Source organism: Colletotrichum orchidophilum (genome assembly GCF_001831195.1).
Source record: "Colletotrichum orchidophilum strain IMI 309357 chromosome Unknown Scaffold_153.1, whole genome shotgun sequence".
NCBI classification, from domain to species: Eukaryota; Fungi; Ascomycota; class Sordariomycetes; order Glomerellales; family Glomerellaceae; genus Colletotrichum; species Colletotrichum orchidophilum.
The window spans coordinates 1-101798 of NW_019173109.1; the positions used below are offsets into that span (position 1 = coordinate 1).

General features: G+C 50.8%; 30 protein-coding genes across 30 annotated transcripts, besides 2 other annotated features; 15 read left to right on the forward strand and 15 right to left on the reverse strand.

Moving 5' to 3' along the window:
* Nucleotides 1-234: 234 nt before the first annotated feature.
* CORC01_12420 (glycosyltransferase family 31) lies at nucleotides 235-756 on the reverse strand (the record flags this gene model as incomplete). Its single annotated transcript, XM_022624041.1, has 1 exon — nucleotides 235-756. One exon carries the CDS (start codon nucleotides 754-756, stop codon nucleotides 235-237), a length of 522 nt encoding a protein of 173 aa, XP_022469421.1.
* A 1463-nt stretch (nucleotides 757-2219) lies between these two features.
* CORC01_12421 (major facilitator superfamily transporter) lies at nucleotides 2220-3918 on the reverse strand (the record flags this gene model as incomplete). The annotated part of the gene is made up of 4 exons (XM_022624042.1): nucleotides 2220-2359; nucleotides 2416-3167; nucleotides 3223-3606; nucleotides 3665-3918. 4 exons carry the CDS (start codon nucleotides 3916-3918, stop codon nucleotides 2220-2222), a joined length of 1530 nt encoding a protein of 509 aa, XP_022469422.1.
* Nucleotides 3919-4254: 336 nt separating this feature from the next.
* On the reverse strand, nucleotides 4255-4506 carry CORC01_12422 (uncharacterized protein; the record flags this gene model as incomplete). Its single annotated transcript, XM_022624043.1, has 1 exon — nucleotides 4255-4506. The coding sequence occupies one exon, from the start codon at nucleotides 4504-4506 to the stop codon at nucleotides 4255-4257; it is 252 nt and encodes an 83-aa protein (XP_022469423.1).
* A 359-nt stretch (nucleotides 4507-4865) lies between these two features.
* On the forward strand, nucleotides 4866-6299 carry CORC01_12423 (uncharacterized protein; the record flags this gene model as incomplete). The annotated part of the gene is made up of 1 exon (XM_022624044.1): nucleotides 4866-6299. The coding sequence occupies one exon, from the start codon at nucleotides 4866-4868 to the stop codon at nucleotides 6297-6299; it is 1434 nt and encodes a 477-aa protein (XP_022469424.1).
* A 704-nt stretch (nucleotides 6300-7003) lies between these two features.
* Nucleotides 7004-8020, forward strand: CORC01_12424 (uncharacterized protein; the record flags this gene model as incomplete). Its single annotated transcript, XM_022624045.1, has 1 exon — nucleotides 7004-8020. One exon carries the CDS (start codon nucleotides 7004-7006, stop codon nucleotides 8018-8020), a length of 1017 nt encoding a protein of 338 aa, XP_022469425.1.
* Nucleotides 8021-9356: 1336 nt separating this feature from the next.
* On the reverse strand, nucleotides 9357-11036 carry CORC01_12425 (uncharacterized protein; the record flags this gene model as incomplete). Its single annotated transcript, XM_022624046.1, has 1 exon — nucleotides 9357-11036. One exon carries the CDS (start codon nucleotides 11034-11036, stop codon nucleotides 9357-9359), a length of 1680 nt encoding a protein of 559 aa, XP_022469426.1.
* A 306-nt stretch (nucleotides 11037-11342) lies between these two features.
* Nucleotides 11343-13020, reverse strand: CORC01_12426 (uncharacterized protein; the record flags this gene model as incomplete). Its single annotated transcript, XM_022624047.1, has 2 exons — nucleotides 11343-11962; nucleotides 12021-13020. 2 exons carry the CDS (start codon nucleotides 13018-13020, stop codon nucleotides 11343-11345), a joined length of 1620 nt encoding a protein of 539 aa, XP_022469427.1.
* A 9578-nt stretch (nucleotides 13021-22598) lies between these two features.
* Nucleotides 22599-24335, forward strand: CORC01_12427 (glucan 1,6-alpha-glucosidase; the record flags this gene model as incomplete). The annotated part of the gene is made up of 1 exon (XM_022624048.1): nucleotides 22599-24335. One exon carries the CDS (start codon nucleotides 22599-22601, stop codon nucleotides 24333-24335), a length of 1737 nt encoding a protein of 578 aa, XP_022469428.1.
* Nucleotides 24336-24532: 197 nt separating this feature from the next.
* CORC01_12428 (uncharacterized protein) lies at nucleotides 24533-25331 on the reverse strand (the record flags this gene model as incomplete). Its single annotated transcript, XM_022624049.1, has 2 exons — nucleotides 24533-24811; nucleotides 24885-25331. The coding sequence occupies 2 exons, from the start codon at nucleotides 25329-25331 to the stop codon at nucleotides 24533-24535; spliced, it is 726 nt and encodes a 241-aa protein (XP_022469429.1).
* A 1167-nt stretch (nucleotides 25332-26498) lies between these two features.
* CORC01_12429 (uncharacterized protein) lies at nucleotides 26499-27478 on the reverse strand (the record flags this gene model as incomplete). Its single annotated transcript, XM_022624050.1, has 2 exons — nucleotides 26499-26937; nucleotides 27003-27478. The coding sequence occupies 2 exons, from the start codon at nucleotides 27476-27478 to the stop codon at nucleotides 26499-26501; spliced, it is 915 nt and encodes a 304-aa protein (XP_022469430.1).
* A 2425-nt stretch (nucleotides 27479-29903) lies between these two features.
* On the forward strand, nucleotides 29904-32117 carry CORC01_12430 (FAD binding domain-containing protein; the record flags this gene model as incomplete). The annotated part of the gene is made up of 4 exons (XM_022624051.1): nucleotides 29904-29997; nucleotides 30100-30487; nucleotides 30541-30952; nucleotides 31017-32117. The coding sequence occupies 4 exons, from the start codon at nucleotides 29904-29906 to the stop codon at nucleotides 32115-32117; spliced, it is 1995 nt and encodes a 664-aa protein (XP_022469431.1).
* Nucleotides 32118-32534: 417 nt separating this feature from the next.
* Nucleotides 32535-34309, forward strand: CORC01_12431 (uncharacterized protein; the record flags this gene model as incomplete). Its single annotated transcript, XM_022624052.1, has 2 exons — nucleotides 32535-33549; nucleotides 33606-34309. The coding sequence occupies 2 exons, from the start codon at nucleotides 32535-32537 to the stop codon at nucleotides 34307-34309; spliced, it is 1719 nt and encodes a 572-aa protein (XP_022469432.1).
* A 942-nt stretch (nucleotides 34310-35251) lies between these two features.
* CORC01_12432 (uncharacterized protein) lies at nucleotides 35252-37337 on the reverse strand (the record flags this gene model as incomplete). The annotated part of the gene is made up of 4 exons (XM_022624053.1): nucleotides 35252-35404; nucleotides 35508-35873; nucleotides 36009-37185; nucleotides 37240-37337. The coding sequence occupies 4 exons, from the start codon at nucleotides 37335-37337 to the stop codon at nucleotides 35252-35254; spliced, it is 1794 nt and encodes a 597-aa protein (XP_022469433.1).
* Nucleotides 37338-38742: 1405 nt separating this feature from the next.
* On the forward strand, nucleotides 38743-39421 carry CORC01_12433 (complex I intermediate-associated protein 30; the record flags this gene model as incomplete). The annotated part of the gene is made up of 2 exons (XM_022624054.1): nucleotides 38743-39287; nucleotides 39346-39421. The coding sequence occupies 2 exons, from the start codon at nucleotides 38743-38745 to the stop codon at nucleotides 39419-39421; spliced, it is 621 nt and encodes a 206-aa protein (XP_022469434.1).
* Nucleotides 39422-40325: 904 nt separating this feature from the next.
* On the forward strand, nucleotides 40326-41780 carry CORC01_12434 (uncharacterized protein; the record flags this gene model as incomplete). The annotated part of the gene is made up of 1 exon (XM_022624055.1): nucleotides 40326-41780. The coding sequence occupies one exon, from the start codon at nucleotides 40326-40328 to the stop codon at nucleotides 41778-41780; it is 1455 nt and encodes a 484-aa protein (XP_022469435.1).
* A 584-nt stretch (nucleotides 41781-42364) lies between these two features.
* On the forward strand, nucleotides 42365-43418 carry CORC01_12435 (uncharacterized protein; the record flags this gene model as incomplete). The annotated part of the gene is made up of 4 exons (XM_022624056.1): nucleotides 42365-42394; nucleotides 42462-42897; nucleotides 42985-43058; nucleotides 43173-43418. 4 exons carry the CDS (start codon nucleotides 42365-42367, stop codon nucleotides 43416-43418), a joined length of 786 nt encoding a protein of 261 aa, XP_022469436.1.
* Nucleotides 43419-46769: 3351 nt separating this feature from the next.
* CORC01_12436 (uncharacterized protein) lies at nucleotides 46770-47397 on the forward strand (the record flags this gene model as incomplete). The annotated part of the gene is made up of 2 exons (XM_022624057.1): nucleotides 46770-46857; nucleotides 47072-47397. The coding sequence occupies 2 exons, from the start codon at nucleotides 46770-46772 to the stop codon at nucleotides 47395-47397; spliced, it is 414 nt and encodes a 137-aa protein (XP_022469437.1).
* Nucleotides 47398-49443: 2046 nt separating this feature from the next.
* Nucleotides 49444-53329, forward strand: CORC01_12437 (ABC transporter; the record flags this gene model as incomplete). Its single annotated transcript, XM_022624058.1, has 6 exons — nucleotides 49444-50199; nucleotides 50262-51673; nucleotides 51723-51893; nucleotides 51986-52316; nucleotides 52370-53204; nucleotides 53298-53329. The coding sequence occupies 6 exons, from the start codon at nucleotides 49444-49446 to the stop codon at nucleotides 53327-53329; spliced, it is 3537 nt and encodes a 1178-aa protein (XP_022469438.1).
* A 625-nt stretch (nucleotides 53330-53954) lies between these two features.
* Nucleotides 53955-55191, reverse strand: CORC01_12438 (tetratricopeptide; the record flags this gene model as incomplete). Its single annotated transcript, XM_022624059.1, has 3 exons — nucleotides 53955-54039; nucleotides 54100-55103; nucleotides 55189-55191. 3 exons carry the CDS (start codon nucleotides 55189-55191, stop codon nucleotides 53955-53957), a joined length of 1092 nt encoding a protein of 363 aa, XP_022469439.1.
* A 678-nt stretch (nucleotides 55192-55869) lies between these two features.
* On the reverse strand, nucleotides 55870-57350 carry CORC01_12439 (uncharacterized protein; the record flags this gene model as incomplete). The annotated part of the gene is made up of 2 exons (XM_022624060.1): nucleotides 55870-56748; nucleotides 56808-57350. 2 exons carry the CDS (start codon nucleotides 57348-57350, stop codon nucleotides 55870-55872), a joined length of 1422 nt encoding a protein of 473 aa, XP_022469440.1.
* Nucleotides 57351-61499: 4149 nt separating this feature from the next.
* On the forward strand, nucleotides 61500-62751 carry CORC01_12440 (glycosyl hydrolase family 16; the record flags this gene model as incomplete). The annotated part of the gene is made up of 2 exons (XM_022624061.1): nucleotides 61500-61593; nucleotides 61706-62751. 2 exons carry the CDS (start codon nucleotides 61500-61502, stop codon nucleotides 62749-62751), a joined length of 1140 nt encoding a protein of 379 aa, XP_022469441.1.
* A 2996-nt stretch (nucleotides 62752-65747) lies between these two features.
* Nucleotides 65748-66805, forward strand: CORC01_12441 (uncharacterized protein; the record flags this gene model as incomplete). The annotated part of the gene is made up of 2 exons (XM_022624062.1): nucleotides 65748-65783; nucleotides 65834-66805. 2 exons carry the CDS (start codon nucleotides 65748-65750, stop codon nucleotides 66803-66805), a joined length of 1008 nt encoding a protein of 335 aa, XP_022469442.1.
* A 1103-nt stretch (nucleotides 66806-67908) lies between these two features.
* Nucleotides 67909-69442, reverse strand: CORC01_12442 (FAD dependent oxidoreductase; the record flags this gene model as incomplete). Its single annotated transcript, XM_022624063.1, has 2 exons — nucleotides 67909-69147; nucleotides 69242-69442. The coding sequence occupies 2 exons, from the start codon at nucleotides 69440-69442 to the stop codon at nucleotides 67909-67911; spliced, it is 1440 nt and encodes a 479-aa protein (XP_022469443.1).
* Nucleotides 69443-71126: 1684 nt separating this feature from the next.
* On the forward strand, nucleotides 71127-72751 carry CORC01_12443 (uncharacterized protein; the record flags this gene model as incomplete). Its single annotated transcript, XM_022624064.1, has 6 exons — nucleotides 71127-71297; nucleotides 71359-71593; nucleotides 71663-71815; nucleotides 71870-71987; nucleotides 72064-72159; nucleotides 72229-72751. 6 exons carry the CDS (start codon nucleotides 71127-71129, stop codon nucleotides 72749-72751), a joined length of 1296 nt encoding a protein of 431 aa, XP_022469444.1.
* Nucleotides 72752-74713: 1962 nt separating this feature from the next.
* Nucleotides 74714-74785: a sequence feature (Short protein (CORC01_12444, OHE92275.1) was converted to a misc_feature.).
* Nucleotides 74786-74854: 69 nt separating this feature from the next.
* Nucleotides 74855-74863: a sequence feature (Short protein (CORC01_12444, OHE92275.1) was converted to a misc_feature.).
* A 316-nt stretch (nucleotides 74864-75179) lies between these two features.
* On the reverse strand, nucleotides 75180-75919 carry CORC01_12445 (uncharacterized protein; the record flags this gene model as incomplete). The annotated part of the gene is made up of 2 exons (XM_022624065.1): nucleotides 75180-75651; nucleotides 75729-75919. 2 exons carry the CDS (start codon nucleotides 75917-75919, stop codon nucleotides 75180-75182), a joined length of 663 nt encoding a protein of 220 aa, XP_022469445.1.
* Nucleotides 75920-77323: 1404 nt separating this feature from the next.
* On the reverse strand, nucleotides 77324-82310 carry CORC01_12446 (uncharacterized protein; the record flags this gene model as incomplete). Its single annotated transcript, XM_022624066.1, has 11 exons — nucleotides 77324-78051; nucleotides 78395-79207; nucleotides 79284-79564; nucleotides 79629-79822; nucleotides 79881-80155; nucleotides 80226-80965; nucleotides 81039-81198; nucleotides 81257-81323; nucleotides 81380-81487; nucleotides 81544-81638; nucleotides 82250-82310. 11 exons carry the CDS (start codon nucleotides 82308-82310, stop codon nucleotides 77324-77326), a joined length of 3522 nt encoding a protein of 1173 aa, XP_022469446.1.
* A 450-nt stretch (nucleotides 82311-82760) lies between these two features.
* Nucleotides 82761-84408, reverse strand: CORC01_12447 (galactokinase; the record flags this gene model as incomplete). Its single annotated transcript, XM_022624067.1, has 2 exons — nucleotides 82761-83706; nucleotides 83774-84408. The coding sequence occupies 2 exons, from the start codon at nucleotides 84406-84408 to the stop codon at nucleotides 82761-82763; spliced, it is 1581 nt and encodes a 526-aa protein (XP_022469447.1).
* Nucleotides 84409-88116: 3708 nt separating this feature from the next.
* Nucleotides 88117-89391, forward strand: CORC01_12448 (uncharacterized protein; the record flags this gene model as incomplete). Its single annotated transcript, XM_022624068.1, has 1 exon — nucleotides 88117-89391. One exon carries the CDS (start codon nucleotides 88117-88119, stop codon nucleotides 89389-89391), a length of 1275 nt encoding a protein of 424 aa, XP_022469448.1.
* Nucleotides 89392-90538: 1147 nt separating this feature from the next.
* Nucleotides 90539-94132, reverse strand: CORC01_12449 (stress response protein NST1; the record flags this gene model as incomplete). Its single annotated transcript, XM_022624069.1, has 1 exon — nucleotides 90539-94132. One exon carries the CDS (start codon nucleotides 94130-94132, stop codon nucleotides 90539-90541), a length of 3594 nt encoding a protein of 1197 aa, XP_022469449.1.
* A 6583-nt stretch (nucleotides 94133-100715) lies between these two features.
* Nucleotides 100716-101712, forward strand: CORC01_12450 (GTP-binding protein rho2; the record flags this gene model as incomplete). Its single annotated transcript, XM_022624070.1, has 5 exons — nucleotides 100716-100750; nucleotides 100929-101007; nucleotides 101084-101089; nucleotides 101150-101341; nucleotides 101407-101712. Coding segments are annotated over 5 exons (618 nt in total), but the record flags the coding sequence as incomplete, so codon positions are not given.
* Nucleotides 101713-101798: the final 86 nt, after the last annotated feature.

The window sequence follows — 101798 nt, forward strand, 5'->3', positions numbered from 1 at the left end:
TCAGGAAACCAAAAAAAAAAAAAAAAAAAAAAAAAAAAAAAAAAAAAAGGAAGGGAAAAAAACCAATTTACCCTAACCCCATCCAAATCCCCCCCAAAACCCTCGCCCCTCCCATTAGCCTTGCCCTCCCCCCCCTTTTCCACGCCCTCTTTTAGAGCCCGACACCACCTAACCTTTTCGCCCCCGTTCTCCCCCCCCCTCCCCGCCCCCCCCCTCACCCCCCCCCTCCCACCGTCACCCCCCCTGGCCAATCTCAGTAGCCTTGGCATCCTCCCCCTTTTGCACGGCATCCTTGAGAGCCAGATACTCCTTAAACTTTGGCGCACCGTGATGCGCCCTCATCTCTGGCATCGCCATGACGCCGCCAATGGCATCGTGAACCCTCACGCCCGCCATCGTCCCGTTCTCGCGCGGGGTCCAGTCGCCGACGACCACGAAAGCATCGGCATCCCGCGCCGTGAGGTCGAAAGCCTCGAGCTGCGCCGCGAGGCGGTGGCGGGTGCCGTAGCCCGTCTTGACGAGCAAGCCGACGTCGGTGCGGTAGTCGATGGGGAACTTGGCCGGCTCGTACAGCCAGGCGTCCTTTTCCGTGCCGGAGCCGCGCCACCAGTTGCTTACGCCGGCGACGTTGAAGTGGAAGGCCAGGACGAGGGGGTTGTCGTAGGGCAGGACGAGGAATAAGAGGGCGTTGCCGACGAGGAAGGCGAGGAAGAGGAGGATGAATAGGCGCCTGATGCGCGGTGAGGGGAGGAACATGTTTGGTTCTGCTGGCTGTGATTGGTGGTTGAGGCGTTCGAGGTGAGTGGGATGTGGTGTGGTGAGGTCGTCATGAAGGTGGTGGCCCTCATACCCCGGCAATTGGGCAATGGTTGGCGATGCAAGTCAGAGTCGCATAAGCAGAGCCGCGCGATGAAAAGGAAAAGTCCAAGACCCTTCAATAGGACTGGCCGTGTTGCCCAAGTTGCGGGATCCTGATCAACTTGGAAAGAGGGAGGGACGGTTGCTAGGGAGCAGATCGTGACGTCAGCTACTCCTGTGTACTTTGCGTGGTTGAGCGAGAAGTAGCAGTCGTCAGGGGGAAGAGTCTGATGAGGTGGTTCGTATCGTCGAGCTGAAGATATCGCTGGATGTTGTCAATGGGCGGATAGTGTGAAGCTATCGCAATGGATGTAGGTGCAACATTGTAAAGGGAGGCGCGATGAAACTTCAACAGACGTCGTTGGAGGAGTGAGAGACTAGGCCGCCACGACAGAAACATTATTAGGCTTGGTGCTGCAGGCCAACCGCCGCTTAAAGAATGAGACGGCTGAGCAACACTAGAGACGGAGAAAAAAAAAAAGCCACCCTCAGAGAAACAGCCCAAAAGACAAAGCGCAGCAACTGATGCGCGCCAAGGTCGCCCCCCTCTCGTCTGGCCTGAAGAAACCGCGCCACCGGCAGAGATGTTGCGTAATAGCCCATTGGCCGGATACCTGGCCAGGCCAAGAGTATACCAAGGGCACACCAAGAGGTATCTCTGATCGCCGGTGATGCTCTCACTAGCAAAAATAAAATAAGTGCCGTTTTGCCGCGGTGCGCGATTTTGTCTTGGGACATCTCGGTGCTCTCGGGGTGCCGGCCGCCCTGGACGCCCAGGAAAAGTGACATCGGCACAGCCCCAGCCGAGGGAGGACACCGAACGGGGGCACCATGAAGCGGATGGGTAGTTCTTCAGAGAATTGCGCGTCTCATGTCCATGTCTGGTCGAAACATGCGACGCCCCCTTCCAAGACTCCGAGTCTCTAAAGCATTGCAGCAATTTGACAGGAACATAAAGACTTTCTCTCTTCTTCCCCTCCCCCTCATTCCGATACCAACAGAGATAACCCCTCCACATGCCCCTGTTTTTGTTTCATGCCATTGCGCTTGGTTCGTCACGACAACCCTGCTCAGTTCATCCTGGTAGCCGTTCTCAATGAGCCAACGCCCAAAGGGTCACAGTTTGGGTTCCACAGCGACCCCCTCCCTCCTCCCAAAACTCCCGTTTCGGGAGGACCCATTTACGTCGGCACGATCGGGCATTTCCCCGGCTAGAAGAGAGCTCCACGCCGCCGATCCCCATCTTCGGGCCAGCCCGAGCCGTCACATTTCCTCAGCAACGTCAGCATATGGTCAGTGGTGAAGAGCCGTATCATTAAGTTATTTGATCTCTCATCATCATATGTATCTTTGTAGTTCCATCAAAACTTGACCGTATCAAACCTGCTCTTTTCCCTAATGGTCTTACCGAACTTGAAGAAAGCCCAGGGGACTGGCAGCAACCCTAGGGCAATGAACCCCAACAAACTGCTCGCCCACCCGATGCCTAGATTCGTATACACTAGATGAAAGCACGTCAGCACTTGTCACAACTTTTGCATAGCGTGGATAGCCTACTCTGGACAATAAATAGCGGAAATGCGCCTGCAAGCAAGTACCTAGCCAGGCTACTCGCACTCGCGGCGCTGGCGATCGTTGTCCCCTGATACACATCGACCAGGTACTGTATCGTGCTAACAAAGAGGCAAATGTTTCCCCAAGCAAACGGCACAATGGCGACGACAGGACTTGCCCAAGAAATGTCCTCTCTCGCAGTCCACCCAAACCAGAAGAGCCCCAGCGGCAGCCCGATACTCCCGACCAGGGCCGGGTATAACCGGTACTCTGGCGGAGTCCGATGGGCGGGGAATTTCTTCGTCTGCGGCATATAGATGACCCTGTTGCAGAAGATGACGGTCAAGGCTCCTAAGACGCAGCCGACCGCGATGGAGATGAAGACCAGGCCCTGCTGCTCGATACCGAAGCCGTACACGGTGCTAAACACGTACGGCAGCGCTGCGAAGAAGGAGAAGAGGGTCGCGAACTCGCACGCCACGTACAGGCAGATGAAGGAGACGATGGGCTCTGTGAACATCATGCGTACAGGTCGAGTCAGCGCCGTCGTTGCGAAGTTCCGGATACGCTGGCTTGTTGGTGGCAGCGGGTCCAGGGGAAGGCCCAGCTGTGCTTCGCGCCGACGCTTGAGTACGGTATGGTAGGTCTCTTTGCTGAAAAAGGTGGATATCGTGGCGGTGACGATGAAGAAGAGCAGGGTCCACTGCGTCCATCGCCAGCCCTTGCGGTTCACCACAAAGGCTCCAATCACTGGGCTATTCATGTATGTCAACAAGCGTGAAAGACGAAATAGAGGACTCGCAGACTTACCCCAGTCCCGGACCGAGGAATGGCATAAGGATGTACGCCGTCGACGGCAGCGCTCGTTCCGAGAGCCTGTACGTCTCGTTGATGGTACCCGTTCCGATCGCTAAGCTGGGAGAGAGACAGAACCCTGCGAGGAACCGCAGAATACAGATTCCGGCAAAACTGCGGCAGAAGCCCACGCCTAGAGTGAAAAGCCCACCCAGAGGGAGGCTGACGAGATAGACGGGATGCCGGCCCACCGTCTCCGACAATGGAGCGCCTACGACAGGACCTAGACCGAGTGCGAAGACATACATCGATAACGGGACGATTGCCTGCGTCATGGTCACGCCGAATTCCTCGACGAGCTGGGCACGAGCGGGACTGATGATGGAGGTCCCCAAGCTTCTGTCAGGTTGTCAAAACTCATTGGTTCTCTCCAAAATGTGTAGGCAGGATTACCTACGCGGTGAAGGCAGCGAGGGAAAGCATGACGACTTGTCTTATCTTGTATGCCAATGGCCAGTTCATGGGGTTATGAGAGTCTGTGTCCCAGTTCCATTCCGGCTTGCTTTTCCCATCGTTGCACGGTGGGCTTGCTGACGGGTCGATGCCGCCCGACGGAGGTCCCTGTTTCTCTGAATCTTGCTGGAGGTGGTCCTGGTCAGTGTCAGGAGTTTGAGTCTCCTGCGAGGAGCGAGGAGCTGTTTGTGATGCCATTGAACTTTGGTAGCTTTTTGCCAGTGGGAGACCTAAACTATCGAGACAGATATAGGTTTTGGAGAAATGCAAGTTCAATTCAGAACTTGTTGCGATTGCCCGAAGATGAAACCTTGAGGTGAGTCGAGTGATTAGTGAACTGGCCGTGACGGCAACTGATTATAAATCGATCAACAAACAGTCCGGCGCAAACACCCCGGGCGATCAAGTCAAGGCCTTTACGAGCCTGTACGGGGCCTGATTAGCGTAGTCTATGGTTTCACGGCGCAGAGAAAATCCTCTCTAGGCTCGTCCCGAGCAAGCCATCTGACGACATTGGTCTGCTTTGTCTCAGAGCTAGGGTGCGGCTGCCAGATTGCCGTAGATGCAGCCAAGCAGCGACAGCGAGAAGCGATAACGTCTTTGGTGGATCCACAGGGGAATGAAGTCCGTTCGAGGCATCGGCATCATCGAATATCGACCGACCGTTGACGGTCCCGGCATTAAACATTTAGTGGCCTTGTCTGTTGTCTCGCGCGATGATGCTGAGAGGTCCACGAAATCGGCCGTCGGCCATGGCGCATTGACAAGCTTGTGGCACTTCTCCATGGATTGGCATGGGTGTTTGCAAAATGTTGATTCACTTGGGAGTGCAAATTGAAGTTGAGATGTTCAGTGACGAAAGATATCAAATTTGATGAAGCTGGGGAACGTCTGTCACATGTACCCCGAGCCGTCAAGGAATGACCGGCAGGGGTTCTCACAGCGGTCGGCGACAGGGGTGGGCCCCCCAAGCCTCCACTGCGACCCGGGAATTTTCCACAGCACCTTGGGCTCCGGCATCCCTGCAGAAGCTCCCGTCGGGTCCGTCTCGTCTCAAAAATTCGTCCCGTACATTTCTCAGTTCTCAACAGTCGCTTCAAACATCGCGCGATGCGACACCGGAGCCACCACAACCGCCGTCCGTAATGTCCTCGACCGAAACGACAGCATCGACAGCGACAGCAGCAGCAGCGTCATCCGTCCCGACCTCGTTGCTCAATCTCGATGCCCTCTTCAACAACCCCCTCTTCGCCGGCGGCATCGGCCTCGCCAGCCTAGGCGCCGCCGCCGCTTTCGGCCGCAAGGGCGTCGTCGTCGCAGCCGGAGCCGCCCGCCGCCGCCTCCTCGTCAACGTCGAGATCAGCAAGCAGGACCCGGCCTACCCCTGGATCCTCGCCTGGCTGTCGCAGCCACGCGAACAGGCGGGCTTCATCGCCTCACGCATCACCCGGATCCACAACCTCTCCGTTTCGACGACGACATCGACCCAGCGCGGCGCCAACAGCCCGACGAATGCGCACTTTTTCCTGCAGCCTGGCTACGGCCGGCATATCGTCAAGCATAAGAATGCGTATATTGCCATCAACCGCGAGAAGCACAACACGGCCAACATGAACACGGGCGAGCCGCACGAGATCGTGCAGCTGACGACGCTCTGGGCGCACCGTCACGTTTTCGAGGACGTGTTTGGCGAGGCGCACGCGCTGGCAGCCAAGGCGAATGAGGGCAAGACGGTCGTGTACTCTGCCAGGGGCATGGAGTGGGCGCCCCTCGGTGATCCTCGGAAGAAGCGCCCCCTCGGCTCGGTCATCCTAGACGAGGGCGTAAAGGAGGGCATCGTGGACGACGTCAAGGACTTTCTCGGGCGCCAGCAGTGGTACGTCGACCGCGGCATCCCCTACCGTCGCGGATATCTGCTGTTCGGACCCCCCGGCAGCGGCAAGAGCTCCTTCATCCAGTCTCTCGCCGGCGAGCTGGACTTTAGCGTGGCCATGATCAACCTCAGCGAGATGGGCATGACGGACGACAAGCTAGCGTATCTCTTGACGAAGCTGCCGCGCCGGAGCATATTACTGCTGGAAGACGCGGACTCGGCGTTTGTCAACCGGCGGCAGCGTGACGCTGACGGGTACAGCGGCGCCAGCGTGACCTTCTCTGGTCTGCTCAACGCGCTCGATGGCTTGGCTGCGGGAGAGGAGCGCATCGCGTTCCTGACAACGAATCATATCGAGCGACTTGATCCCGCGCTGATCCGACCGGGACGCGTGGACATGATGATGCGCATTGGCGAGGCCACAAAATACCAAGCGGGACTGATGTGGGGTCGCTTCTACGGCGATGTGGACACAGACGGGGCCGGTCGGGAACGTTTCCTGCAGAGGCTGGAGGACCTCGGGTTATTCGGGAACGGAACTGGGGAGACGGCGCACCGATTCACGAGTACGGCTGCGATTCAGGGGTTATTCTTGTTCAACAAGAACGATATGCAGAGCGCGATCGACATGGCTGAGGGCCTTATTCCGCGCAAGTTTGAGGCTGAAGAAGCGATTCCCGAGGGTGCCATCAAGACGCGAGCTTGAAGTTGTCCGTTGAGATATCAGAGGCACGTGGGAGGATGTAAAGCTATGTAACAACATGTATAAATCTGTCTAGACAAAATCTGAAATGATACCCATGCCTGAAACTCGGAATTGATACATATCGAGCGGACATTGTGCTGAGGTGGTCTAGAAGAAAACAAGAAAGAGCATTACTAAGATCGTAATATCCCAATCAGTACAGGTGCGCACCAACGAGGTGCGAATCATCGCTCAGCGCCGTGATACGGGTCTCTTATTACCGCCTTCTTTACTCTTGCCATTTGTTCATTTTGTCATCGGCTCGTTGCACGTGTGTCCAAACGGTTGGAGAGCACCTAGCGCGTTAAGTGAACCACCGCGGTCAAACAGCGGACTTCAATATCACCGACCTTCTTTTCTCTCAATCCACCACCTCGAGCTCTTCTCCACCCGTCAACTAATTAATTCCTACCTTGCCTCACATGCTATTCTGTCAATTGGCAAACGACATCCTTGTAAATCTCGGGGCTGAAGAAGATTTCCATTAAAATACCACGCCAACCGACCGAACAAGGAACCCCGCAGCAGGGGTCGCGCTTATAGGCGCATCCCGTCTCATTCGGACGCTAGGCATCCACCTCAATATCTCACGTTGGTCTCCTCTCAAGACTTTGGTCAACTTCCACGATTGAACAGTGCCTCCATGACACAAAAAACATCACACGATGTCGCGGCAGAGCAACCTCTTCGAATTCGCCTTCTCTAAGAACGGCGGCGGACAACAGCAGAAACCTCGCCAGCACAATCAGCAAGCATCAACGCAGTCCTCATCACCAGCCTCGGGACCCTCATCCTCATCACAAGCCACCACGAACTCCTCACAAAAAAGCGACCGCTCAAGCCCATCCCTCGCCGCCGTCGCAGCAGAAACCCGCGCAGCCCTCCCCCAGATCCTCTCCCACCTCCCCAACATCAGCGCCTCCAAATCAGAAGACCTGCACCTGGACTACCTCCCGCCTCTCAAATCCTCCGCCTGCCCGGGCCACACCCCGCGCGCAAAGATCAAGATCATCAACGCGGACTCGCTCAACGCGGCAATCGACCTCGCCGCGCGGCGGCCCGACGGCGGGCGTGTGGCGGTGCTCAATATGGCGTCGGATATCCACGCCGGCGGCGGGTGGTTGAAGGGCGCTATCGCGCAGGAGGAGGCCCTGTGTTATCGCTCGTCGCTGTATCTGAGCCTGCATAAGCGGTACTATCCCTTCAAGCGCCGCGGGGGAGTTTACACGCCTGATGTCGTCGTCATCCGGGGCGATATGGCGAGCGGTCATAAGCTTCTCGTGCCGCGGGTCGCGTACGATGATTTGCCTGTCGTGAGTGTCCTCAGCATTGCGGCGATTCGGAGGCCAGAGGTCAAATCGCGCAAGAGGACGACGTCGGCGGGGATCGAGGATGTGTTTGAATTCGCAAAGGCGAGCGACCGGACGCTCACGATGAGCAAGATGCGGCTTTGCTTGAGGATGGCGGCGAGTCGAGGGCACAGTCTGCTTGTGCTGGGCGCGTTGGGGTGTGGTGCGTTTAGGAACCCTCCCGAGGAGATTGTCAACTGTTGGCTTGAGGTGCTAGGGGAGGCCGAGTTTGGAGGTGGGTGGTGGAGGGAAGTTTGGTTTGCGGTTTATGACCGGAAGAATGAAGGCAACTTTGAGGTGTTTGAAGATGCATTGGGTGGTGTTCGGGTTTGATGCACATCGGAAGCACAAGGCACCTCAGATATCATGATGCTTCGATCGAAGACAAGATTTCATCCAAACTTTGAACAGATTACGGAGCCAGGAGACAAGTGTAAACCATACGTGTAATTTTTCCGCGTGCATTAGCCTTATGGTGTGTCTCTGAGTGCAGAACGAGGGTTGAGTTGAAATTAATAAAAGATTATTAAGATAGGCACGGACAAGGCCCTGCTTGAGGTAAAAAAGGCGTTTCAATCAGCGTGGTTATGCTGCTCTACTGGACTATCCTAGACTTTAGACTTGAAAGACGGGTATGCAAGTTATAACTCCCGTCATTTTGGTCTTCTCCTGGCCGATCTGGTCAGTTGGGATCCAGAATGGTGTCGTCTGAGTTCTGGCCTCATGTCAAATCTCGTGGACAGACGTACCCTTCCTAACAAAGTAAGAGAGAAGAGGCGCTTTACGAACCTCCAAGTGCCACCCTCTGCGCTATTCCAGTCAGACACCGCCCCCACATGCGAAATATGCCGGTTGCACGTCTTGGCAAATGGGCACATGCTTTGTGCCACCCCAATGGCCATATACAAGCAGTTGAAGGAAACGAAAGAACGGATAGTCGGCTCAAGTCAGGGCTTAGCCTTAGGACAAGGGGCTGAAAATTCGTGAGCTACATAGTCGGGCGCACTCTCCACCGTATTATAGTGTGTTGGTTGACTGGAGTTTAATTATCTTCGCAGTGGAATTTACTTTGGCATGCAGCCATAGCATAATCAACGTAATGTAAAAGAGTTCAGTTTTAAAAAACTGTCTTCATGTAAGGACTAAGTGATGATGCGCACTTCATTATGTCGCCACAGTGATTGAGCCTTTGGTATGGACCATACCAAAGGCTCAAATGGTCTGCAAAGGACCTGGGCTAACGACAATGAGTTCCTCTACCAGGTCGTTGATATTATTATATTCAGTACCCCATTGTGACTAGAACTTTGCCAGGCCATTAGTTTGTTGCATTAACAGCACTGTACAAGCTGTTTGCGGTTGTGGCCCTCGTTCCCGTTACGGCATTCAAGAATCCGGTGCAGCCGGTTCGGTAAGTTCTCGAGGTACCTTATATAAGCGCGGAAGTGAAGCTTCGCTGCATCTACACTCACATGAGCCACTGCTAACAAAAAGATCCCTGGCGCTTGACCTATGCTGAGCGTCTGAGATTGAGCATTATTCAGGTTGCCTTGTGAGGAATGGAGGTGCAGACGAGCTGCCAGGATCATAACGCACGTAGAATCAGCACGTCTGAAGAGAAAGATAACTCCTTAAGTACTGTAAGTGGAACGACCTAGTCACTCCATCATTATTCGAGGATTTCTTCTTCGAGGATTTCCTCAAGCCCATTTTCCTCCAAGCACCCAGCCGGAGCTAGATTTCTGTCCACATTCATCAGGAGGCAATAGTTTGCCTTGTGATACAACATATCCAGGTGCCTGTAGCTTCCACCAAGGGTTGTATCAACTATCCTTACAATCTCCATCAGGATATCGATCTGACCGACGTGCATAGCGGACCACTGGTTCGTCGCAGGGCCGAGAGATATCAGATCTGCGAGTGAACAACCTACATCAAACACCTTTTCTAATATGCCGACACCATTAGCCTCAAAGGCCTTGGTTGGCAGCAGCCGCGAAATGAGTACGACGTCGCGGGCAACGGCGGTAGGATAGCTCAGTGACATGCTGTCCTCGCTGTCTAAGATGGACAACAGCGTCTTGGATACGCATAGCTTCCACACGATGACTTTGAGCCACTGCCGGGAGATCAAGAGGTCGGCTTGCTGCATTTCAGAGTAGTTTGACACGCTCGGGATGGCGTACTTTAGGACGGTTTGTAGTTTCGAGAGATGTTCCGGGTCTGTTGCTTCTGAAGGCGATGTCGTGGATGGTGTGGACGAGTTCCAAGTCGCTATGAAATCTGTATCAAAGTGCCGGAAGAGAGAGATGAGATCGAGGAAGCCGGGAAGAATCGCGGCGTCTGCACTAAGCGGGTCAACGGTGGGAAGACCCAGGGTGCTCTGCAGCGTCAACGGCCGATGTCTCTGCAGCGCGTACGCCCTCTCGGTGATGAACAGAACCCAAAACATGCGCCGAGCGTACGTGGCTAAGACCGGGTCGGTGATGTCGTTATACGTGGCTTCCTCGTGTAGGCGGAGCGTCTGAAGGATGGTGATGGACTCTCGTAGATAGAACCAAGCCGCGTTGTCGTTGTCCATACAGAAGAAGGCAGAGAAGAGAAAGAAGGAGGTTTGCGCGTGGAGTAGGGACTGATGCTCGGCGAGATCGCAATAACGCCTTGCGCGAAGGGTTTCTGAGATGAGGAACTCGGTTGTCGGGAGGACAGGAGCTAGGGTGTCGGGAGATGAGAGTGGCGTCGGGTTTGGAGGTGGTAATATCTCGGGCGAGAGAGAGATGACGGCAGAGCAAGCTGTCATGAGTCCGTATTTCTCGGCCGAGGTTGAGAGGTCTTTTGTGCATTCCTCCACCTGTTGACGATGTAGGATGGGTGTAAGCGGGTATTTGTGTCTGAAGAAAGCATCGAGACACCACTTTATTACGTCCGCAGATACTAGAGGGGAGTGTTGAAACCTATCGTCTCTTTGATCCGCCGTATGAACCGGTGATGGTGGCGTGACTGGTGGTGCCCTCGTCCGAGTCTCATCTCCAGTCTGTCTATTTGCATCGTGGTGTACGGCTACTGGCACAGTCTGCCGCCGATGAAGAGATCTCCGCGCATGACGTGGTCCTTTCGGTCCCGTCTTCTTCGGCACCGCTACGTACGTGCACTCCAGGATCGTCTCCTGGCAGTTGGCGCAGGGCCAACATCCATCGCAGCGGATTTTGCGCGAGCGACAAGGGTCACAGGCCTGTCGAACTTTAGATGGCCTCTTCGAAGCCCGGAAGTTGGATTCCTGTGACATGATGCATATCACTGATACCACAAGGGACCGTGAGGAGGTGAAGGAGATCAGAGAAAAGGTCATGCAGGATGGTTGAAATGGCGGCAAGGGTATGGGGTTTCCTCGCCTCCTGGGCAGAACTTCTCCGGATCTATGGCTAGACTCCGCACTCTCCGCACCCTACAGGGACGTTTTTTGGAACTAGCCCAAGCAAGGGTCTTGCATCACTAGCGTACTATTTCTCCTCAATCCTTTTGAAGAAATTAGGCTATATTTTGGGACCTTGGGAATCTATCCGTACTGCACTCAGCTATTGTTCCGTGGAATATTGAAAAACATGAAAATAGACTTAAATCCTCCCCTTCGCCGCGTGGCAGCGTTTCTCTATTATTACGAAGTGGACTTCTTGACAGCCACTCCATCAACCACAACGTAGTCGCTAAACTTCCTCGCCGGAATTCCCTGAGCGTACATGTGATCGATATCCTGGTAGGTTCTGTTCTTCGTCTCGGGTTGGAAGAAGAAGAGAAGCCCGAGAACAAACACCTCAGCGCCGACAAAGAGGAACATGATCTTGCCGCCCCAGTTCAGCTGATCAGGGTTGATGAAGAAGGGGAATACCGATGACAGCAAAAGGGCTGTGAGCTGCTGGCACACGAGACTGAACGCAATGGTCTTTGGTCTTGTGGCTTGCGAAGCCGTCTCTTGAGCGACGGCCCAACCAAAGCACCCCACTGTCGCGGTGTATAGCATTGACCATGTGATCATGAATGCGAGAAGAGCCATGTTTGCCGAGTAGTTGGCGGTTCCAGCGAGAGACGTGCCGCCGATGATGATTGACCAGCAGCACAGGAATGCGCCGCCGCCAATCAGGGACTTTCGGCGAGGGAGAACATCGGAAACTGTGACTGCGACGCAGTTCGAAAGGAATTGGAGAGTGGAGGAGATCGCAGTAAGTCCGAATGGATCTGACTGGCCGATGAGTTCGAAGTAGTAGGTTTGGTATGTGTCTGGAAGGGATACATTAGCATGATGATCCTCGGAACAAGTGATGTGACAAAGACTCACTTGCGAAGTAGCCGCCAGAGAAGTTCTGCGACTGCAATCCGAGAACCGCAACTAGAGTCCGAAAGCGGTGCTCTTTGGAGAAAATTGCCCTCCAGCTTGTTTGCTTGGCCATATTGGCTTCTCCCGCCGCAAGCTCGAGCTCGGACTTGATGAAGCTGAGCCTCTCCTCAACGTCGACATTCTTGCCGTAGAGCCTGAAGATTGCCTTGCGTGCGTCGTCATCTCTACTCTTCTTGACATACCATACCGGAGACTCGGGCAGCCACGGCAGAACAATCATGAAGAGCGTCGGGACGAGGAAAGTCATGGCAAACGCTAGGCGATAGCTCCATTGGCCGTCAATCTTGGAAGAACCCCAAGCGGTGATGGAAGAGAGGAAGAATCCAAGAACGATGATGACGTTGGTTAACGAGCTGAGGGAGCTTCGGAGAGCTGGGGGCGCATTTTCAGTAACGTAGAGAGGAGGTGTGACGGTTGATAGGCCGACTGAAAACCCAAGGAGGAGTTTGGAGACAAAGAGGACTGGTAAGCTTGGAGCGAACACGAGCGCAAACGAGGAGGAGAGGGACAGTCCAACGGCTGTCCAGAGAACGGCTCTTCGGCCAACGATGTCGGCGAATTGGCCGGTCAGGAAGGCTCCAAAGACCTGACCGATGGTGCTGGCCGCGTTCCAGAGAGATTGCCAGAGGGCGGGAATAACATATTGGTCTCCCACCTGGTAGTAATCTCCGTAGGCTTTTCGGAACTCGGGGAAGGCGATGGCGGCGCCGGAGAGTCCAGAATCGTAACCCCATCCGAAGACGAGGGACATAACGTACAGGGCCCAAAAGACATATCGCTTGTCTTGCTTGAGGTTTGTCAAGAGACGCTGATATTGTTGCTTGGGTGTCAAATCTTGCTTCTCAGTGGCCTTGGACACGGCGACTTCGTCTGCAGGTGCGAGCTTCTCGATGTGGTCGTGAGCGACGACTGTTGCCGCCTCTGCTGATTTGGTATCCATTGTGGAAATGAGCAAGGCCCGAGGAATACGTCGCGGACTTGAGAAATAAAGGGATGATTTTGGATGTTTCGAAAGAATTTCCGCTCAATAATCAAAAAGACCGATCCTGGCGACTTTATACAAATTTCATGAGGAGGTTCCAGCCAGCCATGGGCTCGTTTCCGAATAACCTGGACCTCTCCATCGGACGATGCCAGTGACAGCAGTCCCCACGGGGAACATGGCATGGGGAAAATTAAGCGCTAGTGAGGAGAACAGTTTCTTGGGTTTGCCATCCATCTGGGCTAGCCTGCCGAGAACCACATGTCTCGCTGGAATTGCTCGTCTGGTAGATCATAGTGCTACGATGCCAGCGGTTGAAATGGTTGAATTACGATTCGCTATTTGCCCCCATAGTGGAGAACTGGCAACTCACTAACACAAGCTATGAGCCACGGGCCACGGCCATAAGCCATGGAAGGTTGGCTGAACCGCCTCCGGGGAATCGATATTTTTACGCAAGATACTGCGATTGTCCCATTTTCACGCCATCACTTTGTCATCGGCTGGGAGCGGAAAAGACTGTTCATCCAGTAAGACTCGGGTCAGATACGGTGGGGCTGGAATATCTGGTCACACGATCCAATACTCCATGTCTGTAGTATAAATCGATATCACTAACTGTGAATGAAATCAAGTCGACACAACTGCGAACGGTGTTTATTGTGCTCTGCACGCGTCATATGGCTTTGAATAAAGCCAATCTCATCAAAAAAGTTTCTCATTTGTCGCGACCCCCTCGTGGTCTAAACGACCTCAGGATCTCCATTTGCGGAAGGTCTTTGACTTACATATGTTTCAAGGCCGACATTGTTAATTGTCAACCTGGACCTCATGATGTCCAAGGTATGAGCCAACATGCCATGGTACATCCCAAGTAAGAGACTCCAGGGTATCACACCAGAACCGCGGTCAAGCGTTTTCCGAGCGAGGCGTGAGATATGATTCCAGCATCGGGCTACAAGGCGCTCCCCCCACTCACCAGTCAGTCCTTTGCTTAAACGTCCCGAAAATTTCAGCGTGCTGCAGCCGTTGATCCCACGTGGAGGGTACGGTTCTCGTTCCGGCAGGCAATGGTTTGCCTTCTCCATGTTTCTCCACTTTGCCGGGTACCACTTGGTTTCCACATGCAGGCCGCTCGGCCAGCGATCAAGTTTGAGTCGCAGAGAACCGACTCCCAGAAGAGCACTGCCAAATCTTCCCAGTCACATGACTCAATCTGACACTTTATTGTGGCAACTCGAACCGATCTATACTAGTGACTTGAAAGCCTGCAGTGGGTGCAACGTCTTTGGCTCAGCTTTGTGTGTTACGACCCAACACGCATTGCTAGACCAGGGCCCTGCCCCACAGGACCTGCGGCGGCTACTACACTATATATATAATAATAAGAATTTAGACGGCCTCCCTCGGGACGGAAGAACTATAAATAAGTTATATAACCACGATCGTATAATAAAATAAAAAACGAACGTTTATAAATAAATAGGACGAGCGATTATAAAAATATAAAATAGATAACCGCTTAATAAACGGTTAAATAATAGTAAATAAAATATTATAAAAAATATATTTATAATTAAAATTTATATATAAAATAGCCCGAGCTAAGCTTAAAAATAGATTTTTATAGCTTTTTTAATAATTAATTTTTATATTAAATCTAACAATTATTTTTAGTTATTTTTATTAAGAACTTATTTAATAAAATTACGATTAATTACTAAAGCTTTATTTATTTTACGATTTATAAATAATAGTTTTATTAAAGTTATTTTTATAACGATTACTATTTATAAATATCGTAGCCCCGATTTTTATTAATATAAATTTTATTACGATTAGTTAGTTATAATATTTTAATTATTCTTATTTAATAAGTCGATTTTATAAAAACTTATTAAATAGTATAAACGATATTTATCAAATCCTTTTTTAATAAAAATAAAAAATTTTAAACTTTAAATACTAAGCTAGCCTAAATTAAAAAAGATATAAAAATACTTAACGTTAAATATAATTTTAATAAAGACGCGGTCTTTAATAAAATAACGTATACTTAAATACGCTACGTCGTTAACTAAAATATTTAACGTAATAAAAAACTAACAAACCTTTTTAATACTATTATTATTTAATTAATAAAAGTTTAAGTTAAGAACGACCGCGATATTATCGAAATATAAAGAATATTTAATACTATATTTAAAAGATTTAAAAACGAACGTTAAAAAGTTTTAAACTTCGCCGATTAAGTAAATACGTTTTAAAATACTATTAATATTATTATTACCTTTTTTAATAAAGGACAATAAAAGCTTAAATTTAACATATTTATTATTTTTAATAAGACCTTTAGAATTTTAAAAGGATTTTTAATTTAAATTAAAAACTTTTAAAACTTTTATTAAAAAAACTTTAATAATAAAATTAAAAAGGTTATATACGCCGCTAGCTTTTTTAAAAAATAAGTTTTTAAATAGTTCGAACTTTTTTAAAAAAAGTATTTTAAAAAAGAAACCTTTAACGAATATTTTACTAAAATATAAAATATTTATTATAATTTCGATAAGTTTAAAAAAGTTTTTAAATCGCTTTTTTAAAATTTAAATAAAAAACGATAAGCTAAGCGCGATATATTATAATTCCGATAGATTAAATTAATAAAAGATTATTTAATTAAGTTTAAACGCTTTAATACTTAATTTAATTTTATTAACGATATTAAAATTTTTATATTTTATTAAGGATTGAAGGATAAGGTTAAGGACGAACTTATTAAAATTAACGAACTAAACGATTTTTTTTAATATATTAAACTTATAATTAAAATCGATAACCGTTTTTATAAAAGAAAAAAAGAAAAAAAAGAATAACGATAGGAATTTAATTTAGGACGTAAGTATTAATAGTAACTTTAATATAACTTTAACTAAAGACACCGTTATAACGGGAATAATAACTTTTAATAAATTATTATTTATAGATAATATAGCGGATTTATAAACCTTAATATAGCGAAACGAAACTAATCCTATTAAAAGAAAGAATTTAAATATTATAATTACGATAAATTAAAATATATAGTTAAAAATTATAAATAGCCTAAACGAATTTAATAACGACTTATTTTTAAGAAATAAATTAATATTATTTTTAAAAAAATATTTTATAAATTACTCTCCTAGACCGTATATTATAATAATAACTACCTTATTTACCAAAATAATAAAAAATAATTAGGATAGTATTTTAAGAAACCCTTTAATAGGACCTTTATTATAATAAATAAATAAAAAGTAGTTTAATACTTAAAGATTATCGAAGATTATAATAAAGAGTATATTTAAATATTATTAATAATATACGAAATAGTTAAAATATAACTTATTAGTTTTTTTAACTAAACATAAACTTTTATAATAATAAGAAATAAATTAAAGAAAAAGATAATAACTAAAAATAAAAACGACCTATTTTAATTAAAAAACGAGATCTTAGCTTATAAAATACGGATTTTAAATAAATTTATTTATATAATACGACGAATATTTAATAAAATAATTTAATATTATGAATATCGTTTTTTAATAATAGAAGATTATAATAAAAATTATATCTATATATTAATTAATTATTATAAAATTAGCTAATTATTAAGGAAAAAGCGACTAAACGTAAAAGTAATATTTGCTTTATTTTAATAACGATTTTAAAAACGATTAGAAGTTAAAATAAAAGAAAACCTTTTTTAATTAGAATACGAAATTAATAAAGAAATAGATATTATATATTTAATATACGGACCTTAGATATTAGAAGAACGTTATTATTAATATATTAAGGAACTAAGCGAGGCCTATTATATAGTAGACGTTTATATTCCTTAATATTTAATTATAAAAATAGTTTTTATTATTTTAAAATAGCGAATATATAAATAACTCGAAATAATAATAAAAGACGATATAATCTATTTAAAATAAAACTTTCTTACGTTTAAAGAAAATACTAAATTAAATAATTTAAATAAAGAAACTATTGACGATATATTTATAGAATTTAGTACCAAAAGACTAGATTACGACCCTTTTTTAAATAATATTAATATATTAGATTATAAATAATTAATAAATTAATAATCGTTTTATAATTTAAACGAACCTTACGACGTCATTTAATAACGTACTTAATTAAAAATTAATTATAGGATATTACTCGATATTAACGATTTTATTATTAAAAAGGAAGCCGATTTAAATAAATAGTTAAAATAATAAGAATTTATAAGCTTTTAAGGAGAACTAGATTAGCTTATTAAGGACTTAAAAAACTACTTATATAACCGATATATTCTAGATATATAATTTAATATTAAAATATTTAGAAATTATAAATTATTTTTTAGGGGGAGAGAACTTATTAATAAAGAAATAAACGATATTTACGATATTATTAATATACTATATTTATTTATTAAAAAATAAAAGCGTCCCGATTTAATAACTAATTACGAATAGTTTATAAAAAAAAGACGGGTATTAGCTTTTAAGATATTAAAAAATTAAATACGCTAATTATAAAAAAATAACAAAAAGCGGTTAAAATAGATAAGTTTTTATATTTTATAATACTCCCCGATAAGGAATATTTATAATTTAAATTTTAAATAAATAGATATAATATAAATACTATTATCGATAGCGGTGTTTAAAGAATTTTTATTTTATTAAAAACGGTAAATAAATATAAATTATTATAGGTACGGAAAACGAATTTATATACTTTACAAATAGTAAAAAGAGAATAAGTTAATTATAACGATGGATATATTAACTAAGAGACTATATACCTTATAATATATATTAATAATTAATTAAAATAATTAAAATACGATATTATAGAGATTAGAAATACCGACGTTATTTTAAGAATTTCGTAGTTATAAAAGTATAATTTATAAATAGATTAGAGAATCGGTTAATTTTATTAAATAAACTTAGTTATTAAACGATTTAATAAAAAGGGTTTAAATAAGTTTTATATAATACTTAATAAACGAAAATAAATTAAATATATCGCTTTTATTAAAATAATAGAACTTATTAGGATGTTCGTACTCAATACGGACGATCGAGGATCGGATTTATTTTAAATTATACTTAAAAAGTATCGGATTTATATAAAACTATTCGCTTTAAAAGAAGAAATAAAATTACTAAAATATAATAGTTAGGATATAAAAATCGAATTAAAAAAAGGAATATAACCTAAGTTTTATTTATTATATTTTATAAATTAATTTAAATACGACGAACTTAATAAGTATATTAATGATAGACTTAAGAAAAGTTATATTAGACTATTATTCTCTTTAGTAAGAGTACTAATTTTTTTTATATTTAAAAAAAATAAAAAGAAGTTTAGATTTATAATCGATTATAAAAGACTTAACGAAATTATTAAAAAAAATTACTATTTATTATCCTTTACTATAGAATTTAAGGAAATATTATATAGAGTTTAATAATTTACCGTAATAGATTTTAAAGGAGTATTTAATTAGATTAAAATTAAAAAAAGAGACGAATAAAAGATAATATTCCGAACCCATAAAAGACTTTATAAGTATTTAGTTATATCTTTCGGATTTATTAACGTACTTATTATATTTTAAATAATAGTTAATTACGTATTTAAAGAGTATATTAATATTTTTATAGTCGTTTATTTCGACGATATCCTTATTTTTTTTTTAATTTCGAAATATATAAAAAATACGTTTATGTAGTATTTTAGAAATTTTAAAACATAAAGCTCTTTACTAAGCTCGATAAATACGAATTTTATATATAAAAAGTGGATTTCTTTAGCTATATAATTATATTAAAATAAATCTATATATAAGTATTTAAGGTAATAGTAATTAAGGATTAGTTTATATTTACTAACGTTAAAGACGTATAATTATTTTTAGGATTTATTAATTTCTATCAGTAATTTTTTAAAAACTATACTAATATTATTAGACCTTTTAATAACTTAATAAGGAAAGACATAACTTTTATTTAAGATAAAAAATGTAAAAAAGCTTTTAATAAAGTTAAAAATTTAGTTATTTTAGAATTAGTAATTATAATTCCGGACTTAAAGAAACCGTTCGAAGTCGAGACCAACGCTTCGGACTTTACTATAAGAGCTATTTTAAAATAACGAGATTAATAAGGAGTACTTTACTTTTATATATTTTATTTTAAAGCGTTCTATAAAATAAAATTAAATTAGTAAATTTATAATAAAAAATTAATAATTATAATCGAAATTTTTAAAAAATAAAGATTATAACTTTTAGGAACTAAATATAAAATTATTATTTATATAGATTATAAAAACCTTATAAACTTTATAATAAATAAGAATTTGAATAAATAATAAATTAAATAGAGCGAATTTTTATTAAAATTTAATTTTTAAATTATTTATTAAAAAAGTTTAGAAAACGGTAAAATAAACGCTTTTAATAAACGACTTAATTACAAAGTTATAATCCCTAAGGAAATATAAATAATTTTTAAATACGACGATAATAGTAATCTTATACTTATTATAAAACTCTTTATAATAGCTAAAAAAGTTAATATTAACCTATTTAAAAAAATAACTTTTAAACTTATTATAAAAGTTTATAATACTTAAGCGTACGGTTATTAAAGTATTATAAAAATATAAAAACGGATTTATTAATATTATAATAAAACCGTTATAAAAGTAAAAGTTACTAAGGCTATTAAAGACTACGATATTTATAAGAAAAATAAGAATAGCCCTTATAAGCTTTATAGAGAGCTATAACTATTATTAATACCCTTAAAGGTATAGTATTTAATTTTTTGGGACTTTATTATTAAACTACTAAAGTTTAAAAAACTATTAATAAATATATAGTACGATAGTATTTTAGTTATTATCGACCGACTTATTAAATTTATTTATTTTATATTATATAAAGAAGTAAGTAATATTAAGGAATTAGTATATACTTTTCTTAAGATAATTATTACTAATTATAGTTTGTTTAAGGAAATAGTTTCCGATAAAAATAAGCTATTTACCGTTAAGTTTTAAAGATTTTTAATTTCGTAGCTCGGTATAAATTATAAATTATTAACTTTTTTTTATCTATAAACCGATAGATAAATAGAAAGAATTAATTAGATTTTCGAGATATATTTTTATTATTATATAAATTACGATTAAGATAATTAGGTAATATTATTATTAATAGCTTAGTTTGTATATAATAGCGTAGTTAGCAAAAATATAAAAGAATCCTTTTTTTATTTTAATTACGGATTTTAATTAATTATATATAGAGAAATATACGAAGGATTATAAGCTATAAAAGCCGTAATAAACGTAAATAAATTTAAAAAGATTTAAAAAAAAGCCTTTTTAGATTTTAAGTTTATATAGTAACGTATAAAAAAATATATCGATAAATTAAAGATTAATAAACTAATTTTAAAAAAAGGAAATAGTGTATATTTTTTTTATTATAATATTAAAATAAAGCGATTAAGCGATAAGTTAGATTATAAAAAACTTAGACCTTTTAAAATTATTAAAAAAGTTTTATTAATTAATTTTAAATTAAAACTCTTAAATACGATGCGATGCTATTTAGTTTTTTATATTTTACTTTTAAAGCCGGTATTTAAAAGCTTATATACTAAAAATTATATTATTATCGAATTTAATAAATTAAAATACGAGGTTAAACGAGTTATCGATTACCAAATTAAAAAAGGATATAAAAAGTATTTTATTAAATAAAAAGATTACGGATACGAAAATAATATATAGGAACTTATTACGAACTTCTAAAACTCTTAATAATTTCTTAAGGAGTATTAAAATTAAATTTAAATTTAAAATTCTTAATTATTATGGCGTTTTAATCGATAACGTTAAAAATATTATTAACTTATACTTTTTAAATTACTAAAGAAATACTTTCGGTATCCTTAGGAAATTCTTTTAATATAATACGACTTTTTTTAAATACTATTCGTTTTTAAAAATAAAGGCGTTTTAATTTAAATAACGATTTATTTTATTTAGCCTAAGCTTTTTAATAAGTTTTAGCTTTTTTTTATAACTTTATAGCTTTTTTTCAAAATCGCGATTTTTTTATTTATTTTTTATAATTAAAGCGATCGGATTTTATTATTAAACGATTTATTATACTTATTAATTAGGACCTATAAGAGATAGTCTTTAAAAAACTTATAAATATAAATAGTATTAATAGAAATATTATATAAAATACCTAAATAATAATATATTCCGTAAATATTAAAATTAAAGAGAACTAAATAACGAATACCTTAAAAACGATAATTCGAATACGGTATTATTTTTATATTTTTATTAAAAAAACGAATAATATATAATAAATAGCGACGAGACGTAGCTATTTACGATTTTAATTTTTTAATTTAATTTAATATAGCGTTAGTATATTTTAATAAAAATATTTAACGATTTTTTAATTTAGGAACGAATAACCTATTTATAAGCTTAGGGATTAGACTTTTAAAAGGAGGAGTTAATATTACGACTTAATATATATTATTAAATTAGGGCCCTACTTTATAAAACCTACGGCGGCTATTATATTATATATATAATAATAAGAATTTAAACGGCTTCCTTTAGGACGGAAGAATTATAAATAAATTATATAATTACGATCGTATAATAAAATAAAAAATAAACGCCTATAAATAAATAAAATAAGCGATTATAGAAATATAAAACGGACGACCGTTTAATAAATAGTCGGATAATAGTAAATAAAATATTATAAAAAATATATTTATAATTAAGATTTATATATAAAATAGCCCGAGCTAGGCTTAAGGATAGACTTTTATAACTTTTTTAATAATTAATTTTTATATTAAATCTAACGATTATTTTTAATTATTTTTATTAAGAACTTATTTAATAAGATTACAATTAATTACCGAAGCTTTATTTATTTTACAATTTATAAATAATAGTTTTATTAAAGCTATTTTTACGACGACTATTGTTTATGAGTATCGCAGCCCCGACTTTTGTTAATACAAACCTCACTACGACTAGCTGGCCGTAACATTGTGGCGCTGGATGACTGTTGCCAGCATTAGTAGCTTCCCCACGCTGGCACGGGCGAATTATAATTTAACTATGCCGATTCGGCCGCATCCATCGCGTCACGCAGGAAAGACAGATGCGGCTGTTATTAGTGCGAAAGGTTCCGAGAGTAACCCCCAATCATCACTGAGACTTTGTTGTTCTGGGGTAGCTGCGGGGTGTTAAACTCTTACGAGCCAATTTCAGAAGCTGGGATCCGAACATAAGAAGTGTAAAAGTCTGACTGCTTTGGGCGACAGTTCTATCTGAGCCCATGAACGTCCAGATCCTTGATTTCACTCCAGCTTCACTCACATACACTTTTTGTCTTTCGCAATCCATTCTTCTTCCAAGTCACTATGCCATCTTCAGGTCCACCGGATAGGCAATGGTGGAGAGAAGCTGTAGTCTACCAGATCTACCCACCTAGTTTTCTCGACTCCAACCATGATGGGCTTGGTGATATTCCCGGCATCATCTCGAAGCTGGACTATATCAAATCCGTAGGCACCACGGCTATTTGGCTGTCCCCAATCTTCAAGAGCCCTCAAAATGACATGGGCTACGATATTTCCGATTATCGCGACATCCACAGACCTTATGGCAGTGTTGAAGACGCAGAGAACTTGATCAAAGGTTGCCATGAAAGAGGGATCAAGATACTTCTGGATCTCGTTGTCAACCATACCAGTGACGAACATGAGTGGTTCCGAGAGTCTCGCTCATCAAAGTCATCCCCCAAAAGGGATTGGTATTTTTGGCGGGACCCCAAGATCGACTCGAGTGGCAATCGTCAACCGCCTAATAATTGGGCATCTCTATTTGGCGGCAGTGCCTGGTCATGGGACGAGCAAACGGGCCAATATTACCTCTCGCTTTTCTTGCCTTCCCAGCCAGACCTCAACTGGACCAATGAGGAAATGCGTCGCGCAACGTATTCTGATATGGAGTTTTGGCTGGAAAAAGGCGCCGATGGCTTCCGGATCGACTCGATGAACCTCATGTCCAAACATCCCGACCTGCCTGACGCACCCGTGACCCGGCCCAACTCGGAGTTTCAGCCCGGAGATTTATACTACGCCAGCGGCCCAAGGATGCACGAGTACATCCGGGAAATGCGCGAGAAAGTGTTCGACAAACACGGCTGCATGACGGTTGGCGAACTGGGGTTCACCAAGGACGAGAAAAGCGTCGCCGAGTATGTCGCCAAGGACAGACACGAACTCAACATGCTCTTCACCGGCGACATTGTTGACATGGACTTCGGCAAGAACCACAAGTATGAGCACGGCGAGTTCCGCCTTTCCAAACTGAAAACCATCACCAACCTGTGGCAAAAGGCGATGCCGAAGTGCGACGGCTGGAACACGGTCTACTTTGACAACCACGACTCTGGCCGCTCGCTCTCGCGATACGCATCGGACTTGCCCCAGTACAGGAAAGAGGCCGCCAAGATGTTAGCCATCTATCTCGGTACTATGAGTGGCACACTCTTCCTGCTCCAGGGGCAAGAGATTGGTATGGCCAACCTCCCAGAGTCATGGACGATTGATGATTATGCCGACGTTGAAGGCAAGAACTACTACCAGAGCGTGCTCCAAAAGAGGGGGAAAGACGCAGATATGTCGGACGTCTTGGCGGAGATGAGACTCAAGGCGAGAGACAACGGAAGATTGCCCATGCAGTGGAGCGCTGAAGCTCATGGTGGCTTCACCAAGGGCTCGAAACCGTGGATGCGAGTCAACGACGACTATGGCGAGTGGAACGTTGAACAACAAGAAAAGGATGAGGATAGTGTGCTGGCATTTTGGAGACAAGTGTTGAGCCTCCGACAGCGGGAGAAGGATGTTTTTGTATATGGCACGTTCTCTGAGTTGAAGGATTTTGAGGAGAGTGAGGAAGTGTTCGCCTTTATCATGGAAAACTACCAGGGAAAGAAGGCACTCGTGCTCTTGAACTTTTCTGATAAGGAGCACAAGATGAAGCTGCAAGAGTCTGATGGATGGAAGCGGTTACTTGGCAGTAACGCCGAGAGCATTGAGGGTGGACATCTTGTGCTTAGACCATATGAGGGTGTCGTGTATTCTAATTGGTAGCTTCCATAATATCTGCTTTTTTCTCGCACCTATCCCCTACTCATAAATGCAATGGGAAGTGACGCAGGATGAATCGAGTATATATTGCTGTTGACACAGTTGGTACTTTATACACACCCAACAACCCCGGTTAGCTGACAGAACACGATCCCGAAACGGCAGCGTCTCGTAACGCCACAATGGAATAACCCTGAAGTTTAGACCCATAAAGCAGAGATGTTAGCAGCGATAAGTCTGTTCATGGTGGAGTTAATGTTGGCTACCGGTGGCTGCCAACCCAAATTTAGGGGTAATCTCTCATGCTCGACCCAATACCGCACCAAAGTCATGTTGGCGTTTCCGTAGTCCCCAAACGCTGACAAAAGTAAGGCATATTGAAGGAGTGCGCCTGTTCGTGCAAAGGTACCGTTGAACTCGGGGTTGTTTGCCTCGCCCCATTCGAAACGGGCTTTGATCTCTCTTGCAGTAGCCGCAAACTACAAATTCTTCTTTAGCTTTCCAAGAAACGGACGATCATCACTTTGAGTGCCAAAAATTCAAAAGACGTACGTCGATGATTTCAATGTCACCCCAAGAAGCCAATGTGCGGCCCCATGCAGCATGACTAAAACTATTGCTATCGCCGAAATACTTGTCGTCTCGGCTCAAGCTCCCGTCGTGCTCAATGACCTGCGGCGTGTGCTGATCAACGTCACTGAGGTGAAAAGTCGAGCTATTCCCCGTCGTCGATGTCGTCAATGCGGGGATGCCGACTGCTAGCATGGTGTTGTGCTCCATGTTGTAGCCGAGTGCTGTCGCTTCTCCCAGAATTTCAAGGTCAATGTTCCGACCGTCCCGCGGCAGCAGTCCGTGGTTTGCGAGAGTGTTGATACCCGGACATGGCGAGCGTAAATCTCCCGGTCCAGGAGGTTGCCAGGGAAATTGTTCCTCGGTGAGAAAAGCCGAGACGCTGACTGCGACTATGAGCCCAAAGATTGAGGCACGATGTCTGGCCATTGTAACGAATGTGTTCTGCGCAGGGGATGAAGTCGAGTAACAATCACTGGTCAAAAGCCATCGACGAGAATATTTATCTGAACCAGTAGCTGCCGACGGGATACCATTGCCTGTAGATTAACGAAGAAAAGCTCCCTCCTAATTGGGCATTCACGCCGAGTCCTTCCTACACCCCTAATAGACAAATTACAACGTCGTGATTCCAAGGTTTTGGCATTTAGACGTCAGAGTTTCTTGACTAGTTGGGATACGGTAGCAAAGGAACATGGGGCCGCCACACGGCATTTCATCTCCTGCCTAAGGGGGTAAAGCAGGCGGGGGGCCTTAACACAGGATGCCAAGGACTAGGCGACTCATTCGGCATTCCCGTGCCGCGCGCACTGCACCTAACGTGGTATTGGCTGCGTCGGATGGCAGAAATTACTTAACTTTAATCCTGTGTCCCCGAAGCAAGAGTCTGGGGCAATTGGGTGCGATAACAGCGGCGCCGGTGCGCCCGGATCGGAGGACACCCACGTTATCCGGCGTGGTGTAGCGGACGGGACGGCACGTTGACGCGAGCCAAATTGGCACGCATCTCAAGGTTAAAGGCGGTTTACTGTGAGAGCATTTTCAGGCAGTCGACTCGTCTACAGCTCGTTTTGACGTGGCCCATCAAGCAGAGTTGTTGGACAGCATCCAGCACATTTCTGACCATTCTATGATAATTTCCAAACCTATTCCTTGTCATCATTTGCTCGGGCTGACCTCCATCAATAAGATGTGAACATTCCGGTCTTTGGAAAGAGTCGTCGTGAAGCCAAATGTGCCAAAATTTTCCGTTTGGAATGAGGTTTGGTTACAAGCTCTCACCCAGTGACTGAGATTTATCGCTGCACGACAGAAAGCGTTTAACTGAACAAGTACGAGATAACGTAATTACGTAGTTTATTAATAATTCTATCTCATTCTTTTGATCAAATCATTCTGAGTGCTCCTAGTTATGGTGGGAAGGTCATACGTGGCGGAAAATTTCGAACACGGTTGACACGCAACTGTGAGCTCTTCGATGATCACAGTAACCACCATACACGAAGGTTTCGAGGCATTTGAATCGGACATCAGCTTGTGCTGCCACGTGCCACACAGAGAAATCTTCAATACGATGATACATCAGCCCGATCCACGCTAATCATAGCCCTCCCGCGACACTGCGAAGTTTGTTGTTCGCATGATCCCGGTACCATTCATCAACTCTTCATCCGAATCTCGAGCAAAAGAGGCGTGGGAGTGGACTCCGGTCTTAGCATGCCGGTTGCTGAGTTCCCTCAGGCCAATGGTGCCGTTGACAGTTGCGGGCACGTCTTGATGGCTATCGCCTGTCCTTACCCATCCTTGCCGACCAGTGTGGTATTTGTGACTGTAGTAGCCTTGATCCTTGGAAGACTTGAGCTGAGGCATCCATCGACGGATAAGAGGCCATAGCGCAGGTGCGGATGCTGTAATTATGGCCAGGTTACACTCAATTGAGGAAACGCAGAAGCCAAGAGAGAAGTTTGCATCGAGACTCTTGTCGGTAAAATTTTTGGCAAGGAAAACCAGACGAACTACACTTACTGCAGTGACTCTGCCATTGAACAAGGTTAGCAAATGTAAAAAAGCGAGAGTTTGAATGGGTGGAAGGTCACGGACACGATGCCGAGCATGAAGACAATCATCAACCCAATCTTCCTCTTCTTTTGCATCTTCAGGCCCAAGAAGATATAGAATGGGAGCCCAACAGCGATAAGGTCTGTTAGAATAGTCAAGCATGCCGTGGAGATCCCAAAAGAGAATTGGTTGATGCATTCTCCTGCTATGGCCGGTTTCCAGTTCTTTTCGATGGGCGTGCATTGAAAGATGACGACGATAAAGGTCGCAACCATCAGCGCGAGGTTGAAGGTAGCTGTTCCCCAGACGATGTATCGCACAACATCCTTAACACCAGAAAATCGGAGCAGGAATATGAGAACAGACTGCTTGACCAGGGAAAGAATAGGGTTGTAGACAGCGCCGACAATGTAGATCCATATCATGCCAGTTGTTGGGTTCATTGGTAGGGGAAGGTCCCAGTAGTGGATGCCGATATATAGCTCCTTCATGCCTGGATAACCATAAGCTGCCGTCATGGTCTCCAGCGACTTTCAAAAGCCTCAGAAATGAAGCTTACATATGATGGACCCTACGGCCAGTGCGATAGATAAGACCATCGCAGCACACACGCAGGCATCATCTTCGATTACGATCATCAGTTATCATGGAGCATTGGGGAATAAAAGGGGCGCAAAGCGCTCAACATACCCCAGCCAAGAGTTTTCGTGTCAACTCTGACATACAGCCGCAAACTTGTCGTAATGAGTGCTAGAGAAGGGCCAACGACCTCAATGGCAATACCAAGGTTCTGTAGCCAACTTTTGGGAGCTTCTGGCATCTTAGCTTGACCCCTATGCCACCGAAAGTAGGTTACTACCAAGAAATGGATAAAGGATGATCTTCCAGAGTGAGAATTCTCTCGAGCAAGTGCGAAATTTGGTACTGAAGTATAAGACGCCGACCATCAACGATTTACGGAGGCGACGGGCGGGAAACATGCTACACAATTACTCGGTCCAACAAACCTGAGCATCCCAGCTCGAGTCAAGGTAGTTGGATTTCCAGAGTCCTTGACCAAATTATTGCGGCACATGTTACCCCTGTAGCGAAAATACCAGACTACCCTTTGCCCATGCCACCTTGGCTGACCGGTGGGATGATTCTTTACATGTTTGTTTGCGAGCAGTCTGGCTCGCAATAGCTTCGGCTTGCGGTAAATGACACGTTCTTGAGAACTATGTTTGATGCAGGCACGGCGGTCTGCCGGGACCATCACTGGGCCCTCAAGGTGAGTAAAGTTTAGAACCTCACTTACCTTGCCTGCTCCCTCTGTAAGATTTGAAGGAATCTACCGGCCTTTCTCACCAATATCCATGGCATGAAACGTCTGAAATGATCAATGAGCCGGAAAACAAGGACACTTCATGTCGCATATGGGTTAACCGGGGAAAGTATTGGCAGATGTATCAACTTCAAAATAACAAGATTGGCTGACTAGCCCCCCGAAACAATTGTGACCTATCGTTCTTAGAGCTCCATTGTGAGCCAACAGGTGGGCCTTGGTCATCACTTTGAAGACAGATCGGCGCTGATAGTTATGAACTTGGGTCTTGTTGTGGTTACATAGATCCACGACGAAGTTTCGTCGGGTCTTCTTAGTAAATGAACCAATGAGCTGGACTTCCAGTCGATGAATGTCGTCTTTCATTTTCCGTCTGTGCCGTCTTTGACTCTTCAAGTACTTTTATCGTTTTATCAACGTAGACCCTAGAGGGTCATAGCTGCTGCTGGTCCGGCTGGTTGTCGATTGTTGGTAGTCTGATGAAAGGATCCCGTTGTTTGTTCTAGCCCCCAGTCCTTCCCATGCAATTATATGGAGAACACCATATATCCTTGTGACTAGCGCCAACAGAACCTGAGAAAGTGGTGCGCGTCCCCGCCTACATCTATGTTATTACCACCCCACGCACCCGTCGCCGTCGGATGTCGAACATGCGTTGCTGGTTGGTGACACTGAGCCTAAATGGAAGGCCGGGATAGAAGGGCGTTGGTTCGAATTCCTTGCTGGCTTTGTTGTTGGTGCAAAAAGTCTTCACAAAACACAGGGGGGAAATGCAGTCCGCATGCATGATGCCAATGAAAATTTCCGGTAGTTGATTCCTTCAGTGGCAATCCTAGCCGGTGTACCTTATGCATTCTGCTTCAATGCTTCCATAACATTTGTCAATGAGCCCAGGACGTGCAACTGGCACCCTGAAGATCAAGTCTTCAACGCGAGCAGATTCCCAAACCTACATGTGAGATTCAAAGGACGATACATTCATCCTCAAATGGGAACCGCTCGGATGGAAATGTCATAACGGGCAAGAAGAAGGCGGTGACCAGAAGTAATTATTTGATGCACCGTCTGCATCGCCTGGTGACCATGATCCCCCATGTCATGCAGCCGAGTGCGCAGCAACACTCCAACACCGGCCGGGATCCTGGGCCATTTAATATGGAGGTCTCCGAAGTTCTAGACGGTGCCATGGCAGTGTTTATGGGTTCTTGGGTGGTATTCCACGTTGAAGCAATCCCCTTCCGGGCAGTCCCTCCGAAGGGCAGCAAGCGCAATTAGATAGCTCATCATCGGCTACCCGAAGGTTGTGCTTGGCTCATTCCGATGAAGTCTTCATGTACGCTTGGCCATGCACGTCTCGAAGACCCCATACAAATATTGAACACGGTGGATTGTGCACTCACGAAGTGGTCGATGAGATAAATTATGAACTCGGGCCAAGTCCACCCTTGAATAGATACCCCCAGACCTGGGGGCGAGCACGTATAAAGTTAAGGCGAGTCCGGCGAGGACGCGCCCCAATAAGCTCGATTCTTGGCCATTGCACTTGTTGATATTTCTCAGCCGCTTTTGTGTTCGTTTGAGCTTAATTTGTCGGATCGGACATCGCGCCATCCGCCATCATGCTGCGATCGTCGGTTCTGCTCACAGCTTTGTCACTCGCTGGCTCGATCTTGAGTCAGACGACCCAAGGTGGCGATACTATTGGAAAGTCCGGTATGACATTCATTCCCACCCCGCCTCAGTGCTTTCACATACGTGTATCTGCATGTATGCACGGGCAAAGTTTTGGAAGTCTCTAACCATGGCTCCAAACAGCTATCACCGCCGAGACGATTGCCCCGGCTGCCGAGGAGGTGGCACCCAATGCGGCCTCATCAGGGGTCGATTACTTTGACTTCGAATCTTCTCAACTCACGGCAGACGTAATCGCGAACGTGACAGCATACAACATTACCAGCGCTGGTGTGTTTGACTTTGGCGACGAAGAAGTTGCTGTTGAGAAACGCGCTGCCCGCTCCTGCAAGGTCTTTCCTGGTGACCGCGCATGGCCATCCGACTTGACGTGGTTCTTGCTTGACCTTCTCTTAGGAGGTGCCCTAATCCATGGCGTTCCTGCTGCCGCGCCATGCTACAAGGAATGGCCCCAATATGACGCCGCCAAGTGTGATGAAATTACTGCGGCATGGGCAACTCCTCAATATCAGTAAGCTTGTTCTTGATTCACCAACTCTTCACGGCGCACTGACAACATCATAGAATGTCTGAGCCGACTGGCTTGGACTACCCCATCTTTGAGGGAGTGAGCTGCGTCCCTCCCAGTGTTGCTCGCACCGGCGCCAACTGTAGTCAAGGAGGAAATCCTTCGTATGTTGTCAAGGTCACCAACGTGGCCCAGATCCAGCTCGCGGTCAACTTTGCTCGCAATCTCAATCTTCGCTTGATTGTCAAAAACAAGGGGCATGACTTCAACGCAAAGTCTTCGGGTGCTGGCGCGCTTTCCATCTGGACACATGCCCTGCAAAGTATTCAGTACCTTGGTGAAGAATATCATCACCGCGTGTCTGGTTACACGGGCCCAGCCTTCAAGATCGGCTCTGGAATACAGGCTTTGAAGCTCTACGAGGCAGCTGATGAGCTTGAGCTGCATGTCGTTGGTGGCATTGCTCGCGTACGTTCCCCATTGCAAATTCCTCCTCGTAGATTCATGAAAACTATCTAACACTGCAGAGTAGACTGTTGGCATTGGTGGCGGATATATTGCTGGGGGTGGCCACTCTCCGTTGATGTCCATGTATGGTGTTGCCGCAGATCAGGTCCTCTCAATGGAGGTTGTCCTACCCAACGGTCGCTTTGTTTCCGTCGATGAGAGGAACTATCCCGATCTCTTCTTTGCTCTCCGCGGAGGCGGTGGTAGCACATGGGGCATCGTGACCTCCCTGGTCATCCGAGCATATCCCAAGACTCCCGTCACCACACTTACTTACAGCTTCGCCACCAGCAACAACGTTTCCACCGAGACCTTCTGGTCTGGTGTCGACGCCGTGTTCGCCCAGTTTCCTGCATATGCCGACGCTGGTATGTACAGCTACTGGTCCATCATGTGCGCTCCAGCATCAACTTGCAGCTTCTCCATGGCTCCTCAATGGGGTAATGATATGGACACCGCCAGGTTGACCGCCGTCTCTGCACCACTTTTCTCTAATCTCTCCACTCTTCACATTCCCGTCACCAACGCCAAGTACACCGAATTCGACGGCGTTCTGAACAGCCTCATAAACACTTGGCCTGCCGAATCCGAAGTCGTCGGGGCGTGGAACTTTCACACTGCTTCCCGTCTTTTCCCGCGCTCCAACTGGGAACACCCAATCAAGCTAGCCGCGCAGACGAAAGCGTTGCGTCAAAGTGTTGAGTCTGCTGGCATGATGCTTGGGTACAACTTCAAGGCCGCCGCGAACCCTTCCATCAACCAAACCAACGCCGTTAACCCAGCGTTCCGCAAGACTCTCATGCACGCCATGCTTGGTGCCACATGGGGTCCGGAGGCCACCCCCGAGGAGATTGCCGCCGCGAACAAGAACTTGGTGGATATGTTGCAGCCGTGGCGGGAAGCTAGCCCCGATGCTGGGGCATATCTTAATGAGGCCGACATCAACGAGCCGAACTGGCAGCAGGCTTTCTACGGTAGCCATTACGAGTATTTGTATCAGCTCAAGCAGAAGTATGATCCTTGGGGGCTTTTTTATGCGGCAACTGCTGTAGGTTCCGAGGATTGGTACGTAGCGGATCAGCTTGAGTACTATATCACGCAAAACGGACGTCTTTGTCCGAAGTAGGGTGTTTGGTTTAATTAGGAGAACATGGACCAAATTGAATGATAGTCGTCAATAAGAATTTAGCGTCCATCTACCCATCTTCGTCTTCCCACGCGGCTTACTTGTCCGATAGTGAGTACCACAAGTGTGAAGAGTGTTAAGGTTCCTAAATTTGGGGACATTCATTTTGGTCACTTCTACTTTAATAGTTGCACCTTGGCTTCCCAACGGCGTCCTAACAGCAAAGGTGGGGCACAGTTACTTTGGACCTTGGATATAATCACCCTCGTCTCGGTAAGGAACTTCTTCCCACCCTAAACCTCACCCCCAACACCGAACTTCTTTCATCGTACACCCTCCCCTCTCTCAGCTGCCTACAAAACAACTTGATAACAAAGGCGCCATCGCTTTGCTTTTTTTTTCTTGACGCGAACCACGATGGCTGATCTACCAGTTCGGACAGCAGAGCAAGCGGATGCAGACGACTTGGAGAAGCGCCTGCGGTCTCGCAGATACAACCACGCGGATGCTATGGCAGCATTCAAGGGCAAACTACTCCCGCATGATCTCGGTCAAGAGCTCACACGTCTCTACGTTGTTCGCGGCATTAGGTTCCACGCGGACTTTTGCTTCGGCCCAGCCGCGGTCCTCCGCGGATCGCTACCACTCTTTACTCGTGCCCTGAACGCGAGAGCCATCATGAGTAATCGAGTCCCAGACATGGATCCCGATCGACCAGAAGATATGCCCTACTGCATCTGGTTTCCTGACCTTCCCGCAGAAGACACCCTCAGAGAGCTCGTCCGGTGCTTTCCCGCCATGGTCTACCAAGCCGCCCGCGCCTGTGCCATCGCTGGACACACAGAGCTCTACAAGGAGCTTGCCGTTCAAATCCTGCCCAAGGTTTCCATCGCCGAAGAAGCCCGGGAGAACGGCAACCAAGCCATTTTCAATCTGATGATGGAGGCGCCCTGTCGCTACAAAGTCTTTGACGAATACAACCGTACCATGAAGATCATGGCACCGAAGCCTGCTTTTTTGAACGGCGATACCGCAATCCGACCGTACCTGCTGGAGACCCAGGTGTTTGAACCTCCAGGTGGTCGTATGGATGATGAAGAAGGAAATTCCGAGCCCGACGACGACGAGTCGGATCCCTTAGGCCTCGGCCTTCGACGCGGCTTCATACAGACTCGCTTCAACATCACCGAGGATATGAACATCGATCTTGACGGGAATGGTGGTATCCCGGATTCAATCACCCCAGTAGTCCCGGATTCTGATGAAGAAGCACTGGAGATATTCTGCCAGCCGCTCCCAGTCGACCTGACCACCTGCCATAAAGACTTGCTCATTCTCATGGCAGCATACAACGGCGATATAGATAGGTACCATCGACTGCGACGACCTCGACTCCTTGACCGCGAGATGGAATGTATTGTCCGCGGAATATGTATGACCAACCCTTGCAAGAAGAGGCCTTTCCGCAGCTTCTAACATTTTTTGCAGATCATAATACGCTTTTTGCGCAATGGTGGAAAAGCCAGCCACTACCCGAGGGCGATGAATTACCCATCCGCAAGGCCATATCGGCGCGAGGAATCATGAACAACGATCTGTCTTACATCCTATCTCCCAACGAAGCCTGCCCTCAACTAATCTGGTATCCTGCCGTCGCTGCGTCCTCGACATCCGAGGCTCTCGCACGGCTAATCCCCCCAATGCGGCCCGAAGTCGCTCGTGCCGCGATTTTCTCAAACAATCAGATGCTATTCGATAGCCTTATCGCCGGGGACGACGATGGCGAGCCCGTTGAGCCGAGTTTCGGTCTGCTGAATGAGGCTAGGCGAAGCCATAATGTGCACTATCGTGAAGCTCTAGAGCGTAAGGCGGAGGAACTGGGGCTTGATATGAACTGGAGCGTACCACGGCCTGACCCAAAGGTGCAAGATTTGCCACAACACATACACTTTTTTGACATGGAGTTGCCTTCGCCACCCCCTGGTATTGGAACGAACAAAGGCGAGCCGGATTCGATATACAACGGCTTGTCGTGTAACGCAAGCTATGTCGAGACGTACATTTCTATTCCTGAGGAATGGAAGAGGGCGCCGGAGGGTTACGAGCCAGAAGACGGAATCATGCTTCTGGAACTGGACTACGAGCGGTGGCCTCTGGGATTCTCGAAAAAATACCCAGCGGGAAGTCGGTGATTGGAGAAGTCTGGGAGACTTAGTGTGGCTTTGTAATGCAAGTACGCTCACATAGTCGACTAGAGCAGACTTTTCATGTCGCATTCACTGGGTTAGTTTCTACTCCGTAAGCTTATGGGGTTGATAATGATTGCCTTCCTGATCGGATGTTACATCTTGATCGAAAGTGGATGGGTTGAGGTCACGCATAATTTCCTGAAAATAAATTTACGAAGAGTGAGACCACTGAAGAGAAATTCGGTGGTTTCTTGTCGAAGCGCAGGATGTCTAGGTTACGTACGTACATTTGGCTCGCCTCAGTCCGGTCACTAGCCACTTCTCAACGACTTGCTTTGGTCCAGATTATTCAGGATCTGATGCTGATGCTAACAGCGTCGTAATAGGAAGCAATATGGGGCTCTTGCGAATACCGCAAGAAAAATTGACAGCCTAATTCTTCGTACCTTTGTGTTCAACAGAGTCTTCTGCAGCGAGAACCGCAATGTGGAGTATGATTCCACTGAAAGGGCGCATATTGCAGCTTTCATATCGAGACATCAGACGACGTGAGAGGCAGCGGGGCCGAATAGTCTAAGGAAGTTTCTAGGCAGTGTATACGATCATTTGGGATTTTGGATAATGAGGTAACTGATAACATGATGTGTTTCTGCTAATTTGCTATTTTCCTATCGTACACAGGCCACCACCTTGAATCCCCCAACCTTCTGGCCACATGGATCGGCCCGGAAAAGGAAAATCGTTCGTCATACCCATTCTTCATTCGTCATCAGAGCTACAGCCTCCAGCCCATAAAAAGAAAACAAAAACTTTTGATAACCCGTACCTTACACAACGAAACCGAAAACACTAATTTTCAAACCTTCGCACTTGGAGTAACATACACGTTCGAGGCCTCTACTTAAGAGAGCGTCGAATGAGAAAGCGAGTTGGCGAGATCCACGCCTAAAGGCTGTTGGTGACAGATTTGCTGAGACTGAGACCATCCTTAGAAATGTGAAAGCTGTCAAGTCGCGCTTCAAAATTTGCCGTGAGCCTGGTGGCCGCCACGTCCTCGGCCTTGTCCTCGGCCACGACCGCGGCCACGGCGATTGTTCCCTAGCGCACCGTTGTTTTGGTGGTTGCCTGCGGTTCCAGACGGACCAGCTTCACCACTTCCGGTATTGGTGGAAATGTTGGTGTGCATACTGAGAGCTCCAACCTTCTGTTTGCCTCGAGCCTTAGCCGACATTTGCGCCGGTGCCGGCTGGTAGGGGATGCCAGATCCAGAGGGCTCGCCTGCGGTATCTGAGCCTGAACGCAGGGCCTGTTGTTTCTTGTTCTTCTTCTGTGTCTTCTTCTTGAAGTTACTCTGCTGACCATTGTCATCGCTCTCAAGTAAGTGGTCGATCTGCTTGCCTTTGCCTTTGGCGGAGCTGTACTGCCTGTGCTGATCTTCGACAGATTGGCTGACCTGCTGATTCTGCAGTGTATCCGCATGGACCGGGTGCATCGCTGGGGAAGACTGTGCAAGATCTTGCTGAGTCGCAAGCTGGGCTCGTCCTCGATCGCCGTACTGCTTGTGTCTCTGCAGATAGTTAACGGCATTGTGACCACTCTTGGTGATCAACTCCTGAATGCCGCTGACAGCATGATGTACCTGGTTTCTCTGACCGGATCTCTAACCCAAGTCATTGTTTCTTGGTCCTCTCTGACTGCGAACGACGGTCGAATGATGGCCGTGTTGATGGTTTTCAGCAGCATCATAGACGTGATGGCCATGCTGAGGCTGGAGGTGGCCACCTCGGTAATGGCGTCCACCGATGAGTCCATTGCCACGATCCCAGCCTCCTCCAATATTTTTAGCTCTCGATTGATGATCCTTGTTCTCATAAGGAGCATGCTTGCTGAGGTCACTCTTGCCAGAGATCTGATGAGCCGCGACGCCGGGAATGAAGGTACGGAAGCAGCTGGGGCTCTGGCGCTGGATAGTCTCGACAATTGCGCGGAGACGGGCGACGCGAATTTGGTTGTCCTGTTGATTCAATACCCAAGGTACAAGGTACAGGCGCTCACCGGTCGAGCACATGTTGCTGACCCGCCTGAATCTGCGATTCTTGTGGCAGACTGTCGTGTTCTCGAAAGCGAACTGATCTGTGATGAACAATTTTCTGGCGTGGTCGAACTTCAGGAATTTGTGCCCGAAGATAACATGGTCGTCTGGATCCCATTCAATATACCGGGGCACATTCCATTGGGCGATGAATTCGGGGCTCATGATCTCCCAAAAATGCTTGATCAGAGACGGCGTGTTTTTGCTGAACCAGTAGAAGCTCTCCGTGAGGGCATTCCTGATAAGATGTTCGTCGTCGTGGCCGGTGCAGAAGAGCTCGAAGGCAGCCATGTAGTCGAGCATGAAGTCATTGTGGAACAGCATGTTCCAGTCGGAATCCACGTGCTTGAGCGTGTTCCAGAGATTGCAGGTGCGAGTGAGCAGCGTTAAGAACATATGTCTCACGATGCAGAGAAGCGAGCGGTGTATAAAACGATCGCAGAGAATGATGACCTGGGCTACCTTCTTGAGCTTGACTTTAGGAATCTCCAGGTGTGCTCTCTTGAAGGCCTCGGGCTGGTTCTCGTTGATGAGACCATCGAATGAAGCGAAAGGTACGACCTTGGTTCCAAGAAATTTTATCTCAAAGTACCAGCCGTGAGTGAGTTGAAAATAAAAGTCGAGGGCCTCGGCGTCAATGTCGTCGAAGGAGATCTCCTGGGTGTGAGCCTCCCGGAAGAAGCCGAAAAGGGCGGCCTCGAAGAACATGGATCCTGCGGTGATGATGTCGCGGAAGACAACGAACAAGGTATCTCCACAGTTGATGTGGACAAACTCGTCCTCGCGGCTTTCGTAGGTGTATCAGAACACGAACAGGCATCGAATCGAGGAAAAAACTCACATTTCAACGACCGCAGACCTGTTTTCAGCTGCGGCTCTCTTGTTGACATCCGCGGCGAGCCAGAGCGCGTCTAGACGGAAATCGCAGACCTTGAGCATTTTGAGTGATGGTGTTTGAGCAGGGCGGCGGCGGTGTATGTAAAAAGATGCCAGTGACGACGAGGATCAGTGGATGGTGCCCGACGTCGTCGTAGATGATGGTAAGCAAAGGTAGAGAGTAGAGGAAGGATTATGTTGAAGCTGATTGTCTCTTGAGATCTTGCCTCCTTTGAGACGGTGTTTGTGGAAGACAAGAAGGGAAGAAAGAGGGCGTAAGCCGAAAAGGAATGGACCTTCCCGTACAATGCCCAGTTGTAAGGCAACAAGCGAGGCAGGCGAGGTCAAAACCCCTATTAAAGGTAGTAGGGTATGTCAAAAGAAAGGATGGCGACGTGGCCGAGCGAGATGTTTTGGTCCGGATTCTTGTCCCAAGCACGAGGCGAGAGTGGTGTGAAGTCAGTTGCCCTTTCAAGGAGGTCGGAGCAGCTGCCGTAGCGCACCGGGTTGGCCCCACTTGTCGCCTAGTGAGCTCCGGTAGGTCCCTGGCACTTTCAGAAACCATCTTCATCCAGCCCAGACCGGAAGTGCAACAAAGCAATCGATTGATTAATAGTGACTCATTAAGTAGCATTAAAGTGAATTGGCTATGGATCACAGGCGCATACCTACAAGCAGCTTGGCACCTGCTACTGACGGATGGCATAGTTTTGGAAGATGACTTGATGAGGATATTGAAAATTGCCCGATATTGGAATCAAGATAGCCATTGGTTGCAGAGGACTAGATTAGTCCGCCTCCGTCGCCTTTTATACTCCTCGCCAAGCCCTCTCAGCTTGAATTGAATCCGTGGGAATTTAGACTTTGGGTATTCAAAAAGAAAAGGAAACTAGAAAAAAAAAAAAAAAGGACTGCTTTGTCTGCCTACGTGCCTTAGCCCGTGGAACATGTACCCGGTGATGGCGTTATGGCGAGTCAAGGCTGAATGAGTTTAGGAGTATCCGTACACATTATAAATGTGCCATTATAGGGGGGCTCAATTGCCATGGCTGAGTTGACAAAGCCAGATTTCTCGGCACTATCGGCGCGCTCGGCTCGCGGCTGTGCTTTTCTCCCGACAAGAATCAAGATCCTAGATCCATTACCTTTCCACTAATCAGGTGAACCGCCAGTTTGATGAGAACCAACGCGATAATAGAGTTTGACACGTAAATGGGCCCACGATGGGATGGACCGGAGCTCGAGTGGCGCGCCAGAAAGGAGCCTGAGTATTGGCAACAAAAGTTTAATAAACATCACAAGCGGATACGAACAGCGACGATCCAGCATTTAATAACTGACATGCCCGCCCATCTGGTTGATTCCAATGCACAATCTTCCCAGTGACGATCCAACTCGGTCACTCGTTTCTCACACTAAGCAGCTCATCGGTCCTTGTTATCAGCCTCCCACCCGTTCACCAACAGCCATGCACATCCCCGCCGCCGTCCGCAGCCTGTCCTCAGCCGCGCTCTTCACGCCGTGGGACAAGAGCCAGTGGGTCGCCTCCGACGACACGGTCCGCAACGGTTCGAGTCATTCGACGCTGGACATCATCGCCGCCGGCGCCGCCGGCAACCCTTTCTCCGAGTCCATTGCAAACTTCCACGGCAACCTGGACTACGCGACGCTGGGCGGCGCCGGCTTCGCGTCCCAGCGGACCGTCGACAATTGGCCGGGCCTCGACATTTCTGCGTACGACACAATCACCCTCGAGATTCCCTTCGCCGACGGAAAAAAGTATACGTTCAACTTGAAGGACACGATTCCGCCACCCATCGACGGCAGGGAGCAGTCTGGCGTCAGCTGGGAGTTTGATTTCCAGATTCCCGCGGTGAATCACACTGACGGTCAGGTTGAGAGGGTTGTTATGCCAATTAGCAAGTTTGTGCCTACTTACCGCGGACGGGTCCAGAATGATACTGCGCCGCTTAATACGGCGAGCATCAAGAGAGTCAATTTCATGATCAGAAGGTCAGTGAAACATGTCTGTGTGAGCACCAAATTTGGATAGGAGCTAATGTTACCCTAGCTTCTTTGCTGCACAAGAGGGAAATTTCCAAGTGCACATCAAGTCCGTGATTGCTTCGAAGGAGGCAAGCAAGTAGACTATAAATATAGCCAACTTTCAATAGCAATAATGCAAGCGAGTCTATCAAATGTTGGATGAACCAACGTCGGGGCCTAAAAATTCGCAGGGCTTAGGCTCAAAGGCCCTAACAGCAGGTACTGGGATAGTCCCCTTGCTTTCGATATTATAATTTAAAAAAAAAAAAGCAGTCGAGGGAACACATCCTGGAGCGTCTGTAAATCTGAGAGATGTTTCCAGAAACAAAATTTCCTGCTACCAGCTGCAACTTGATGCTTTTCCTGAGTCCTGGACTTGTATTTTGAGAGCAGGTTGAGAAGATCGAGCTTGCTTGCGTTACGTACCTGAAGGAGGCTGCCTCGCACTGTGCGTCCAACCCGGCCATTGCCACTCCACACAGTGAGTGGAGTGCGACCCCTCCACTTCCTTCTGCCTTGGCCGCCGAATGGAGGCACGAACAAGCTGGCTGCTTCCGCATCTCATCTCGTTCAAACTGAAGAATTTATAACCGCCCTGTTGCGGAAAACACCTTCTTCGTATAGCTGACCTTGCGTTCCCCTTTTAGATGCCAGATACATCGGTGTCCTAGCCGTTGAGTCAGCTACTTCCGACTGAGTCACCCGAGCCTGAGCACCAAAGTCTCTCCACCATTCAATTCGCTTTTCAAAGCATCGACTTTCTCAATCTTTTTCGAAGACTTCCTCCCAAATTTCATATCCAGTGCTGTGCAGGATATCTTGGTCTTTGGAGAAGCTTGGTGTTCTTCTTCACCGGTCTTACTTCTCGCGGTCATCGATTGATGTGTGTCTTGCAAACAGCGACGTTCATCTAAGTTAGGAGCCACGCACTTTCTGCTATGCAAAGAGACTTAGGTCCAGACTTGACCAAGCTCTCACGGACGACTTGGCCCCAACACTTCCGATATGGGAGGTTCTGCTTTCACCTCTGGGGATGACCCCCTAGACACACCGCGAATGCCTGCCAAAGTATACGAACGAGCCAAGGCCGATTGCTTTGCTGCATTGCGAGAGTTGTTCCTCTGTGTAGCCAGCCCTATTGAAGGCCCCGAAAAACAAGACTATGGCGACATTGACATCCTTGTCATCTGGGAGAGGGCGCCTTTCGTCGGGAAATGCGGTGGGGAGTCAGCACCGGAGCCAGTGTCTAGACGACAAGAAGAACGGGAAACTGACGAAGAGTGGTTCGAGATGGTCAATGACGAGAAAGATGGACAAGAGAGAACACCAGGCCATTCGATAATGTCTAAAGAGGAGGCACGCAAGGCCATCTTTGCCGCCCTCGGCGCCAAACGCGCAATCTACAACAATGTCGGTGACAACTATGCCATCCCGTGGCCGGTGACAGAGACTGAGGCGGAGGCTAGCAACGAGCCAAAAAGATATATTCAGGTCGACTTGATCATCTGCAACTCGCTACAGCAACTACAATGGATCTTGTTCAAGCATGCCCACGGCGATCTTTGGAGTATTTTGCAGACCATCATCCAGCCACGCGGGCTGACCGTCGACGATTACTCCATGTCACTACGGAACAACAACATTGAACGATTCGAGAGATACAGCAAGAAGTGGCCCAAGGTGCATCTCTCGAGGGATCCTGCCGAGGTCCTCGTCTTCTTGGGCCTCGATGTTGCACGATTTTCAGAGCCATTTGCTACTCGAGTTGAGATGTACGAGTACATTGCAAGCTGTCGTCTTTTTTGCATCGAAACAGACCATGGTCGGTACAATAACCCCGACGCGACCAACCCGAAGATGGTCATGGAGCCAAAGAAACTAGAGGACATGGGCAATATGGACGTCGATAGCGTGGAGGGGCCCGCGAGGAAGAAGTTGAAGGGCAAGAACAAACAGCGCTTGCTGAAGCGGCCCGCCTTCCGCGATTGGTTTGAGGAATTCCTCCCTCGCTGCCGAGCCGAAGGCCGTTACGCCGACCGCCCTCAGCTGTTCACGTCAGACGTTCACGAAGAAGCTTTTGCCCGCTGGGGGAAGTTCGGACCGTGGTTCTGGCGTCTTCATATGGATCTCATGAGAAGTCTTGGCGAGGAAAGGGTTCGTGCGAAGATCAAGGAAGTCGTCCAAAGCCTGGTCCCCGGCACCGACGCCAAGGACAGCCAATACCGCGGCTTGTTGAACAAGGCCTTTAAGAAAATTATCCTCGACGGAGACCCGACGTACGGCGTCACTCCAGAGGAAAATTTCAGGGACGGCATGGGTCAGATGATTAAGGACCAGCCCGAGAAGTTCATCCTCAAACACCACGAAGAGGTCGGGCAGACTGCTGTGGCTGAGCATGAGCGGAAGTACGAGGAGCATCGACGGATGAGGGAGGAGAAGAAGAGCAAGAGCAACCTCTGATGATAGGTATGAATATGTCTTCGTTGCTTTTCAAGATACCAGGTTGCATCCTTAGGGACAGAGGCAGGCAGTCTCCGTAATTGAATCCATACCCACCACCACCTCTCTCACGTGCTCCCATTTGGATTCTTCCCACCTTCACCTTCAACACACGTGAAAGGCAGGGCAGCTCTTTCAATGGCTCGTTAGTCACCGTGCCATAGTCCCGATTTTGGCAACAAGACCACCCTCACATCGTCATGGCGATACCCCCAAGGCACCTCGGCCTCCTCCACAGCCGCAGCTTCACCCTACCCCTTTCAAGCCGCAGTAGGGTAAAGGGTGATCTGCCCTTTTGAAGCCCTAACGACATCATCACGAGGCCCCACGTGTAGAATATATTTTCCAGCCCAAGAGGTCTTGTTGATTTTGGATTTCCTTTCTTCAACCTCACATACCTTGCTTTGGTGAGCTTTGTCTACCAACAAACCAACCAACACCCATCTCCCAACAAAGGTATGTAGCCAAGACCTATTCAGGGGCGAATACTCCAGGGGCGAGTACTCGAAAGACAAGAGCTTCAGCTAACTCAATCGAAAGACACCATGTCGCGAGGCCCAGCCTACGACGCCGAGGTACGATATTTCTCCCTCATACACCCATCCTACTTTTCAAGTCCCTTGCTAACTGGCTTCCGTCCAGCCCAACGGCACCGCCGCCTCCTCCGCTGCCTCTTCCTCCTCCTCCTCCCCTTCCTCCTCCTCTTCCTCCTCGGGGGCCAGGCGCATCGGCATCCAGGAGTACGAGGACGAGTTCGAGCGCGGCCGCGCCCGCAACCGCGCCGAGATCGAAGCCCGCGTCGCCCAGCAGCAGCAGGAGCGTCAGCAAATCTACGAGGAAGGACGCCGAGTCGTGGGCGCCTCCGTCGCCATGAGACGCCGCGTCATGGCGCACTCAATCGCCAGTACCAACACCGTCGACCGCTCTCGTTCCCGCTCTGCCGGTCCTTCCCTCCCGATCACCATCCCCGGTGCCGATACAGATCGCCGCGCTGCCTTTCGCCGCGCAGAGATGGCTCGCCGCGGCGGTGGACACGATGGCGACAGCGGCAATGGCAGCTCTGGCTCCGACAATGGCGGTAGCTCTTCGCGTGGATCGTCACTCGGCCGGATGCCCTAGGATAGCCCCCGCCGCTGGACTGTCTCCAACGTCTCTCGCGCCGGAGGATACTCGCCTGCGGAGCTCAGCGCCCAAGCTACCCGTCTTCATCGTGGAATCGGCGTTGGTCCCTCTTGGGTCGTAAGTTTGCAGTCTTTCCTCCCCCCGCCCCCTGCCCGCCACCCTCTCTACCTGGTCCTTGGCTCCTTCCTAGTCTCACGTTGATATTTATGCTGACACACCCCGTCCTCACAGGACCCAGCCGGACGTCTCCGCCAGTTGCCTTTGGGCACACGCCTCCCTTCTCCAGTCCCCCTTACCGAAGAGGAACTCCATCGAGCTCGCACCCTCGGTGCCCAGCCGCTGCCCCCTTACCCGCGCCGCTCCCCTTCGCCTCGCTCGCGTCCCGTGTTTGGACCGATTACCTACGCCGAGTACATGCGCCGAGTCATTGAGCGCGCTGAGGAGTACCGCGTCTTCTTGGGTCCTCGCCAAATCTGATCCTGGAAGCATGAAGTTCGACATTCAGAAGATTCGTCTCGTTTCGCGTCGTTCTGATGCCTTGTCACACGAAGCCGTCGACTGATATGGCTGCGGTTGCTTCGGAACGGTGGTTCTGCGAGCGGCTTTCTCTGGTTCACATTTGGGTTTTCGGATGGTTATACCGGTTATTTTGGACGTTGAATGGATTTTGGAATGGCTCGCTCTTAACGTGAGTCGTGGTGACGGGCTGATGAGGACGTTTATACCAGTTCACCCACGGCATGGCTGGCACGGCTTAACATAACCGCCAATGTCTCACGCCATCCGCCACTCTTTCAGCATATGGTGTTCGAGATGGAAACGCAAAGACGATAAGCTATGGCTCAAGATACTCAACGTTTGCTTCTTTCCAAAAGAACTAGGGCTCTTGAGATGGATGGCTGCTTAGCTTTCATCAACAAGAAGTTCCTGGACACTCAGTCTACTCGTCAGCGTGACACCATTTTGCTTGTCCCGTCGTGACCCTAGACATTTCAACATTTCCGGAATGAATTTGTACAGCTCAGGTAGTATGCACTATTGCTAATCAAAGCCCGTTTCAATAGGGTCCGTCGATTGCAGTGCTCCTCTTACGGGTTTATCTTGCTTCTCGGCATCACCCTTACACTGGTCTTCTCACCATCTTCGCAGAGATAAACACGGCAGGAACAGGCGCAAGCGTACCCATGTGACCGGCCCCTGCTGTGCCTGTAACCACTCAGATGGTTTGGCACAGGGAGATATTATCCGTCGATTTGGTAGTCGGAGCCTCAGCAGACATCAGCGAACAACTAAAAGCAGGGGCAGGAGCTTAGGAGCCGTGAAGAAAGCCGTGGATGGCTGTCCATCATGTTACTGACCATTTCCTCGTACAACCACGAGAATCGTTGACATGTTGAATTGGTGTCCAATCTCACTGGGATCAGGAACAATATAGCCTCAGTCTCCGCTTAGGTGCCCTCACCAGGCCCATAAGACCAAGACACAGGCTTTCCGACAACCTAAATCGGGGCTTTTGAGAGCGAAGCACCCTCAAAGCTCAAGCAAACAGACGAGGGGAAGCTGCGGCCCGCCCAGAAAGAGCAACAGATTCCCAAATATCTTTCTGATTTTGAAGCACAATCACTTGAACCTGCTGGAATGTTCCCACACTTGCCATCAATATCCAGCCACATATCCCTCTGTACGACGCTGGCATGTGGTGTCTCAAACATCCGGCTCACCTAGCCCACCCCTCAGCCCTAGGAAAAGGAAGCCATTTGCCTCCGGATGGATCCCGCGCACAGGTTCCCGCACATCGTGTCCGTCGGAAAAGGGGACCGCCGGTGGCGCCCACTTCTCCATCGACCATCGTGGGAAGATGGGGGGTCGGGGACGAATCCACCACATCGCATCATGGGCAGTTCCGGGTCGTGTCACTTCCATCAACAATAAAGCCGCTCGCCCGGCTAGCTCAATCGGTAGAGCGTGAGACTCTTAATCTCAAGGTTGTGGGTTCGACCCGTAAGTACTTATAGTGCCCCCTGCCGAGGCACGAGCTTGACATCTAACTCATTCCAGCCACGTCGGGCTCAATTCCCGTCAGCGACTGACATCAACTGTTTTTTCCTTTTTTTGTTTTTGGTGGGCTTTTGGGTCTGAAGTTGTGTGCTCCACCGGCGCTTGAGGGAAGCGGCGGGTTCGTCGGCCTGATATGGAACACTCGAGCCGAGGCACGGCGTCTGGTAAAGCTACGTTGTTCGACTGGCGGAGACGGCCAACGGGAGCTTGGCAGTCGGGGGGTTTCGAGGGAAGGAAAACGAAAAGGAATAAGATGAGGAAGTCCCACCCTCCAATGGTCGCGTATGTGTCCATTTGGATCGGTGCCGTTTGTTTACAAACGTCGGCCAACATCAATTTTCTGCCTCGGCAACCAGGTCTTGGGGCCTAGCGAAAGTAACCCAGAAGATTGAATGCCTGGGCGAATCCAAATTGGGCTCATCAAACCCCAACATGTCGCCAGAGATGGGGCGCTAGTAGGCAAAGGTGCAGCAGGATGCCCTTGCAATCCTGCCAGGGGTAATGGGAATATTGCTTTTCATACCACCAAGAGATCACGAGCGGTGAGACAGCTAAGATTCAATGATGGGATGGATGGATGGATGGATGGCCAGGTCCGGATGGCCACGGGAAGCATGGGTTTGGGCAACCGCCCGAAGGGATGGATGCCAGTGCCAGCCACAACGTTTTTTGCGACGCGGACGGTTATTCTGGTGAACTTTGTTTTTTGGGGGCCGGGACGTGCTGTCAGCGGGTTAGCGGAAGCTATCCGGACAAGCCACGTTGAAGCTCCGAGGCACCACTAAGCACAAAGAGCACGGCCGTACAGTGTGTGTGGTAAAAGTGCGAAGTGATGCACCAGCCGTAGATTCATTCCTCGACTTTCACATCAGCTCAGCAAGTGGTGCTTATGGTCTCTACCAGCCAGGCAGAGTTGAAAACGGTGTCATTGGCTGGGCGGCGATCCAAAGTGCATTCCTGATGAGCTGATGACCTTGAGATGATGGTGACAGGCAGTACCTTGCATATCGACAGGGGTAATACGCCGTGTGCTGAGTACCAGGTATCCGAGCCGCGCTGCCCCCTGTGCTGTGGCTTCAGATATTGGGAAGTGGTCAGAGTCTTATTGGTGGTTGCTGACACCGAACTGAGGCGCTATAACTATTTCCGGCTGAGTCCTGAATAGCTTCTAAATCGAAAGCCAGTAAATGTTTGGATAGTATTGCAGCTGATGACTTGGAGCCTGGAGATGATGACATCTGCAGAAACGCAGGCAGGCAGAGACGAGGCTGCGGCGGGGGGAAGTGATGACGAATGCCGATGCATTTGGAAAGTGTGCCCCTGGGAAATGAATTTTGCTATAGCCTGTGCCGCCTGGGCAGGATTCCTTACCGGAGCTGCTCACCCGGAGCTGCTCACGGGAGCATGTCATTGTGCTGGGGACATGTCTGTTCATCGGCCTTGTGCATGGCTGCATATGCAAGCTCCACTGGGACCTGGGGCTCTGGGTAATCCAACATTCGGGATTTCCACACTACTGGTCGATTGGGGTCCTCCGTTGCGACGCACATGCGAGGTCTCTGATGTGGATTGCTGAACGACGCATCCCACCCAACACAGGTGTGCCTCTGGCAACCACCACACCCACTCAATCAGCGTCAGCCGAGCCGCAGCCCTGTGAGTCAAAATAAGAACTACATTGCACAGAAGAAGCAAGCCGTACTCTCATAACTCCCGTGCAAAGGCCAATGGGCACGTCGATGTATTCCACATCGATTCCTTAGACTGGACATGCCGCCGGTCAAGCGCGCAGCCTTGGATTCGAGGACCAGCACCACCGACCGCGAGATGCGAACCGTCCCCGTTGGGACTCTTCAGTGTTCGTCGCCTCATCCTGCTTAAAAACTTAGGCAGGCAGCAGCCCGGCCGGTGAGGTTAGACGATGCATTGGGAACATGGTTTGTGCAGCAAGTGCTCGTACCGGATGACTCTCCAGACATCATGGGCCGAGGCAGGCAGAGGATGCAGCTAGCGCCGGCGGAGCTGTCGACATGGTTTATAGGTCCGCAACTCCCGTCCGCTACCCGCACGAGATGATACCAAGTTTGGGCTCGTCTCCTTCGAAATCCCCAGGGCACGCATTCGCGGACAGGCTCGCGCCATCCTGCGACGTTGGCTTGCACGAGTGAAGCCGTTCCCAGCGCACCACACCGGTCTCACTGTCGCTTGGGCATCACCATTCACCGGTGCTGAGAAACAGACAGGGTGCGTTGGTTGGACAAGCAAACCGGCCAGGCTGTGGCCTGGGCAGTCGGAGCTTGGTGTATCCACCTCTTTTATTTGGCGTCTCATTCCAACTGTTTGCAACATCTGGAACCTTGATGGGCATCTGAGTCAGGACAGAGACCTCAACAGTTGATCCAAATATCTACCGTCGAGCTGGCCGTATGCGAAGCAAAGTCTGGTTTTGTCCATTTCCTGTTCCCTTTTTGTTTCATCAGACATTGGACAGCAACAGGCCAACTCACACCGGTGACAAACCCCTCATCACCCAGTGAAACAAACATCACCGGGAAGACGCAGCGATATCGACAGCCTGTGACTGATTGCTGGGTATCTTGCCTGCCACGGACACACGGTGACTGCAGGTGGGGTGTGAGAAGCATAGCACCGCGACAGGGTAACACGAAGGTTCGGCCTCGAGACCTTCTCTCGTTTTCTCCGCGTCGCTTCTGTGCTTCTTCTTTGGCCGGCGAAAGTTCCACCCTCTCGGCCATCTGACAAGGTTTCGAAAGGTCACGATCCCAAATCGCGGCGTGCTCGAGCACGGCTGTACAGCTGTCCAAGGTCCCGTCCAGTATCCCAGCATAATTGCCTTGGGTTTGTCACAACACGAAGCAGACAGGAGTGAGTTCTCGCAGAATCGGAGACGCGTCGTCCCTGTGCCCTGTCATCCCGGCTTTTGGTGTGTCTTGTTTGGTGTTACACAAGAGACGCTGTTCAATTTCGGCTCCGGCCGCCGCACAAGCATTTCGCAGCAAGCAACAACGGTAGCAGTAAGGTAAGGTAAAACAGCAACGCAGGGCGATCAGCAAATAAACGAGAGACGAGAGAGACGGTTGGGGATTGCCATTGCCCGTTTCCCCCGCCAACTCCCAACTCCCAACCCTTCCCCCGGCACGCCTGCGCGACCATTGCATTTTGGGACAGAATTTTCGAAGTACCTGCCTGGCCTGCGTGCCTGCCAGTACTGGTTTCAGGGACAGGAAGGAACCGAAGGACTGGCTGACGTGCGACAACTCTGTGCCTGCCGTTTTTACAGACGCGTTTTTCGGTTCCTGCACTTTCTGCGAGGTACCTCGACCACACGTTACCTCACTTTACCTTCTCTACGTACCTTAGGTACCGACAAACCGAAGGTGTATCCGTACACCAAGGCAAAGGGACCCAGGGAGTTTCTTTCGTCCGAAAGAGGTACCTTGCTTCCTACCTCACCAAATCGGAAGGGCGGAAAAGGGAAGGAGAGATCTGGCAACCCTGCAGCTCCAGCAGCTCCTCCTCCCTCGTTCTGAGACGTCTTCGCTCCAGCTGCAGCAGTTGGTTCACGTTCCCTCCGCTTAGACGGTGCCCAGCTGCCTGGCCTTGCATCGACTCGACGCGCGCATCTACATTCTCCCAACAGAAGGAAAGAACAAGAACAAGGAGAAGGCTCAATTCATTTTTTCACCGCCCCTTACTCCTCCTTTTCATCCTCCCCGTCCTCCCCACCCTCCTGTCCTTTCTCCCCATTCCCCAGAGCCTGGGATCACTTGCTACAAACACGTCCCCGGAGCGCGGTAATTGTTCATTACCTTAATATCCACGTACGGCACCTCCAGTGCCTCTTTATGCCTTCTCTTCCACCGTCACCTTGAACACCGTCTTTCTAGAGGCGATCAAGGCCATCTTAGTCTTGCTTCGGCTTGCATCATCCATCCTACCTCCCCATCGCCAACCTTAAAACCCGCCTGGAGGCAACCACCGAAACGTACTTCTGCCCGCTCAGGTCCACTCGACGCATCCCCTTCCATCGTCACCCTTGCTTCGCCCTGCAAGCTGCAAAGCTGAATGGGAAACTTGGGGAAGGAAACGAAACAGAACTCCGTCTGGCAGGAAGCACTTCCCGTCTTCCCCGTCTGGCGCCATCCCTGTTAAGGCGCGCTCTGGACATCAGATCACCCACAGCTCCATCCATCCCTGGCCAAAGCTCCCGGCGGCCCTCTCATCAGACACCCGTCACTTGTCTTCCCCCCAGCATCTCGCAATCTCTGCAACTTTCATTTGTCGACTTGTCAGCTAGTTGCCTCTCACTTTTTGGTAATTCCATCAACTACCTAATCCACTCACCCCCAGGTGCTCTCTCTAGCTGTTTGGTCGTCCTGCGGATCTACCATTGCTCCACACGCCCTCGCCAACGTCTGCCGCAATGGCGTCTCCCGAAGAACTGCTCGATAGCCTTCACTACCTCTATCCGGCACTGGCATTCACCTATTTCGCCGTTGCTTCTGCCATTGCTGTATGCACTCTTCAGACCCTCCGGGCCGCCAATAGCCCAGGCAAAGAGTTCATCCCTCGCTTATGGATCCTCAACCTACTCGTCGCCTTCGTCCTGACCTATGTCGCCCAGATTGCCGTCATCGCTATACAATCCATCCTGCTTAAAGAATGGATTGGCCAGGAACATGAAGTTATCGGCTTACTGTCCTGCGTGCTTGTCTTTGGTACTCAACTGGCTTTCCTCACTGACACGGAACATCCAGTATGGACACCGTACTGGGGCTCGTGGCTCATCTCTTTGGCCTTTGAGCCTTTAATTGGCGTGCCGGATCTCATCCTCAAACGGTCCAGCACTTTTGAACACTGCCGCGTCGCTCATCTCGTTTTCGCTGGTCTCCGCTACTACCTCCTCCTCACCATTGTTTCTGTCTACGTTGTCCAGCGTATCCGAGCTAGCCAGGAGGAGGCCACGGATGAAGAACGGCAGTCTCTTCTCGGTCAGGACGACCCAAAATCGCGACTTAGCAGTTCAGGAAATGGAAGCCAGAGCTCTGGTTCCGGGTATGGAACCACAAGCGATCCGCCAGAGTCCTACTGGGCCGAACGCCAGCGAAAGGCACAGGAGGAGATGGAAAAGCGCCTTCAGGAAGAGGGCAACTGGCTCACATATATTAAGGGCTTCGCCGTAAGTTGTTGGCCCTGCTCCGTTGCTTTTCCCACATCCAAACCTGTCTAACACCATTCTAGATTTTGTTTCCCTACATCTGGCCTGTAGGACAGAAACCCCTGCAGCTACGTCTTGTTCTCGTCGGCCTTTGCCTGCTCGCCGGCAATGCTCTCAACCTATTGATCCCGCGTCAATTTGGCATCATTGTCGATCAGCTCAAGGATCGGAATTTCAGCAGTGCCTGGATCGGCGTTGCTGTTTACGGCCTCCTGAGAATCGCTGCCTCAGATGCCGGTATAGAGTTTCTGCGACAGTGGCTCTACCTCCCTCTCGAGGTCTATGCAGACGGTGCTCTGAGCACCGCCGTTTACCGACACATCTTGAATCTCTCGGCTGACTTTCACGACTCAAAGAGCACATCCGATATCAGCCTGGCCATGTATGGCGGGTCGAGTGTTTCCGACCTCTTGGAATCTATCTGCTTCCAAGCCCTCCCCATGCTGATCGACCTCGTCGTTGCCGTTGTGTATCTCTCGGTTATTCTGGGGCCTTACGAAGGTCTCATCACCCTGGCGACAAGCACGCTTTTCTTATTCATCGCTACGAAGATGATTGCGGTGATGAAGGAACGCCGACGAGCCCATCTGAACGCCCAGTACGCCGAGCACTATGTACGCCAGACTGGAATCACAGGTTGGCACACGGTTGCATCCTTCAATCAGACGACATACGAAGATGACCGCTACTCCAAGGCAATTCATACTCGCATCGACTGGACCAAGCGTGTACGTCTTGGATGGTTCACTGCGCAAGCATTCCAATCTCTGGTTCTTCTGTGCGGTCTTCTGGCCGGCGCGATACTGGCTGTGTACAGGATCAAGAACAGCAAGGCCACTCCCGGTGACTTGACAATGCTCTTGATGTATTGGGCACAACTCACTTCTCCCCTGAGGTTTATGGCAAGCCTGGGGAAGAAGATTGGAAGCGACTTGATCGACGCCGAGCGGTTGCTGGACATTATGAAGAAGGAGCCAACTATCGTGAACAAGAAGGGAGCCCGGCCCCTGAAGCTCGTTGGCGGCAATGTCGATTTCAATGACGTGAGCTTCACGTACGATTCCAAGAAGAAGATCATCAACGGAATTTCTCTTTCTGTTCCCGGGGGCCAGACTGTGGCTTTTGTTGGCGCTACTGGTGCTGGCAAATCCACCATGTTGAAGCTGCTCAACCGTTTCTACGATGCCAGCGAAGGATCCATCCTGATCGATGGACAGGATGTTCGCGACGTTGACTTGCACAGCCTCCGTGACCGCATTGGACTGGTACCGCAGAATCCTGTACTCTTTGACGACACGATCATTAGCAACATTCGATATGCAAGGATCACCGCCTCTGACGACGAGGTATTTGAAGCATGCAAAGCCGCTTCCATCCATGATAAGATCATGACTTTCACCGATGGGTATAATACGCGCGTTGGTGAGAGAGGAATGTAAGTTAACACAGTTCTTGCGTATAGATGTACAGCTGATCGAGAACAGCAAACTTTCCGGCGGCGAACTTCAGCGTGTTGCTATTGCACGGGCAATTCTCAAGCAGCCTGAGATCGTCCTTTTGGACGAAGCAACAAGTTCAGTGGACACCGATACAGAGCAGAAGATCCAGCAGTCATTCATGCAGCTCTGCAAGGGACGGACCACCTTCATTGTCGCGTAAGTTTCCCCGTTCCTCAATCCTCTATGATTCACCACTATGCTTTTCCCTAGCACCAGAGTTTTCAGGTCAAGGTGCTAACTGGACACAGCCATCGACTTTCAACCATCATGAACGCCGATCGTATTGTTGTCATCGAGGATGGTGAAGTTGTCGAGCAGGGCAATCACGTTGACCTCGTCAACGCCAAGGGAAGATATGCCGACCTGTGGTCCAAACAAACTTTCCTGAAGCCCCAGGACGATGATGTAGCCACCAGCAAGAAATCGACTGTAAGCAGCATTGAGAACCCAAAGCCCAACGGCACTTCAGGCAGCACAGATGCTGTCGCGTCGGAGAGCTCCGAGGATTCCGCGACAACACCGACTCAGGCCAGTAGGGGAAACGAGGGCGTCCAGACTCCTGGTCATCACAAGAAAGAGGTAGAGTCAGCTGAAGATTCGTCTTTGGCAGATTCTAACCACTAATTGTGTAGGGATCTCGATTGAACCCCGTGGCACCCGAATTTACGCCTAAGTCAGTACCCATTGCCAACGTCTCTTTTTCATCTCCCAGTCGCCAAGCTGTGCCCAAATCCGGGGAGCCACACGTCTCGCCCATTCGCCAGCCTCCCAAGCGGGTCGTGAATTGGGCGAGCGCTACTTCTTCGGATGACGGTTCCTCCCCACGGTCTACAGGTGACATTGTGACTATTCAAGCCGGCAGCTGTGCTCGACCGAGTTCTCTGTCTAGTCGGATCCCCTTCATGGATGATTCCTCTGAAGGGAAATCATTCAACGGCTTGGCGATGCCACGTGATCGACACGATACCAAGGTGCAAGATTCAGACAACGACTCTGTGGACACTGTCATCAAGCTCGAGCTCTCTCAGTTTCGGACTCCCCATGCTACTGCCCGTCGCTTCAACGCCATGAGCGACTCGAAAGGACAGCCTGGTGATGACACGGATGCGATGGACCAAAGTGGCAATGACAGTGACGTATCCATTCCTGTAAGTTCTTCGCGGTCCGTTAAAGCCGACTGCAAAACTGAGTATCTGCAGGAGGTACGCCACGTGTCTGCACCGGTCCTGAAGCTGAAGGCTGTCACTCTGGGACAGGAGAATCGTGCTTCTCCAATGACCATCACTGTACCCAAGGATTTGATCAGCAATGGATTGCCGAGCCCGAAACCTACTGGCACGCCTGCTTCTCAACCCAAGGAAAACTTATCTGCGGGACCTCATGCCCCAACTGCGACCAATTCGATCACCTCATCATCCCCCCTCAAGGAGGTGACCCAATCGAACTTACCAGCACGCTCGCTTGCTCGTGAGTCACAGCAAACCAACCACCATCGTGGACAAAGAAAAAAATATCATCGAGGTGGAGGACGTGGACGTGGCCGCCATGGTCACACGAAAGCCCCCGAGACATCTGGTGCAACTGGCTCTTAGTCTAATGCTCACGGCGTTGTTCCTTGAAAATTCGCAACTCTACAATCCCTCTTTCGCCAGACCACATATTTTCTTTGTTGGGGTTAGTAGGCACTCGCCCAGTGTAACATGACGGTATGTAATTCTCAACTCATTCCTACGGGCTATTTGAGGCCGAATCCTGTGGTATTATTTAGAGAAGGAAGTCTGCGCAAGCTGGCATGTGTGAAAAGAGACGGGGGCGCTCCATTGCTTATCACAAAGCATTGTGTTTCTCATCAAAAGCAACTAAAATTTGGCGACGGATAGGTTTCTTTAGACTGGATGGGAAAAGCTCAGAACAGACTAGGCGGGTTCTTGTAGTTTAGACTAGAATGGCTTGTATGGTTATGACGGATCGGTAGCTTGATGAACATGCTTAATTATCAAACACCCGTCGACTGTATATCTCACGCACGATTCTGACCTTATATGACGAAGTTTGTCTCATGGGGCCGTTGGTTGTCTTCTATTCATGCATCGGTGTTTCATATATGTCGATGTTAGGGTAAATCTAGTGGGCCACAGTGGCAATCGACTGAGCTTCTCTAATTCTTCAACAGCAACCATCTTGGAAAAACGAATTGTGATCTTCCAAGAAAAGAGGTTAAGCCGAGCCTCCACGGCCAGCACCGGCGCCTCCGCCGGGCGCACCGCCGGGTGCACCTCCACCTCCCATCATGTTGCGTGCCCTAGTAAAAGTTGTCAGTTCCTCTACTCGTAGATTTATTTCAAATGGCGAGGACACTTACATGTCGGCAATGTTGGGGTCGGACATGAGAGCGTTCAGGTCAGGCATGCCACCACCGCTGCCGAAGCTGTTGGCCATCTCGCGCAGACGGGGGTTGCTCATGAGGTTGCCCATCATTTCGGGGTTGCTCATCAAGTTCTGGGCCATGCTCGCAAACATGGGGTTGTTCATAATCTGGCTGAAATCGGGCATGCCTCCCGCGCCACCCGCGCCGCCGGCACCACCGCCTCCGCCGAGCATGCTCGCCAGACTGCTCAGATCGGGCATACCACCCGCACCACCGCCCAAGCCACCGCCGATACCGGGCGACTGGCGAGGCAGGTCGCGCTCCTCGACCTGCATGTCCTCGACGCGGCGCTTGGCCGTCTCGAAGCCCTTCTTCATGGCCTCGCTGCCGCCGGAGCCTTCAAACTCGATGCCCTTTCCGTAGGCCTCCATGGCGCCCTTTGCGTCGCCCAGGGCGAAGCGGGCGAGGCCGAGGCGGGACCAGGCTTTCGTGTAGGCCGGGTCGACGGCGACGGCGGCTTCGGCGTCGGCCTTGGCGGACTCGTGGTCCTTGGCGGCGGAGTGGGCGGCGGCGCGGTTGGAGAGGAATACGGCGTTGCCCGGGTTCAGGGCGAGGGCCTGGGTGTAGAGGGCGATGGCGGCGGGGTAGTCCTTTGAGGCCATGGCCGCGTTGCCCTTTGACTTTAGGGCCTCGGCCTCCTTTTTATCCTCTTCGGTGACGGTCTTGGAGGCGGAGGCCGCGGCGGGGGCGGGGGCGGCCGAGGTGTTTGTGTTTTTGAGCTTTTCGTAGACCGAGTAGACTTGGTAGAGGTTCTGGGCGCCGACGGCCTCGGCGAGGATCTTCTTGTCGGTGGGGTCTACCTTGAAGGAGTCTGCGATGCACTGGATTGCGACGTCGATGGAGTCCTTGTCGTCGGCGGGGAGGGTGCCGTCGTTGACCGAGGTGGAGAGGAATTCGCAGATTGCGACGGCGAGGCGCTGTTTGGAGGTTACTGTCGCCTGGGGAGGAGGGGTAATGTTAGCCGTTTTTTTTTTCTGTTACCCCCCCTCTGGGATGGAGTCTAGGAAGGGATTGGGAGCTTACCATTTTGACGATGTGAGACCTGTTGAGGACGTGGGTATATCGAATGGAAGGGAGACGGTCTTGAGGGTTCAACACGAGGACGGACGGGGTATCAAGAAGGTGGAAGGCAACGTTCACAAGAGCTTAGGTCGCGTTGGCTTTTTTGGGGGGGGAGGGTCCGCATTTGTTACGACTGGCGGTTGGGTTGCGGCTGCTGTGCCCGCGTCACTCCCCACGTTTTTACGCCCGGTCGGGTGTGTTTGGCTGGAAGGTTCCAGCGAGCCGCGCTGAAGGTGGGGGAAGGGACTGCTGGGTGGGTGTCAAGCGGCGGCCGTTCCATGGAGGGGGACGTATCGGCTACCCCGCTGAATGGGAAAGGAGCATTTTATCTTGGCTTCATGCAATCATGCAGTGTATGCAGATAAATGCACACATCGGTAGCTTAGGTACTTCGCTGTCGTCCGCATCACTCCCATCTGAAAAACCAGACAGGCTGGTCATGAAAGCAAACTTGGTAATAGCCTGTGGAGATTGAAAGAAAAAGTCCTCGCTGTCCGCCATGCCGAAGCCATATCTAGTCATACAGAAAACAAAATAAAAAAAGGTATCCACTCCTCCTATCCTGTCCGTCAACGCCGTTTGATATGCTGGTGTATACTGTCGCTACAACATGCTTCGCTTTCTTTCTTTGTTTTTTTGGTCTCACTGGGAAGAGGTAGACGAGGTCTGGTTCCTCCGCCTGTCCACGTTGCGAATCTTGCGCAGGGGCTTGTTCTTTGCCAGGCGGTACTTGGTGTAGAGCCGGAAGACGTCGCGGATGACAACGTACATGCAGCCCCCGACGAGATTCCGGCCCCACTGCTCCTGGAGCAACCCCGTCCGTATCTTGAATCGACCAAAGGTGCCCGCGGGCGAGGTCCAACGCTTGGGGAGCGCCAGTCGGATGGCCTCGCCCATGGCTGCTGAGAAGACTGGGAGCAGAAGCGTGCTTACAATCGCGTTTGTGACGTCCTTGAGGCTGGCCTGGATGCCGCGTTGGCGCGGCGCTCCGGGTGCCGGCTGTGCTGCTGGTTGCTGCGCTGCCGCTGCCTGCTGGGCTCCGCCGCGTTGGGGTACCTGGCCGGGGAAGGCGACGGCGATGTCCCCGATGGCGTTCTCCTGCTCCGCTGCGTTCGCCTCGTCAATCTCCTCGATATGGATCTCAAGGTTGACGATGTCGTGTTCCTGTCCCACATCCACTTCCTCGAGCTCAACTTCCATCTCCACGTCGGGAATATCCAGCATGTCGATGGCCGCATCAAGTATACCTCCCACGAGGCCGACGTTCCTCGCGGCTTCGTTGGCGCCGTCATTGTTCCTACCCCGACGGCGGCGGTTACCGTTCGGTCTGTTGTTCGTTTGGGGCGCGGGTTCGGGGAGTCCGGCGATTCTGCGTTCCCACTTCTTCTCGTACGGGTAGACGAACTCGCGCCAGAGGTTGTTATATACAGCTCTGATGTACGGGAAGCTCGCTGCCGCGAGTTGGGGGGACGGAGGCCAGGAGAAGAAATGGTCGTCTTTCGCCATGTGGAAGACGCCATACTGGATCGCGTCAGTCAGGTTTCCATGGAAATCAGCGTTACGTGAAAAATGGCACTCACCAGCGCAGCCGCAGGCATGAAGAAGACGTTGCCCACAATGGGGAACGACGAGCCCAGGACCAGGGCCGGCGCAATGGCCGGCAGGATCGCGACATGGATCCAATTGACCATGGGCACGCCTCTCGGGTTTCTGTCGTTGAAGAAGAAGCGGTACGTCGCCTCAGGACCCGCAAACACCCTTACTGCGATGTTGCCATACATGGCCAAGCTGACCCATGTGCCCGCGCCGATCCCGCCGAGGATCAGACCCGGCGAGACCCTGCTGAACGACTTGTAGATCTGGTTGCTGAGCGCGAGCGCCGGGTCGTACGGCTCGTCGATGTTGATGGTCACCTTGCACACCGGGCAGCGAATCTCCTTGCCCTCGCGCTCCAGCTCCGTGACCCACTGGATCATGCAGTCCTGGTGGCCTTCGAGGGTGCAGGGGCACGGGTCGACCCAGGCCGACTCGGAGGCGCCCACCTCGTTCTCGTCCATGAGGCAGATGAAGCAGCGGCGTTCGCCATCTTGGGGTCCAGCCGGGGAAGGACCCACGTTGGCCATATTGGGTGGCTGGCAAAGGGGGTTCAGGTGGTGATTGTTGGTTCGTTGGGGTTCGGGGGGTTGAAGGTGCGGGTGAGATGCGAGGGTGTCTCGTGTGCAGGAGCTCTAGAGCCCTCGGCGCAATAAAGTTCGCAAAAGGAGGAGATTATCGGCTTCTAGCGCATGGTAATGTCTGCAGCGAAAGTGTGAGGGTTCGGTCTCGCGAGCGTGAGTCGAAACGAAGGTAAATATGGAAGATTCTCGTGGGGTTGTCGTGGCGGTGGTGGTTGCCAACAGCCTGATTGTTGGTTGGTCGCTGATTGTCGAGCTTGAACGGATGTGACATCAACCGCCCCAAATGCCCGCCCAGACTCCAACCGTGAGAAGACTGTGGTGAGCCGAGGCGCAAGGTAGGGATCTCGGGTGGTGGAGAATATGTGGCTTGGTTCGTTTCATTGTGGCTGTGCAGATGTCGACGGCGTTTTGCGCGAGAGCTGTGGTGTCGAACACCAAGTCTTCAATATTGCCATCTCCTCCAACATTGACGGCGACGCTTTGGGATAGATCAGACCATCATCAACTGATCCCTGGTTCATTAAATGACGTAGAATGGTTCTGAAACCTTTTGTTCACCACTATAGACAGGCGGAATGAGGTATTCATCGTAGTTTCTCGCAATTTCGAAATCCAAGAGTCCACTACTATGTAGAAGCACAATAGTTCCGTAAGTGTATAAGGCTTGATTTTTCCTCTCTGATTCGTAAACATTGGGGCACTTGAATAAAGAGCCGTCTTCTCAATCCGAATGAGAACGCGAAAAATTGTTTGAATCACGTCCTAGTTAATGGCATTTTTCGTTCATCTCTAATAATACGATAAAAGTATAGCTTGGATTCCAACGAATAGTCCTCTCATATTGTATCTCATGGGCAATAGCCGCCTAAAGTTTCGTTTGGGGTTGTTTACGTTGTAAGAAAACACAAGTGAAAGTATGGGGATGACTATGAGTGACAGGCTTAATTGGCATTTGTCGGTTAACTCGGCTCTCTAGTGTGGCGAGAAGCAGCCTTGTTCAAGCTGCGTGAACCATAATGTCCCTTGCAGCTTCGTCGCAGGATCTTCCGGTTTAGAAGTTTCTGGGAGGGATCCGAATTCCAGTCTCAGACGACAAAAGTGGCCTTCCGTTCAACTGATCAGAGTTACTGGGATTCCGGAGCCTGATTCAGAGTCTCTCTAGCGAGATTGACTTGCTTAATGAGTACGAGGACACTATACCTCAGGCAAGGGACCATAATACTTGCCACGAGCTCTCACGAAACTAGAAAGACAGCTACATCATAAATGAAGCCGAGGTAAAAAAAAAAAAAAAGTCGCAAATTGTCGGATTGGAAGCCCAATTCGACCTCGAGTCAGCGCGAGCGCAGGGGCCATCTGAGGGCCTCTATGTCAGCTTTCCATTGACTGTCTAAACTCCGGTTAGAACCCCTTTTTTCCGCTTCACGCGAGATCAATATACAGTTAATTGACCCTTCGTTACCACCTTCCGATCGAATAAATCACCCTGTGATACGTAAACCAACACAAGTTCTCTTCCACTGATATCCGGCGAGCATGAAGAAATTTCTCCTGGCTTCGCGAGACCAGGTTCGTGTGCGCTAGACACCATTAAGACGTAATCTTCCGGAATACCCTTTGAGCCTGCAAATATTCACGGACTGCGTCCAGTATCTGCTTATGTGTGACCAGATTCAGAACAGCCTGAACGGGATCATTCGCCAAGTGGCCATGCTTCAACTCCGCAAAAAAACATAAAACGACCAAGGTGGCTCCGGATTCAAATGATCAAGATAAAGCGAAAGACGACATTGACAGAATACGTGAGGCACCAGGGATCCGACCCTATGGACAAGGAGTACTCTATTTGGTGAGACTCCTGAAAGTCAAGGAACCTCAATTCAAAATGAGAGATGGGCAGCTATTCGGGCTCTTGGAATCTGGAAACTCCTCGACTTACTCGTTGCAAGGTGGAGCTGAGGTACCAGGCTGGAGGTAATGGAAGTTGAATTCTGATACTGACGCAGTTGATCTATTCATACATCAATGATACCACGCTAGTCTGCAACATACATAGATGGTCTGCTTGCGGCCGTCCACCCCACTGGCCTCATCAAACACATTGCTCAACGACCCGAACGTATGGTGAGATTTCATGATCTTCAGCAGTTGGCATGCACAACACGAGAAAGGGCGGAGCTTGCAGAACTGGAAATGGCCTTGGAGAACCATTTGTGGGGTAAGGCTTGGCCCGAAAGGTCAGCTCATGGTCAGAGCCTTGCTGATTCGTTTGGCACCTTGCGGAGAGATCCTCCCGGCCTTGAGTAAGCCATGTCGCGTAGTTTGTTGTTCTTTTTGGAGTTTGCATCAAAATGTGTAGAGAATTGTATTTGTTTCATTCTCTGATGGGTAGAACAGATTGCCTTCGATGTCCTCGCCCAGTTTCCATCTTAGTTAGTACGCTAGAGTGAACGTGCGGCTGATGCGATCGACAGGATTGCGATCGCTAGATGCTCTAGAAATTTGACCAACGGACACACCCTCCTTACCTATACCCTGCATATGCGGCTTTTGCTGAAGATTACGAATCCAAGACCTGTTCTGATTTGCATGACATCAGCGGGAGAGAGAGCTCCGTCTCGCGGAACCAGAGCAATGGCCGCCACGGCGATCATTTCTCGAAAAGTCATTTGAGGCCCTAATATCCTCGGATTAGCCATGCCGTCGGTCATACTCGCTTCGTCGTGCCTTCGGCGAGAGACGCAAAAACATCAAAAGCCATCCGGGCGCACCGGCACCGAATCCCATCATGGTACGGACATAAGCTGCGCCAACCCCTTGAATTCGACTTCATTCAGGGCAGTGCTTCTGCCCCCTCCACAACGCCGATCTGCCGAGTTCCTATACTCCCCGGTGGCTTCCCGGCGGGAAACGACGCTCACCGTTAAGTTCACGGACTGCGGGCGATCGGGTTCCGAAATGACCCTGCAGATGTCATTTGCTTGGCTGACTTAGCGCCGCGATAGTGCCAAGGCCGCATATTACCCTGTCCGTCCGCAGCCCTGACTAACGGGAACACGAGTCGCTGGCGACGGCGCACTGGAAAGAGTGTGCGCGCTGATGTGGATGCAAGTGCGCAAAGACTCGATCTTTGGTCTGTGATGCCAATGGGCTCCAGTGAGCTTAAAGCATGTTTCGTCTGAAGAGCACAGCCTGAGAGGGCCGCAGCAATCACAATTCTGGGTTTGAATGTTTGGGTTGGCACAGGTTGGCATGCTGGTTGCGTTTCTCTGGGGGACATCAAGGATTATGTCTGGATCAAGGGGCCTCCAGCTCTGTTTTCACCAGCATCATTACTGGAGAAAGGGTATGGGTTATTCAGCAAAACACCCTTCTTTCCCGTCTCAGCCCCCTTAAGATGCACATATTGGGAGGTGTTGGCAAGTTTCGACGTCAGCCACTGAGGTTTGAGACTCCGCCGTTGGTCATTCCGTCTCACTATTTTAGCCCACAATGAACGCAGAACCCAGGTCGGGACGTCCTATTGGTGCTTCAGCCCAACTTGACAAGGCCACCCGGCTTTTAATAGCATGAACGGCCTCCCGGCACGGCACATCGGATGGTGGGCGCTGCCCCGAGCGACCAGGTGCAGGTGTCAGGGAAGAAGAAATGGTGCAGCCACCCATGCACACGCGTCCCCTCAATAGATTTCACCCACTAATGAACCCCACCATGGCACCTCCACTGCCGGGAGGCCGAGTGGCAGGTGTTTGCCGTTGGCCAGATGCTCAAACGTACGTCAGCCTCCTTGGTTGGAGTGGAAGTGAGGTGGTTGGCTCCAGCCTGTCCAGGTGCAACCTTGTGAAGGGTTCGCCTAGTGAAGCTCAAACACCAGGTATCCATGGATCCTTTTGATTCTGCCCTGCTTTAATGGAGACGCTGGCCCGCCATCGAAATAAGGGGGCGGGTTTACTTTCCAAGGTCATTCACTGAAAGCCTCAGTCTTTCCCCTCGTTCTTTTTTTTCCTTTTGAATAATCTTTTTCCTATCAATACACTGTCGTTGAATTGAATTTCAGAGGGTTCTTCCTTCGCCACACATTTACCGTTACTCACAATGGCGTTGTCTTTCATTCGTCAAGCGTCGCTCGTTGCGCTTCTCGCTTCCACAACTTTGGCTCAAACTTTTACCGATTGCGACCCTACTAAGAGTAAGTTTGACTTTGGATCCGCGTTCATTTGTGGTTGTCCCCAACACGACATCCACATCACGACACGATCGGCTTTGGTGGATCAATGATTTCCTGACGTGAGGTCGCACAGAAACTTGCCCCGCCGACAAGGGTCTGGCAAAGAGCATCTACGAGGTCGACTTCACCAAGGGCGCAGACAATGATGCCTGGGCCGTCACCGCCGGCAACATCACCTACGGCTCCGATGGCGCCGAGTTCACCCTGAAGAAGAAGGGTGATGCCCCCACCATTGAGACGTCATGGTACTTCTTCTTCGGCCGCGCCGAGGTCATCATGAAGGCCGCCCCCGGAACCGGTATCGTCAGCAGTGTTGTTATCGAGTCCGACGACTTGGACGAGGTTGACTGGGAATGGCTTGGCGGTCAGGATGCCCAAGTGCAAACCAACTACTTTGGCAAGGGTAACACCACCAGCTACGACCGCGGCGCGTTCCACACCATCGCCGCGACCCAGACCGAGTACCACAACTACACCATCGACTGGACCAAGGAGGCCGTTACCTGGTACATCAACAGCAACCTCGTCCGCACGCTCAACTACGCCGACGCCGTCGGCGGCAAGAACTTCCCCCAGACCCCGGCCCGCCTGAGACTCGGCATCTGGGCCGGCGGCGACCCGGACAACAGCCCCGGCACCATCACCTGGGCCGGCGGCGCGACCGACTACTCCAAGGCGCCCTTCACCATGACTGTCCAAAAGGTCTCCATCACCAACGCGAACCCCGGTGGCTCCTACACCTACAGCGACAAGACGGGCGACTGGTCGAGCATCAAGATCGGCGCCGCCACCGACGACAGCACCAACGCCGGTCAGAACGACACCACTTCAGGTAACACCTCCGAACCCTCCTCCGGGAGCTCCGCCGCGTCAGCGACGCCTTCCTCTGGTTCCCCCGTGCCCTCGGACGCCCCGCTGAAAAACTCCACCGCGACAGACACCACGATCCGTCCGACGGGCACTCCCACGGCCACCCACTCCGGCTCCGCCGCCAGCGCCACCGCCTCCACCGGCACCTCCACCGGCACCAACGCTGCCTCTGGAAAGCTGTTGACTGGCGCGACTGTTGGCACTGGCTTGTTTGGATTTGTTCTCGTCGCGATGGCTGGTCTGTTTTAGAAGAGATATCCCCCCCGTTGTTTCAGTCGTGTATTTGTAGTTCTTCTCACATTATTTGCATAATTCAGGACCGGAGAAGTCCTCCTTTTTGAACATTAATCATGTGTCTAGTCCTCAGGATGTGCAAACTCGTGTGATGCAATACAGGTGCTTGAGAATAGAGGGCAGGGAGATGTAGTGGTCTTGACACCAGCATAAGCATGAGAGTTGAGGTGCGGCGGTCCGACTCTCTCGCGAGGACGAATCTCATGTGCTATGATATCAAGAAAACGAGTCTTTAATGGAGTACGCTCGAACGCACAATTTCACGCCAATTTGAGAAGATTGACTATCTTTTGTCGCATATTCACTCGGAGTCAATCATCGAAGTCGCGATAATTAGGTATTCAATACTTGCTTAAGACCTATTTTCTTTGTACCTTCTTTCCGGGGGAAAAACACAAGAACGAGAATGGTTTTGAGAAAAAGCTGTGCCAGGCGCCGCAGTACCACCCAGAGCATGTTGATCAACTTTGCCCACCGTCTTTCCGGACTGCGGTCTTGCACTGAGGACTCGTCGTTTCTCTCTGCCGGGAAGTCGTCTTGAAACTTACCGCTCCTGCTTACATCGTCCTGACAAGGGGTTCAAACAGGAGGGGTTCGTATCAGGCCCCAGACACATACCCTTTTTGTCCCAGCTTTCAGGTTCGTCTGATCAATTCCAATGACTCAGCAAACCCCTGGCTGAGACGTAATTATGCAAACAGGCAGGCGCAACTACCTTAGATGGCTCTCCTGGGACAATTCAGTCGAGGGTAGTAAAGAAGTGCAGATATCGTGGGTATCGATGTCAACAGTTGAGTGAGGATTTCAAATAGACTCTGGCAGATTTTGAATGGTTATCTGGACCAGACCTTGCTAGCTCCCAGTTACCCACTTGAGGCTCAGCCGCACATACACCGATCTTAATGCGAAAATATCAGAGGCTTAAGGGTATCTTCCACTATCTAAGTCTGTGATCAGATCGAGGGTCATCCAATACCTCCAACTTCATGTCAGAAATCTCTTCAGCAGACTACCAGACACGGGCTAACATCCTTATGCTTATTCCTGTTGAAATTATGACCCTATAAAATCTTCTGTGAAGCAAGGATGGCCGGTAGCAACTCTAATCAGCCCGTATACATACGTATTTGACGCTTGAGCGTCCCGGAATGAGCTCTGCAGGTCAGCGGGAAGGCTGAGTCTCACCCCGTGAGACCATCACAACTCATTCTTCCTTGCTACTTTAAAAGGACTGCATAACTTAACAAAGTAACCTAATTAAGTCGGCGAAAGTGCGAGTCAAATTACCCATGATGAAGTACAACCCTAGATCTTCGTTCAGCAATGGAACAATTCTAGCTGTTCGTAATTAACACTAGCTTTGAATGATAGTAGTTTAAAGTTTATAGCACACTTCAACAATGCCGAATCATGAAAGGCAAATTCATGTTGTCCCGAGATAGGTCCGGGTACTGCTGCAGTCATAAAATGCACCTTCAACCGTGTGATAAGTCTCGGCCAGTCCCCGGGTACATTAATTGCTATCGCCAAGACACCCTATTTCAATCACTCTCTTTCATCCCTCAAAACATTTACATGCCTTCCCAATCAATACATTTCAAAACACGCTCTACTCCCTTCACCGGCTTTTTCGTTTCCCTTTTGATGGCCGCTGCCGCCGTTCCCCAGGGCTTCAACGGCGAGGTGCGTACGGAGAACTAGTCTCATAGCCACACTACCGGTTACTACGCAAGACCCGCTAGATTGCAGTGATAAAAAGTTGATTAATTCCGAGGGGTTCTGCCCGTACAGCGACCCCAACTGCACACCTCTGCCTTGACATCCACGCTGCCGGCAAGATCAAGGTCCAGGCCATTGGACCCCACCTACAAGAGCGCCCGCGGCTACAACATCCGTGGTCCCCCGGGAGTAAGCCTGGAGCAGAGCTGTCTATGTTCTCGAGCTAACCCGTTTTCACTTTACCAGCCGACTTCCAGTACGTGGTTATTTGCTGTCACTAGACTAGGGATGTCATTTAGAGTTCACAATATTAGAGTCTAGCTCGATTAGAACGTATCTAGTCTAGATAGACCGTACACGAGATCAAAAAGGAATCTACGTTGACTCCTGTGTTAATTTTATTTTTCCCTACCTCATCAAGGGGAACGCGCCTTGCTCTGCGAAATTTCAGTTTGGCATTAATCCGCTGTACTCTCTTTTGCTGAGAAATCAAGGTCTAGCAAACATAGATCGCGGCAGGTTTTGTAAAGGCTGCCCGAGTGAGACGGAGCCTACACCACCCGAAGTGGCTGGGGGTGTGGCAGCACGCTAGCATCTATTGGTAGTGATGACCGCGTAGAAAGGCTGAAAGGGTCTTATCTGTCAATGGCCTGGGCGGGTCGGAGACCGACTGCCTAATATCAATTGGCCTTAGGCCCTTGATGTACTGGCATAGCATGGAATGCCATTCACATGACATCGGACAACGGGTAGTGACTGTGCCCGAGCTGGTCAGGCATGACGCTTAATTAGTACTGAGAAACACAATTCCCCCAATCAAAATCCTGACTTGCTGGCGCTAAGTAGGACACCTCTACCGACAAGCTCATTAGACGCATGCCAACAACCACGTCAACATCGGCACGGCCCTTTTCCCAACCTCCGATGGCCGTTTGCGGGACGGTAGTAAACCTCAAAGCAGCCGGCTGATATAGAAGCTAGCAGAGCAGCTATCGAGATAGTGAGCTGCAGTCTTGCCGACTTTGTCTTCATTCTGGAGCCTGAAATCAAATACAAGACCTTGAAAGTATCCAACATTTTGATGCTCTGGCTTGACTAGATTTTCACATCATCACTTACACACACCTCCCTGCACGCATTTGCGATATCGAACGAACTCTAAATCAACTATACTCTGTACAACCCCTGCAACAAACCAAACTCAATTCATCTGCAACCCCACCTGCCAAGCCATGTCGACTTCATCACCGGCCACGAGTGGCCCTCAGGTAGGCTGAATCCGCATCACCATCATGTTGTCCTCGCTGACACCGCATAGGCGCCGAAAGGACCTCCATATGCACCTACCACGGCGCTTCTCGGGTTGATCCCGACCGTCAAGGTCGACGTTCCCATCTGCGCCGTCTTGATGGTCTTCTTCCTCAGCGGATTCGTCCTGAACCTCACCATTTTCCGGCGGAACAAGGCCCGCGGGCACAAGTTTCTGCCCTCGGTGCTCCTCGCCGGCTTCTGCATGGCCCGCAACGCTGCTCTGGTCCTGCGCATCGCCTGGTCAACCCACCACAACAACGCCCGCTTGACAATCGCCGCCACCATCTTGGCGGCTGCCGGCGTCATCATCCTCTTCATCGTCAACCTCATTTTCACACAGCGGTTGGTCAGGTCGATACATCCCCACTTCGGATGGGGCCGCATCCCCTCGTTGGCCTTCAAGGCTCTCTACGCCTACGTAATCATCTGCCTCATCATGACCATCACCATCACTATTATTTCCTTCTATACCCGCAACCCGTCGACACTGCACACCGCGCGTATCATCCAGCTGCTCTCCGGCACGTCCCTTGCCGCGCTGGCTTTCCTGCCGATTCCGATCCTCATCGCGACCCTACTAGCCCCTCGCAGGTCACTCCACGAGCCCTTTGGCAAGGGTTCGCTCAGGACGAAACTCATTCTCGTCTTCTTCACCGCTACCTTGCTGTCACTCGGCGCCGGATTCCGCGTCGGCGTGAGTTACACCACGCCCCGGCCCGCCTCCGATCCGGCGTGGTACCACCAGAAGGCGTGCTACTACGTCTTCAACTACGTTATTGAGCTGATCGTGGTGTACACGTATGCACTGAACCGTTGCGACCGCCGATTCCACATCCCCAACGGATCCAGTGCACCGGGCCACTACTCTGCAGGCGTCAAAGAAACGAAACGCTCGAGTAGCACGACCAACATCAACGATTTGGAGGCCGAACGGTCTCCAAGTTACAAGGAAAGCTTTGGGATAGAGAACAGCCCGTAACTTATGAAACGACTTGATGCGAGGGAAGAAGAGGATTTGATAGAGTTTAGTGAAGAAGGCAGGAAGTGGCAGCTCTTCTGTCAGCAGGTGCATAAATGAGCTTACATGCTCGTATTGACCATGGTTCAAATCTCAAGCTTTTTATGACAAGTTTTTTAACTTCTCTGAACAACGTTGCTTGAGAGAGTTGGATCTGGATACCTATCAAACTACTACTATAATAAAACCAATGATTCTTGGTTACTAAAGAATATGCACTCATAGCTGTCTTCGACCCCATGCTTCACCACCTCTTCAGCGGTGTGATTGATTGGTTAGATTACGTCGAAGTCTCAAAACGGCCCTTATCAGATTTAATGATTGCCCCGCATATAACTCTGATCTGGCGCTATTCTGGATAACGTGGTACCATGGAGTGCTAGACCATTGAATTGTTCGTTCCCCGTGCCTAAGGTACTCCATCTTATCAAGTGGAGTTTCATCGAGGCTCCCGCACGACGCCGAAGAGAGCCTCCGCGCGGGAACATTGCAGAGCGGGTAGCAATGGGATATCGAGAAACCCCACCATCTAAAGTACCTCTTGTAAGGTATATGAAGACGGCAACCGACGCCTGCTTGCCAAGTAGACAAGTCCCATCGCACTCAACCACATACAAGGCACCTACGAACAATCCACAGGCCATCCAAGGTAATTCTCGACCATCAAGGTCATTCAAAAATTTCTCACTACTCGGCAAAATAGTTGACATTCTGCCTCACCCTTTTTGTGTATCCCAACGACACGTTGCGTGAAAACGTCAATAGCCACTGCGGGCCCCCATCAACCATGAAGCCCGCACCGAAACAGAAGCTGGCCTCGAAACGCGCCAGGGTTACGAGTGTGACTGGACTTGAGTCCTTTAGGCGGCTGTCCTTGAGAAGAAGATGATCCCAACACCTGGGCTGAGGCGCTTCTGTCTGCTCCAGCATGATTCATGTCAAACCGCGTCAAGTCGAAGTCTTCAACCAAACTCTTGAATCTACGTGGTAATTGATCTAGAGTATCTGACTGTTCAGACCTTGGTCAACTTATTATATACATATTTGACACCCTCCTCGATTCATTACAATCCCTCAATCAGTTTAGGCAAGATCACATTGTTGTACTCCCATACCACAGTCGAGAATCCCGCAGAAAAAGCTGCCCCCGTGTACCAAGTAGAGCGTCGGCCCTGGAGGGCTGTCTGCTTCTGGATGAATCCAGCACGGAGCTCATCGTCGGTGACGCGCGGGTGCATCTTGCCGTGGTTCGCAAAAGCAGCAAAACTGAGCGTGCCGTTGGACGCAGGAACGATCCCGGCCCCGATCAAGTTGTCAATGGACTTGGCAATGACGGCCTTGATCGTCTCGGGGGTATCCTTGTCCGTGCCGACGGCCGTGAACTGGAACAGATCCTTGGTGCCGCCGAGGTAGTCGATGCGGCCCACCTGCGAAGGGGTGGGGAAGACGGTGTAGTTGGTCGACCCGGGAGCCGGCGACCTGTTGGAGTAGGCGGTGCTGATCTGCAGCGACGGGTGGCGTAGGACGCCTGCGTAGACGGTGGTGAACTCGATCTTGCTAAAGACTTCTTCCTCCGTCTCGTCCGGTTGGAAGGGCGCCAGGCTCTCGGGGGTCGGCTCGAAGGCGATGAGCAGGCGCTTTGCGTCGATGCAGGTCAGGGTGCCGTCGGTGCCTGCGACCTTCACGGAGATACCCTCGTCAGTGCGTTGGGCCGTAGAGATGACGGTACTGGAGTAGAGAACGTCGTCGCCGAGGAAGTTGGCGACGCTCTCGTACAGCTCGTAGAGGCGGCCCGAGGCGGGGACCGCGGAGGCGGCGGTTCCCAGCAACGCGCGCACCATGGGGACTCCGGAGGCCTGCATGACGAACAAGGTCGGGACGTCCATGGTGTCGCCGAGGCCCTGGGCGGTAGAGTCCCAGATCTGGGGCACAGCGGCGGCGATGTCGTACTTTTCGACAAAGTCGCGGAAGGGCATGACCAGGTCCTCTGGGATGGCGTCCGGGTCGGGGAAATTCTCAAAGCCCGGGAGTGTGATGTTCTCGTACTTCTCGAGGACGTCGAGGTACCTCTGCAGCGCGGGGTACATGGCGTCTGTCGAGGGCGCAGCCCAGCCTGCTACCGGCGAGCCCGTCGTGAAGTCGACGTACTTGTAGTCGAGCGTGGTGAACTGCATCGACCCGCTGGTTGAGACGTTCATGCGCTTGGGGAAGTCGAAAGCGTCCTTGTATTCCATCCACGCCTGCACACCGACGTTGATGGACTTGTTGGAGACTGGGTCATGGTAGAAAGCCGTATGTCCACCCTTGAAGCGAGTTGTCAGTCAGGTTGAGGGTACCGATTTGCTCAAAAAGTTCTATCCGAAGCAGAGAGGGAGAAAAGGAAGGGATGAAACTCACAAGTTGGCTGGCCTTCTCTACAACAACCACACTCTGACCGTGATCCCTCAACCAAACGGCAGCGTGGGAACCAGCGGCACCACCACCAACAACGACAACATCCCGAGAGATGGTGTGGTTGCAACAGCTCAATGCAGCCGAGCCGTGGATCACAGCTGCGGCGATGAGACTCACACTCGTACGCATCTTGCTAGAACGCATGTCGACCAAGAGAACGTGAACGCTTTAGGAAACAAGTACACACGAAGATGTGGTTTCTTAGGACTGCGGCAGTGCTCCTAGTGTGGTGTGGTGACTTGTGACAAGACGCACGTTTACGGCGAGTCTGCAGAATCACGCGCGACTTTAAATCGAGTTGCAGAATACCAAAACGTTCAACTACCGAAGGCCGACGAGTACGTCCGCATAGAATACGTAAACGACTTGCCCAAACAAGCAAGCATATTTCGCTTTGGTGGACTCGATCGTCTTGGCCCTCCGCCGTTCTCGCCGACATGGAGTCTTCACCCCCCGCATTGGACCAACGGCCGCTGCATGCCGGAGATTGCAATGTAACTGATGGATCCTAGATAGGTGAACAAACTCGTGCAACTTTGTTGGACGTCACATCGATGATGGACTGACAAGTTCAATAACGAAGAATACAAATACAGGTATCCTGCGAAGATGGTATGACAATGCTATACCCTGAGGGGCTTTGCACCAGGATGTCAGGATAGAATGCTCCGCTTTGGAGACCGGGGCCCCGAGCCCGGCCCTCCGACCAAGTTGAACCAACAGGCCCGTGTGGAGAATGGCCGGGGTTCGAATGCAGGGGCGCGGCGCAAACGTCACCCACAGTCCCACACGGGTTGATGGCCTCGATCACCCGAGCCAACTGGTCCAGTCATATTCTGCGTAGGTTTTTTTATGCTTCCCGGTCGATACTAACAGATGAAGAACGCGAACGGGTCGTGGCGTGGTCGGCACACTTCCGGTTCACCTGATCTTTGTCCAGATAAGATCATGGAAGGATTAGTTTAAAATTTGAACATTGGCTTGGTTTTCCTTTGCTACCTATTTTATTGTGGGATGCGTGCCCCATGATTCTCAACATTCTGATGTTCCACTCCCGCCGTATCCTCCCACCATATGGGTCCATCTATCCGTACGCCGTGGCCAGATCGGGCTGCGCCGGATCGTCTGTCCAAGTTGAAGACCCTGACGACCGTGCTGTGCCACGAGGGTTTTCGAGTCCTGGACATTGGACAATCGACACTCTCACCGTTTGCCCCTTGCTCTTGGCAAATGCAGCCTATGCGGCAAGTTGGCAAGTTGGCAACACGCTGCTCGGAAACCCCGGTATCTTCAACCCCTCTTCTCCCCTGTGCCACACCAACGCAGACAGGTTCTTCAAGATTGCGCGTTGAAAATTCCGCCCCCGACATGGTTGTGGATCCCTCAAAGGAATCAACTTACAAATCGAGCGATAGTCTCGCAAAATACGACGTCGCGCCAAGCGTGGTGTGCGCAGTACCTGTCCGGTACTACTACACGCCGAGCCTTCACTGACCAACGGCCAACCAAGCTTGAAATATGACAACCTGAAGTCGCAGGATGCAAGTTTCTTATTTCTCCCATTAAGTCTAAGACCAGGAACGTTGAAGAAGGCTGCATGAAGCCGAGATAGGCAACTCATGGGGCCAGGCCGAGACGAAGAATGCCCAAGTTTCCAAACGGGTTTGGACAGAAGGATTGGGGGCCTACGTCTTAGGCCTTTGTCTGGACCATCGAGGTACAGACAGTGGAGGGGAAAGAGGGTTATCCTTTCCATCAGTTGCCATCGCCATCCCCATCGCCATTGCTTTCCTTCTCTGCTCTCTGCGTTTCCAATTATGAAGTAGCGATGGATGATTTTCCTCCCGAGTACGCCAATGCCAGCAACGCAGGACGAATCGTCGGGGTCGTTGGTGTTTTCCACTTCCTCGCTCTGGCATTTGTTTCGCTGCGCATTTATGCTCGGCTGGTGATTCTCAGAGCGTTTGGAGCTGAGGATGCCCTCATAGTTGCTGCCGCCGTACGTTTACGTTCTTCAGACTGAAATTGAGAAAAAGATCACTAATTTTATGAGAATTTAGATCCTCGCTTTAACCTCTTGGGTCTGCCTGGTCCTTCAGATACCGTATGGCCTTGGTCATCATGCCTCGACACTACCGACGGAAGACAGAATCGAGTTCGAACACATATCTTTCTGGAAGACAGTCTTATCAGATGGTGTCGCAATGGGGTTGCTGAGGATTTCTATGGCGATAAGTTTGCTTCGCCTCAAGAGGGATCTGCGGTGGTATACGTGGTCTCTTTACGCTGTGATCGGTACGTGGGATGGCGAACAAGCTTCCATCTGATGTTGTACCATATTACGGGAATCACTAAACCTAGTAGGTTTTGTCGTGGCATACTCGGTTCAAGCCATTGTTTGGCTGTTTGTCTATTGCACGCCATATTCAGGTTGGTGGGAGTTTCAGTGGATGAACCCTTTTGACCCGAGATGTCACGATTTCAACCTGTTCATCAACCTGACATACTGGAATGTCTGTGAGTGAACCCGACCATCGGTTTCTGGCGCGATCTGACAAAGACTCCTATTAGCTTGCAACATATTCACCGATATTTGCTTGGGAGCGCTGCCGGTTCCTATCATCTGGCATCTGAAGATGAAATTCCGCGTCCGACTTTACGTGATAGGCATCCTCAACCTTGGTTACTTGTGAGTCGCATCGAATTCTAGCCACGGATATGATTTTCTGTCGAGGACATATCAACTCACGTTGTTCCACATCTAGTGCAATCATCATGGGCATTCTCAAGGCCGTGTTCATGTTGACCACAGGCGGCGACATCGACGCCATCTTTGACTATTGGGTTCATTTCTGGCAAAAGTGAGTTTGCCTCGCCGCTGTTAAAAGGCAAATATTGCCGTCTGACGCTAATCTTTTCCGCGCGAGCAGTCTCCAGCTCAACATCGGCATCATCGCAGCCTGCGCCTCTTACCTCAAACCCCTCTTCGGCCGCCTCTTGAAGATCAACAGCTCGATCGGCTACTACCCCAGCAACGAACGCTACGGCCGAAGCGGCCAAACCCCTCTCGGCGCCGGGACATCCTCTCGCGGCGGCAACGCGTACGCGAGCGGCAAGAGGCGGACCGGCAGTATCCCACTGGATCGCAGCCTACACGACGAGTTCGAGATGCATACCAAGGACGGCTTCAGCGTGACTGAGCAATACGTGTCCGGCGGCACCTCCGACATTGGTACGAGAGCTGATGCGGTGCGGTCGCCCGTGGCTTTGGACGGCCGTTCCTCGGCTGAGGCTATGTACGCTGGTGCCGTGCCTTCTGATGCCAACAGCGAGGAGATTATACTGCAGAGGGAAAACGGTCGTGGTATTGTCTGCACGAGGGACTTCAGTGTCAAGTATAGTGAAAACGAGAGATTCAGGCCGGTGGGTTCGTCGAAGTCATGCCAGGATTGACTGGGAATCGTTCAATAGCTTCGGTTCACGGTTGCTTCTCAATAATAACATAGGACGGTTGCATGATGCGAGAATAATCAACGTTACTCGCCATTGATTTTCCAAGTGAGTGCTTGAAAATTGATTTACCGCAGAACTAACAGTATCCTAACAACCTGTGGGAATATCATCAGGTAGGTGTAGCTCACTTGTATTTGCTATCATATCAAGCCTCATCCAACTGATTGTGACTCTGATTTTACTCTTTTCTTGCCCTACCAGATTATACACCATGGTGATGACCGATGTTTTCGACGGCAAACACCCATTTCCAGGCCGCACGGCGGCACGCGAGCTGCAACATCGTGCTCCAACATCGCGCTCAAACATGGCACCAGACGGCAAGCAAATGCGCATTTGGGATTTTCGCGAGATGAAACGAAATTGCAACAAAGCCGTCCAGCTTTGAGCGTTCCAGATACTCATGGCCGGCGAGAGAAGAACCCGCCTCAGCCCCCGTCAGCTGTGGACCTGCACCCGAGAGAGTCCACAGTCGAAGTTTTGTGGCAGTGCGATGATCTCGGACTCGGCACCGGACCAGCACCAAGCCATCGGGTCTTGAAAAGCTCAGAATCTCTTAGTGCCGATAAGATTAAGTCACACGTGGAACCAGTAGAAGAACTGTCAAAGCGGATTCCGACGGTGACGGGCTACTGCTTACTTACAACGTTGCAGCAGCATGTCACCGGTTGGAAAGGCTTAAAAAGGCGCGCGCCGGACCCGCGCGCCAGCACGTCTGATGACGCAGATGCATCATGCACGGCGCCGTGAACGGTCCCCCTGTCGTACGTCGACTTGCCAGCTCGCTCGACTCGCAGTACCTATGCATGTCGGTCCAAGTTGATTGGAACACATGAGCAGCTATAGAGGATATGTAACAGCAAATAGTTGGATGCAAAGATTCTCAGGATACCAGACCTATGTCTTGCCTAGGCGTCACTTCCTCGAGGGTAAAGGTCGTTGTCTCAGGGATTCTACAATCTACTGCCTTCAGATGGACAACCCCTCCCCACTGGTACAACTCTGGGCATGCAAGGTGATCTCACCAAAATCCGTTCGATCTGTTATTCATAAGAATTACAGCTTCAAGGGAAGAAGGCCCTGCCTGATCTTTGGTCCGTCCTCGAGGAGAAGGAGACGTCTCGAAGATGGTCGTCGAGCCATCGTTCCCCTCCCCCGCAGAAGGTACCCAGGTACCTGCTTCAAGATTCTGCCAGGCAATATGATTGGCTACGTGGGAGATTTCTTCCCAATCTGGCAGCCCGCAGGCGGGCCCACTCCGGTCTGAGCGCCCGGGCCCGTTCGTCAATCGTCTCGGTGGGAAAGTGGGGTTCTCTTTGCGTGGTCTCGATCCGGGAGGGAGAACTGCCAGTGGTTCGTTCTTCTTGCCTTGTGACAAAAGCAATCTTAGCTTTCCGTACCGGCTGCACGTGGTTCGCCACTTCGCTCCGAACCGCTTAACCTGACTGATTCTTTCCCAATGCTTGTTAGGCAGGCGTGGCAGGCAAGAGATACGGGCAAGAGGAGGCGGGGTGACGGAGGACCTTCCTTCTCCCAACGGCGTCAGAGCTAGCATTGCTGGCTGGCCCTTGGGGCGGCTGACTAGCGACTTCCGTGCTCGGGTGAAGACCATGTGGTCGGTCTGCTTGGTTGGTAGGAGCCATGAGGAAGGAGCCCGACTGCTCTTGTCTGCCATCTCGCCCCGTTCCTTCCCTTCCATCAGCGGTGCTCTGCTCCCGGCATTAGATAATCAGTGGCATTACTTAAACCACCAAGGTACTTCCCACTGGCGGACTTTGACTTCTCTCGTCTCCATCTCCATCATCACCTCACTGCACAAACAAACAAATCGACTTCGGTCCTCATTCAAAGCAAATAAAACCACTTTTAAATCACTTCAAACCACCCCACCAACCAATCATCATGTCTGGCTGCGGATGCGCTTCCACCGGCTCCTGCCACTGCGGCAAGGGCTGCACCTGTGCCGGCTGCCCTGTGAGTCTCACTCCGACACCGATCGCACCATCTGTCACCAAGATGGTATCACTGACACTTTCACCTTAGAACAAATAAGCAGCGTCAAGCTTTTTTCTGATCGCCATGGTTCATCGGTGGATTTACGGGGTTTCGGAGGGGCTGGCCACACATCGTTTCGGACGGTTGCATGCATGCAGACGCGATGGACTTTTTCCTTCACTCCCTCATTCCAACTTTATTGTGAATAGTCGTTAGGTGGAGAGTCGCAATGCAAAGTTGATATTCAAGTGTTTTTCCTCACGCCCTCCGCATGAGGCGATGTTTCGCTGAGTGGAGTTGTGTCACCTTGATCCCATTTTCCATCCTGCCGTCATTTGTACGACGCGAGATGTCTGACGCCAGATCAAGCGCATCAAACCCAGCCATGCTCTTCAGCATCGTCTTTGTCCGACGTGTTCCCACACCTATCATCCCACTCACAGTCCTCCAACAAGACCGACATCTTGTGCCCCGTCTTTCTTCCATCTCTTTCCCCCTTTTCGTACACCAACCAGCCCAAGGCGCCAACAATCCTCGTGACGTAAAACGACGCCGCAAGAATCGACCAGGCATATTCCCATTTCGCGATCCTGCACCACCCCCGGTTCTCCGGCCACGCTTCGTCACAGCTTCGGGTGAGATACCACGGTCTCTCGCAGAAGTGTTTGGAATCGGTCAGATCAGGCCCGTTCTGTGCCGCGGCACTGCAGGCCCACAGGGCGGCGAGGAAGGCGTCGTACGCGAGGTTCGTCCATCGGGCTTCGTATTGTAGGGCGGCCATCGTCAGGCGGGCGAAGAAGGCGGTGGCTCCGAGGACTGCAGTGGCCGTGTTGGAGGTCGTCAATCTGGAGACGGCGAGATGATGTCAGCGTCAAAGCCTCTGCAGGGTGGTGGTGGAGGAAGCACGCGGAACCCCTCTCACCTCTGGCTCCATATCAAGGGAATCTCTGGCGGCTCTTCGTGGTTGGCGTAGAAGTATATCCTCATCCTTGGGTTCGAGCACCACCCTTCTTCGCCGCCATTTCTCCAAAGCCGCGAGCGGAAGCGGTTCGGGTGCGCCATACCAAAGAGTGCGAGAGCTGTGAAGACGACGATGGCCTCGAGGCACAACATGGTTGCCATCATGGTTGGGCGGCAGGGAAACCGGTCTCGTTTTTCAAACATTACTGCTGACATATCAATGGTCGATGTGCCGTGGGTAAAGAGGTATCGGCTTTTCGGACAGCATACTAAAAGGCGCAGACGCAGATGCGAACGCCATGATGTTCTGAGCTGGCATGACTGTGACGAAACAGGCTCTCTTATTTGACAAAGAATGTTCGCTCTGCTGCTGACGAGGACAATGACAAGGGGAATGAATGCCTCAAACTTGCTCGGTATCGAAGGCGGAGTGGTATTTCGTCTTTTACGTCCGAGGACCGTGACCTGATATATGCTACCTGTCGGCGTGGGGAGACTGATTGGTGAGGTGGTGAGGGGTTCGGAAACTTGCTCATTCTTGCGCAGCTAAGCTCACTACGCAGGCCACCGCCTGCTGCGTTTGCTGCGGCATGACAAACGTACGATCTATACCTTTGCGCCGAGACGTTCTCAGCGTTCGATGCTGTAGTATTGATGTTGTCTAGATCTTCATTTGCTTATGGCCTTGGCAAGATCTCCAGGACCGGCAGGTACATGTATAAGGTATTTGCGGCGACGCGGTCCGACCCGCATCGCCTCCTCCCTTCCGGGAGAGGGACGCACAGGAGCCGCCCGATCTACGCCGAGCACCAGAGCTTTGCTTCCCAGACGACCAGCTTTCTTGACTCCCGTCTGCCAGCTCATTACTACGTCCTTTGTTGGTGGAGGGGCAGAATGTCGATGTCCCGACACATGAAGAATCCGTCAAACAATGGCATGACTTTGACAGATTTCACCACACATGAATGAACGGGGACCGCACACATTGATGCTTGGGTGATATTCCTTTCCACAGTATTTGGAGCTCTATTCTTTGAGAGCTGATTGCAAAGTGTGATCGGTAACTCTGAAACCAGCAACTCGATATACAATAACGCCTTCTGCCGGGCTTTTCCCTGAAAACTTGTAATCCATCTTCATCTCAACTCTGCGCTACCTATGCATAGAAGAGTCTCCCGTCTGTGGCTCATCATCTCAACGATACTCCCGCCTCCGTTGTTCTCCTGTTCAGTTCTCGGTCTGTTTATAACAGTGTCTTTGTAATGTTAGCCATTTGCAATCATAAAGACATAGTCTCCTTGAAAGAATCACACAACTTACCAGGTACTTCTCCAAGAACAGCGACATCTGCCCGCTAACCAACTGGCAACCCTTCAACAATGCACATCCAAGCGAGCGACATTGGGGGTATACACGAAGCTTTCAAGGCCCCTCTCACTCATACCAACAAGCAGTAACGACCCCAACCTCCTCCCTCTGCTTGCGAAGAAGCTCATCTCTTTCGCGTCTCGTCGCGTCCACATCTTCCTCCTCGAGGAAATCCATCGCAACGCCCAACTAAGACGCGACAACAGGCCTCGGCACCCCGCCCCCGCCAAACAGCAGCGCGCTCGGCACCTCCTCGTACGCAAAGGAGAGAAGCTCCGCCGTGAAGCGCGAGATGTCGAACTGGTTAAAGGTGTGGTCGCGCACGCCTCGGATCTTGAGGAGGTGGCGGCGCGCGCGGTAGTACGCCATCGTGGCCCAGACGTAGGTCCGCTCGGCGACGCGGCCGGACGCGGCCGTCATCCAGTCGAGGTAGCGCGTCAGGTGCGGGGCGAGAGCGGGAGGCACGCTGAGGACGCGGATGAGGCCTACGACTTGGGTGTGGGAGCGGATGCGGACGACGGAGAGGCGGTCGAGGGTGTAGGTTTGGGGGCAGGTTTTGCGCGGGCGGAGGCGGTAGAGGACGCCGCTTCCCTCGTCGATGTCGCCGCTGCTGTTGACCTTGTTGTTGCCGGTGCCGGTGTCGTCGTGGAGGTTGGCAGGGGAGCTCTCGTCGCTGAGGGAGTCGGAGGTGTGCCAGTAGAGGTCCCAGTGGAACTCTTCGGTGGCGAGGCCCTCGGAGACCATGAGCTCGTAGGTGCAGAACGGAAACTTCGGGTCGCCAGGGATATCGGTCGCGTAAGAGTGCTTCTTCTTGCCGAAATAGATGGGAAATGGGATCGAGATCATGATGTAAAGGGATCCGACTTCGAGTTTGCCCATGTTGATGAGCGGATGGGTGGAAGGGGAGTAGGGCGCCGCTGGAGTATCCATCTTGGATGATGTGTTATCCCTTCGTTTTTTTTTTGGTTGTTTTTTTTCAAAAGTTTTTGATGTGAGGGTGAGATGAAAGTCGGAACAGGTGACGGTGAGGGACGGGATGAGATGAAGTGTGAAGTAGTCAATTAGAGAACTGCACTGAGAAGAATCAACCGAATTTCAGGGTGAAGTAGACGTTCCTTCTCATAAATTCAGACCGAACTTCCTAATGTGCTGAAAACTCTTCCCATAGCTATACTTTCATGTCTTTCATGACCCCCCCATGCTCAAACTCTTTAAGATCTTCCTCATCCTCGGGGATACCCAAGGAAAGCGAATACATACTGCTATTCGCCAGGGTCACATCATCATCCGAACCAATCTCTACACCCAATTCCTCTGGGAGCCTGTACCTCAAAAGAATGCTCTTGATTCCCCTTCGATACTTTGGAAGACTCTTCCCTTGATGCGCCTCAATCGCTCGCTTCGACAGCCACGGGACCAAATCATTGACCTCTCCGTGAACCGCCCTCTTCCGAGACCTCTCAACCTGGACACCGTTCTTCAAGACCGGAACTTTGCTCTTCATATACGCCGCCGCCACCAACCTAACCTCCTCCCGGCTCACAGCCTTACCCCCGCTCCGATACGCCTTCTCCAGGACAAGAATGAGGTCGCACGCGCACTTGAACACCATCCTCACCGCCGCCGGCGCCTCAAGCAGCGGCGCCCCGACGGCCAGGGGGATACCGCCGACGACGGTGAACATCGTCAGGCACACGGCGCCGCCAAAAATGACGACGGACTGGCTCAGGCTCTGCGCCATAAAGGGCGCGAGGTTCTTCCACACCACGCTCGCCAGGATCGTGTCCATCTCGGCGATGCCCGCCTCGGGCAGGCCGAAGCAGCCGTGCGCGATCTCACGGCAGAGGATCCTGGCGATCGTGGGCGTGGTCATTGACGAGATGATCCCCGTGCCGAAACCCGCCGAGGCCGCCGCTACGGCCGTCCGGAGTATTTTGAGTGTCTTTTCCACGGCTTGGTCGATTTTGGCCTCGACGTCTGGGATCTGCGCGGCGCACATTGCCTCGGTGACGACTGTGTCGTTGAAAGAGCCCATTGTCAGGTGGATCAGTGACTTTATGGATTCTTGATCATCTGTGGAAAGGTCGGGGGTTCGTCAGAAATCGCTATAAATCAAAACGCGAGGGATATCGGGTAGAATGGGACATACCGCGGGAGACGAAGGCAAACTTGACGTCCAGCTGTGGCCAGAAAGAACAGGTCTCTTGCTCTTTCTCAAACCTCTCTCGGAACAATGCCTGTCTCTCGGAAAGCATATCTTCCTCGGTCTGTTGCGCGTTGCCAGCTTGATTCCGGTGCAACAAAATATGCTTATCCTTCTTGGTTCCCACAATCACGATCGGAATCGTGGGGGCAATTGCCGTCACTCCTTCCAACACATTCGCCAGCGCTGACTGAACCGGTCGGTCGGTATCGGTATCGATGCAGAGCCTGAAGATTAAAGCGTCAGCACGAGGATGCGAGCACACGGAGCTTTTGAGAGATTCCCACTTACCATATAGCATGAAGGTTATCGCGCACTTTGACGTTGCCAGATCGCGCCTTGAGGAACTTTTTAAATGCAGTAACCTCCTTGCTATTGCCCGCCTGGAAGCCCTCAGAGTCGTGAATGATGATACCTGGATGCTGATCCGACTCGAAGCCTTCCTCAATGTCGTGCTCACCCCTCTGGCCCGTGTTTTCTTGGGTCTAGGAATGCTGTGTGAGTATTGGGAACTGTGTCCCTCGAGAGATTGTTACTACTCACCATTTCGATACCGAAAACACGATTCAAGAGCGTGGACTTTCCAACGCCTGTGTTGCCGCATATCAAGATCCGACAGCTCGTGAAGGTGGGGAGAATCTCTCTAATCCACGGGTCGAGTAAGACTCCCGCCTTGTTAGAGATGCACGTCATGCTAGCCTTCTTTCGGAAGAGTTCCAGTTGATCCTGGATACCATCGAGGGCTTTCTGGATGCCTAGGGTAGTGTAGGTGTCCACAAGGAAGTAGACCGATGGATGGACCACGGTCCCGTTGCGTGCTGTTTGGGGCTATCATCAGCCTCAAGTTCACGTTGTAGGATAACAGATGAACAAATGCTTCCAACTCACAAGAATCTCTGTACCCTTGGAGACTTCCGAATCCATCGTAACCGAAAATCCGCCGCTTCCCCAGCGCCAAACGGCCAAAGGCGCCTCGATTGATGCTGACGAGGTGTGTAGCCTGGTAATTCTGCTCTCCATTCTGCTTCTGGAGCTTTCGCCGCGGGAGCCTCTGCAAATTCCCATGCTGGTGCGAGTCACGGAGGTCGTACATGGAGATTTCGATCCCGCTCGAGTATCTAAATGTCCACGGCCCCGGCTTGACAGTAGTATCGTCATCGACAGCAGCAAGAGGAGGCGGCATTCCGAGAATCTGTTGTTCAAGTGCGGCGAGCGGCGACGATCTGGGGAAGACCAGCTCCAGCGGGTTCTCAATCAGGCCCTTGACGCGATCTGGCGGGTTATGTTCGAGCACCAAACCGAGGTCTCTGCTCTCGATCAACATCCACTGGAGGGGGTAGAGGGAGAGGCCGTCGTGTACGGCCCCGCCGCCAACGTCCGCATGAGCACCGACGAACCAGGCTTCCAAGTGTGAGCCCCGATTGTCTCCCTCGTCCATGTCCTCTTCCTTGGTCTCGATGTGCAGAAGCGGGAACGCCCTGCGCTCCTCGTTGAGAGCGAGCGCGTGTCGGACGTGTTGGACAAAGCTGACGTCCGTTCCGTCGAATTGGTCTCCCACGAGGACCTGCTTGACCGTGTCGAAGAGGCCCAGAAACTTGATCTTGGGAGGCTCCCGCGTATTCTCTAGACTAAGTCACGGAAGGTGGTCAGAAAGGTGTGCGGGTTTCGGCCTGTAGGCCGATGGTTTTTTTGCTTGCTCACCCGAACCTGAATTCCTGCCCGTTCGTCGCTCCATGTCCTTTCTTGTTACGTTTCCGCCCCCCAAGGCGTGTGATGAGATTCCATTTCGACTTATCCTTGTTATCGGGCGCTTCTTTGAGAGTGAATCTGGTGAGAAGCGCGGCCACAACTCGAACCACATCTACGAGATCAAGTTAGCCTCAGCTGGCTCACGCTGGGGGGTGAGAGGGGTGTCATACAAGCCCCACGGCTGAAGCCGAACAGCCAGATCTCGTCGTCTTTGGACTGAATCTCCTTGCAACAATACTGTCTCTCATCAGGATGTCGTCAGGTTTCACGCTTGACAATGTGTAATGACTCACTGTGAAAACGTCTTTGATCTGATCCTCGCAGCCCTCTCCTGTCACGCCGTCGTTCCACTTGTTCAAGGGCCTCTTGTCGACGCCAATGCCTGAAAAGTATTGGACGACCTGATTATGATGAGTATCATGATCGACTCTAGTGGAGATGCCAGAGGCGACTCTACCTGTGTAATCTCATTCCCGCAGTCATCTATGACAGTACCAGGCTTCACTGAGGCGTAGATGCGGAAAATGTTGCTGTTGTTTCCGCTGCCGTGGCCTTTTGAAAGTGATTAACATCAGCCACTGGGCACTAGAGTTGGACGCAATTGATGCTAACCTTCCTGCCCGTCTTCATTGTACCAGGTCCCATCCACACAAACCACAATCCTCTTGAAGCTGGTCGGTTTGGCCATTATTTGGCTAGTCTTTTTGGCAAGGCCTCGGCCTTGTCCACACAAGCTCAGAGTCGACAGACGGACAACGTCTTTCACAGCAGCACCTCCAGTGGAACTCAGATTCGTCCGCACAGCAGCCAACCTCCTTTATCAAGAAGAGACAGCAGCCATCTTAAGCGAAGAGCCAGGTGCATATGCACGCAATTTGTGCTGACACACCTCCCTCTCCTACATATTCTGTCGAGCCCTCAGCGAATCGCTGTTGAGATGTATTTAGACACGGAGCAGGCTGCAGGAGCCTAGAAGCAGGCTGTCTTGGCGGACGCAAACCTCGCTCAGCGGTGTCCAATCATCGAGCTTGGCTTGTCATCAGCTGAAAGTTCGTTAGGATGTGGCAGCCTCCTCTACTGTAGGGTAATCCGAAGACCGGTCACACCCCAAGACGCCTCTTGAGCTCTTGACCGCATCGGGAGAATTGGAAAATGCCGCTGACAAATTCCGTTCGCGCTCGAGATGACGCTGCTGACGAGCGGCGGCGTGTTGGAGGTGGCCATTGACGGGGGTCCGAGGATTGTGCGCACGATCGAATTATGTCGCGACCAACCGGTGTGCGCTTTGTGAACCTGCACGCCGGATACTGGTGACAGCTTGACAAGATGATGGTTGCAAAGGTGAGTGTTAGCCACTGTGTAACACTCTGGTGACACAAGCCATGGGGTCCGCGATGATGGCCAGTCGAATCTGGAATGAGCATGAAATCAACCGATTTTAACCTTCAGGTCAGTGTGTTGTCGACTGTACTGATGATGTAAGTCTCGTGTCGAAGCTTGCTGCCAGAGATGTCTGTCCGGCCGTACTTTTGAACGGTTTGAATTGATGGTCTACTTTTATTCAATGTATCTCAACTCGGGTGGAAATGACCACGTGTGTGGTGTAGTAAAATATGATCTTCAAAATCCTCCTCGTCCGTCCGTCCGTCCGGCCGGCCCAAACACAACACGCATTTACAAGGACCCCTCCTTGAGGAGATACGCCGCACTTCCACTTCCCGGCCGGCTCACAACAACAGCACCCTCCCTCTGCTCCTCAGTAAGCTCGCGCTTGGAGTAATACTCCCTCTCCCACGCCTCCTTGACAGCGGCAACCTTGTCAGCAGGCACCATGTGAACGGTACACCCACCCCAGCCAGCACCGGTAAGTCTGCTGCCGTACGAACCGTTCTCGCGCGCGATACGGCACAGCTCGTCAATCTCGGGGGCGCTGCACTCGTACAGGTCGCGGCACGAGTCCTGCGTCGCGTTGAGCAGGTCGCCGAGGCGCTTGTTGTAGGCCGTGGTATCCGCCGTGTCCTTGGGCGCCTCCTGCTCCAGCACCTTCATGAACTGGAGCACGCGGAGGGCCTCCTCAAAGACGTGCAGGGCGCGCTGGCGGAGCTTGAAGCGCTCGGCGCGGACGGCGAGCTTGGACATGAAGATCTGCTCGAGCTCGGCGACGGAGACGCCCAGAACCTTTGCGATCTCTTCGCGGGTGTAGCCCTTGGGGCTTGCCAGGGCCTTTTTGGTGACGTCGATGAGTACGCGGAGCTGCGCCTCTGCGGCCTCCTCTGCGGACGCGCCGTCGGCGTGCGGGAGCTGGTTGTTGGCAAAGTAGGCCTTGTGGAAGCCGTGAAGGGAGATGCCGAGGGGGGATGCATCTGTGGGGAGCTTTGTGCCGGCAGGGTTGAGGGCGGCGTTCAGGAAGGCGCCTGCCATGCTGCACTCGACGACGCGGAGGTTGTAGTGGATGGGGCCGGTGACTTGCTTGTTGGAGGTGACGAAGGACTGGGCGATGAGGAAGGACAGCTCCGGGTTGGTGGTCGGGAAGAAGACGGGGCGGGCGGTCAGGGAGGGCGCGAAGGAGACGAAGAGGGCGGAGCCACGCTGGGAGAAGACGGAGGCGGACTGGTCCATGCTGTGAGGTTGGTTAAGACGAGATGGTACTAGAAAGGGTGATAAGGGGGAACATGGGGAGAACTCACCCGCCAGAGTTGACGCCGACGGCGCGCTCACTGACGATGGCGAGCTCGGTCAGCTCGGTCTTGTCGACGGTCTGCTCGCCGTTGGCAAGCATGACGGCCAGGGCCGAGGCACTGACAAAAGCGGCACTGGAGCTGAGACCGCCGCCGACGGGGACGTTGCCGTCCATGAGGATCTTCATGCCCTTGGGCCTGAAACCCTTGCCGTGCTTGCGGCGAAGCAGCTCGAGGGCGCCGCGCAGGCCGCTCTTGAAGTAGTTGGACCACTCGTGGACTTTGGCGTCGATGGGGATGTCGGCGCCAATGGGGACCTCAAAGGTGCGGGAGGGGTACTTGTCGGACTGGGCGTTTGCGACGCGAAGGGTGAAAGTGTCGGAGTCGGCGGGGGTTTCGGTGACAGAGAAGGCGAGGATCGCGTCGGCGGTAATGGCCATGGGGAGGACGGAGTAGAGGGAGTAATCGATGTGCTCGCCGATGATGTTCACGCGACCCGGGGAGCGGGCGACGACGGAGGCCGGGTGGCCATACTCGGACTGGAACTGCGAGAGCAGCGAGGACCAGCGCTTGGTCTGGACGGGGAGGGCATCTTCCGTGTAGATATCGGCGAGGGCGCTCGTGGTGGGGACGGGGCCGGCCATGGTGGGCAAGGTGATAGGTGTGTGTTTTTGCGTGGGGTCTATGCGAGGGGTCTTTGGGTATCTTTGATGCTGGGAGGGACTGTACGACAATGAACGGCAAGCAGATCAGACGAGCAGACGATGAGGAAAAGAAGCCAGACCGAGGGAAAGAGAAGCAAGTTGAACAAATTGCCGTGACTTGTGACGTTTTTGGGGGCGGGTTGGTATTTGGATGGTGGGGGTGGGTGGGACGAGGCCGGGTGGTTTGACGATGCGCCGTAATCGCCCCGCGATGGAGCTTTGGTGTTTTTGCGGGTGCTCTCCAGTTTGCTGCGCTGGAAGTGGTGCGGATGTGCTGTGTGTGTGTGCTGCGTCGAGTTGCTACCCCGCAATTGCCCCTCGCTTGGCGATCCCTGTCTGAAGAATGAAGGAAGAGCTCTGTCCAGAATGTCTCACCAGCAACGCGTTGAATGGAGCCGAACCTGGAGTATGGAGGCTTGATATGAGTTTCGGACTCCAGTCGGGAGTGAAGGAGTAGCATCAGCAGCACGAATCCTTCACTTCCAGTAAACACTTCCAGTGTAGAGACTCACTCATGCAACGCACCACCTTCATACAGCTTCAGACGCAGTGTTACTAGGTACTTCTCGGGAAATTGACACCCCACCTCGGTCGATAATTCCACCGTTGCGCAAAGCTTCCATCAACTTTTATTTCGGTTTCTCCCTGACAAGCGCCAGTGTAGCGTGGTCGTCTAGACTGCATGGAGCAGCTCACCTTTCCGAACCATGCCGGACCAAGCTGGGCCAGAAAGTCGTCCGGCCCAGCAACCGAGAGGGACAAGGTGCGCTGATTTCGGCCTCTTGGATCGTCCGGGGTTTCCAGCTTGAACTGGACAACGGCCCCGTTCCATTGCGGGCCGCACCCTCGGAAAATCGGCGGAGAACTCGAAAGCTGCCTCGTTTGCGACACTCAGCTAGCGCTGGCCTGCACATCAAGCTTTTTGGCCTTTTTTTATCTAGTCAGATCAAGTGTGCAAGCGTGCAAAGGTGGGCCAATGCACAACACAAACATTCATATGGAAGACTCGAGAGAACCGGCATAAGAGAGCTCATCTTTGGAACTAGCAAACCACGAGATACCATTACGACGCCATCTGTCCTGGAATGCATGGTCGAGCAACGAGGGAACGACGGCCTACCTTAGCTACAACGGTGGGGTGACTGCACGCCATCACCGGCCTGGCGCGACGCCTGACTAGGTTCCGGGGTCTTTGCTCAATCGGGTGCGCGCGCGGGGATGTCGGGGGCGAGATGCTTTTTTTTTTTTTTCTCTGTCAGGCAGGCGCTCCTGACGTTTTCAGCTACTTACTTTGGGCAGCTATTTTCATGTCGCACATTGGAAGTTGTGCTCAGTTTTGAAAGCATTCTGCAATAGCCAATCATGGATGTTGATAGAGAATATGTTAATTCGAAGTCCAATGCTTCAGAGAGGCTTCCCGTTTACAGATGCTCTTGCTGACAACGCGGTCCTGACCCGACGAAAACGAGGCTCCATGTCGAAGGTCTATATACTACCTTGCGTCGCATCTCAGCATCAGCGGTTCAAGCGCATCCAAGGTTTCGTGGTGTAGTTGGTTATCACGTCAGTCTAACACACTGAAGGTCTCCGGTTCAAGTCCGGGCGAAATCATTTTGGCATTTTTGCTACCTGACATCTCATTTTTTGGTCCTCGAATCCTTTTTCATGTTCCTTGGGGTAGATCCTTCAATATTTTATGATATTCTGTTCACATTCCTATGCGTTAATCTCTGAGTTCAGACCATTACCCTTTAGCCCACATATCCTGTCCTTGGGTCCGCAATTTCAGGTGTGTGTGAGCCTTCATGGAAGAGCAGTCCTTGAGTTAGAAGGTACCATAGCTCATGCTACTAGATTGAAATTACCAGAATCGTAATTTCGATTGCCAGACATTACTTGATCCTTCCCGTAACGATTCCTAGGGCATCAACACAGTTTTGAATATGAATCGTTGTGCTTGATGACACCCAAGCTGCTCGCGTAAGGTATCTTGAGGGCGGGCTGTTGCATAGTCCATCACGGTTTCATGAATTTTCAATGAGTTGAAGATCATGTACTTCAAGAGCTTCAACTACCGCCTGTTTCTTGCAGTATTTCTCTCGCCCCGTCACTCACCGCCGACACAGACTTTACATAGGGCCCTTACACGCGATAGACAAGACTTTTCATTTCTTCTCAGATATTTCATTTGAGCTTAGCCTGAGCATCTGGGAGATGGCAGTTCGACCCGACAGTCCCGAGGACGGCGAGTATCTAGAAGTTCACTTTTTTTCGGTGCAACAAAATCCAGAACACCTAAGCACTTGGGACCGATTTACTACAACATTTCCGAAACGCTCAGAAAATTACAAACTTACCACAGACCATATTATTTTATTCAATTTTACCCAACAAGGTTGTTTGGTAGCTTTCAAAGACCCAGAGGACGTCTCCAGAATGAAGTTGCATAAAAGAATCTCAAACCAATACCGCGAGAAAGAGAAAATAGAAAAGAAAACATCGGAGTATTATCACCAGGAAAAGCTCAAAATTTCTCGAGTTTTACAGAAGTACATCTACCTGAGATGAATATCGACTTTCATTGCATCAACTCAGAGCGGTAGCTAGACCCCAAGAAATGGAACAAATAACGTTTCTGTGGTGAACTGCAGTTGGCGGCCCAAGATTCATCACCTCAGGTCATGAACTATCAAAGCGAGCCGTTGAGAAGCTCCGATTTCTGTCAATATACTTGGTCTTATCGAAGACTTGATATTCTCACTTACAAGTATCGAATTTAGCAGGTCAGAACTTTGTTCCCTATCTCATTTTCAATAAACCTATTATCAAGAAAGCTCGTTGTCAATCTAGCAGGCTCGATAAGAGTAGTATTCGGGTTTCGGTGACCTTTTTTCTTGGAATAATAATCAAGTTTTGTTATCAGATGCAAATTTGTTCTGGTAATGACCCGAAAGAAATCGGTCTCAATGATCTCCAACTAAAGGATTGTTACCAGCTCATCCTGGATGAAATTTCTCTGAAATTGGAATAAAAGAGTCCTTTCTCGCTGATTCGTCCAATGCCAAAACTTACTTTCTCCAAAAACTGGTTTGTGACACTCTCTCATTCTTCGGCAGGACCGCCTTCATCGCCTTGCTGGCCCAGAAGTGGCGGAAACTCGTACGAATGAATTGCACCGCAGCGCGAAGCTCTTGCGCCTCGGCTATGTGTGTAGCCGTAACATCATCCATGTCTGGCAGTACAATCGTGGTTCAGCACCAGGAAGGGCAGCGTCCAATGTTTCTTCCATCTCAAGTACTCCTTCGGCTATGTAGGATCGGCGCGGCAGTGCACACGGACGTGGAAACGTGATTGGGGGAGCCGTGCATGAAGTCGAGATCAGACAAGTTCTTGGGGGACCATCACGAACGCCACGTCTCACAAGATATCCGCATTGCGGGTAGCTTCCCTCTAAAGGTTCGCTGCCGCGGACCACTGATGAGATGAATAAATTGGTTCTAGCGAAATAATTATGATTTATAAAGCAGCTCAGAAATCCTGCTGTTGGTTGATAGGTACACATTTTCACACATTCTATGTGTAGTTCTTTCTTTCTGATCACATTTCGGAGAAATTTCACTCGTGCGGAAGCATTCTTCACCATCCATCATGTCACTCAGTGTAACGACCGCACCCGAAGATGTTGTTGGCCTCCCGCCCGTTCCTCAATTCAACGCCAAAAGTCCTGGCATCCCACGAAACGGTGGCCAAGCCGCATCATCTTCCAACGATGAGCACCTACGCTTCAACCCCGTCATTGTCGTGCTCGTCGGTTACCTCGAACAAGTCTGCCCGGGGGGCCTAGACTCCGCAGTCCAGTCCGCTTGCGAGAAGAGCCCAGGCTTCATGGAAAAGTTGGACATCAAGGACTCCCGCTCATTCCTGCATTTCGCAAACGACCTCCTGAAGTGGGTACCTTGCGAGAGTTTCGGAGGCAAAGACATTTACGACATCCTATGCGTCTTCTACTTTGTCTTGGATCAACCTCCGCTCCGCGAGATGCAGACCTCGATCCGCCCGGATTCCGACGGACTCACCTGGCTATCTTCCTGGATTGTGGTGTTTGCGCAACTCATCGGCCAGTTCTTGGACACGCCTGCTTCAATCACGCCCGAGTCCCTGCAGTCGTTCATAAAGTCACCGCCATACCGCTTCCACGAGGCAGAGGTTCCGCACGGTGGCTTCAGGACGTTCAACGAGTTCTTCACGAGGCGTCTAAAGCCCGGCTTGAGGCGAATTGACTCTCCCGAAGATGACAGAGTCGTGGTGTACCCCGCCGACTGCACGTATGACAACTCGCTGGTCAACCAAAGCGTTGCCAGAATCCAAAACGGGGCCGTCAAGATCAAGAACGTTCATTGGACGATTCAGATGCTGCTACAGGATAGTGAGTATTCTGACGACTTTGAGGGGGGAATTTGGATGCACGCTTTCCTGAACACCAACAACTACCACCGCCAACACGCGCCGGTCGCTGGGACGGTACTGGAAGCCAAGAATATCCAGGGCATGGCGCACCTCGAGGCCGACTCTGTAGGCGGGCATGTCCGCATGATGGGCGGGGCGGACTCCTCGGAGAACCCAGGTTACCAGTTCCTACAGACAAGGGGGTTGGTCATTATAGACAACCCTGTGCTCGGTAAGGTGGCGTTTCTGTCCATAGGAATGGCCATGGTCTCGTCCGTAGACCTCTTTGTCGCCAAGGGCGATGTGTTGAGAAAGGGCGACGAGGTCTCGTGTTTTAGGTTTGGAGGGTCGGATGTCATTTGCATTTTCCAGAAGAAAGCAGGGTTGAAAGTTGAAGATTTCGTCCCGACGACGGGGGAGTTCTCCAGGTACGGGAGTCTCTTAGCCCGAGCGCGGACAAAAGATGGATCCATGTAAGACAGGCCTCGAGAGAAGTTACTCTGGTCGAGATACTTGAATCTTTCCCCCGAGGTATTGCTCTAGGCTGGCACCTAGAAAAGACGTAAGCGAAGCTGCCGTTCCACGCCTGCTGGGATTATGAACTCCCTTTTTCGGGAAAAAAAAAATAAGAAAAGAAAACAGACCATAAATGAGAGGCAAACAATCAAAAAAAGAAGAGTTGCGTCAATCGCTGACGGGAATTGAGCCCGACGTGGCTGGGTAATGTTAGTGATAAATTCCTTGGAGCGTTCATGATGGTAAGGGAATGCTTACGGGTCGAACCCACAACCTTGAGATTAAGAGTCTCACGCTCTACCGATTGAGCTAGCCGGGCAACCGGCGTATATACTGGGATGGTTGGATTCCCCTGGACCTGGATTGCTTCATGTCCTGGGTTGGCAATTTCTGCTTGTGCTCAAGTGTGGAGAGAAAGAATTTGGGAAACCCTCTGTGGGTGCTGTGTGGGAACATTATAACAAAGCGCGCATTGTGAGGGGGTGGGGATGAGCGGGTGTCATTTCAGGGTTGGCTTGTGTTAGAGTTGGCTTAGGCTGGCTTGAAATTGACAAACTGATGCTTCTGTCACCTGAATCCCCTCTCTCCTGTGGGGATGGCCTAGGACAACGTCTTTCATCACTTGGAACGTTATGGCAAGTGATTAACAACGACAGTCATGTGAATCAATGGCCGACCGAGGAACATGGGAGGGAACCAAGTGCACATCATGCTATGCTGAAAGAACGCAGATAGTCTCTATTAGCCACGACGCAGGCGCACAAAGCCATGCGGTAGATGCTCGCTCGGTAAGGGAATCGCCCTCCGAATGCTAGCTGTCTGGGCAACCCCAAAGAAGGGGCTCGATTACTGAGTTTTGAAAAAAAGAAGAGCCCGATCCTTCACTGACTCTCTCCTCCTCCCGTCAAACAACTGAGATAAAAGCCGGGTGATCTCTCAGGTCCCTATCCTAATCCTCGCTAGAATCGCCTGTGCCTTTATTGGCCCTGTTGATACAACCGTTCTGCATGGCGCGGAACAGGCTACGACGGCGAAGTGTATCGGCCGACGACAACGCAAGACTCTCAGATGAGGAACCTGACTTGGATTTCCCACTAGACGGACGGTCCTAGTGCCCTCTAGCCAGGAATGCCGGTGCACCGCTGCCGATGATGGGGCTTCCGATCTCTCCCGGTGCACCTACAGGCCTGTGGGGAGGATACGCCATGTCGTTGAACTCAGGCACCCATCGGACTGAGTGCTGCCCCGGGCCGTTTGCGTCCCGTTGGATCTCAAAGGTGCCGCCGCCGTTTTGCAGATTGCCCTCTGTTTCGGCGAGAGCCAACAGGTCTTCTTCTGGGATGGGCTCCGTCCTATTGAGCTGGTCCACCTCTGCCTTGACCGCTGCTAGATCAACAAATGACTCTGAGCTCTCGGGGTTGCGGGCTTGCAGTTCCTTGCAGGCACGACACAGCATTAGACGGATGGTCACCGAGCGAGGATTTCCAGCCGTGCGGATCTGGCCAAGAGATGGCATAGGCGGCATCATGATAGGACTTCCCCAGGTCGAGTTTCCCACGCCAGGGGCCACACTATATGACATCGGTGAAGGTCCCCACAAACTGTTATTGATGCTGGGGAATCCACCGTCGAATGGGAGAGTTGGGAACGCTGGTCGAGGCACCTGGTTACGGTGCCTAGCCGCGTTAATCGCCGCGCTCATCGGATCTACCGCATCGTCCAATAGCACGCTGCTACCAAGGTGCTGCTGGTTGGTGAAGTCGTCTGACAGATCATTTCGGTGTCCCTGTACCACGCTCCCTGGTCGTCCGATGGGTGCTGGCCTGCCGATGGGCTGGGTTGGAACCGGCGACGAAGCGGAGTCGAAACTGCCAGAAGGTTGCCTTGAATGAGATCCCGGCCCCGGTGCCATATTCTGCATATGATCGCCCATGGGCTGTGGGAAGCCAGGAGGTGGGCCATGCATGAAGCCGCGCCCAGCTGGCCCATTAAGACCTGGCGGGCCGGGCATCATACCTGGGGGGAGGGGTCTGCCGAACCCAGCAATACCGGGGGGACCAAAGACACCTGGGTCGGGCATGCGATTTCCTAGGCCGGGCGGCGGGTTGAAGCCGGGTGGAGGCATACCCATGGGCATACCAAAGGGTCCCTGCTGTATCGGACCTTTGATATTCGACGGTGATACGGAGTTTGGATGCGGAAGCGAACTTGCGGTTGCTACGCTGGCCTTCCTCGAGCCGATCAGCCCTGGACTGGTGTGGCCGGGCGTCGCAGGGTGTGGCGATGGGTTTTGGCTGGCGGTAGAGCCTGACTGCGAAGCTTGGGATCCAGGCAAGCTGGTTTCCAGAGGCTGTGAGGCATGCTTCGGGCGGATCGGTGTCGGGGCCTTGGGAAGAGCCGGCGTCGCAACGGGTATCTTGGGGGATGCATAGGATGCTGGGTTGGACGGGTGCGTCGGAATCGGTACTGGGTGTTGCGATGGTCGCCGGCCTGAGTTGGGGATGGGAATAGGGACAGCGGCGACCGTGGCGGCTTTTTGGGCTGCCTTTTCCTCCTGCTTGAGGCGATCCTTGCTCTCCTTGTCAGCTTTGGCCTTGCTCTCCTTGTCGCGCTTGGCCTGTTCTTGCTTCTCTTTGCGCTCCCGCAGCTCCTTATCCTTCTGCTCTCGAGTTTCCTTCTCGCGTAGTCGCGCCTCCTCCTTGAGCCTTTGTGTCTTCTCGCGGCTTTCCCGAGCTTTGCGTTCTTGCTCTGCACGCTTTTCCTGCTGCTCCTGGAGTCGCCGTTGCCGTTCGGTCTCTTTGCGAAGGCGGTCTTCGTCCTCGAGTCGCTTCTGCTCTTCCTTCTTTCGACGTTTCTCCTCTGCTCTTGATCTTTGCTCTTCCAACTTCTGCCGCTGCTCCTCGAGTCGAGCAGCCTCCTCTGCGGCCTTTTCTGCTTCCTTTCGCGCCTTCTCCTCGGCCTGTTGCTGCTTCTTGAGCGCGGCCTTGTCCTTGCGCTTCTGGTTCTCCTTGGCCTTCTTGGCTTTTCGCTGAGCATCCTGCCGGTTTTCCTCCTCGAGTTCCTCGATGAGCTGTTGCTGGCGTTGCTTGGCGACCATATCTCGATAGGCTGTCAGGACCCGTTGCTCAAACATTCGAGCGGCGAATATCTGGAACATGCGACGACCCTCTTCCATGCGCTGCTCCTCGGTCATCGTGTCCTGATGATGGCAACAGTAATGCTCAGTACTCGAGTGTTTATGGTCATGTGTGTATTGAGAGGAGCTCACTTCTTCATCCTCGTATTCCTCTTCTTGACTGTCATCATAGTCCTCATCCTCCTCCTCGTCTTCGTCGTCATAGTCGTCTTCGGGAGGAGGATGGTTATGATTCGAGTAAGAGCCGTTGGCGGGATGAGCGTAGCCGCGAGAAAAGTGCTCCTTGGCGTCCTCTTCTCGGGCCATGCGGCGCTCAGCGAGCTGCTCCATCATTTCGATGAAACGCTTGCCGTCGTTTTTGAGGAGGTCATCCGCAACGGTGAGTATGCCGCCTAAGTCCATGTTACCATATCTGCAGAGTAGGGAGTCCAGAAGCTGCATACCCTTGACTTGCAGGCTGTTCCCAAACGTCAAGAAGTCGGCAACGTCTCGATCGTGAGGGTGAGTATCTTCGGGGGGTTCGTCTTCGTCGCTGTACTCGTCGTCTTCCTCGTCTTCCTCCTCCTCCTCCTCAAGGTCTTCGTCCTCGTCGCTGTACTCCTCCTCCGGCTCCTCCTCGTCGTCATCGTCGCCGACGTGTTCCACTATGCGGCCGCGTGACGGTGGTTGGCCGGTGTAGGATGACGGAATTCGTGAAGGTCGCAGGGGAAATTCGCGGTGAGGAGGCAGAATATGCGGTCCTTCTCCGTTGTTCGCAAAGGTCTCGAGCTCCTCGTAGTAAGCGTCGTACAGGCCCTCCAGCTCTTCCTCGATAGCGGTGCGCTTCCGACCACACACGGTACAGCTGCATGTATGCTTTTGCTGCTCCTTCATCTTTTTGAGGACGGCATCTTTCTCGACCTTGACCAGCGACTTGCGCTCATCCTCGCCGAGACCCAGCCAAAACTCCTTGATGCGTTCCCGTTCCTCCTGCGAGCTGGTGTTCCAGATCTTATCCTTGGAAATACCAGGTCCACGGGGCGTCAATGGCAAGTGGGAGTGCGGGACGTTGTCGAACTGATTGTTGACCAGCTGCGCGTTCTTTGCGTTCTTCTTCTTCTTTTTCTTGGATTTTTTAGATTTAGTCGCGGAGAAGCCGTTGGCATGAGGTTGGTCGTCGGCGGAGTGATGGTCTTCGGGCTCGTCGTCGCTGGAGTCCTGATCCTCGTCATCTTGGGCAGTTTGAGGTTTGGACGCGGATGCGCCAGGAGCGGGACTCGGGCGTCCATTCGGTGGTTGGACGGCGGCTTGCTCGGCGGCAGCTTTGGCGGCAGCTTTTGCCCGGCGCTTCTGCTTCTTGCGATTCACCGTGGGCGCGGACGGGTCAGCACCGTTGTTATCGGTGGTCTGGACGCTGGGGGCCTTTGCCGACGAGGTTGGAGTGGAGGGCAGCGAGGGTTCGGCGGAGGAGGGGCCTTTCGGGACAGTGATGATCTTGGAGCCATCCTTGTTTGTGTATCTCGCGGTGGACTTTAGATTGGGCGACGCTGGCGTCTGAGCTGCCGGTTGGCGATGGTTGGCCGGCATGTCGAGTCTCTACTACGAAGCAACCGAGGTCGATATCATAGAGAGTGATGGAAGGAGGGTTTGCGGTGGGGAGAGTAAGCGCTGGATTCAGGTTCGGCGAGAGGGAGAGTGAGGGCAAGCTCGATTTCGGCGGTCGGTCGGGCTCGAGAATGAAGCGATACTTTGTAAAGCTACGTCGAGATATGCGTAAGTAAAAATGGAAACAAGCTGCCCCTCTTCGCAATGACGCCGGAGGTGTTGTGGGAGAGTGCGTGGTTGAAGTTGGGTGGGCGTTTGTGGGTAGCGGCTCGCAAAAGTGGTTGGCGGGTTGTAGCGCGCTGGGCGGGCTTTGGGCGGGCTGAGGGTGCTGGTGATGAGGCAGGACTCACAGGTGGAGGCGAATATTATTCGAGATGGGGCGCCGGGGCAGCCACACTTTGCTCTGGCCAAGGGAACAAACAGAACGCCGTGGAGGTGCAGCACAGGCGGCCGAAATAATAAAAGGTGTGATGATGCTGTTGTTTTCGTGCCTTCTTTCTTCGTTCGACGCTTCTTTTTGTCCTTTAATTCATCACCATGCAGGCTGATAGTTGGCCAGCTTGAAAGGCAGACGAATCGCAGTGCAGTCGCACGGCTGGTTGGTGGTGGTGGTGGTGGTGTTGGTGGTGGGCTTGATTGGGACTGATGGGTGTGCGACAGGAAGAGAGCGGGCCGACGATGAGTACACCTCAAGTTGGTAGGTCGGTACCTGGGTAGGGGAGTTCCAAGATTAGGTGAGGTACCTTGGAGAGTCCGACTTGTCACTTGCAATTGGCAAGAGCGTCGTGAATATTGGATGGAAGGACGTACAGCCGAACGGGGCTGGTTAATTCAATTGTTCAGTCTATTTTCATCTCACCAACAAGTGATGAGGGAAATAGACAGAGCAGGAGCACCGGCGGTAATACCGTACCAAGTAAAAGATTGATGTACCTGGTATGTCCAGCGGATGTGTGTCGTCGTTTGTTCCGCTATGGGCGGAGGGAGGGATTGAAGGGAGAGTCTATGTCATGCGCAAGTCACTCTTGGGCGGCTTTGCATGGGAGGGGTACATCCGAGGGAGGGGGAGTTGATGGCGACCCAAGGTAGGGGCACGTCCAATCGCCTGTCGCCTGCACCTCACCTCATGTCAGGAAGCCCGGGTCAGTTTGGTGACCAGATCCCACCCATCAGATTTCGAGACTGAGAGGTTTGTGCCGCCTTCCACGTGACTCCATACCCGGTGGGGTCAGTCACCTGTGGGAATCCAACCACGAAGCCGGTTGGGCTGACAAAGCTAGCAGCTGCAACCTCTATGGCCTATGCTTATGATCTAAGTTGCCTCTCTGCCTGAGGCGCTAATACCTAAGGCACAGATCAGGCTTTGATGGATTCCCATGTTGAAATCCAAAACCCGACCTCGAGGCTGACCTAAGGCAAGTCTGTGCCTGGACTGCGAACCCGGAAAGTTATTCCATCTCAGATCCTGGCCAGGTCCAGTCAGTGCCTTGGCAACTGGGCATTTCGGTTTACGGCCTGATGTCATCTAAACACCTCTGTTTAGCTGTACGGATAGCTCCCTGTTCCTTCTTGTCCCACGCACCGACCGCATCCATGATATTTGGCCACCACCATTCTTCTTTTAGGTGGGCAACGGCTTGCTCAGCTCGCCAAAGGGCGGATCGTGCGTGTCACCAATACCTCACTCATCCCAATAGACGAATTTCAACAGACTACTCTCCTTCCGAGTCTGCAATCATCACATCCATCAAGTTGTCTAGGTCATTGCCTTATCGCTCGCGTCTACTTGCAATCAGCAGTTTTTCCGCCTTCAGCAAACTTTGGCAGCTCCCAAGCTGCCCCGCCGTCAAAGACCCAAGTTAGCCTTCCGTTTGAAAATATCCGTCACAGCTCCGAGGGATAAGCTGCTGGCAACGCACCTGCTGTTCCACCTGAGCTCACTTGCACAACGTCTGATGCCCCTCTCATCCGCACGATTGGCTTTCGTGCCCAAAGGAGCATGGAACTTTCGGCATGCCAAGAAGAGGGGATATGCAAACCAATTCAACTCTCTTCGGAGCAACTCTGCCACGAACAAAGGATTAGTGGTTGGTGGTGGGCTCTGTCAACAAACACCCGTTCTGCTCAAACAATAACTATTGCGGATGCTCAATCGTTCCCGAGACTGCCGGCAGTAGGTTAGGAGAGATACCTCAAGCGATAGCGGCGCTCGGAGGGTGTGGAGGAGGGACATCCCACCCGTTCCGAACCATCCCGCATTTTCAGCCTCTTTACCCCCGGAACCGCGCGGCCATCTACTGCTGCGGGGACGACCAGTGGAGAATTTCGTCCCGGTGGCCTAGCGTTCCAAGGGGGGTCACGGTCGGGTGCCAGCGATTGCTAAGGACTGCCGTCGTCTGTGTTCAGCGGACTGATTCCCAGCAATGGCGGCAACGCGTTCATCAAATCAGACATATTCTAGACGATGCATACTGGCGAAGGTGTACGGATACAACCTTGGGAAAAAGTTGGACATTGTGAATTTCCAGCTCGCCCATGAGGTTCGGCAACGTGCACGCATCAGACCGGTGTGACCGGCAGATCCTGGACGGGAGCGCATCCTAATTTTGCGGGCAGCGATGCAACGCCGCCTCCTGGACAAAATGCGAACCAGGAACGTCTGCAAAGCAAGGAGGCCGCATGGTGTATCCGAACGCTGTGCGACTAGCAGCCTCGGGCTCGTCGACGACCGGACCACAGTCCTCACAAGCGCTCATTTATGGATTGTACGTGGTTGCGGGTGACCACCCCGACGAGAACACCAGGAACGTCAAAAATCGACACAGCCTCAATCAACCATGTTAAGGCGGGCCGGGCGGGCTACTTGAGGCGGGCTCCACGGCCGAGGTTGGGCCCACAATGATGTTTGTTATGTGTATTAACGAGACCGAGATGATGGAAAGGGGCGTTCTATCTACGTTCTCTCCAATACCGATGACAAACCGAGCTTGTTTTGCCGGAGGTGGACACAACCTCGTCGGTACCTTGAAGCAGTCGAAGATTTCCATCTGCTTGAATGTTGCCAAGCAGTGATCGCGCAGCAGCTCTGGTTGACCAGACCATGAGGCCTTCGTTCCATTGATGGTGCTATAGCAAAGGTACGACTTTTCCGACTAGCAGCTGCGGATGACTTCAAAGGCTGCCTCGCTAGGCAAAATAATAGGTTGTATAGGTTGTGGTCTGCTCCGTTAGGCTAAAACCCCTGATCCTTAACAGCCATATGCCTCGCTTGGATGATCATGACACCAATCACCTCGCGCCAGCAACTTGGAGGCCAAAGCCATTCGGATCGCTTCCCAGCCATGCTGAGATCACCCATCGCCAAGCGGTAAGTGGCCCCCTTGTTTTACGACTCTCTTCATGTGGAATGTCGGGCGGTTGCAGATTGGCGGATGTCTAGAGTCGGGTACCATAAGACGGCATGGCTTGGCGGCACAGCCTATGGCTATAAGTTGCACAGAGACACAGATCGGGGGTGGGGGGTCACATCTTAGAGGGTGTGTGGGATGGCCGCCGCACAACAAAGCAAGACCAGAAACACATCAACGCATTTTTTTGTGTTTTTTTTGGTGCTACTGGCCAGCTGCTCATTGTGGCTTCCCCCTAAGCCTTCTCGCCGGCACTTCCAGGGACTAAGTTCATGCAGATGGGCGCAGGCGCCTTAATAAGTTCAGGGCTGGCGGATGACGGTTGGGAGTTGCGGGATGGGATGGAATGGGAACTATGGGCGGTTTATTTTGGGGGCGGAGGGGATTGCCTGGGGGGAATGGAGCTTGAGACATACGGCTGCGGTGCCATCGGTGCCGTTACGGCGTCCAAACTGCAAAAGGCATAACTTCGGTTTTCTCTCTCCGTCCTTCTCTCTTTTTCTAGTTCTCAAACGTGAAGGTGCGTAAGACATGATGTAAGTAGGCTGGTGATGACAGCCGGCCCAAGCAAGGTTGAACGATGACAGATAGCCCGGGGGTTAAGTAAACGGGAAACCTGGAACCTGGGCACGTGCTGGGGAGCTGTTTGGAAACGCCGAGAGCTCAGTGACGGCGATCGACATCCGAAGAAACCTTAGCGACCATTTGTGTTTTTCCTCTGTATTTCTTCCCTTTCAAGCAGCAGTCGTCCAGGGACCAGGACAAGGGACGGGGGGGGAAGGGAAACAGATCGAGAGTATCCGTACCTACCCTGTACCTTAATTTAGAAAATGGGTGCTGCGCGAATGGAGGGCCTCCGGGGGTCGGGTACGTTAGCTCAACCGTCAGTGGTAAAACGTCTGTCCAGAGGCGCCTTTGGGAACGGAGCCTGTCTTGGGTCGTCATCGGTTTGTCGTTTGGGACTGTCGATTATTGTGTTTCTCTCTACGTCAAGCAAGATACTGATGACACCCTCACAAAAAAAAAATGAAGCTTTTGTATAGCTTCAATCTCGATTTGCCGGTAAGGTACGTTACCGCGTATTCGTACGGAGTACGGATACCAACGGTCGAAATGCGATTCTGGAATGCATTCACCATCCAGCACAGCCCTCCAGGACCCGCTCCGTCCCCCCGAGGCCCATCGAGTTCAACGGGCAGCTCAGGGTAGTGTAGTATACGTAAGTGCTAATAAACTACCCAGTAGAGAAAGTTTCGCCGTCTGTCATCGCTCCGCATCAAGGACATGGGATCACAGACTGGTTCGTGCGAGAGTCATTGATTCGTTACCCGGAGGTTTGGACCTTTTGCTTCCCCCCTCCTAGCCGCGTCAACAAAAAAGCGTTTTGCAACCTCCAGGACTGGCTGGGGATGCCGGCGGCAAAAGGAAGAAGAGATGGATGGTGGGTGCTAGGACCGGACTTGATGGATGGGTTGGACCTGGGCTAGGCCTGGGCCGGACGGGCCTCAACTCCAAAAACGGTACGATCCGTGTCATCGTCCCTTCTCTTGTGGTGTTTGTCCCTGGGTATCCTGTACTAAAGGAGGTGTTTGCTGTGCCACAACACGCACCACTTGGCGTACCGCACTTTTTGTAATTAGGTCATGGACAGAGAGTTGAGTTGAGGTAACCCGCGTTGCCTGACAGAGCACCATTCTCAGGGTAGCTTCCATACCTAGTGGACTGTCCGCCTCTTGTGTTTCTTCCTGTCTGCAAGGTACGCAGCAGACACGCAAAAGTACAGACGATTCTTTTTGCTGTATCTGTATCTGTATCTCGCCAAGATACTTTACCAGACTGTTGCTCTTGCAAAAGTCCCCTTCGTTTTGTTGTTTTATTCTCCACGTTACTCTCTGGACAATTCCGCATCTGTCTGTTACGCCCCCTGACTATTTTTACAAAATAAATACACCCTCCTCTACACGTGCAAGCTGCCAAGATACAGCAACCAGCCAGAAACCAAACAAGCTTGGTACGGTGCTCCATCGGCCGTCAGTCGACTGCAACGGTGGGATACCGCCTTCACCTCGCGCTCGCCCGTCTGTGTGCTCCGTCTTCCGTACCCCGGGCCACATTTCCTTCAAAAGTTCCCCCCTTGACTTGTCAGTCTCCCGCTCTACTACCCACCTTGGCTCCGGCTCCAGCAGCAGCAGCTCTTCCTCCATATTCCTAGTATCTGTATCCGTACTCTGTACCTACGGACGTACATACTCAGGTCGAGTCCAGCTTTGACTTGCGCTATCCAATTCCAGAGGCGCTGCTCCAGTTTCCCTGCCCATTTCTTCAACGCGCGATTACCCCCCCGTGGAATTTCTTCAGCTCGTATTCCCTTCCAGCTGCAACGCCCGGCCTCACTCGATCCAATCTGCTTCCGCCCTCCCGTTGTCCCTCTGGGCTGCCCCCCGGAACGAAAGAGAAGGAAGTGGACGGAGGAAGAGACTTGGGGGGAAAAAAACACGCGCACACACACACACACACACACACACACAGAGGCGCCGCTCCGCCTTCGCCTCTTACTTTGCCGTCGCTCAGATATTTACCCATCTGTCTTTCCTTCCTCTACCATCAGCCTGCACTGACCTCTGGCCCGTTTCTTCCCAGCTGCATCTTTGCAAACCAATTGCATCAAGCTGTCTGGGCTGTCGTCGTCCACGACAACGACCACCACCACAACCTCCTTCTCCTCCTGTCCTCTTCGTCTACTTCTCTCCTCCCGACATATCCGCCATTGCTCACTCCGCATATCCTCTCTCACCCATTCCCACCCAATCCAGAAAGGAGAAGACTGGATCATCCCACGCACCCACCTCCTCAAAACACAAACATTGTTTACTGGCACGTCCGCCTGTCGCTTTTCCGCCCCCAGCGCTGCTACCGCTCCCCCGATACGACCCTGCGACGGACCATACACGAACCCACCGATCGCCATTATCGACAACCTCGTCGACCACCTCGCTGGCAGCCTCGACGACATTTTTTTGGGCCTTTCCTCCACCTACCCGACGTCTCAGTCACCGACGTTGGTAATCGATCCAGACGACCCCGATCTACCTGTCAATTGACCTCGGGTCGCCCATCCTTTTCCCCACGACCCTCCCACCCGATTCACAACCGCAGCCATGGCGGCAGCAAATCCAACCAACGTCATTCGGAGGTACGTTGCCCGTTTAGTTCCCGTCGACCTGGTTGTCCGCCTGCCTTCGCCACGCGATACACTGCCTTGTTGCCATTTCGCAAAGCTCCCAACATCTATGCCCGCTGCTGCCGTGCCAAGCAGCCTGATCTGCGCGCTCCGTCCGTCTGTCCTTTGCTTGCTGACATTTTACCTATAGGAAACTCGTCATAGTAGGGGACGGTGCTTGCGGAAAGACTAGTTTGCTTAGCGTCTTCACACTTGGATATTTCCCGACCGTATGTCCAGTCTAATCCCCCCCCTCGGTGGCCTGATTTCGAGTTTCAGGATTTTGCTAATAATTGGTGTCTGCAGCATTACGTGAGTACCACTGGTGACTCCTCGCCCGACGCCAGATTCCTAACAAGACCTGACCCCTAGATTCCTACTGTATTCGAAAACTACGTTACGGACTGCAGAGTTGATGGCAAGTCTGTGCAGCTTGCGCTATGGGATACTGCCGGACAGGAGGATTATGAGCGGCTGCGTCCCCTGGCGTACTCCAAAGCCCACGTCATCCTCGTCGGCTTCTCCATCGACACGCCCGATTCACTCGACAACGTGAAGCACAAGGTGGGTTCGAAATAGGCCTCGTCCCTCGACACCGCTATGGTCCGGCAGCTGACAATGGGCTACAGTGGGTAGAGGAGGTTACTCGACTCTGCGAAGGCGTCCCCATCATCCTCGTTGGATTGAAGAAGGATCTCCGCGAGGATCCCGTAGCGATCGAGGAGATGCGAAAGAAGTCGATGCGCTTCGTCACACACCAGGAGGGCGATGCAGCTGCCAAGGAAATCGGAGCTCGGAAATACCTCGAATGCTCCAGTCTGAGCGGCGAAGGTGTCGATGATGTCTTTGAGGCTGCGACTCGCGCCGCCTTGCTGACCTTTGAGAGGGGCGAGGTCGATCTCCTGCTCATTGTTATAAGGCTGGAGCTTGGCCATGTACTCGATGCGGGACTTGATCGCGGAGTAGTCGTAGGCAGCAGAGTTCTCGGTCTTGGAGCGCCACCCCAGCAGCATGGGATCGG